The sequence below is a fragment of the Homalodisca vitripennis genome, chromosome 1, assembly GCF_021130785.1.
Source record: "Homalodisca vitripennis isolate AUS2020 chromosome 1, UT_GWSS_2.1, whole genome shotgun sequence".
Lineage (NCBI taxonomy): Eukaryota > Metazoa > Arthropoda > Insecta > Hemiptera > Cicadellidae > Homalodisca > Homalodisca vitripennis.
The window spans coordinates 77079929-77215621 of NC_060207.1; the positions used below are offsets into that span (position 1 = coordinate 77079929).

At 33.7% G+C, this 135693-nt stretch overlaps 2 protein-coding genes across 3 annotated transcripts; both read right to left on the minus strand.

The window, feature by feature from the left end:
- Nucleotides 1-22077: 22077 nt before the first annotated feature.
- On the minus strand, nucleotides 22078-105232 carry LOC124365140 (inter-alpha-trypsin inhibitor heavy chain H4-like). Of its 2 annotated transcripts, XM_046821095.1 has the most exons (20): nucleotides 104902-105232; nucleotides 100171-100297; nucleotides 99291-99460; nucleotides 93831-93941; nucleotides 89485-89623; nucleotides 85903-86008; nucleotides 84398-84558; nucleotides 80897-81097; nucleotides 78003-78180; nucleotides 77290-77473; nucleotides 76972-77164; nucleotides 72693-72900; nucleotides 69217-69338; nucleotides 60141-60228; nucleotides 53231-53386; nucleotides 46852-46932; nucleotides 27157-27264; nucleotides 26181-26320; nucleotides 25665-25798; nucleotides 22078-22226 (listed from the first exon to the last, which is right to left on the minus strand). In XM_046821095.1, the coding sequence occupies exons 1-20, from the start codon at nucleotides 104910-104912 to the stop codon at nucleotides 22190-22192; spliced, it is 2655 nt and encodes an 884-aa protein (XP_046677051.1). In that variant the 5' UTR covers nucleotides 104913-105232; the 3' UTR covers nucleotides 22078-22189. The 2 variants fall into 2 exon arrangements, with proteins under 2 accessions (XP_046677051.1, XP_046677059.1); XM_046821103.1 differs by lacking the exon at nucleotides 46852-46932 and having other exon boundaries at nucleotides 104902-105229.
- Nucleotides 105233-130168: 24936 nt separating this feature from the next.
- On the minus strand, nucleotides 130169-133203 carry LOC124365156. The gene is made up of 3 exons (XM_046821112.1): nucleotides 133081-133203; nucleotides 132399-132568; nucleotides 130169-130294 (listed from the first exon to the last, which is right to left on the minus strand). Exons 1-3 carry the CDS (start codon nucleotides 133201-133203, stop codon nucleotides 130246-130248), a joined length of 342 nt encoding a protein of 113 aa, XP_046677068.1. The 3' UTR covers nucleotides 130169-130245.
- Between the last annotated feature and the right edge of the window lie 2490 nt (nucleotides 133204-135693).

Below are 135693 nucleotides of genomic sequence, written 5' to 3' on the forward strand. Positions count from 1 at the left end.
CGGTTACATGATTTGCGACAGAGTGCGTCACAGCGAGTAGCTACTGAAATTGACGAGTAAGGAGAGCGACGTCTACAAGATTTGCGACAGCGTGCGGCACAACGTGTAGCTACCGAGTAACAAGAATGCCGATTAGAAGAACAAGACGTCGAGACGGAAGATGTCTTAGGGCAGTATCACGCCTTAGGACCCTTTGAAATTTTGTGAATCAATAATGATTACATAAAAGATTGAAATAAGAAGTTTTGTTACTGTTATACTTACTCTATGCCTTCAAACTATAAATGTAAAGGTATTTAAAATGGTACTTGAATTAATTATACATGTGATTGTGTTGTCACTTTTAAATATTTGCAGTTGATTACATATGAACAGCCTCTTTAAATTAATAAAAGTTTGCTGCAATGCCTTTATTATGGGAATTTTTGCAACTTTAGAGGCTAGTAGGGCTGAGCTAGAGGTCAGAGAGAAAAATCCTTTGTTAGTGCGTCTCTAGGCTATAAGATAAATGTATGCAGGGCCGTCCCCAGTATTTAATGCGCCCGGGGCAAATCATGCCTTGGGGGCCCCCACATAAAAATTACATTTCGTCAGTACAGCCATACCAAGTGATAAGGAATTTTTAGAAATTGTTATATGTAAATAAATACTCCAGTTTTCTGTGTGTAACAAAATACCAAATATATTATATATGTACATTTAAACATGTTTTAGAATAGATAATAGAATATTGAATAGACCTATATACATAGATATAAAGAAATTATTACTTTGGCTCTTTGGCATACAATACTTTTGTGGAACTTTAGGGCTATTAATAGTAATAGTTTATAACAGATATAAACGCAATGCATAACTATTTCAATCTTAATGTCATAACTATTATTTACCTTTGACAGAGATAGCTTTATTTTTAAAAAGAAATATTCCTGGCCTTTGCACTAGCAAACTTCTTGATAACGTCTTCTAACTTCAGCCTTTTACATTCTTCATTTTCAATAGACAGCATGGCAAGGGATGACAGTCTCTCTTGAGACATTGAAGAACGCAAGTAGGTTTTTATTAATTTAAGCTTACTAAAGCTTCTTTCACAACTGGCAACAGATATGGGAATAGTTAGAAGGATTCGAAGTGCAATCCATAAGTTTGTGTGTAGGTCCTTTCTGTCTGTCTTCTTAATCACTTTTAAAACTTGTAATGGGGTTGCCTTAGCTAGGCTTACTTCATTCACAATAGTTTTGACATGAAGGAGTTCCTGATAAAGTTCTTTTCCGCTTATGTCAGAGGTTTGCCGAAACGATAGGTGTTTCTGTACATTTTCACAACATTCCTTCAAATCTTCTGCGTGAGGGAGTTGTTTAAGGTCGTATAAGAACCCCCATTTCAAGTTTTGGTTTGAAAACTGAATCAACCTTTCTTTTAGGGAAGCCTGCATAATGTCCAATAGTGGGTAGAAAATGTTTCTTTTAAATTCTTCTTCTGGGGTTGCTTTGTAGTCACTTTTACTTTCATAATCAAAAAGCTTATTTTTTGTTCTTTGGCGTTTTTCTTTAAACAATGGTTCCACGTCAATTTCACTACAAATCTCTTTGGCTTTTGAAACTGAGTCATTTAAACCGTCTTTACGAAAATCATCTATGAACTGTAAAGTTTTTTGCAGCAGATTGGATGTTAAAGCAATATCAGTGCTTTTACCTTGTAAGGTTTTACTTATCAAGTTTACCTAAAACAAAACATCGTGCCAAACAATAAGGCAAACCAGAAATGAAAAGTCTTCCATGTGAATTTGGAGGGACTTAGCTTCAGATGAGATTGTAGAGTCATTGACAGTTTCACTCAGTTCTACAAGAGCGTCAAGGACGTCTTTGTACTGGTATCGAACGGCAGATACAGAACTTATTCGAGCCTCCCATTTTGTTTCACAAACCTTTTTCAAAGTTAAACCTTTAACATGGTCACTGACAACGCACCAACGTTTTGGAGATGATGCGAAAATAGTGTAAATCCTTTGAAGGATTCCAAAAAGTAGAGTAGACTTGACGGATGATCTGGCTCCATCTGCAACAACCAAGTTGAGGCTGTGGCATCCGCAGGGTGTAAATACAGCTAAAGGATATTCTGAGGATATTCGTGATTGGACCCCTTTTTTAGCTCCTGCCATGTTTGCGCCATTTTCGTACCCTTGCCCGCGGCAGTTACTCATGTCCAAACCACATAACTCTACCTCTTCTGTTAACAATTGAGTCAATGCTTCCCCTGTTGACTCCTCAGTAATCGTGTAGCCTATAAAACTTTCTTCGATAACAATTTCACCATCGATCTCCTCTTCTTCGTGAACATAGCGAATGGTGAGAGATGTTTGTTCCTTATGACTTTCGTCTGGCGTACAATCCAACATAACTGAGAAGTACCGTGACAGCTTTATTTTCTCGATTATATTGTTTTTCACCTCCTTTGCCAGACAGTTTATCAACTCATTTTGAATATTGACACTTAACATTTGAACTCGATATTCACTCTCTTCAATGCATTTTAAATGTTCCATCATAACCGGATCAAACTCTCCTAGTAACTGGATAAGGCCAAGGAAGTTTCCGTTATTTTTTGTAAAGTTTTGTTGAGTTTCCACGAAAAGCCAAGTTGTGTTCTGCTAAGTAAATAATAATAGCAATAATTCTTCTTAGTATGTTTTGCCATCTCTCGGCTTCTTTTTGTATTTGGCCCATGAGCTCAGTATCAATTGCTGCATTTTGGTTGATTCTACGTTCAGCTTCAATCCATTACTGGGTAAACTTAAAATGCTCAGATGACGTTTCGTGAGATGAAGCTCGCTCATGAAATTGTTTCCAATTATTGAATCCTTGCTTTTTGCCAAAACTTGAGTGTGGATTATTGTCAAAGAAACGACATGGAAAGCAGAACACTGCATCAGAAGAGCAAGAATAAACTAACCACCGCCTTTTCACTTTCTCGCCATTTTCTGCGTGGCGATATTGAAAATCATTTGAAAAATGATGCTTTTCACTGTTTAGTGGATAGTCATCACTACTTTTTTTAAATGACGGAGCACCCCTTGTTACGATTTCATCTCTCTCTCTGACAGTTAAATTTTCAGGCCAAGTTGACGGGTCATTTGAAAAATTTTTATTTTGGTAGTTTAACATTTCAACAGTTCCCTTCTTAAGCTTGTCACTGGTTTCCTCCTTCAGTATTTCAGCAGTTTCCTCTACCTCAGTTAAAATTAGGTCTTGTTCACATTCATGGTCGAAGTCCTGGGTATTTGAAGTAGCGAGTAAAGATGAAGTAGGTTGTTGGGTAGTGCCCTCAGCTATTGTGAAGAATTTTGTCAACTTGGGTACTTTACTTAAAAAAGCACTGTGAGCTAATTCACTGTCTTTTTTTAATTTTCGTCTCTGAGCACCTGATAGTTTTTTAGACATTTTAATAAAATAATCTGAAATAAAATGAAACTTCTTCAAAAAACTATGCTTGTTTACTTAGAATGAAATTAAAAAATAATGTTTAAATCTGTTGGTCTACATGTTGCGTAGTTTTTATGCCTACGCTACGACATGCAAGCTAGAGTGCACATAGTACCGTGAAACAACATTTACATAATTATTACCAATACATAAGACAACCAACACATATTTAACTACCACATGTCTGTAGCTTTTGTATATGTAGGTACTAATACAATACGAAGCTCACCTCTCACGTACACATTCGCTTAATTTCACAGTTCTAAGTCTCTACAAACACTAAACACACGAGAGTAGTTAGCAACCTAACCTATACGGTGTAGACGCAATGACAGTGACAGTTGGAGTTGCGAGTGCGGTGTTGCCAAATGGTCTAAGTTGTTTTTGTCGTGCGGTGTTTCCAAACTTAACTTACTAAAAATAAACAGTATTTTTAAGTATATGGTTCAAACCAAGTTATTTTTAACAAATATTAAGGCACCGGATTGGGGGTTTGTATGTATATAGTAGAATATCGTTGAAATTTTGTTTTACAAATTTAATATTGACTATGAGTAAGGCACCTCCCAGCCACGGCGCGGCGCCCCCTTGGCCGCAGCGCCCGGGGCGACCGCCCCGTTCGCCCCTCCCTTTGGACGGCCCTGAATGTATGTACCAAATTTCATGTCTCTATCTTTCATGATTTTAGCTGGGTGTTGATGAACCACTTAATCAATCAAGACATCCTTTTTTCGTGTATAAAGATTTATGTACAGTGTGATATATTTATATACTTATTGAAATAGCACTGATATTTTCAAATTATGAACTCAGTCCCAGGGAGCCATGCAGAGACATGTACTAAGGGCGCAGGATTGAAAGTGCTAATATTATTATTGTTTTAAACTTTAATTTTGAGTCACATTTCACAATAAATAATAATAATAATAAATTTGTTTATTTGTCGTAAAACATGTTACATGCACTGACAAAGTCTAATTCAGCTACAGACTAAATAGCATTGTCTCTAAATAATATTTATTATGAATAATACAAAAAATACTATATATATATAATATATATATATATATATATATATATATATATAATATTTTCATTTTCTGTGTTGATGTTTTATGTTTATTCTGTTCTTATAGCCCTATTTATATAATTTTTTGTAATTTCCTGAAGACGGCTTAAGCCGAAATATAGAAAATGTTTATTACAATAATTGAAGAATTCTTATTGAAGATTAATATATATATTAATATATATATAATATAAGACATTAATTGTCTAGTTGATAATAACACTGATAGTAGATATGAATATGGCGGTTCTAGCTCACTTTGGGACAGTCAGAAAATCAACGTAAAATACTGTTTAAAGGACACAATAAACTAATCTGTAACTCACGAATGAAAAAATTAACCGAATCTATAGCCGTTTTACTGTTCATTGTAGGCTTCTAATTTCTAAGCTGTTTTAATGAAAAAATCCAGAAAATCTTCGAAATCTTTATTCCACGAAGTTAATTGTAACACAGTCTTTATCTTTAATAGTCTTCTTTCCAGTAACAACCAAGTGTAATTTTTTTCATTTTTATTCAATTCTTTAATCTTTTTTTCATCCAAAAACAGTCAAAAATCTGTTCGGTAAGTGTACTTTATAATCTTCCAAACTCGGCAATTATTGTAAACCCGAATTTATCTTTCATTTTCTCCAGATTCAAAATTTTGTATTTCTTATTTTCTTCTAATTCTATTAATTTCTTGTATTCTTTGAATGTTAAATCACCAACCTTATTCAACTCTTGTAACAGTGCCATTTACATAGAAAAAAATTAATACTTCTACACTTTTAAGGTGAAAAATCAACACTATACTTCCAAAATACACAAAAAACCGGGGTTTTGACCCTAAAAACACGGTTTTTTTTAGGGTCAAAACTACAGCTCTTAAGGTGCATATACTAGAGTTTTTTTGAAAAAATCCTGAAAATCTACTGAATTTCTCTAATTATTGCGAATTTTTAGCTTTAAAGTTGATAATGTGAACGATATTTCTCGAAAATTCTGTTGTAATATATTAAAATCTTAATGAAAAATCTTGGAAAAGTTAAAGAAAAAAAATATTGAAAAAATAGTATTATAGAATTTAAATTACCCCCTACAAACCAATATAGTAATAAAAGTACTTTTATTACTATAACTATACTATTTTTTCAATAATTTTAAGTCTTAGTTTACAGATTTTTCTATAATAAATAGAAGAATCTACAGCTGTTTTACTACAATTTGTGCTGATTTGTGTCAAAAATCACCACTTCTCAAAATTTTAGTTTTACAAATTTTTGCTCTTTAAATATGGAGCGGAAAAAGATAGAGTGCCCATACTGCAAAAAAGATGTTTTTGAACATCATTTTACCCGACATTATAAGTCAAAGAAGATCATCTGAAAAATAAAGATATTTATGAAAAAGAATTAAATTATTGAAGACTTGGGCTAAAGAGAATCAAAATCGATGGTCACGAGAAGATGTATAATATAGAAAAATTGCGTGAACTAAAAGAAAAATTTTAAGGAAAGTAAAAAAGATCTCAATCTATTTAAAGATGAAAAAATTCAATCAATCGCTGAGAAATTGTCCATTGAAACAAACGATAAAACTAAGTCTGAAATGATCGAAGAAATTGACAAAACTCTTAATGAGAAACCCGAAAATATCATTGATGTAGAAGTTTTATCCTCTATCCATGGTCCTTTTCAAGCAATACATTTTAACGAATTTAAATGAAAATTTCATGTCAATTTACAAATATCTTTCTATTTTGCGTCACAGAAATTAAAAGTTTAATCGAAAAATTTCAAGAAACCGTTAAAAATATGAAGGGATATCTCTCTTTGGAATGCGAATACGAAAGAACTTTTAGTGAACGGGTGAAACACAAACTTGCCCAATGTATTTTACTATAAAAGCAGACGAGATCTTTGACATAAACGACTTTATTACTAAGCAATTTAATAAATTAACACATCGAGAACAGACAAATCATCCCAAATCGAGGTTCTGGATGGACATTAAAACGCTGTAAACAACTGATTTTGAGCCTTAATAAACACGAATTTATGAACGCAGGATCATATATCGATTTACCAAAGAAAATCAAAGATAAGAAAGCTTGTATAAATATCAAAAATAAAGATGATTTCTGTTTTTGTTTATTCTATCCGATGCGCTATTGAAAAACCCGAAAAGAATGCTGACAGAGCAAAGCAATACGAGAAATTTGTAAATGACGAGATATTTTCAGGTTTCGAGTATCCAATGTCCTTAAAAGATATACAATTATTTGAAAAACGAAGTCACAATTCCAAGTACAAATATCCAAAAATGTCTATAAATATCTACAGTTATGATGAGAAACTCAATATTGTTCCATTACAAATTTCTGAAAAATACGACGCTGAGTTAAACATTGACTTATTGTATGTTAAACAAGAAGACAAATCTCATTATGTTTTGATAACAGATTTAAATAAGCTCGTTTTCTCTCAGTTATCTAAGCATGAACACAAAAAATTTCTATGCAGAAGATGTTTAAGCCATTTCTACAAATCTGGAGATTTAACAGACCATTTAGAAATTTGTAAAAAATCACGAAGTTTGTAAGCCAATTATGCCGTTTCCAGGTCAAACAACAACATTTATTAATTATCAAAAGAAATTTTCTCATCCTTACATTATTTATATGGATTTTGAAAGCATATTAGAGAAGATTCCCACATGCAAAAACAATCCGCAAAAATCGATCACAACCAAGATTCAGAAGCACATTCCATATGGTTTTACTCTATACTTAGTGTCTAATGTGACCAATCGTATGTACAAGCCGATATGTTATCGAGCCAAAAATGAAGAAGATTTGCCAAATGTTCCTGCAAAAATTGTTTTGAAGAACTTAATAAATTATCGAAATACATAGCTAAAAAGTATAATTCTAAGAATAAAATACCTATGAAATTGACCGAAGAAGAAGAAATTGCATATCAAAATTCAAATCTTTGCCATATTTGTGAATGTGAGGGTTTTGATAATCAAACAAGAAAAAAAGTACGAGATCATTGTCATTTAACAGGTAAATTTAGAGGTTCAGCTCATTTATCTTGTAACTTGAATCTCAAATTTCCTCAGAATATTCCAGTTTTCTGTCACAATATGTCATGTTACGACACTCATTTGTACATAAAAGAATTGGCTAAACAATATGGAAACGTTGATTTTGATCGCAAACACCGATGAAAAATACATAAATTATTCAGTAAATTCAGGATATGGGTATGAGTTTGAAGATGATAAACCAAGAAAGTTCATCAAGTTTTCTTTCGTAGACACGTTCAGATTTATATGGCATCGTCTATAGAAAAGTTAGCTAAAAAATCTAAAGAGAGAAGACTTCAAACATACAAATCATTTTATACAAGATGGTCTGAACGCAATTCTAGATAGACAACCAAATGACGAAGAAGAAATCTTTAAAATTCTATCTGGAAAAGGCATATTTCCTTACGAATTTATCGACAGTATTGAAAAACTTGATTACACAGAAGAATTGAGAATTCAAGATTTCTATTCACTTTTGACAGATGAGAGCATATCTGAGAAAGATTTTCAACACTACTTAAATGTATGGAACAAATTAAAAGAGAAAAATCTAGGAAATTACTCTGATCTCTATAACATTCAAGATGTTCTATTGCTCGCTGATATCTTTGAAAATTTTAGGAATATTTGTTTGAATTGCTAATAAACTTGATCCAGCACACTATCTAACAGCTCCCAGTCTTGCATGGGATGCTATGTTAAAATTAACGAATATAGAATTACAATTAATTAGTGATTATAATATGTATTTGATGATCGAAAAAAGGTATTCGCGGAGGCATTTCTCAATGTATTAAAACGATATGTGAAAGCAAATAACAAATATTAAAAGATTTTGATAAGACAAAGCCTGAAAAACTATTTGTTGTACGTCGATGCTAATAACCTTTATGGGTATGGCCTAATGCAAAATTTACCATATAACGAAATCAAGTGGATGGATCCTAAAACGTATACAACAGCAGATTGGAAAGAAAACAATTTTGGAACTCACTGGCGACGAAGATTATGGCTATATTCTCGAAGTCGATCTAGAATATCCGAAGAATTTACATGAAAATCATAAAGATTTGCCTCTTGCTCCAGAACATTATAACAACAAACTTTGCACAACTCTACTGGATAAAACTGAATATGTTGTTCATTCTAGAAATTTGAAATTCTATCTGGAACAAGGTATGATTTTGAAACATGTGAATAGAGTTTATTGCATTCGATCAGAAGCCTTTTATGAAAGATTACATTGATTTTAACACAAACATGAGAACCAAAGCTACAAGTGACTTTGAAAAGGACTTTTATAAGCTGATGAACAACTCAGTTTTTGGAAAATCTATGGAAAAAATGTGAGAAACAGATGTGGATATTAGACTAGGAAATGAAGAATTTTCAATGAAACAGGCCAAGAAAAACGAACTTCAAATGCTTTAACATCTTTGACGACAACTGTATAGCGAGTCACATGTACAAACAAAAGGTTAAATTTAACAAACCGATTTACATAGGATTTTCAGTTCTCGACCTCTCAAAATTGCTAATGTACGAGTTTTATTACAACAAATTAAAGAAGTTTGATCCAGATTTGAATCTGTGTTACATGGATACAGACAGTTATTTTCTAGAATTGAAACGAGATCCTTTTAAAATTATTAAAGAAAATATAGATGACTTTGATACAAGTGATTATCCAAAAGATCATGAATGTTTCACGACTAAAAATAAGAAGGTAATAGGGAAATTCAAAGATGAGTTAAATAGCGAAGTTTTAGAAGAATTTTGTGGTTTTAAGGTCTAAGATGTACTCGTTACAAATATCTAGATAAAAACCCAGTTAGGTGTAAAGGAATTAAGAGAAGCGTTGTAAATAAAACAATAAATATCGAAAACTTAAAGAGATGTTTGTTCGAAGATAAAGAAGAATTTAGGGAGATGACTGTAATAAAAAGCTATATAAACATGAATTGTATACCACCATCACCATAAACAAGCTGGCACTGAAACGCTAAAGATGATAAGAGAAATGTCCTAGAAAATAAGATCGATACAGTACCTTATGGATATAAAGGCGAAGCAAAATCTAATATATTAGATGAGTTAAATAAACTTGGTAAACTTTGACATGTAAATGGAAGATGATTTGATTCACTGCCACAAATGCAAGAAAAAAACGAAAAAATATAGATTCTAAAATCGTTCAAACTCAAAAACGGGTTGTATAGAATTGCAGCAAAATGTTCAAAATGTAAGACAAATAAGAGTAAATTTATAAAGAATCCAAATGAAAAACAAGTAAAGAAAGAATCTAAGAATAAGGAAGAAATCGAGATTGAAGCTAGAGAAATTCATGCACCAGTACGAAAAAAGTTTAAAAAGAGAAAAATTATAACTTTAGGAATTGACGATTTATGGGCAGCAGATTTAGTTTATAATGTCTAACTATTCAGATCAAAATGATGGATTTAAGTATATGTTAAATGTTATTGATACTTTCTCAAAATATGCTTGGTTCAAGAGCTATCAAAAGAAAAAACGGTAAAGATGTTTCAAAAGCCTTCGAAGATATAGTAAAAGTTGCCATAAGGATCAATCACAAACCTCCTAACTTACTTCATACAGATAAGGGTTTAGAGTTTAAAAATAAAGAATTTAACGATGTTTTGAGGAAATACAACATTAAGATTTATCATACTGAAAACGAAAGAGAAATCAAGTATTGTAGAGAGATATAACAGAACTCAAAATGAGAGAAATGAAAGTAATTTTTGAGATTAATAAAAACTTTAAATGGATCGATATTTCTTCAAGAAATCGTAAAAGAAATATAACGATACTGTTCATAGCACAATCAAAATGAAGCCTAAAGACGTAGATAAAGATGCAGAAAAAGAGTTATTAGAGTCGGTTTTTAAGTATGTTCCACCAGAAAATTCACACACGAAAACTAAATTTAAAAGTCAATGATCATGTAAGAATTGTTAGTAAAAAAACAAACATTTTCGAACAAATATAAGAACAAATTGGTCAAGAGAAATCTTTGTGATTTATCAAATTAATAACACAGATCCTGTAACTTATAGTATAAAAGATTTAAATAATGAAGAAATAAACCGGAAAGTTTTTATGAATATGAATTGAGAAAGTCAAAGATTTTTTCTATATAAATGGAGGCTCAAAAGAAATGTTCAATGTGCAAAGAAATAAAAGGTTTTGAAGCTTTTTATAAAGATAAAAGTAGAAAAGATGGAATTATTTATAATTGTAAAGATTGTTATAGGAAAGTATCATAAAGAGCTGTATGGATAAAATAGAAAAATTAACTTTGGAAGAGAAAGAATGTCTTAAATGTAAAGAAACTAAAAAATTTCAGAGTTTAATAGTCATCCCTATAGTAGAGATAAGAAAGACTTCATATTGTAAAGATTGTGTAAAGAAGAATCACCATTAGATTATATTATGAAGATACTCAATGTGAATGTGGAAGACCTATAAAATGGTTAAATAATTATCAAAAACATTTACAAACAAAAATATCATAATTCAAGAGAGTTTTTAGTAAAAATTGAGTAACATTTTCATCGTGTAATTTAGATATTCTATAAATCAGTCGAGATTCTACCATATTTGTAGTAAAATGATTTCCGTTGTATAAAATTATTCAAAGATTCTTTCATTTGGTTATACAGATTGATAGAATTTGGATCTCCATGTCTTAATAAAATTTCCATTTCTGGGTAATCAATTTCAAGTTCTTTCAATCTTTTCGGTATTTCTCTCTTTTGAGCTCTGATAACGTAATAAGGATATTCCCACATGTGATTCTTCTTAATTAATACAAAAACATGGTGTTTTTTCTTATCAAAATTTTTACAAACAAGTTCTGGTTTCATTAAGTCAATTTTTACACTTTGTTTTGCGATTAATTTCCGTTTTTATATTTCATCTTTAATTTGCAAGTGTTTAACTTCGTCCTCTAAATATTTAATCTTGTTTTCAAGTTTGTACACACACCAAATTTACGAATACTTGGTAAAACTTCTTCTAAAACCCAATCTTGAAACATTTCTGCTATTTTCATTTTAGATTTCAAGATTAAAGAATATATGCCTGCTTCATTGATGAAAACAGTGTTTTTTTGAAAGTTTGAAGGCGGGGGCGAATCACCCCTACCTTCAGACTGTAATGTTTTCGAAGCTTTTTTTATATTTTTCTTTGACATGTTCTTTAATTGCTTTCTTCGTTATCTTTATATTCTAACACCTCTGCAACATCTTTCGCCTTAAACCAAAATTCATTATTTTCGTCAACAAATGTTAAAATTTCTTTATTATTGAATTTGAGTAGATTCACAACTGACTCCATTTAGATAGAAAAAAAATTTAACTAGTAATTTTTATTTTGAGAATAAGCCCAGCCCAGATTCATTAAACGAAAACAGTGTTATTTTGACAGTTTGAAGGTAAGCTATTTATAGCCCCCTTATATTTAGATTAAAATAGAAGTTTTTAATCATCTTCGTCAACGGTTATTTCTGATCGTTTGCATAGTATTTTCATATTCTAGAATTTTTGCTACGTCTTTAGCCTTAAAACCAGATCACATTGTTTTCGTCAACAATCGTAAAGATATGTTTGTTATTGAATTTAGTAGTGATTATTGAGTAGGTCTACAACTGTCTCCATTTTAGATAGAAATAAAATTTAACAAGCAATTTTTATTTTGAGTAATAAAGTCCTGATTCATTGATGAAAACAGGGTCAGGATGAAGATTTTGAAAGAGTCGCGATTCGATACCTTGTCAGAATCTATGTTTTCAAAGCTTTTTTTGTATTTTTCTTTAACATTGTCTTTCAAGCTTCGTATTTTTTGTGAATATTTGTGAGGTGGCCCACCTTCGTCTTTTAGATAAAAGTATTGGCTACCTTATCTATTTATATAATCGATCTCATTATCAACTCGTTTTGAAAGTTTGAAGGTAAGAACGATTCGTTCCCCTTGATTCATCATTCTTTCGACAATCTTAAATATATTGTTTTTTACTCTCATTATTTATTAAATTTTCCCTCAGAGTCTTGTATAGTTAGAACGATTTTTTTGAATTTTTTGATATTCTTTTAATATTTTTTCTAATTGGAATATAATCGATTTCAATCGGGTTTTTTCACTGATTTTTGATCCATAGCAACATTTGGGAAAAAAGTGTACAAAATTTCAGATTCTTTGTGTAAATGTTCGGTATTGATTTTCAAAACTAGGTTCAACGAGATTACAATGTACTTCAATTACATCAAACGGTCTCTAAATTTTGGCGTTTTTATTCCTAAATATAACCTGATTTGGCTCAATAGTTTCTTGAACAAACCCTAAACAAATCTACAATTAATTGTGCTGAAAAATTATTCTTACTGTGATTTTTATTTGAATTTTATTAGAGAGATAATTTTTTTGCATTTCAAACTTGTTTTCGTCAAAGTTTAAAGATTTATCTGATTGTTTGAATGTTTTTAGATAATTTTTAAGGGAATTTTTTATTTGATCGAAAGTATAATATCCTTTGTTTAAACCATAATATATTTTGTTATGTTCTTCTCACTAAATCCTATACAATGGAGAAGAGAACTTTCACTAATTATTTATTACAAAATTGTCAGAATAAAAACCGCATTATAAAATAATTTGATTCTTCCTCTAAATGAATAGGATGTTCCAAGTTTAAAACTAATTTAGAGCTTTCTGAAGTCAACTTGAACAGCTTCATTTTCGCTATTTAAATGGAGAAGAAATTTTTAAAGAAAAAAGATCAGATAAAACTTCAAAACGTTTGAAGAAAATAAGAAAGATCAACCAATCAGATTGTTAATTGTTGGTTCAAGTGGATGTGGAAAAACAACTTTATTATTGAATTTTATCTACAATAGGTTGATTCCTTATTCCAATTTGTATGTTTTTAGTAAATCTTTAGAACAAGACGCCTATAAAAAATTACAAGAAAGATTTGAAAATATTGAGAAAAACTTAAACAAAAAATATCACATTTTTATAATGTTTCTGATGACATTAGTTCCGTTAAGCGAATGTAAACCCAATTCGTTAATTCGTTTTAATCATTTGATGATTGTATTTTGGAAAATCAGGACGTTTTTAAGGAATGTTTCGTAATGCCCTTCGTGTCACAAAAACATATCTTGTATCTATCTTTCCCAATGCTTTTCAAAGGTTGATAAACAAGTTATTAGAAATAATTTGAATATGTGTGTGTTTTTAAGCAAGACGATCACTATTCGAGAAAGATTTACAACAATTTATGTTGGTTCTGATATGAGTTTTAACCACTTTATTGAGTTGTGTGATAAAATTTGGAAGGAAGACTACGGATTTTTTAACAATTAATCTAACTTTGAAGCCTAAAAATGGTAAATATTTGAATAAATTTTTCTAATATAAATGCTGCTTAGTGGTCTGACAAATTTACTCGATTAAAATATTTTTGTTACAATTATTTTTACATTATCTTTACTTTTTATTTACATTATGAAAACAACTGAAAAACGGTAAATCTGTTCACGTTTTTACGTTCCCACGTTCACACGTTTTTACGTTAACGTTCACGTTTTTACGTTCCACGTTCACGTTTTACGTTCCACGTTTCAAAAATTTTCCTAAAATAAATGGTGAACGTAACTTCTGAAGAAGCGAAAAAACTTGATCAAATCGAAAAGAAAATTTAAAAGAATTCAAAGAATGCTGAACTTAATTGAAATTTCATGAAAAAGAACAAAATTGAAAATTACAAAACCTGTAACTTCTGAACTTTACAATAAAAAATGTTGAGGGCAAAACGAAAATGTTTTAAGCGATAATCAAAATTTAATGAATTTGGTTCCAGTTGTACGACAATTTGATATTTCGATTCCATTTCCAGAATCTGAGTTTGAATTGCCAAACAAAATTACCATCTTCAACACCATTTTAGACCTCGAATCATTCAAGACTCTACCATAGTTGAACCAATAAGTCCTGGAACAACGGATATAATAATTGGTGAAATTGGGTAAAAAAATTCCTTCCTAGAGTAAAAGATGAATAAATTTGGTTTGTATTGATAAAAGAAAAAGAAAAGTTTTTATGATTGGAAATTTGCCCGTGAAATTTTGAACATAATGATATCATTATTATGATGAAAAACATATGAAGGAACTCAAGGTTTATGGAGATTATTTATTAACGACAGATCCTGACGCTCCAAAAAGGATAATTTATATTCTGAAGAAGATTTGAAAAGTATACAGAAATTTTATGGGATCTTCAATCTGACTCAATTTAACAAAAATAATGATCCATGCTACTAAGAAGCCTAAGTCAAGTATAGAGGTAAAAAATATATCCAATTTGATTAAACCAATTTGGGAAAAACGAACGAATCGAAGGATCAGGTGTAAGAAAATACAATGATAATAAGATTGAGTACAGATATATCGACGATTTGACAAAACTCGATGGAATTATATAATATATTTATACTCAAGAGAAGGCTGGAAACAACAATTTTTTGAACGAAAAGAAAGCGATATTAAAGATTTTATTTCGAACAAACTTGATGAATTGATTGAAAAACCTGATGGAATTAAATATTTAAAAAATAAGTTCATCTATGATTGAAGGTAATTTTGAAGTCATCTATTGAATAACAATTTACCTTTTGAATTACACGTAACCAACTTATCAGTATCTGGGGCCTGGCACAAAACTCGAAAAAAAGACTACAAAAGGAGGAGATCCTGGTATAAATAAATTAGATCAAGCTGCTATGGAACACGATATTTTTTATGCAAAAACATAGTGACAACACCAATATTTTGCAAGATAAGGCAATGGATAGATTTTTATCAAAAGACTAGTTTGAAAGATTTGTTTAGGTAAAGATTTGTTGCACTTCCAACAGTTTTGGAGCAATGTTTTTGAAGAGAAAACTAGGAATGGGAATTGAAGAGGAACTTGAAATTTTAACTATTAAATGGAGGTGAACGTAAATTTCAGCAGCAAAAATCAGAAAGAAAAAATAAAATCCGCTTTTAAGAAAAAAATACCCCGTTTAGTATTCAATTTAAAATAGATTCAACTAAAAAAATGGCGAAGATAAGATATTTTTAACAAATAGACAATACAATAAACTCGAAAAAACATAAAGAAAACAATAAAGGAACCAGAATAGAATTTTCTTATAATCAGTTGAAAGAACTTAAAAAATGGTGGACTTTTGAAAGATTTTGGAGGAAAATATTCCAGTTGTTTAAAAATGTTGTTCCTTATGTTCGTAAAGCTGCTCCAATCGTTAAAAAAGATGTGATTCCTATTGTTCGAAAACATTTTAAATTGGTTAGATAAAGAGTTGGAAAGATGGCTGGATTAGATGAAAAAAAAACAATTACGTGAAATCAAACATTAAAAAAAATTTGAACCCTTAACATTCGGAGATAGGAAGAAATCTGCAAAAATATTAAACATTTTAGAGAATTTTCATGAGAGATACATTACCCGAAAAAGTTAAGAAATTTGAATGTGGAATTGTGAATTAGACTCGATTTTGGGGGAGTGGAACGCATTGGGTTTGTTATTATAAAAATTGATAAGAATGCATGGTATCTGGAAGAATGAAAACCACCTATGAATTGATCAAATATTTGAGGAAAAATCAAGCTCACCTAACATGACTCTCAGAATTGATCAAATATCTGAAAAATTGTTCATTATGTTTTTTGTTTTGAATGACTCTGATTCAAAAATAAAGAAATTTGTGGTCATTAAAGAATTGTCAACAAATTATTGCTTAATAAATATGGATTCGCAAAATATTTTTTTTGATGTGTTCGGAACGCAAATTAGAACTGAAAATATTCGAAATAATGTTCAATTTTGAGAAATAGTTTGATAACAAGTTAGAAAATTTATTACAAAACCTTCAGATCAGATATGTTTGCTGTCGAGATTGAAGATTTTAAAGCAGAATATGATAACAAACTTGCAAATTAAATCATGAGTTCAAATGAAGTTGCTGATAAATAAAAACTTTGGAAAAAGAATTTGATGATGGTGTAAAAAAATTATTTACCAATTTAATGTCTCATATCGAAAAAGCTGATAAAATTACTGAAGCGATCAAAGTTGAAAAAAGAATTATGTTAGTTTGGCTAATAAGAAAAGAAACTTGTCGGTGTTTGATGACCTGGTATTGACAAAACATGATGTTGTTGTTAAAGAACAAATTTTAAAACCTCTAAAATTATCAGAAAAACATCGATATTACATGATTACATGATCCGAATGTTAAAAATGCCTTAGATTTTAAAGGAAAAAGAATTAGCGGTGTTAGTAAAGGAATTAATCCATTTGATGTTGTTGTAATGATTCAATTAGAAGATTCCTATTAAAATGTTTAATGAACTAAAACAAATTATGAACAGAACATTAAACATGTTTTAAAGATTTTAACAGGAAAAAGTCTATGACAAGTTAGAAGCCAGAAATAGAAGATCAGTAGACGATGTTGGTGAAATTAATGAAAAACTTACTAATTTTAAAGAGTCTTTTGATAAGTTTAGTTTAGATGCTACGAAAACTTTTGAGAATATTGGTCATTAAAATTTGTTTGAATACAATGATTCTTATGCTGTCAAATTTCAAAAATTAGAAAAAAAAACTTAATAATATGGAGGAAGATCTTACTGAAAATAGGTATTCGTGTAGGGTTTTATGCATGATAAAATTTCCTTATATAAATGGCGCTCATATACTGTGTGAGGTGTAAGGCAAAACACTGAAACAAATGATATAAAATACTATTATCATATATCGGATAAGAGAATTTCAAATGTGGATGTGCTGAATGTAACGCAAAAAAGAGCCAATTTAAAAAAAACTTGAAATATTTTAACTAAATAGAGTATGAGAATTTGACATAGAGATGGCGGGACACAGTGCTTTCGATCTTTTTATAATGCAACACGAAAGAGATTTGAAAAAAGAACATTGGGATGACATTTCTCAAAAATATGAATTATCCGAAGATATGATGAGATTATACGTAAACAAATTGAATTGGTATAACATTGCTAAATATCAAAATCTGTCCCCAGAGTTCATTCAAGAAAATATACATTATCAATTAAAAGATCATATGTCTGTTCTTTGCCTCTATCAACACTGAGTATAAAGTTTTTGGATGAAAATAAAGATACAGTTGATTGGAACAATATTATAGATAGCGGTTACTATCCTGTGCAGATTTTATTGAAATATGTGACCGAGATCGCAAAATTTAAGGAACAGAATCCTGAATATGACGAAGTAGATCATTAAAAAATGACTAAAATCTTTTCTTATCGACTTATACATGATGTTTTTAAAATTTCTAAATTTTCTCTTATTAAAATGGTGGACTACAAAAAGTATTCAGGCGATATTGAAAGGGCGGAGTTTTAAAAATTTCTATCCAATTAGTAAACAACATTTGAATGAACCGAATAAAAGAACTGAGTTTAATATTGATTTTGGAGATAACTTTTGCTCGTCTAACTTCCAGTTTTATATTTCTGGAACTTTAACAAAACAAGATGGTCAAGCATATCTTGGAACTGATAATGTTAGATTAATCGATAATTTTATACCGTTTTTATTTTCTAAGATTGAAGTAAGAAAACACAATAAAATTGATAGAAGAAGTCGAAAACTGTGGCCAATTAAGCACTATTAAAGGAACCATTTGTTATTCCAAAAGTGATGTATTTTCAAACAGTTTTGAATCAACTTTTAAAATTTGGACAATTTGAAGCTGGTCGGGTGATTTAGCACATTTCGGCTTAGGATTTTTTGAAAATGTTACTATTCCGATCTATAAAGGAGGATTTTATCTAAGTTTTAAAAGAGCAGAAGACGATGATGTGATTCTGAAGACTGCAACTGGAAATGTTATGCCTGTTGATGGAAAAATAACAATTACAGATTTTTTTATTAGAGTTCCAATGATTGATTACAAAAACCACGAGTAAAATTCAGTTGATTGATGAAATTATAAAATCTCAAAACATTATGTTTAATTTTCTAGATTGGCAATGTATTGAACAAAAAGGTATTTCCGGAACAACTTATTCGTTCGATATCACAAATATTTATAGAAATATCTTCAATCCCAAGTTCGTTATCATCGGTTTTCAAACAGATAGACAGAATAATCAAGAAAAAAATCCTTCAAAGTTCGATAGTTTGGATGTAAAAAAATATCAGAGTAAAATTGAATGGTTTCTTATTATCCAGATGAATTACAAAATTTAAACATTTCCGGTGGTCTTTTCAAGAATCATGTATCAAGATGTATCAAGATTTTAAGAAAGTTTACTACAAAAAATATGGAAATGTATTACAACCCCAAAGAATTTATAGCAAATAGACCCATTTATGTCATTGATACAACAAAGAGTTTGACAAATATTTCTAGTTCAAAGAACGATATAATTATCAATATGGATTTTCAAAATGCTGTTACAAACGCGATTTGTTATGTGGTTGTGGTTTCTGAGAAATTTTTAGCCTATGATGTGATTAAGAACGATATTAGAGAAATTCAGTAGTTAATGATGTTCATATTGTTCTCTTTCATTCCTTCTAAAACTTCAAAAATATACTCTTTCGCTGATGAAAAATCTCGATTTCTTCCGGAATAATCTTTGTAATCATAAACAAAATATCCTAAATAGTTGTACAATAGAATTAAATTATTTCTTTTTAATCTCGGTAGTTGAAATATAAACATAAACATTTGCGCTGAAAAATTTATATCTCGGCAGACTTAGTTCCATAGCTTCCATTTATTCTTTTTGTAAATGGAAGAGTATAATGCCAACTGTTACAAGTGTTATAATAGAGGAGAAATTATTGATAAAAGATTAGTTTGTAGAGATTGTAATTTAATTTTGTACGAAAGACCTAAACCTAAGAAATTTCGAAATAAGCTAACACATTTGAATAATCTGCTTAGAAAATTACAATATGGAGATAAGAAGCAAAAACAAAATTTGTCTCAGAATTTAGAAAAAAGAACAAAAAATTTTTACTTATCTCTTGGAAACCGTTGACAAAATTATTTTCCTTTTCAAAGAATACATTAGGTTTGTAGGTTTAAATACACACGTTTATTATGAGAAGATTTTACCTATAATCTTTCACTATATTTAGACATTGAATTTGACTATACGGATTTTAAAAAACCTGAAAATCTTTGATGATTTTATAGTACATTTGGAGAAAGTAAATGAAGAACCTCGTGAAAAGATATGCGGTTTTACTCACATTCTCCCCGGTTTCTCGAGTGATTGTTAGCAAATTTCATTATTTCCGTTTATAGATTTTTTTATTAAGATTTCTGGATTTTTTCATTAAAACAGCTTAGAAATTAGAAGCCTACAATGAAACAGTAAAACGGCTATAGATTCGGTTAATTTTTCATTCGTGAGTTACAGATTAGTTTATTGTCCTTTAAACAGTATTTTACGTTGATTTTCTGACTGTCCCAAAAGTGAGCTAGAAAACCGCCTTACTGTTTGATTTTACAGATTCATTTATTGTCCTTTAAACAGTATTTTGTATGGAATTTCTGTCTGTCCCAAAAGTGAGCTAGAACCGCCATATTCATATCTACTACTGATTATATCATGAGTTTATCTCAAAACAATAATCAAAAGTCTATTTTGTTAATAGAAAAAAGCTCAACAATATTATAGAAAGGGTTTTTTAACAGCCAATCATAAAGTTTATTTTTATAAATTTTAAGAGGGTATTTTTCAATTAGATGTTTCAATTTGTTATGCACTTTTAAGCCAATTGCAACATGACTATTCAAAGATTTGCTCAGTTGACAATATTCAATTAAAATGTTATGTCTATTTCTTGTGTTGTAATTATGTGTTTGTATATGGATTATTAAATCCTTATTATTTAAAATGTTAACAGATAAGTCAAACAAACATAAATTAACTATTGTAAGAATTCCTTGGTTAATGAAAACAGGTTTACAATGATCGAGATATTCAGCTTTACCAACAATTCTAACAGCCTTCTTTTGAAGCACCAGTATTTCCTAAACTCTAGCACTATTTCCCCACAGTATTAATCCATATCTCACAGTTGACTGAAAATATCCAAAATATGCAGTTCGAACATAATTTTCACTTACGCAGCAAGATAGACGTCTCAATAAAAAAATAATTCTAGATAATTTAATAGACAGAAAATCAATGTGAGGTCCCCATGAAAGATTATTATCAATATGAATTCCTAAAATTTTGATTACACTACTTGATTCAAGATTAAAACTATTTTCAGGAATTGATTTTAAAGTAAACAAAAATGTTTTTAGTTTTTTTTTATAGAGGGGTTAACGAAACAGCCAATGTGACACGAAACAATATGTTTGAGGATAATACAAAAAGAAAGAAATAAATGTATCACAGGCCATAAACCATATGTGAATGTCAATAAAAACAATAGCTCTCTTGCCATCAACACAAAAATTAAGATCAGCTGATGGGCAATGCTTGATTGACCTAACTACCTTACAGTGCATTTAACCACAGAATACTCAAAACCTTCTATTATGTGTGATGTAAATAACAAGGTAATTTAATAAATCAGATCTAGGATACCTTGCTAGTGTTTCTGCTACACTTCAGCCAACAGGTAACCAAAAATAGGTAATTCACTTAACCTTTACCCGAATGCCAAAGAAAATATTGTTAAGCCCTGCATCAGTGATCAGGTGGAATTTTTTAGAGGAAAACGTATAAAATGTGCAGCTGTCCATAAATGACTATAGGGATGCAGCTTTAGTATTCAAGGAACATTTGTTTATGTGTTCGATTTGATCATCCCAGATGACTTGTTAAATCTTGATAAATCCCTACAAACATGGTGAATTCTGTTTTCTAAATGGTCATCATCCAGCATTATAACAGGGCAACCAACAAAGCAGAAAGATATTTAAAACCTCCCCAGATTTAAAAATTTATAGAAATGGATTTTTAATTGTTAGTTTAAAACCCCAATTCAAAAATTTCTGGATTCCACAATTTAAGTAAACAAACCTTATTACTAGGCCCAGCTCCTCTTTTGATCGTTTGATAGTGGTTGTTTATACATTTTTATAGTAGTGGCTGATTGGCAATTGGCTACAAAGAATTGTTCATCAGGCTCAGTAATCAGCATACAATGGCAGGTCTTGACAATGAAGCAGCGGACCAGCAGAGATGGGATTAACTACGATTGTGCTCTTAAGCATCACCAATCTTTATACTGCCTACACCTATCATTTCCTGATCTAATACTGTTATTTGGAGAAAGTTAAATGTGGCATATTTAAGCTAAATGGGAGAAAAAATAGGAAGAACACTAGTAAAATATTACAAATAAAAACAAGTAAAACTTACTTTATTAGTAATCACATGTTAAAATTGCCAGACAATTACAGATATATAATGATAAAAAATTCTGATGATCACCAAACTGAATGAGTCACTTTTCAGCTAGTCACTTTCGGACAGCATACTCCCAAGAATCTAAAACAGATAAAAACTTATAATTAACTCTGCTGAAATATATACTTTTTCTCAGGTATTGTTCAAATCAACACATCAATTATGTTTGTAATATATTACAGAATATTAAATGGACTGATCCAACTGTAATGTTCAAGAACAAACAATTAATTCTGATTTTTTCTAATGCATTCAATGATTGATTTTATAAATGCATTGAATACTTGTAATGATTGTAATTAATATTTATGAGGAGTTTAATATATTTTAAACATTATATATAAAATATTTTTGTGATTGATAGCATTGTTACCATTCCCATTTCTCAGTAACTTAATTTCTAATCTCTATCTACACCCTCACATAACAACGGCATGACTTTACAACAACTCATTTTTATGTGTCAAAAAGGACTTTTAAAGAAATTGTACTATGAATAGATAAACTCAATTCTCAAATGAAACAAACTTTTATGAACAAGAAACAAGAAACAAACTCTTAGAAACTTGATTGGTATTTATAATGCTTTTTCTCCTCTTAACATGGCCAACAACTATTGCAGAATATTTACAGATAAACTATACAATTTATGCATGGTTACCATTTTGAAGTAACGAATACTCATTTAACTAAAATTTTCAAGACACAAATAGTAATAAAAAGATTCAAATGTTTACTCACATGACTATTATAATAACAAGATGGCAATGCTGTATTCTTGTGTAAAATGAACTGTTGTTAAGTTTAACTGGGTAATGTACACCACAGGTTTTGTTTTTATCGAGTATTATTCTAAACAAGAATGTATTGTAGTTGTTATGTGTTTTTGAAAGTGGTACAAATCTTTGCAATCTGTGCCAATTGAGCACAATCCCTCACTATTGTTCTTTATATCCAGTGATTTGAAAACTAGTTCGTTAATTTAATAGCATTGCTTAGCCATTTGTGCTGCAAGCAGTTGGCCAAAAAAGATATACATTTGTATTCCTAAAACACCAAAGATAACGTTATCTTAATTGATTGATTGTAGTTCTGTTGTTTGGATGTTGAATAACATCAAGATTTATGATTTTTTTGTAAAAATTCTATTCTTCATGAAGCTCATTTTTTTCTCTATGTAACCACCTTAATGGGTATGAGAGCAATCAAAACTGTCATATTTGGACATATGGAAATTCACAGACTATTTACAAAAATAACCCTGTGCATCCACATAAAGTCACTGTTTGATGTGGATCCTGATCTTATGGTGTTTTGGTGTCACACTTTTTAAAAATGGTGATATAGTTTAATGAGGTGATATGTTTGGGACCAGTTGGAGGTTCTCGGTGATAATAATGATGATATAAGTTTGAAATACTTATGGTTCTAACAAGAATGAGCCACTCGTCACACAGGTCTAAAAAAAATAAAAGTGTTTAACACAAGGTTTCCTGCTGAGCTAGTCATTTGCAGTAAAACTGGTAAAAAATAAAAACAATGCATAAATAGAAAAGGGGGCTGGAATGTCTGATTTGTAAAATACATGAAAGAACAGAGCTGGACCAAGATGTTTTGAATAAAAATGTAACTAGCCAATTAACTCTTTGTACAAGATCAGAAATACAAGCAAAAACACCAGGGCTGCACATGAACCAAGAGTAAATTTCACAGTGACTCAATCACATGAGGTTAGCCGACCAACCTGTCCACATCTTTGGAGTACGATGGCCGAGTGGTCTAAGACGTTGGACTTTGGGTCTGAGTTTAGAGATAGCACAGGTTTAAATCCTGTCTGTGATTGTTCCACTTTTTATCAGTATCATCAACCTTGTACTGTATCGACTCTATCACTTTCTGTTTAATAAAACTTGCACAGGCCAGTGGCCCATGAGGAAAAATATGTTTACATTAAACAAGTTGGATAGTGAAGATATGGTGGGAAGGGTTGATGCAATGTGAATGTTGAATCTAGCTCCAGTTCACTTTCCTGTTAGTGCAATGCCTGGAACAGATTCACACTGTCACAGACTTGACTCCTGGAATTTTAAGTTATGTTCGTCTGATGAGATCTAAAAAAGCTGGTGATGAAGAGGCTCAAATGAACTCTTTACATCGTTTTGACATCAGAGACAGCTAAACTACAAAATATAGTATAACCTAGATGAAGAGGTCAAATCCCTGATGTTAAAACGATGTAAAGAGTTCATTTGAGCTTCTTCGTCACCAACTTTTGTTAGATCTCTTCAGACAAACACTCTCTAGATCCCTGGACTCAAGTCTGTGACAGTGTCAGATTGCAGATATTACACTAATATGAATCTGTAGTACACTTTAAAAAATAAACTAGTTTAAATTATGAGAGACCAAAGATGTAATAAGGATGGCTGCTGCTAGGGGCGGGACTCGACCATTTTGATGACAGGTCATTTCTTTGTTCAGTACAGTAGCTATCCAGCCATGTTAGAGAGAAGTTACTGCTGCTCCTTGTTGTTTTACAATAGTAGTTTAAAATGTGTGATTCAATTAAAAACCCTGTGAATTGTGAAGTGTGGTCAGTAATATGGTTTTTGTTGTCTAAGCACAATAAACCAATTGAGATTTACTACCAACTCTGTGAAGTTTATAGGACGGATGTGATTACTGAAGATGGAGTACATCAGTGGTGCATTAGGTTTTAAAATGGCCGAACTAATGTGAATGATGACGAATGAAGTGGATGACCATTGTGACCAATTGTCTCTAAAGTCAATGAGAAGATTAAAGAAGACCGCTGGTTCACAATAACAGAACTCTCATTTGGTTTTCCTCAATTTTCAAAACATTTGTTACACAAAACTGTTATAATAGAAAAGAAACACTTCTTTACTGAGGTGAAATTGTTAGGCAGAGGTTAGGTTACCATACATTTTGTGCAAGATGGGACTGAAAATCTTATCTTAAGTCTCAGGCGCAGAATTTTATAACAACAAAATTTCAAAACTAGCTCACCGCTATGATAAGAGCTTAAATTATTATGGTGACTAAGTTGAAAAATAGTATTTTTGTGTCACTTTTAAATGTATTCAGTACAATTTTTTCTTGTACTTAGTTTTTTGTTTATACCAAAACGTAATCTACTTTCTGGACAGCCCTCGTATTTACTATCTACTATACAACAATGATTGGTTGTGATTAAGTATTAATATTTGGAAAAAGTAAATATTAAAAAATAATACTTAACTTAGCAATTTTGTGTCTCCCTCTATTTTTCCACAGCAAATGTATTAATTATTACCACATAAATATAACAGCTAATGTTTTTGTAGGGTAGAATAACAAATGGTTACAAATGAAATAAACACCCCCTTCTGAGTTTGGTTGAAAAAGTTTGTGTCTGTAGCTTTTTGTGGTAACACTGAATATATTTTTTCATTACAGTATGATTTAAGTATGATAAGTATTAAGTATGACAAGCAAAATGATCAATACAATACATACTCTCCAGTGATGGGACACTGGTATGGCAGATAGAACAAGACATCAACCTGGAAGACTTTAAGAGCACAATACTGGATGTGGTGACACTCTCCAGTCTCACCATTCACTTGACACGCTCCAAAAGATACATCAGTCTGTAACATGATTCATCCAAAAATATTATTTAGGATATATAAATATTAAATACCTGAATTACAAAGCAATATGAGGATGATTATTAACAAAATCATGAATTTCATTAAGATTATTATCATTCACAGAATAGAATAGAATCTGAGGTTATACTTCTTGCCATCTACTGTCAGCGAGATACTGCTGGAGTCGTATACTCACTAGAAGAGGATGAAGCCACTCAACATTCATTGTAATGCCATGACCATTTTGCCATACGGTCCAATCTGAGGTTGTACTGTTTGCCATCTACTGTCAGTGGGATGCTACTGGAGTCTGTAGAATTCGTTATGAGAGGACAAAGCAACTTAACATTCAATGAAATGCCATGACCAAATCATTCACCTGGTTCAATCCGAGGTTGTACTGTTTGCCATCTACTGTCACTGGGATAATGCTGGAGTCTGTAGAATTCATTAGGAGAGGATGAAGCCACTCAACTTCGTCCAAGGTGATCTTTGTGGTATGCAGTGGCTCAGCTACAACTGATACAAATATTTTGTTTACACTTAGTCCTCATACAAAAAGTAAGAGTAATTTGTAAAAACATAAACTGAACAATTATTCTAAGTGCTAGATTCTTTACTATTCTTTAGTAACTGGCTTTATTTGTAAAAAGACAAGTAATTATGGCCAGTGAGCTAAACAAAAAAAAAAAAAACACTTCAAGTTAGCTCTGTAATGCTTGTCTCTAGACACAGAACACTAGTAACTTAGCATACGTTTGATGTCCAGTTAATTAAAGGTTACTTATCCGTGCCAAAACCAACTGATAATTCAACTTTGTAGTAATGGTGGTAATTTGATGTTAGTAGATGTAATATATAATTTTTTAAATAACTCCTATTATTTTATAATTATTATATAAACCTATTTTGCATATTCTTTATTGACTATTTTGTACTAGAGGGATGTATTAATTAGCTATTACTCAGGCTTTAACAGGTATACAGGATAAAACCCTTCGACCAATTGATAATATTACAAATAAAATTTAGACCATTCTATTTAATTATAATAATAATAATAATTGATTCAGTTACTCTTGTTACCACACTGATTGATTTAGTACTTTGATCACTACTATTCAATACTTCCCTGAAACACAATTATTAAGTATGCTAGTGACATTAACCATTGTACTAAAGATTAACAGAGAATTTTTGACTATATTTCGCTTTTGAAAACCTTTTCGAAAAAGTGTGATAAACTTAATTTTGTTTTTTGGAATCTATCTGTATTACAAATACTAATTATGGTGTTCAAGTTGACATATAATAAATAGTAGGCATGTTTTTATAAGCACAACTTAATCACTTGCCTGTTGACAGTTCAGCCTCTTTATTCATACTCCCCATATCAACATCAGCACTTTCACCTACCATAGCTGGGAGAGCTGGGGGGTAATAGGGCGTACTTTGTGGCTTGTCTGTAAAATAAAACATCATTTGTTTATTAATCAATTGATAACATTTTTTTATTAGCTTCTTTTTATGCTTAAGCTATTAATGTTTGTAGGTAAGTAAAACAATGTTTTAAATCTATAACAAAGTAATCATCTATGTTCCAAGGTTTCCAAGTATCCTCTTGATGCATTTCAATAACACTACAATGTTGGAACAGAAGATAATTTTAATACATAAATTTAATGATCTTTTGGACGTTTTAGCTTGATTTATTATGTGCACTTGAAAATTAAATAGTAATAGTAAGTAAAAGTTAATGTTTAAAATTAATTTTTAATTATAAGATTGACATTTTTAAAGGATTGACTCAATACAGAATACACACAGTACTAAATCCATATTCATACACAATTAATAATGTAATATTACAGAGGTACGAAGCTGAAGAAAGAGAAACAATGAGTAATACTACAATTTTTTTATCAAACAAAAATACTCTTCCATGCCCATATTTTTATAATATCACATTAGTTGTGTAGGAAAGAGTGAGATCAAATTTAATCTGAGTTTCAATAAATAAAATAAACATCTACAAATAACTTTGTTTTGTTGGTCATACAGCTGCCTCATTGCTAAATTATTTAATACAGGTGATCGGCAAACATTTCCAAATAGATTCAATGTTCCAATGCATATTTAACTTATATATTATTTAATTGTTCATGGTAACTTACAATTATACATAGTAGTTTTAAATCACTGAACTAAACATTCAAACCTTTAAATTTGTAATATTTAGAATTAGGACGATTCTGGAAAGTAATATTCCTGACTGCTTTATGACTATCCGGTTTCCTGTGCTTGTTTTGTACCCTTGATTATTTTCTAGGAAAGAATACAGAAGTAATCTATAAACTTGATGTGTATTGCATTTTATTGTAGTGTAAGTTCTTACTTTCCCATTTCTGTTCACTGTATTCTTAATTTTTTTGGGTTCTCAGCTTAGGAATATTATAAACTTAAATCTGATCAGTATCATATCACTTTAACACGGGACTCACTGCACTAGATGATTTTCTCAGCTCTCACAAATTTTCATTTTATGTCTAATGTTTTAATCGTATGCCAGTGTATTGGATACATGCTCACTACGCTCATTTGAGACCTCAGATTGTAGCCTTGGCGAGTATGGGTCATTATCCTAGATTAGTGCCATTACTCTATTTTCCTTTCAGCCATTGTAAACATGTCTTTCCGAAAAATTCAAGAAAATCAATGTAAAGTAGCCTACCTTATATGCACAAATGTTGAGTTCTTTTTACTCTTTTAGGTTTTATTGCAGTGATTAAATAATGCTGATACATCTTTAAATTATTTAAATTCATCATTGTCACCATCTGTAGTATCAATTGAATAATACTTTTCACATCACTATTTTTAATACACTGACTATCAAGCAAAGTATACTTAATTATGTCTGGATATCTTTCACATAAATTCTTCCATTTCCTAATCTGGTAAAATTCTGTATAGACCTTCTGTAACAATAACATTGGAATGGTTTTAAACAAAAAGTGTTACTTTTATGTGCTTTTAATGAACACAAATTCCTTTCTCAACATTTACATACACATGCAATCCAATTAAATGAGCCATTTAAATGATAATGGCACAGAGCTCTGTAGTAGCTTTGAAACAAATAGACTGTATGGAATCCCAGTTTTGAAACTTAGTTCATACATTATAACTCAGTCAGTTCGGTATTTTTTTTTATAATGGAAGATCAAACATTCATACACAAAACAATGTCACATTATTTGATAGCATTAGCAGGACTAGCAAAGATAAACAGGCTTTTATGCACCTATTATTTATTTGGTCACTCGCTATTTAATTTTAGATAATAATTCATGCCTCAAACACTAGTTACGTTATAGCATTCGATTTACTTGGTTATCTGTTTCATTTGTACCTACCATAATGCTAAAACTTATTGATTTAAAATGAATCTGTTTAAAAACAGTATTCATATTAACATTCTGACATAAAATGTCAAGGGTTTATAAAAAATAAAAAACAACAATAAAAACTAGCTATGGAGTAGACAAAACATTTGGTATATACCACTTTTTATGAAATGGTAAATAACTAAAAAGGTAAACATTTAATGGTTTGTCCACACAACTGTATTATTACACAAGTATCAAGCAACCAAAACATACCAATAGCAAATCTATAAACAAAAAGTATTAATTGTTCTGCCATGACTTCAAAGTGTGTACTAAAATAATTGTGTTGGTAAATGTAGATAACATGAAATGAGAAAATTTAAGTTTAAAGCCTGTATACTTGTGTATAGATTATATATACACACAGATTTGAAAGAACAAAGTAAGTCTTGTTTACTGGATGTGATATACATTTTCTTAAGAAGCATGCAGTTGTGATTCTTACAAGTAATGTGATCATTAGTCATGTTACTCTTAGGCAAAATCAATAACCATTTTATATCTTACATCTTTACATGCAAAATGAAGAGAAAACACAAAAATTCATGGACAAAACAAGTTTAACATTCTTTCTTGAACACCAGAACTGGCTGAATTCTAGTTTATCAATATGCATATTATTTGGGTGGTGACCTATACTTGCAGTCCTACAGTAGGAAATTTGTTAGGTTAGTGTGGTTAATTCCTTCAGTCATCAAGAATGAATATATTTAACACAACAAAATGGTTGATGTTATATTTTAATACACCATATGGTTAGCAAAATTATAATTATAGCACCCAGTGGCTTAGCAAATAATAAAAGGAAAAAAAAAAAAACTGATATTTTGTAAACCGGTTGACCGGTAACTGCTAGTGTCACTTGACACTAGCAGTTATTCAGTATCAGTTTTGAATATATTTTTTGCTTGTCAGCTGCAAGTTACAATACTGTTTTGAGATCTGTTGAAGTTATTAATTATATGTTGTTTTTATATAAGTGTTTTATATGAGAATTAAAAAAATAAATAAATAATTACTGTTGCAACGCATTTTTGTCTAGTGACTTATGGCGCACTACGTACATTCATTTTAAATGGGGAAAAATTTCACAAGTTCCTTTTGAATCTGGTTTAAAATCATAAAGTGTATATATTTCCAAAACTTCTTTAATGACTCTTTTGAAGGAATTTAATGTTGAAATCTGCTTCCACACTATTGGTAATTTATTTAAAAAATTATGGCCATTATAAGAAAATGATTTTTTTAAAGTGGATAGTTTTGTGTTTTGGAACAGGAGTAGCATTAGTGTTCCATGTAAAATAATTATGTTTTGAAAATGAAAGATTTGGTTTGCACATTTTTGTAAACTTGGATCAGGATTTCCATTATATAATTATACGCCCCTCACTGTCACAATTCAAAGATCTTTAAAATAGTTCCTGCATGCTTGGTTAAAGTCTAAATTGCTTAACCCTTATAACGTCACATACGCTGTATGGCGCATAGACAAACTATCTCTAAACGGCAAAGACGCGGTACGGCGCATCAACACAAAACTGCGTCTATAGCAAATTTAAGTTCCTTTTAAATCCGATCAATGTCACTAACAGTATGCGTCAACCATGTGTGTGGGTTATTGACCTATGTCAAGCGTCAAAATATAGCTGTCGCGTTACATTGTTTGAAACAATAGACGCAGTGTCTAGACACTTTCCCCGCCACATGGCACAGACGCCGTACAGCGCACGCGCTTTTGTTTGCAGTTTGGCTTCAGGTAGTGCGTGTCTAACCATCGCTGAGTCGGTTTCCTTCGTTGTGTTTTCTGTTTATATGGTTTTAATTTATTTGTTAAAAGTATTGATATCTTAGTTTTAGTATTCATTTAGTGTTTTTAGTGTCATTTTAGTGTTTAGTGTCACCTATTTAGTGTTCATTATTAGTGGTAAAATAAACACGCAGGGTGTATTTCTAATAGGCTAAGTAGGCATGCAGCCTAGAGCGGCAGGAAATTAAGGGGCGGCAGATTTGAAAAAAAAATTAAAATATTAAAAATGAAATATTTGTGAAATACAATATATACGAGTTTTCCTTATAACGAGTTTAAAGTTTGTGTTATATAAATAGAGCCTTTTAGAAACACATACACTTTTAATTTCCTCTATTTCGTTGTATGTATTTACTACAACAAATATGTAGGCCGAACGCCCTTGGTTCCTCTTCGCCGCAACGAGCGGACGATCCTGCCGATTTACTATTGGCAACAACCCCTGGCAGCCGGCAGACCCTGGGTGGGCTGGCCGCGACAGCTCTCCGCTCCCCTGCCCCTCCCCACCTCTCCAACCACTGGCGCTCGAGCCTGCATTAGTCACCTGACGGCTGTCACACGGACCGACAGACGCACCCCTTCTGACTCACAGACTCTCACCACATCCCACAGATTACACTACACTACAGTCTACAGTGACTACATGCGCTGTCAGTTGGTGGTTGATGTTAGTGTTGTGCACACGGCGGCAACCGGGTTTTACGCCGGTTACGGTGTTATAATAAGTCGTTGACTCGTTGTATTCAGCAAGTTCAATGGTTAAAGGGTTCAACAATCCAATTGGTAAGTATGATTCGTAATCTGAATGAGACTTAGATGTTAAGAGTGGAGTGGAATGGATAATTTTAGCTTAACAAGTAAGCATTGCAATAACATGTGGGTCGTTGTCATATAACTGTCCCTTTCCTCGAGGTCCCAATATATACAATATTTATAATAACTTTTAATTTTAAGGGGGCGATTACCCATTGCTGGTTTTAGCAACCTTTGGCCGACACCCGTGGGAATGGAATCCTCATCGCATCAGCCACTGTCCCAGAAGGGATCGTGGGTGAGTGTACCCAAACCACGACTTGTGCATTGCAAACTTCTAAGGGTAGTGGCAGGGCCAAGGGGAGGAAGCCACCCTTCCCTTGTCCACAAATCCAGTGACCAAGGGTAGAAAACCTTTTCCCCCTCTTAGTAATGGCCCCCCTTGAAATTGAGAGTAGCTACCTAATCCCTTCCTTTCCTGATGGTCCCACCCCTACTTTACCAACGAACCCCAAGACTAAGGTGTTTATGTCGACCCGTGCTGAGAGTCTCGTGGGCACTGGGGGTATATACAGTGTCCTACAACGGAGGCCTTCTGGAACCAGTGGGGACACCCAGTTCGTTTTAATTACCCTTATCTTCCTAATCGGGTCACTGGGAAGGATGGGACCGGCAAAAACCCGGTTCTCGTAGGGATCCAGAATGGATAAATGAACCAAAACCAAAACAAAAACCAAAACTGAAACTCAAATGAGGGTCAGCGAAACTCATACCAGAAGAGCTACCCGATTGAACAACTAAGAGGTTGTCTGAGATCGACCCAATGGAGGAAGACAGACTTCTCCTTGTCAGAAGGCGAAGTTCTGGACCCGGAAGACCAAAAAAGATGAAGCGGCTCTCGAGAGGCGAACTACGTGAAAACGCGGAGGATAGAAGAGGCTATCGCTAGAGGTGATGGTGAGCCCGATAATTCCCCCCGGAAAAAAAAAGAAAGAAAGGCAGAAAGAGGTGGGAAAGAGAAAAACCGAGCTTCCAGATGAAAACCAAACACACAGAAGCCGGTTTCCTCAAAAGGGGAACTTGGTTGTTGTTGGGAGCCTCAGAGCAAGGGAAAACTCAGTCCGCACCCAGCCCAAAAACAACAAACCCCAAGCTATTCCAGGTGTGAAGGAGGCAGCGATCGCAGCTGACACCTGTAGAACAAGCCAAAAGGGAGGGGAGAACAGAAAGGAAGGGGCACATGCATGGAGGTGTACACTATATAAGACACCCGAAACATATCCGAAAGGATCCTCTGTGGAGAAGCTGGCTATTGACCGGTCTGTCGAACACCCAGAATGTGGTATGCAATTCGAGCGGAAGAAGCCAACCAACCTGAAGTAAAGTGCTGGGCAAACGCGCCTTTAAGGGCAAAATAACGTTAGGAATTGTTCCCAGCTGTCATGTTGAAGGTGGAGGCGAGATAGTGGTCGAGCTGTGTTAACACCCCCAGAAACAAATAGGGGTGTGGCTAGAGAAGCAGGTTCCAGGAGCTGAGTCCTTTCGAAGGGGATTCAGCTGAAAATGGGCCCAGCTAAAAGTCTGGTAAGGATGTTTAAAAAGTATCTTCCACTTTTATCCCTAAGTACATCGAGGTGGACAGCAAGCAATAGCTGTTCGATAGCCCTCCAAAAAACCAGAATGACCTTGACACAGGATCAATGGGACTGCTGTTGGAGGGAAATCTATTACCAACGGCGAATATCCTGGTCCGTCATTGTGGCCAGACGACTCCCATGAAGAATCTGATGACTCTGGCGATGCCCCCATTTTTGGGCTATTGAACAGGTATCACCTTCCAAGCTGCAGGGGAGGTAATGATCAAGTAGTTGGGATGACAGCGTGCTTCCAGATAAACTTTACACCACAGCAGCGCAGCTATCGGCAACACTCTGCCAGAAGATTCCTGGCTGACGCACAGTAGTGCGTGGTCCTGATCCAAGAACCATGGACCTTTGGCCGCCCGCTGTGATGGGGATGAGGCACCGCTAAAGGTAATTTGATATATGATATCTGGCAGTCAACAACCCTAGAGCATGTATATATTTCAGTAACCAAAAATCAACAATCACTAAAAATTGCACAAAATGTGTTCTATAGAGACACAGCGTGACAGAGGTTTCCACTATGCAGAACCGGATGATGGCAACCATCAGAATCCCTAGTCTTGCCATCAGTTTAACCTCCCATACGATTTCACTCAGAACCCACCGCCAACCTGCGGAGAAGAGGCGGTTTGTTGGAGTTCGGAACCCTTACGTCGGGAGGCAGACATAAAAAAAAAACCTTGATTAGTCGGTTTGTGGACGCGAATGCCCACCCAGACCCAGGCCCACAACCCGACCCACACCACCCAAGTGACTCGGCAACTACGCTTATACCCACCCCATCGCCCCTGCTCGCTTGGGGAGCAAGCAACCATTCCAAACAAATCGTGGTGAGTGCCTCTTGAATTTCATAGTAGAATCCTAACATAGTTTTTATGTAATCAAGGCTCTGTAAACCTACTTTTGTACAAAGAAGAGAAGGGTACAGGGGTAAGATGAAGATGTCTTAGATATCAACTCTTGGACTAGCAACTTTATTGCAACTAAAGTTTTAAAACATGGAGTTGTGCTTGATGAAGCATCTGTTTCAGATTCATAAGTATATCATCCTTCTACAGAGGTTCCCGTTATAAAATTAAAGGAGACCTAGTAGAAACCCAAAGAAAACAGATTGGGGTAGCTTTCACTGCAGAGCCTAAAAAAACAATCTAGTAAGGGGAAAATGGGTTATCAGGGGCAAGGGGTTCTGAGGACATGGCGAAACTCTTTGAAAAAACGCCTACTGATAGAATCGTTAACCACATAAAGCCTGCCCCGTGATTGATAGAAACCACAAGGAGAAAAAGCATTATGTTGGTGGAACCCGGGGCTGGGAAACCTTGAGGACAAAACCTTCGCAGAGCAAATAATACATTCAAACGTTGCAGGTGAACTGGGATAGGTAAAACTCTGCTGCTCTCAAACACAGATTACCACTAAAGAGGTGAGAAGATCTAAGCGGATAAAACTCGAGGAGAGAATTCTGTCAGAGGTGTAATTGATAAGGTCACCAGACCTGCGCAAAAACTCCAAAAACGTCCTAGCTCGAAGCCCCACAAAATGCGGGTGGGTACTCTAAATTTAAAGGGAAAGATGGGACTCACACCAAGGATCCTGAGGAGACTCTTCAGTGTTTACTGAAGACACAAATACCGCTTCCCAGGATCGTTTTCAAACCAGTGAAACAGTTGTTATTGAATGGGCGGCGAGAACCTTAGAGATAGCTCTCTAAGGTGACTGGAACCTGTGCAAAGGACTGTCATCAAACTACTTAGGGATAAAAACGCTGCGGCCTTGGAGTCTTTTAAAGAAGCCGTTCAAATTCACCAGGGTAACCAATGGCATTTTTCCTTTTCCCCGCTTTAACTGCAGGAGAGTTGGGGGGACTTGGGTGATACCCCTGCTCCTCACTGACTGTTTAGAACTCAGTCTAGCGACAGGAGTCATACCCTCATCTTGGATGGAACCTCTAGGGTTATATTTTATCCCGAAAGCCAGGCAAACCCTCCTATGAGGTTTGCAAAGGCTTATAGACCATATAAGCCTAGAACATCCTTCTGTGTCAAGAACCATTGGAGAAGTTATTCTGGATAGGCATTTATGGGACACAGTCCTCATCAATCGTCCCTTACATCCAAATCAACATGCCTATCAGACAAGGTAAATCTTGTGAAAACAGCGCCTACACTGTCTGGTTGGGCAAGGATTGAGCAAGCTATTGAACTAAAGGGAAATAGCTTTTAGCCAATGTTCCTGGACATATGAAGGAGCTTTTGATAATACGGGAGTACTCAACTCTATAGTGTTCTAAGCTTACATCCAGGGGTACGGAGGAAACTGTTAGTTCAGGTGGATAAGTAACATTGCTTAAGAGCTGAAGAGCACAGGCATCTCTGGTGCGGAATCACAAGACGAGGTCAAAACGCATGCGAAGGATGTCCACAAGGAGGTGTATTATCACCAAGCCTGTGGAACATAGTTGTGGATTGACTTACACTGGACACTGTAAAGAACAGGGTATGGTAATGCTCAAGGCTATGCAGATGATTGGGTTGTTTATACTCATAAGAGGTAAGCCATATGGTAACGTTTGTCTGGAAATGATGCAGGAGAGCACTGGCCATTGTGGAGCGATGGGTGTGACGAAGAAGGGATCTTGTGAGTAAATCCCTTCCGAAGACCGTCATTAGAAACCATTTACAAGAAGAAGGAAACGGGAAATCACACAGCCAGTCCTATTGGGGGCCAGATACAGTTAAGCAGGGAGTTCAAATAATTCTAGGTGTCAAATCTGGATTATAAACTCACCTGGAATTGGTCATATGGAATACATAATCAGACGATCTCAGACTACATTGATGATGGTGAGCACGTGCAGGTAGGATTGCACATTGGGGCTTAAGACCCGACATGTCACACTGGCTGTATACACCAGAACATTAGGCCCCAATGATGGTGTATGGCTCAGTGGTTTGAGTTGGCCAAAAAAAAAAGGTCCAACAGGTGACTGACCGCAAAAAACCTGGGTCAAAGGTACAGTCGGTTTTGGCATGCTTGGGGACAACTAAACCCCGGGTGCCATGAGAGGAACACCAAACCGCTGCTATGGAAGTAGTGGCTAAACCTCCCACCCCTAGATCATATTCGTCATACGAGGAGGCTAGGATGGGCTGCCACAGGACTGAAGTGCATATGGGGGAACTGGCATTATCACCATGCTAGTAAGCACTCCAAGTTCGGTTCACATTCTCAAACAGGATATTCTAGAAATGAAGTCTGACAGAATGGCAAAGGTGAAAAAAAAAAATCAGAAAAACAAAACAAAAAAAAAGGTTTACGGACTGGCAAAACCATTTCAAGTTCAAACATTGTTGAGAGGAAGGAAAGGATGGGTCCAAAACGGTGAGCCTGGACTAACATGAAGAAGGCTCTTAACCTGGTACACCGAAACGGAACGGGTTCCAAAGACTCTGAAGGGGTACTGGGGGCAGGGGTCTGGGGAGCCAGACCGAGGGTTTATCAACTTAAGCTTTAGCCTAGGTAAACTGGCACTGTCTTTCAGGCTGAAGTTACAGCCCTTGCAGAATGTGCAGAGCGTTAATGTGGAAAAGGGGCTACAAAAGGCACAAAACATCTACCTTAACGTCGGACAGCAGGGCTGCTCTGCAGGCCTTGGCCCAACCATGACTGTTAAATCTCGAAGGCAGTCCTGGGGAATGGCCATAAGGTCTTTGGAAATTGCTGTGCGAAAAAACCAATAAAAGTTATTCTTTAACTTGGGTGCACCTGGACATAGATGGAATCACAGGAAATGAAGGGGCAGAACGGTTGAGCTAACTTGGGAGCCAACCGTCTTCCTTACCGGTCCTGATCTACGTGTGGGGGGTCTCATATAACTTAGCACGTAGATCAGTTACCAAGTGGATGGCTAACAAACACCTACAACATTGTAGAAAACACTGAGGGGAATGTACAAGGCAAAGCGGATGCTCAAGGGACCATCAAGGAACATTGCAGCAGATGCCCCTTAGAATGAGTAGAACGTGAGAATCAGAAACGGAGACTGGTTTTATTACAGGTCATTAGGAAATCCCGAAGTCACCTGAACAAATAGGTATTCCAGTTCAGGAAACAAGCAACTGTGCAAGGAATGTGGCGAGGCTGACGAAAAAACAGCCAAGCACGTCATAATATTTGAATGTCCGGCATTACAGAGCAAAACGCTCAAGATCCCTAGGTGTTCTTATGGCATACGGAAGAGGGGTTGGAAACAGGAAGGGCATTTGTTCAGAAAGATCTCATGGTTTTGTGTAAAGGCCTTGGGATTTTTGATACAGCTTAAACCTGGGTGAGGGTGCACAATAAGCCGGATGGGCATGAGAGGCAACATACCAGGCCTATGAAACCTGGCCCCTCTGTTAAAAAAAAAAAAAAAAAAAAAAAAAAAAAAAAAAAACCCCTTTGGCCGGTCGGCTCCCATAAGCGCAATGTTAATTTCAAACCGCTTGCAGGCTTGTCGAATTCAAATGATCCATATTCCAAACAGTGCCTCACAAAATTGTGCTTCATTTAAAAATAATCTTTTTTTTACGGGAAATCTATTGGACAAACTATATCCAATCTAGGGTCTCACGATTTTTTTTAATTTCCTCTCAAAAAAATCTGTTTTAGAGAGCCTTTCAACGGGGGGCGGTTTAAAAAATCACTAATTTGTTGGGACTTTTTGCTAAGTCCCCTAAAAACCCAAAAACTCACAATATTATTTAATATTTTTCAGACATTTAAAAAAACGGCAATCCTATCTAGATCACCATTTGAGGAATACAACCAATACTCTAAAACAATTTAGATAACTTTAATTCCTGTGAGCATGAGGATCCATTTTTAAGAATTCCACCGCCCTGTTTTCCATGGTCAGCGGCGTGTTAGAGCAATCCCCCTTAATAAAATATACTCAATTGTCCGTATGGGTTATCAATGAACCAAAATTTAAAATTTAGGATAATTACTTTACTTTGCATATTACGCTGCTTCTTGTACTTATTACTCCTTATAAACCTCATGAGTGTTACTCTCTACATCATGGAATTTTAGGTAGGTACCACTAACTCATGGAGTGTTACTTGGTAGCTTTTAAAGGTAGAAAAATTCGTGTTAAACTACAGAATATTTTGGCATATTTTAACATATGTTTTATGATAAGTAAGAACGAGAAGTAACTCTTAATACTCAATTAATAAGACAAAAATAAAATTTTTTGGCCGAGTGAAACTCCTAATGAAATTTGAAAAAATCTCAATAAAATAAATTCATGTAAGTTAATACAATGTATTTGCTTGCGGTTCTCACAGAAAAAAAGTCCAACAAACATTTTTCCAGATCCCCTTTTTGGGCTGGTATATGTGTGCCCTCCAGACCTTCTTCCTTCTTCCCATTATAAAAAGGAGCTTTCAAATCTCGTTTCTCGCAGGACCCCTAGGATGGCAGTATGTTACGCAGATTACTCTCCCAAATAACTGACTATTCGGGTTTCTAAACGTAAGTGTTTTTATTATTTTAGGCTACTACTGTACTAGCTTCTCTACAATCTACAAATGAGTGTATGGACGGAAGAAAGGTCTTAGCGGTGCGGGAAGTACAAGAAACGGGCGAAGAAGGAAACTCGAAGAAACAAGAAACGTGTATTGAAACTAAACCAAAAGCTAGATTTGTTTCTTTAAGACGCCCAGGAAACCAGAGAATTGCACCAGTACTTCGAAAGGAACCCTGCACTTGACGATTCCGTTGACGAGACGGCCGGCCCAGCTGGACGACAATGTTTCAGCTGCCAAGTCTGCTCAAATCCACCAAGCTAATCTAAGCAAAGTTTAAACGAATACATCATCATTACCCTCCACGATATCGCCACTGGAAAGCCTTTCGTTGGAGCTGCTGTCACCCTGCTGTTGTCCAGGCGAAGAGATTCCAGCTTTCTGGGTTTTGAATGAATGCAACTCGAGATTCAATTCGCCAAAAAAATGGGTTTCAAAACAAATATATCGACCTGGATTTCTTCTAAACAGCCGTCAGAGAATACAAGGATCAAAAACGATATTTAATCCAAAATCTCTGTTTCACAACGAACCTTGAAAAATGGAGAGGTTCAGAACAGAAATGTGGATGGTATTCTCAAAAAGCAAGGTTCAGTTAATTGTGGCCCTTGTTTTGGCATTCCAATGTCCAAAGGCGAAAAATCCCCCAGTATGATTGTAAAGACGGATTCAACCGACCTGGAAAAATGGTGAAGAAAGTCAGGAGGCGCAGTCATCCACGAAAACTTCACCAATTCAACAAGTTCGGCAATCATTACTTCTAAAACTCACGAGAAATTGCTCTGAAACGTGTCGGCAGTATTGTTTAACCTGAGCAGCTAGACAAAGGAAACCAATTATTGGAAAAAGGTTTTGGCCAGGGTTATAGCGGCCGTTTAAGGCCTTGACATTCAAGAGGCCTTGCATTAAGAGGCGATGATGAAATCTTTGGATCAAACAGAAATGGAAATTTTTCTTTATGGCTTTAGAGCCTTATCTCCGGAATTTCGACCCTTTTTTATAGCTACTCACAATTGAAAAATATGGTAATTGTGGAAGATGGTCCATACAAAACTATCTCTCTTCCCAAAACAGTGGTGAAGAAAGTCATTGAATTAATGGCCTCAAAATGTAAGTACAAGAAATTTGTGAAGAATTGAAACAATCAAAATATTTTTCTCTCATAGTTGATTCAACCCCAGACCATGGTTCTCATGTAGACCCAGATTGGTTTCTTGCTAGTTTCAGGTATGTTTTTAAATGACGGTGTAACCCTGTGAACGATTCTTACCTTCATCCCCGTTCCAGTTGGAAAATACCGCAGAGGGGTATGTTTAAAAGTGTGATGAGAGAACTAGGAAAATCTGGAAATAAACATTGATGACTGCCGAGGCCAATCGTACGATAATGCCTCACATATGGTCGGGGACTTACCAATGGTCTTCAGGCAAAGGATAAAGAGCAAAAGTCCTTTAGCTTCTATTCATGCCCCGTGTGCGGCTCATATTCTTTAAAATCTGGTCGGATCATCTGCTGCTGAATCTTGTGAAGCAAGCGTTGCATGAATTTCTTCATGTTGCTTCAAGAAACTTTAATGTGTTATTATTACATCTTCAACAAAACGTATGGGAGTGCCTGATAGGTGTAATGGAAGAATTCTTATCAGAAAATACTAGACTATAAAAAGGGTGTGTCCTACACGTTGGTCGGGCTAGGGATGATGCATAGTCAGAGCTTGCGAGAGTCTTTGGGACGAAGTGTTACACGGCTTTGACAAACAATTTCAAAAGATCCCAACAGAAAAGGCTACAAACCCAGATGTGGAGGCTCAAGGAATAACGCTCGGGAATCTAGAACTTTTTTGAGACTCGCATTTATGGTATGCTTCTGGAGCACTTGCCCTTGCATAGAATTCACCAAAGCTGCAGTAAAACTATACAAAGTGGAAACCGTGACGTTGTACGTTTTGTATAGTCAGGGATTTAGTAATGGTTCTCTAGAGGAAGATTTTTGTGTCAAGAAAGAAAACAACTTTTCTATGATTTCGAGATGGAATTGGGTATGAAGATCAACCAAAACCTGAAACATACGATTCATACGAAAAAGACACAAAGCAGAGGACAGACAAACCACAGCGAAAAAGTCTGGCCCAGACGAAACCCTGAGTGGAAGAAGTCAACCCTGACTGGCAGAGATGACTGAGAATTTAACATGAACATTTCTTTCCCAATGTCTAGACGTCCTTTATTTGTGAATTTATAGAGAAGAAAAGTGGCCTATAGTGACTTTGTAGATAAATTCTACTTCCTGACTCAATTGTGTGACATGCAAAAACAGACCATCAACATCACAGAAAGAGGAAACCTAAGAAACAAGGCAAGACGAAACTTCATCTCAAAATTTATCAAAATGACTTAGATTCCGATTTTATTGAAGAGTGCATTCACTTCCAAAAACACTGTGCGGTGGGAATGGACAAATCCCTCAGATAAAATCGTTGGAAGGAATTTCTACTTTTTGAGAAAGAAACTCTCGTTGCATGATGTTTACCCTAACTTGGACATAGCAGTACGAAATTAGTTTGTGCATACCTGCAACCTAATTGCATCGGGAGAACGTAGCTTTTACTGCCTTCGACAGAGTTAAAAACTACTTACGGAACAAGCATTATCTACTGAAAACAGGCTCAAGTTCCACTTTCCCTCCTATGGATAAGAAGCAAACTTTTAAACAAAGGAAGCTCTCCCTATGAAGATTTAATTAAAGGAGTTCTTCAATTTAAAAAGTGCTCGTAAGGAAAGCTCTGTTTAAAAATGTAAATAGCCTACTGTTATATACAATAAATTAAGTTCTCTGTTAGAATCACACAATGATACTTGTATTAGAATGTAACAAATGTTATTTTTAAATATTTCAACCTCATGCCTTATAATAAACCAGTTATTCAAATAATTTTGTCAACTTTAATTTACACCTTGCAAAACCATTTGATTGATTTAAATTAAAACAATTTTCCACAATTTGAAAAATATTTAACAAGCATTCCAAGTAAGTGTTACAGTCTGCAAAAAATACACATTTTCGAAATGTGTGTTTTATATTGGGGCTGCACGTTCCATATAGTTTCCACGGCACAATCGAAAATACCGGAACATATCGACATTGTTGATCAAAGCTATAAAACCATCGTGGCCGCGGCGTTAGGTTTAGGTTATTTCACGTTATTTTGTGTTTCTCGGCTCGGTAAATAACGTGAAATAAACCTAACCCTAACCACCTCGCGTCGCGATATTTTCCCCAGTTATTTGACTAAACATTAAAAAAATTTATAATACATTAAAGACTGTTACGAAATGCTTTAAAAAACGCCATCCAAATTACTATTTTGTTCCTAGAAAAATGCCAAATTTTCCACCGGGGGGCGGGGCCCGGACCGCCGGACCCACTTTTGGCGGGGGGGGGTGTGTGCTCCCCTTTTTGGGGCCGGCAAAATTATCTTAAGCCTATAGGCGGCAAACTGGTAAAGTCCGGCCCTGATAAACACGTCTCGTAACATTGACGATCCTGAGTACAGTGACTTTGTTAGTCATCTTATGAACGCAACCTTATCTAGTACTTATGGAGACATTGTTTCAAGTGATGAAGAGAACATTGAAGATAATACAGAAAAAAACCACAATAACTACTACGCCTTTCTTCCCAATTGGAACATTACCTTCTACTTCGACCGCTAACGTGCGTATTCGTACTGTTATCTCGAAAAAAAGAAAACGTAAACAAACTGTGTCAAACAAAAGACCGCACGAATTGTTCCCACCCCCAGCAAATGGAGAAATGTGACTGCCAGTGACCCCGGGCCAAGTAAGAAGATTCCTATCTATAATATCAATCAAGGTACAAATTTACCATCATTTTTTGACAAAACTACTCAGCCTATTGAATATTTTTTTCTCTTTTTCAATAACGAAATAAGAGAAATTACATTTGTAATGAAACAAACTTGAATGCTAACGAAAATAAAAATAAAAACCAATTTCCTAAATCACGGATTAGACAATGGAAAGACATTAATGACACTGATCTCAAAGCCTTTTTAGGGACTGTAATCAATATGGGCTTGATAACAATGCCTACCGTTGAATCTTATTTCAGCACAAAATGGGAAACAAGTATACCTTTTTTTTCACAAATATTTTCCTTAATATTTTTTGGAATCTACACTTTAACCATGACGAAACACCCCGTAGAATTTCTGAGAGACCAAAAGGGTTCCTTATAAGTCCCCTAATAGACCACATAAAAAAATGTGCAAACTTTTTTACACCCCTGGTAGCAATTTGTCAATTGATGAAAGTACAGTGGCCTATAAGGGAAAGGTTGGATTCAAGGTATATAATCCCCTAAAGCCTAATAAGTTTGGCATGAAAGTTTTTGTTGCATCAGATTCGGAAAATGAATATATTTGTGATTTCATTCCTTACTTTCGAAAAAAGGAGCTTATTCCAAATTCTCCGCTCTTGAAGACGACACAGGTCGTAAAAAAACTCACAGAGTCAGTTGTATTGAAAGATTTGTCAAATCCAACAACTGGAACACATATTTATACGGATCGTTACTATACCAGCCCTGAACTTGCCGTAGAACTTTTGAAGCTGAATTGCCATCTGACCGGAACAGTAATGACAAATCGTATCGACATGCCACCAAACTTGAAGACCAGGACTAAACAGCTGGAAAAAGGAGATATTTTGTCAGAGAGAGACAATAATATTCTTGTCCTTTCCTGGCGAGATAAGAGAGTGGTTACAATGCTATCAACTAAATGGAAAGGGGATATACAACACATGACTGATGTCCCAAGTAAATGGCCTCATCTTGCACCTACACCTAAACCAAAAGTTATATTGGATTACATCAAACGTATGGGTGGCGTCGATAGAAGTGATCATTTTATTTCTACATATCAGTTTTTAAGGAGAAAAAAAAATGGTACAGAAAGTTCTTTTTTTGGCTTTTAGAAGTAGCGATGATAAATTCTTATCTTCTTTATAAAATGATGCAGATAAAGTTTATGACAAAACCACTCACGCACCTACAGTTCCGGAGAAGTCTAGTTCGAGATCTTGTTGAGGACCGAGTTAGAAATACATCATCAAGAAAGAGGAAAGGTAGACCATCAGAAGGACCTCTCCTTGAAAGACTCAATGGAAAACATTTCCTAAAGAAGAGGGATAAAAAGAAATCACGCTGCGTTGTGTGCTCAAAGAGAGGCCTACGGCGCGAGACCTGCTACTCCTGCAAGACATGCACAGGAGAACCAGCCCTACATCCAGAGGATTGTTTCGAGGACTACCATTCAAAAGAACACTATTAGGTTAGTTGTATATTTACAATCACGCATTTCTTTTTTATATTTATCACAAGTGTAATTTATATAATTGTCTGGTAATGTTTATAGTTTAGCTAATAAAATTTTATGTGCCTTTTATTTTGACTTTATTTATATCTACAATTTAATGTCCCATAAATATATGTACGTACAAGATAATTTTAAAATTTTTACTTTTTTATACTTACCATAATTATAGAAAGTAAAAAAAAATGAACTTTACACATTTAAAATTTTTTTTTAATATTGTGCCGTTTGCTGGAAGTCGTGAAAAGATATACTGACGTTATAAGGGTTAATATTCTTGCTTTTTCCTAACAATTGAACACTTTTTCTATAAATGGTGACATGCCCCAGCAAACGATACCGCACCTTATTAAAGACTCAAAATAACCAAAATAAACAGTTTTGCCGTTTTTAGATCAGTCAGATCTTTAATTTCTCTAATAGCATAACATGCTACATTTAATTTTCCAATTAATCGATTGGTGTGATTTTCCCACCAAGAAAGTTTTAGAAGTTAGTTTAATTTCAAAGAATGTTATTTCTATTTGTTCAACAGTATTTCTGATTAAGTGAAAGTGAAGTATTGATGTTTTTGAGATATTTAATGAAAGTTTGTTGTTTATAAGCAATTAAATTTAATTAATTAAATTAAATAAAGTTTAAGTTGTCTAGTAATTTTAGAGATAGGTGAAATTAATTTTAATTAGACTTGTAGTATCAGCTGTAAAATAATTAATTTCTCATGATAGTTAAACTGCTTGGGCAATTCATTAATAAAACTCAAAACAATATTGGTCCTAAACAGACCCTTTAGGGACACCTGCTTCTAAATAGCGTGGAGGAGATGGATACTTCTGGATAGAGCCAGCACTACTATGACTAATCTTCCACTACCTGACTGTGACCCTTCAGAAAGTTCTTGAACCATTTATGAGGAACATCTCTAACAACATGGTCTTCCAACTTATTTAATAATATTTCTTGATCAACACAATCAAAAGCCCTCTGGAGGTCACAAAACAGGCCACAGGCTGCATCTCCCTGGTCCAAGGCAGAGAGAGGTTTAGATAGAATATGAATATACTGTTTTAAAATTCTGGGAGATATTTTGTCTAAGACTTGAAATTTGTTTGATTTGAGTTGTTAACAACTTCTATTTTTTTTCCACTCAGGATGAAAATATAAAGAACCATTAACCCATTGGCTTATGCATATTTTTACTATCAGCTCAATCGGAGTTATCCTATTAAAAATGCTAAAAACGTAAGAGTTTTGTTATGTTTATAAAAAATTTATTTTTCAAGTTGTTTGGTTATATTTTTATATCTTTTTGGATTAACATGAAATGGGCTTTAATAATAAATAGATAGTGGTATATTTCGTCATAATTTAAAAGTAATAATGCTGTACAAACTAAAAACGTTTTGGAATTTTTTTAAATTAAAAAATTTTTTTATTCAAATTATATAAAATAAAATATCCCATTGTTGCTTATTATTTATTTTATTTGAAATGTATTTTTCTACCTAGCAATAATAGAATATGTATATATATATATATATATATATGCATAGTTTATCAGAATAAATGTTTTTTCCAAATACTGAAAATTCCAAGAATATTGATTTTTTTCTCTTAGTACACTAATATTCTTATAGTAACTTATTATTCATTTAAATTTAAATTAATTGTAGTATTGCAGTTTTTCTTATGTGTTACAACAATATTAGTCTAATTTATACTAACATTTGGTTGAAAAAGGAGTTTTAAACAATTATTTAGATGGCGCTGTACTTGTCACGGAACCGTTCCGTGATACAAGGCCAATGGGTTAACAAAGGGGTTTGCAAATAGTCCTTAGGGTCATTATAGTTTTAGTTTAATGAGTCAAGTTGGTTTGATATAATACTAGGTACATTAAAAAATTAGTGATTGAATTCTGTTGCAATATCCAAAAGTATTTGATCTGTTGCAAGGATGTGAAATAATTTGATTATTAACAGCTAGAAAGATGTTTTTATGGTTAGGAGTTCTTCTGAGTTATGATATTTCAAAATGTTTTTTAATATTAGTAGAATTGTTTATTTAATTTAAAATTGAGGTTTGTCTGAGGATTGCTGATAGAAACGGTGGAATTATTCAGTGTGTTGTGATGGTTGGTGGTTGCTTGGTTTACTATGATGTCTCTTTGTTTATTTAAGGGTTTCTGCAAAGACTGGCAGATTAATTGAGCTAAATAATGTTTTCCAGTTTTGTTTAGGTGTAAGCTGTATTAAACTAAATTCTTAACTGGTCATGTAGGAAGTAAGCAAAACAAGTAACAGCACTATTCAGTGATTCATGCCACAAAGTTAATAAAAACATGAACATTCCCAGACAGCACAAAATCCAACTTGTTACTCCATATGCTCAAAGACTGGTTGTAATGTAATTTCTCATATCGCTCTTTACCTCGGTCAAAGGAACCACTACGTAAGTCGATACCAGGGAATCTAGTGGGACTGAATATTCTTCTTTGCATCTGTGGGGCATCTTTAACACAATGATAAGTTACTTTGATACTTTGTTTTTAAATATGTAATATTGCTTAGAAAATCATTCTGTTAAGCAAACTTATGAAACAAATTATACAACAGAAACAACTATTCTGAAAATGACCCAAACAGTGTTGAACTAATCTGCTAGTACATCTTTTGTTGGATAGAGCAAGAGACTACTTTACTTTCCACTAATTCAAAACATTGCGTGACAATATTATAAACTTGGATGGGAGTGAAGAGAAGAGAAGCCTGGAAATGTAAGGTGTGCTGCAAGCAAGGTAAAGATTCAAACCAAAATAAAGAACCTTCATTGTCAAAGGATCTAATTTCTAAATTGCATGTAAAAATGGAAGAGACAGTCAAACAACAATTTGCCATTTATGACAAAAACCTTTCAGTAAAAATGGCTAAATTAAAAAAATCTATAGATTTTGTTTCTTCAAAAATCAATTATTACAAAGTCAAATTAAATGGTGTTCTAACTCTAATAAATTCAGTTAATAAATCCAATGAAGAATTGAAAATTGAAAACTTAGCACTTAAGAGACAGTTAACTAATGTACAACACCAAATGGATGAATTGGAACAATACAATAGGAACAGAAACCTGCAGATAGATGGAGTTCCGAGGTCGCCAATGAAGCAATGACCGATATTATTATGAAACTGTCAGATAAATTGGGCAAATAAATAATTTTTAATACGGATATCCAGGCAATGGATATAGAAGGATATAGAATTCCAACCAGGCGTGCTTGTTGTCCAAAACCGATTGTAATACAGTTTAAAAACTGGCAAAATCGAGATGCCTTGTTGAGCAAAGCGAAGAAAGCTGGCCTAAAATCAACGAACTTTGCTGCAGATGTTCCAAGTACTAATGTTTACGTAAATGATTACCTAACTGCAAAAAAATAAAAACGTTCTTTTTCATGCCAAAAGACTTAGGGAAATGGGTTTTAAAAGTGTATGGACTGTGGAAGGGAATATTTCTTGCAAGGAAATTTGAGACGGACAGAAGAATTTGTATAAAAGATGTATCTGATTTACAGAAGTGGGGTTTAAAAGTGGACGAGGAAAACTAAATAAGCTGGTTTAAAGGTGTTCAAAATGTTATGTTTCAATGACTCTGAAACCAACGTGTTTTTACCGTAATCTTACTATATTTTGTCTAAATATAAGAAGCATCAGGAAACACTATAATGAACTTATTATTTATTTAAACTCATAAACTTAAAAATATGACATTGTAATTCTGATCGAAGTATGGATTAAGATCGATGAGGAGGACAGATATCAGTTACCTGGTTATGACATGCTATTCCAGCCCAGAATAGATAACGCATCTGGTGGAGTCATTGTGTACATTGACTGTCAGCTTCACTACTCTTATCAGCTGATACTACATCCTACCTCAAGATTGTTAATGTTAAATTAGAGTTAAGAGTTAAAAATAGGTTATTGGGTTTTTTATTTTTTAAGTCTATCGGAACTGTAAATACACTGTTAATAAATTTAAACATTATTTCAAAAATATATTAAAGCTTAATTCTGACCCAGTATTGATTATCAGCAATATTAATGTATGCTTATTAAAAAACAAAGGTTCTGCTCAGGATTATTTGAATTTAATTTCGTCTTATGGATTTGAAAGTCATATTAACGAATCTACCAGGGTTTTCGATGGGTCAGCTTCTTGTATAGATCATGTTCTCATTAGAAATTCCAAAGGTCTTCTTTTTGAATCTAACATTGAAGTATTAAATATAACGGATCATTATGGATTAAAAGTTCGATAGTATGATATTGACTGTGTAAATAGATTAGTGATTAATATGTTCTGTAAGGTTGTGGACTATGGTATGCTGAGTAGACAACTGAATATAGCGGATTGGTAATAATGTAAATTCTTGTGTTAATAATTTTTATAATATTTGTTATGATGCCACATGCATTTTAAAGGAAATTAATAGTAAGACCAGGAGAAGGAGTGACTGGGTGACAGATAATCTGATTACCCTTAGAGATGAAAAAAATAATCTTTTTAAAATTTACGCTAGAAACAGAAATGATTTGAATATTAAAATGCAATACAAACGGTTATCTGGAAGGGTAAAAAGATAAATAAATATGCGAAAAGGACCTTTTATTCTCATTTGATACAGTTGTAACGGGGATTCAAAAAAATACTGGGGGGTTATAAACAAAATTGTAAAGAGTAAAGACAATGTACTAAACCACAGAGTAAAGACAGAGTAGCATTAGGATGTTGGCATTGTAAGGAATGTTTGGTGGAAGGTAATAAGTATGAAGTGGCCAATGGATTCAATAATTATTTTGGTAGTTTGGTAGCTAAATTAGGAACTGAATCATTTGGAAGTAATGTGTTTTGCGAGGAAAACCAAGAGTATGAAGTGTTTTTGAATGAAATAAAGATTAATTATTATGAAATTATTAACGTAATTTGTAACTTGCAGGACAAGCGTAGTTGCGGAACTGATAGTATCAGTATAATTACAACAAAGAGAAATTGAAATATATTTGCTCCAATACTAAATAATATCTTTAATAAGTCACTTGAGCAAGGAAAATTTCCTGACAAATTTAATATTGCATGTGTTGTGCCTATTTTCAAGGCTGGTGATGGGTATGAAATATCTTCATATAGACCTTGTCTCTCTTATAAATACAATGGGTAAGATTTTTGTAGCAGTCGATAAAAATAATTTACAGAGATATTTTCTTGATAGACACTTTTTTCAAAAAATCAGTATGGGTTTTTGCCTGGTAAAGCTACAGATATGGCCATACAAAAACATAGGGAAACCATAACTGCATCAATGGATGACCATAAGTACACCGCTGCTGTATATTTGGATTTTAAGAGGGCTTTTGATTTATTTGATATTGAAATTTTAATTGGAAAGTTAAAAAAAATATGGGATCGGAGGTATTTTTTTTTGGATTGGCTTACAAATTTTAAAGGCAAAGGTAGAAAACAAGTAGTTCAGATTAATGGTGTATTGAGTGATGTGTTGGAAATACAATATAGAACAGCGCAAGGTGGTGTTCTTGGCCCCTTGGTATTTTTAATTTATATAAATGATTTGTTATTCCTTTCATTAGATTCTTATATTTTTGCTTATGCGGATGACACAGCACTGGTAGGCTCTGCATTTAACAGAGACATTGGTAACAGGTATACATTTCATGGTTTGAAAGTACTTATAGGTATGGTATCATCCATTATGGTGGTACCTACCCAACCGTGCTACAGTCTGTGATCGTAAGTCAGAGACATGCAGTCCGCAATGTGTATCAAATTAGAAAGATTGTTCGGGTTAGTAATTTATTTGCTGAAAAAAATATTTTAACGTTTTGTCAATTGTATACATAGAGTGTTTTATTGTATGTATTCAAGTATTTAAACCAATCTAAAATGAAGCAGGCAACTAGAGCAAATAGATCTACACACAACGTATGACTTTTAGTGCCAAATTTGAAGAAAGAAGTGTAGACATCAGTTTAGTTACTTGGCTCCAAAACTATTTAATGAATTGCTGCAAAGTCATGGTGATGACTTGTACTGGGAGATGAAGCCTAGATTTAAAATGAAAATACTCCAATTTGCAACTTATGAAAAGATCAACTAGTAGGCCTGCTTGTTAGATTCGAAATGTATGTATGGATGTGTGTGTGTGTGTGTGTGTGTGTGTGTGTGTGTGTGTTTTAATGTATATGAATATCTGTGATAGAGGTTTGTTATGGGTGTCTGCTCAGCATGTCTGTTCTAGTATGCATTTTTTTTTTTTTTTTTTTTGCTAAGGGTGCATATTGTGCTAGCTGGGCTTCACAGGGACTAGGTGTGTCACTATGTGCTATGATGGTGTCTAGTCAGGCAACCTTAGGGGAACCCGAGGGCCATGAGCTGCCTGGTGGCCCAGTGCAAATGGCAGAAGTGCATATTACTTCAGTGTTTAATTTATTTGTGTACAGTATTTATTATATATTTATTTGTTTGTAGTTATGTGATGTCTGGTAAATTATACACTATTTATTGTTGATTCCTGTTATATTTATATTTAATTGTTATTGCTTGTTATTCAATTTTCGTTTTATTGCTTGTTTGTTTATATAGTTTATCGCATTTTACTCTCTTTAAATTGTATTGCTTGTTTTGTTTGGATAGTTAAATATATGTAATTTTAAAAATGTTATGATTTAATTAATATAAATTTAAAAGTGATTCACCACTGACTTTGTAACATTATCAATAGTTGTAAGGGAGTTTCAATGTAGTATAAAATTAAATGTGTGTAACTAAAAACTTTCACAAGACTGCCAGATATTGAGTTAAATATTTTTTTTAATGTATTAATTTCCCCCGCACACACACTCTTGTGGTGCATGGGGATTGTAAATTATCCTTTTTGTTACTGAATAAAGATTTTGTGACTTGTGACACACACACACACATATATAGATAGGTAGATATGGGGTATCACCACGTGCATTATAAATTATTATAGCCTAGATACGAATAAATGGATTAAATTATTCTCACCACTCAAAAGACCCCAAAACAAATATCTTGACTGAGAATAAAAATAAAGTTTTCAGATCATTGTCCTGTACTATACATATGGATAAGCTCAGCCTATCACTCAAGAGGTTGAAAAGATTTTATTTCTCTCTATTTGTAAATCTGTACATACAGTATCTCACGAACAAAATTAGCTATAAACTTGAAATTTTACATTACGCTTTTTTATATGAGGAACATCGAGTTTGATAGTGACACATGTATTTACATATATTTACAATGGTCTGATGGATCTTTTGAGATGATGGCAATGGGAAAATCACAGAATAAATAAATTTTCAAACAGACTTGAATACAATAATTATATAACATTTTAAAAAGTGAAAAATAGTGGATTGGATGGTAAGACTTTCGTAACATTCTGTCAAGCCCTCTCATATTCCATTGAATCAGTTTATTTGTATATAGATACAGTGGCGGATTCAGTGCTATTCGAGTACAATACGAGAGAGCACATGGCCTCCATGGCTCTGACAGAGTTTGAAAAAGACAGATATATTTATGAAAAAATATTAATCACTGTCATATTGTAACCATATAAAAACAAATTTAACTTAACAAACAAAATTTTGTATATAAGTAAATTTCTTTCTAAATATTGAACTTTTGGTATAAAAATGGAAAAGCTCTTGTTACATTAAAGATAAAGGTCAGTAGTCTTGTAGAATTAGTACAAGAATCACCTTTGAATAGACAAGTTAGAGTTATACATCCCTCCATAGGATTTCACTGACCATTAGCAAAGCTTATAACTTAGGCTCATATCTCAAGTATGAATTGAGCTATAAACTTCAAGTTTTGCATATTTTGCTTAGGTATCACTAAGAGGTTCTGGAAAAATCCCTCTTTGTCTGTATATTTACCTGTATGTCACTTTTCTGTTGGACATCTTAAGAACAAATTAAGCTATGGACTTAAAATGATGCATGTAACAATATTTTTATTTAGCCAACATCTTGTTCGATAATGGGCAAGTCCCTTTATAGAATTTGGCTTAGCCTTTATAGACCTAAATATTCACAGGCTATTTATATTATACTTTCATTTGTAGACTTTAAATTTGACATGAAACTTCATTTCTATACAAACAAGAATGAGTTTGATGAGGGTGCTTGTCTATCCATAAGACATAAGATTAAACATATGAGAAAAATAACAGCATTATCAGAGAAAATTAGAAGAGCAGACAGAAAATACATTTGAACCACTTTTAAAAGGAAATATTTTGCAAAACCCAAACAAAAAAAATTTTGCAAAGACTTAAAAACTGTGTTTTCAGTATATCATGTTCTTGTAATAGACATTAGAATACAAATTTGAGACAAAAAGTCCACTATTAATTCGTCTTTTGCTTTATTTATTTATTAACCCGTTCTTTGCCCTTGCTTAACTAGCTACTGATATAAATAAATAAACATTTGACTTACCAAGTAAATGCACTTGGCAAAAGATTGGATTGATATTTTTCACGAAAAATATTGTCGCATTGACAGTTCACAACATACTAACCTTGAACCAGTTTCATTGCAGAGGGGAGGAATCAGATTACACGGCAGTATAACCAACATGTCAAAAAAAATCCTTCCGGCCGTGAGAGCCTCAATACACTTAATTTCTGGATATGCCTCGTAGAATGTCACTTTCCATTTACAAAACATTGCAAATATTTTAAACTGAAGATGAAACTCACATGCAGGCATAGGCGTGTAAGCCAATGAGTACTGGGGCCAATTAGCACTGCTTCCTGATGAAGAACTGAGGCCTCCTGCTGAACCACCAAAGCCTCCTGGTGAAGCACCAAAAGCTGCTACTCCTACTGGAGCATATCCCAACATGTCATTTGAACCTGTCACAAATAATATGGTTATGTTATGTAATTTGAAAAGTGAATGAATGAATTCTTATTTTATTAAAAGAAGTTAGGATTATAAGTACTTCTTTATACTTACTTTGTGCCAATAAATATAAATACATGATTATCTATAATATAAAACCAATCAATCCAAAAATGTGTTAGTAAACATAAATGAAACATAACAATATTATAACTTTTTTTAACTATTGTTGGATAGGGTAAACCGTTTTGAGGTCTGGTTTGGCGCATTGTGTTCTACTAAATAGACCTTTAATTTTATGTATATCTCGACATATTTTCTAATTCAAGATTTTTATCTGACTCTTTGCAGGCCTTACCCCTGAAGTGATAAGAACCTGATAATCGTATAACCCTCTCCCGGTCACAAGCCATGAATCGCCACGCACTGTTCCGAGCCACTGCAGGTCAAACGCCACGAATCGCCACGATCTACATTACCATCTGTGTCTGTCTGGTGCTGCCTCCCACCGGCAATAATTTGAACTATTACAGTTTCTAGCCTATACGGAGTCCTACCTCTAACTATTGAAACCATTACAACGAATTATTATCTGTTATTTTGGCAGTAGTTGAGTGGTAAATATGGCTGATTTTAGGTGTTCACTTCGCAACAGTGAGATTGATCGGGAGGTGTGTAGTAATAGTGATATTAGTGATGTTAGTGATGCATCAAGTGTTGGTGATTTGAATGATGTTGACGATAATATATTACTGACTGAACAAAGTGATTCGGAGAGTGCTGGTGAGTCAAACGATGTTGCTGACCTTGAGCCTGGCGAGCCGACGACTAGTTGTCGCCGACAAACATGCGGCCGTGTGCCCCCTCCCTGGTCTCGCACAATAACTTACACAGAACCAAATTTATTTTACAGTGATTTTGGGCCATCTCACACTTTGCCTGTTGGTTCTGATGTCGTAGAATATTTTTATTTATTGTTGGGAGGTGATGCATTTTTTGACAACATAGTCGAGTGTACGAATGCATATGCTGCTAAAAAACAAGATGCTGTAAACAAACTTGACCCACATTGGGCCCCGGTTTCTAGAGATGAAATCAAAGCTTTTGTAGGAATAGAAATTTTTATGGGCTTATATGATCTACCAAACGTTGATGAATATTTCATCGGTGATTTTGTAAAATGTCCTATAGTTCAGCAATGTATGACCTTGCGCCGGTACAAGAAAATAAACCAGTATTTTCATGTAAGTGATCCAGCACACATTCAGACTCCCAGGAGTAACAACTATGATATTTTGTATAAGGCTAGACCAGTTTTAAAATTAATTGATGACTTCAGACAATACTTCAAACCAGGCCGTGATATATCTGTAGATGAGGCCATGATTGGTTTCAAGGGTCGGTTTTGTCTAAAGCAGTACATGCCGAAAAAGCCGACTAAATGGGGCATAAAAATGTGGGCGTCTGCTTGTAGCAAAAGTGGTTACTTTTTATTTGGTAAAGTATATCTGGGTAAGAAAGAAGAAAAAAACAATACACTTTTATTGGGAGAACAAGTTGTGATGGATGTGGTTGAACCATTTATTGGTAAAAACCATCATGTCTACTTTGATAACTTTTTTTCATCTTTTAATTTAGCCAATATGCTGTTAGAAAAAGACACTTATTCATGTGGGACAGTCAGAATAAACAGATTTGGATGGCCTACAGAGCTAAAAAAACCTAAATCGTTGAAGCTAAAAAGGGGTGATAGTGTGTTTAGGCAGAGTGGCCAGGTTATTGCGACTGTTTGGCGAGATAACAGAGAAATAGAAAAACAGGAAAGGGCAATGAAATTATAAAAGTAAATTGTCCTGAGGTAGTACATAAATACACAAAAAATATGGGTGGAGTAGATAAATCAGACCAGTATCGCAGTTACTACGGTGTTGGTAGGCCATCAAAGAAATTGTGGAAATATTTGTTCCACTTTGTTATAAATACCACTATTGTAAATTTTTTTATTATTTATAAATTATCTAACTTACCTGCAGAAAACAAACATGGTCAAACACAACTGGATTTTCGCAAAAAGCTTGTTGAGCAACTCATTGGCAACTTTACATCGCGGAAGCGATTAGGAAGAAAGCGGAGTTTACCAGTAGGTGTAGTATCACCAAAAACCCCTCATGTTTTGGAGAAACAGTCACATGCAACAATCTGTGTGGTTTGTCGTGATAACAAAAAGAAAACTAATTCTGGCAGACCAATCAGAAGCTATTGGAATTGTAAGCAGTGCGACATTACGTTCTGTAAACATCCCTGTTTCCTCACGTACCATCAAAATAAAGGAGTCGAGATTTCTCAATGACTAGTAAGTAAAGAATTTATTTAATTACTAAACATATTTTAGTCTTATCCATACATCTATCTAATAATTAAAATACAGAATAGATGCAAGCAATATAAGCCACTGAGCGCTCACCGTAACGCGCCGCCGCAAATTAATAGGTCTCGTTCTGCCGTGAGCGCCTGAAATTAATGTGACCGGGAGAGGGATAAAGCAAATAGATTTATATAGGTAATATTGATAAACCAAATCTCATTGTTGTATAAACAACAAACAGTGGAAAAATTATTAAACCATTCTACGACTTTTCAAGCAAACTGTATGTGTATATATGTAGTATCACACATATACATATTAACATGTACATAAACATATTTAAGTGTATATGATTATTACAAATAAACCAACTAGTTCTACACAACATAACATAATAATAATAAAGTATAATTAAGTTTACTTGGTTGTTTAAAATATCTTCTTATAATATATGAGGTGTGTTCAAAAAGTAATGGGACTTTTTAAGTATTGAGGGTTTGGAGTCCGATTGTCAAAATCTTTTTATATAGGTTTTAATTTGATTATAATAAAATACTTATTTTATTAAAATCATGCTCCTGAAGTATAATACAGTTTACACCTGTATTCATTGTTTACTTTTTCGATGGCAGCTGCTAAGGTTAAATGTATTTTATTAACTCAGTGATTTTTGTTTAATAACCCGGGATCACTCGTGCGTTAGATAAATTCTAACGGTTTTAACATTTTTAAGTACAACACTGGTAAATATCTATGTACACCATTATAAAATCTTCTTTGCCTTTGTGGGACTTTTCCGATTAAGAGTTGGTACCACTGTGAGGGTAAGCGGTGGTGGGGGGGTCACAATAGGAAGTGAAAGTGGGGGGTGCACGCCTGTCAGTGTGAATCTAACACGCGAGCGGGCGCGTAACTGCCGTTGTTAAATTTTTTTCTAACGACGCGAGTGTTTGCACAATTGTTGTATTCGAACTATGGTGATTTTTAGTGTTCACTTATTGTTATATTGATAGTTTAGTTCTGTGGACTTTGAAATTATGGAAGGTGTACGTGAATTTCGAATTCTGGCTTGGCTGGAAGAAGAGAATGACATAAGTGAACAGGACGATGAACTGCCACCAGAGGTGTTATCGGACACAGATTTGGAGCCAGAATATCAACCTCCGAGCACTGATTCTGAGCACTCAGGGGAAGAACTAGCCCAAGAGTTGCACCCTAATTCTGAGCAGTCGGGCGAAGAACTAGTCCAAGAGTTGCTGCCTGAAGACCAGCGTGTTCAACAAGTAGGTCTACCCCTAAGAAATCCAAATTTAAATGCTAGTGTTTACACTGGTAAAGATAGATTTACTACTTGGTATGTACACAAACCAGTGTCAATGAGTACTAAGACACCTAGAGAAAACATTGTAACTAGGTTGCCTGGAGTGAAAAATGTAGCCAAAGGCTTGAATAATGCTGTAGATTGCTGGGGATTTTATTTCCCTGATAATTTGATTGAAGAAATAGTGCTCTATACAAACCAACATCTTACAGTTATGAGCCAGTCATATAGCCGTGGAGTGAGAGATATTTCCCAAACAGACATCATTGAGATGAAAGCATTTTTTGGCGTTCTCTACATGGCGGGAGTGAAGAAAGGGAATCATATCAATATAGATGAGCTGTGGAAAGATGATGGCACCACCCCAGAATTTTTTTCAGCCGTAATTTCAAAAAGGCGGTTCCAAATAATAGTTCAAGCCTTAAGATTTGATTACAAAACTACCAGGGTTGCTCGAAAAGCAGAGGACAATTTAGCCCCAATCCGTAAAGTTTTTGAGACATTTGTTCAAAAATGTACAGATGCATACACTATAAGCGAGTATGCAACGGTAGACGAGATGCTGGAGGCTTTTCGGGGTAGTTGCAAATTTAGGGTTTATATACCAAATAAACCTGCTAAATATGGCATCAAAGTGTACGCACTTTGTGATGCCAGAACATTTTACACAGCAAAGCTAGAGGTTTATTTGGCAAAGCAACCTCATGGACCGTTTTTTGTACCAAATGATGCTCATAGTGTTGTAATGCGCCTTATAGAGCCCATTGACAGAACAGGGCGGAATGTCACTATGGATAATTTCTTTACCAGTGTACCGTTAGCCAACAACTTGTTTATGAATCATAGATTGACCATAGTCGGCACTATAAGAAAAAACAAACCTCAACTTCCAACAGAGCTAACATCCATTGAAGGGCGTCCAATAGGTAGTTCAGTTTTTGCATTTGGGAAACCACCCAACAAATGTCTTCTGGCATCATATGTGCCAAAAAAGGGTAAAAATGTGCTTATGCTTTCAACAATGCACAAAGACGATACAATTGATGAAACCAGCAGCAAGCCTGAAGTAATTACCTTTTATAATTACACTAAAGGAGGCGTTGATGTTGTGGATCGACTCAAAAGTGAGTACAATGTCTCTCGAATAAGCAACAGGTGGCCGTTAACACTATTCTTCGCTTTGTTGAATATAGGAGGAATAAACTCTCAAATTATATACAAAGCAAATACACAGGAGAACTTAACAAGACGTTTCTACCTGACCCAGCTCGCCAGGTCTCTAGCGATGCCACACCTTGAAAGGAGAGTCTCCCTCACCAACCTTTCTATTGGACTTAGGCAAAAGATCCAGCGAGTGGGCCAATTTCCACCGCCGCCGCCACCACCTAGACAGAACCAAGACAACACTAAACGGCGCTGTGCCTTTTGTCCCTTGCGGAAGAACCGGTTTACCCAACACCAGTGTCACGTCTGTACGTCTGCCATCTGCAAGGAGCACACTGCAAGGACAACACTTACTTGCCAGCAATGCAGGGAAAGGGAAGACAACATGGAATAGGGAACATATATTCTTTAACAATGTAAAATAGGAATAATTTAAAATTGTATAAGAATATGTATTTTTATTAGTTAAATAAGCATTATATTTAAAAAATTTTAAATAGTAAAGTGCCTATTTAATTGCTTCAAAATAGTTTGTTTCAATATATATCAGATTTAGAACAAATATACTGCGTTTTATTTGAAAAAACCCACAAATATCATTTGTTAAAAAAAATCGAACGCACGAGTGATGACGTGATTTTGAAGGGCGCGAGTGATCCCGGGTTAAAAGAAATGGATCAAAGAATTTGCATCACATTTTGTGTGGAAAAATTAAATAAAGTGAACAAAGTGTGGGAAATGTAAAAAAAAGCCTATGGTGAGTCTGCTATGAGTAAAACAAGGATTTACAAGTGGTATAAATGTTTTGAAGATGGCCATGGACATTGAAGATGATGAACTTTTCAGACGCCCCAGCACATCAACAATCAATGAAAACATGAAAAAATGGTTATGAACAATTGCAATATTACGATCAGAGAAGTTGATGATAATATTAGTATGTCAATTGGCATGAAATATTTTTGAATGATATGAGTATGAAATGTGTGGCAGAAACACTTGCCCTAAAATTGTTGAATTTTGAACAAAACCAGCGGCAAAGGGAAGTTGCTCAGGAGTCACTAAATGAAGTCAACAACAATGCAGAATTAATAAAAAGTGTTATGACAGGTGACAAAATATGGGTTTGAGACCGAACAAGGCTCAACAAGTGAAGTTGAACGTGAAGGTTATGCTCTCTTTGTTCTTCCATTTTAATGGCATAGTGCATCATGAATTCTCGCCACAAGGTCAAATGGTCAGTACTATTGATTGGCAAGTTCAATTCCGTTTACTTGAAACAATCCGAAAAAATACCCGGATTTGTGGCAAAATAATTCATAGCTTTTGCACCATGTAAATGCATCTGCTCACATTTCATTGCTTGTTTGTGAATTTTTTGCCAAAAACAAGTACTGTAATGATAGCCCAGGCTCCATATTCTCCAGACATACCCCTATGTAACTCTTTTATTGTATACTTTTCTTTATATTTTATATGCTGTCATTTTTTACAAGCATAGTTGACATTAAAATTAAATCGCTGAGAGAGCTAAATGCTATCCCAAAAATCGAGTTTGAGAATAGTCTCCTCTTCACCCAAGATGACATAACTGACAGATATTGTACCATCTCTCTATTGTGGATGTAACATGGGATCTCAACAAGATGTGGTCTTTACTACCAACCTTACCCATCCTGAATGTCATATGAGAAGCAACGCGATTAGAACTAAATGCAAAGAGATGTTTCATCAGTTTTTGTTTTAAGTTACCAGCAATGTACACAAACAATTTTGTCTCAGGTATGTGTTTTAAATGAGTGATAAATATATTAAACACTTGAAAAAATCTCTTAGTTGTAACTGAAAAAGTTATTTTCAATTTATCCCTGTATAAAATAATGGTATGAACAAAGAAATATTTTGGAACACTCACCAGGTTTCACTTGTGTCGTGTCCACAGCAGACTCAGTTTCGTTCGGCTTGACGACAACAAGAGAAGTGAGCGGAGTCACAAAAGAGTACTGGAACAGTTATTATTGAATTATATTAAATATAACTGATATTAATTAAACATGATATGGTTTTGATCTGTGATTTTTAAAATCTGTGCTATATAATTAGTATTTATCGAAGACTAAAGAAAGTATGTAACATGAACCCTATTTCTCAATTGCTTCAGCAAAAGAGGGATGATGATTGAGAATCTTTAATTGAAACAGAAGGCAATCTTGAATTTGTAAGGCAATTTTTATCCGATTCTGAAATTTTAATAGTTAAAAATTCAAAATTCAAATTTCAGAATCGGATAAAAATATCCTTACAAATTCAAGATTGCCTTCTATTTCAATTAAAGATTCTCAATCATCATCCCTCTTTTGCTGAAGCTTATAATATCCTACTATTACTATTATACACTTTAAATAAATGGTTAAACTTAATTTGTATTCTGATTATAGTTAGAAATAACAAATAACTCAGTATGATATAAATGTGAAATTTAATGATGATAAATTAATTGACATACAAGTTTGAATTTTGAAACAAGATGGAGGATACAATTAATGGTAAATTTTTAAATACAATTCTTAATTTTTAGGGCAGGGTGGTCGTGCTGGCTTAATGAAATAGAAATATTGGGTATTTTATTTTATAAAAGATATTGTAATTTTGAAAAATAATTGTTGTTTAAATTTTAATTATATTAAAATTGAATTATTAGCCAAATCGAATGTTCCTGGGTTTTATGTTCTTCCAATGAATCACTAGTAAACTTAAAAGGAATTTTCTCACCCAATGTCTGTCTTCTGCTTCTTTGTACTTCAGTGATAATAAGAATTTAATAAAGTAACCTTTCAAATACTGCTGAATAAATATAACCAGTTTCTTTATAATAATAATCTTGCTTCACTTCTTCCAGATCCCTCTCTCCTCTTCACCTTTTAAAAATCTGCTCTCTTCACTCTTCAACAATCATCCTGCACACTGTATCACTGACTTTAGTTCACTTTATAACTTTTGAATTTTATATGTAATAAGGTGAATTTTGATTAATTTTGATTTCGTATTTATTATTGTTTGTAGTTAAATTTGAGACAATTTATAAATAATTATTCCTTAATTATTATTACTAATAAAGTTCTAAATTAAATTAGGCCTAAGTATTGAAATGGATGTGAGATGGTGTATGAAATGAGTCATTACAATATCCCCCTCAGAAATCATGTGAAATAAATGAACATGGTTTCGATACAATGACGAATGAATAGCAAATGATACATATTAGATGTGTGATACTTAAAGAGAAGGATGAACCACATTAAATGAGTGAATTAATTGATGATCATACATACTATTTAATAAATTTAATTAACAAACAAACAATAGGGAAAAGGAGAACAAAATTAACATTAGGGTTAGGTAGTATTTAAGCTAAGCCAACGAACAAAGTTACAAGTTTCTTAGTATACAATAAACAAACAATAGAGAAACATTAGATCAATGGCAAATATTAACTCAATGTCAAAGGACATAGTTTTTTTTTTTTGGAAATACACATTTAAAGAATTGTGTACCGAATAGCGGTATACATTTCCACTAACAAATTATTATCCCCTCCTGATAGGAAAATGTTTATATAGTATTGATTAAAAGTGTCTATGTCACTGGGTGTATAGTTGCACTGTTTATTTTGGGGAAATAGTATTAATTTCACACAGGTCCCAACGCGTCAACTTCAGTATCTTCTGTAGCGTTGTTGACCGAGTTTTTATATGGCTTCAAAGAGGATATATGATAAGGTCCATATACATGCTCTTGGGATAAATCAGAAATTTGGTAGGTCGATTTCCCGAGGATTTCTTGAATTATGAATGGTCCTTCGTACACTTCAAATAATTTTGATGTTTCACCAGCTATAGCTTTAGAAATGTGATGGGACTTTACCAATACTTGGTCATTAATTTGGAGAGAAACTGGTTTTCTCTTTTCATTTATCTTATCAGATCTCTTCTTTCTACTTTCTTCAAGTTTACGCCTTGCAATCAGTAGTTTGTGTTCGATTGGTACTTCTTCAGCTAGAGGGTTTGATACATATTTTTTCCCAAAATCTGATATTTCTTGTTCCAAACTGTAGTTCGTTTGGTGTGAATCCAGTTGATTCATGGTAAATTTCAATAAGACATTTATTTATAACAGGTACATATTTCACCATCTCTTATGATTCTGTGAACAATATGTTCTGAGACAGCGCTTTATTTCTCTAATTGGCCGTTCTGCCAAATTTAAAAACTGGGGTGATACACTGGACTGTATATTAATTGTATGCCGTGGGATTCAAATTTCCTGATCCATTCGTTACTTTTAAATTTGGGGTTCCGTTATCTGATTGAATTCGTTTAGGAAAACCGTAATTAGGAAAGTGATGGTGAAATAATTTATGTAATATACTTCTGGTTGTTGCTCTTTGCAGTGGATAAAGTTTAACGAATTTGGTAAATATGTCAATAACAATTAACATGTATTTTGTATTTCCTACACTAGTCGGTAAGGGACCTATGATGTCAACTGCTAAACTGGTCATTCTTCTCTCTGCATTTAACTCCTTTGGCTTGACTGTTGAGTGGATGGTTGTTGATTTTGCAGCGCTGACATTATCACATGATGATAACAGTTGCCTGATTGTTCGATGCATATTCTTGAAAATAAAATTTTCACGCAGTAACAGGAAACATTTTTTTGCACCGCAGTGTAGATAATAGAGATGGCATTCTAGTATTAGTGGGTTAAATTACTGATTCTGGGATGACTATAAGCCATTTGCCCTTAAATTTTTGTAGTAAAGTGTTGTCATATAAACGATAATTAGTATATAATTGTTGAAAATTCATTTGTTTCCATAGGTGACTGTAAGATTTCTATAAGTGGTTGTAGTTTAGGGTCTTGATGTTGAAGCTGAGGTAAGTTTCGGAGTTGATCTTGTAGATGTTGGTCAGGAATTCTCTCGATGTAATGAATAGATAACTCAGTGAGGTTGTTTGCATCGCTTGACATGTGTTGTGGGGATATAACGACTGAGGAGTGTCAGCAGTAATGTTGTCCGTCCCTTTGCAATGGATTATTTTAAAGTCGTACTCTTGTATAGCCAATATCCATCTTGCTAATCTATTGTTTTAGCAAAACGGCAGGTTTTCAAAAAGGTTAAGGCGTGGTTATCTGTAATTACTGTTAACTTAACGCCCATAACAATGTATCGACACTTCTGTAGGCAGTGGATTATAGCCAATAATTCCTTTTCGGTTGTGGTGAAACGCTGTTCTGCTGGTTGTAATGTGCGTGATATGAACATAATTGCAGCTTTTTCGTTATTGTCTTTTATTTGATATAGATGTCCGCCAATTGCAAATTCGGACGCATCGGTCTGTAAGTAGAATTCTTTGGATGGATCGGGGTGTGTTAGAGTGTTAGTTTTTTATGAACAGCTGTTTAATTTTGTTGAATGTTGTATCATCATCTCTAGTCCAATTAAATTTTAACCTTCTTTGACGTTAGTCGTAATAGTGGCTGGACTGTTTCAGAGAATTTATGAATATAATTTTATTGTAATAATTGATACATCCGAGGAATGCTTTTAATTGTGTACGACTTCTGGGAGTTGGGAAGTTTTAGAATTGGATCAATCTTACTGTTATCCATACGAAAGACCTTCATTTGTTAGAGTAAAACCTAGGAATGGTACAGAATCTTTACAGAATTGAGATTTTTCAAAGTTTATTGTCATATTGGCTTCAGCTAGCTTTTTGAATATGTATTCTAGGTGTTGTAGATGTGTATTGAAATCGGGGGAAATGATACATATGTCATCAACGTAAATTGCTGTGAAAGCTTCTATCTCATCATCAAACACGTTATCAAGAGCTCTTTACTAGTGCAGCTTGGGATGTAGAAATTCCAAATGGTGTGGACTTTGTACTGGTAGGTCTTGCCTCTAAATTGGAATGCGGTGTATTGACGCGAAGTTTTAGTAAGTGGGATTTGCCAATATGAAGCCGTTAAGTCTACACTGCTTATGAATTTTGCGTTTCTACATTTACTCAGAATTTCGCTAAACACTGCGGTTACATTCGAAATCTGGTTTAATTATTGCGTTTATTTTGCGGGCATCTAAACACAATCGAATTTCTCCAGACTTTTTAATTACTGGGATGATAGCATTTACGTAGGTACTTTTGCTTCTCTCGATTATGTTAAGGTTCTCCATGCGTTGAATCTCAGCTTGTACAGCGTCTTGGTACGCTTGAGGTACTGGATAGTTAATGATTTAAAATTTTTTAGGATTTTCTATATTTAATTCGTGTTCATATTTAGTGCAACATCCGGGTTTGTCTGAGAAAAACGTCCCTATATCGGTATAGTAGATTGATCAAACATTGTTTTTGTTCTTCATTTTATGTAGTTATTAGGGCTTAGAGTTTTCATTATATCTTCCACCGACATATTATCTTTGGATGATATATTGTGTTGTGCATCAATGTAATCATTATTCTCATTATTAATATTGTTATCTTCCCATTGTTTTATAGTGCCATACTCATTAAATGTTGACATTGAGTCATTAAAATCTTCCATAAGCATAACGCCTTGTTGAGTGGTGATTTCACGTAAGTGCTCTTCATTTATTGCCATTACAAACTTCATTACAACATGTGTATTGTTTATTTTCATATTTATTGTATTATTATTAAAGTTTAGCTCTGCTTTCCATAATACTAGCATATCCATTCCTAAAATCACTGGTTTGACAAGATGCGGTACTATAAGGAATTGTATGTGAGTTAGTCTCGTCAGCTACTGTGACAAGTACATATATTACTCTGTTGATTCGTTTTGAAATGTTTCCAATAGCAGTTTTAATGGTAGTATTGGCTAGGGGCAGTTCTTCAAATGGCTTTAATGATTGTTGGTTGTCCATAAACCAAGACTCTGACAAACAAGTAATAGATGATCTGGAATCAATTAAGGCATTAGTTTCTACATTATTAATTCTGATGTTAATTTCTGGACATCTTATTTGTATTAGGATTAGTTATTAGTGGATGTTCTATTTTTTCCTCAAAAAGGAAATCTTTATCACATATTATGTTGTTAACTTGAAATTCACTACTAGGGTTATAGTTTGAAGAATAATTCTGATTTAAATATCCGAGGTCGTTATTTTCTAGCGCTGTAGTTTCGTATTTTTATTTCTGGTGCGATGTTTCCTCGGTTTCCGTTCTACAGCGCGCAGCCGTTTCCCGCCGCTGGAAACGTCTTCGCTGCGGTCGTTGCCGGTACTAGAAGGTAGATTCCGAGCATTTTCTCCCTGCCGCACGATAGTGCATACTTGTGCCTGTTCTGTGGTGGGGTAATGTCTATCGTTTCCTGGGTAGTAGTGAGTATTCTGTCGATTTTGGTAGTGGTCTTTGTATGGTTGTGTCTTACTCTTGAATTCATTATCATTACGACTGTTGTATGGGTGGTAATAGTTTTTGTTATGTTGGTTTTCGATCATTATAATGTTGATTTTGTCCGTGATATTGATTCCTTGGCTGATATGCTCTTTGTTCAATGTTATTATGTGGTGTGAACTGGGGATTGGTGAGGTTTCTGGTGTATTTGGGCTTATAACCAGATGAATTGTGATTTTGGGATGAAAATTATTTTGTTCCGTTTTGGGCCGTCTCGGATGTCTTCTCGTTGTAGTAATCGTTCAAACTCTTTAATGGTGTTAATGTTTTGAACGCTCCGGCTATCCTGAATAATTTGTTCAAAACCGTTCCGATAAAATGGTGACGATTTCCTTCTTCGGTTAATAGTGGGTAATCGATTGTAGTGTGATAACACGCTCGGTGAAGTATTCAGCACGAGTCAATGTTCCATTATTCTTGTAATGTTCTGATTCTATTTTTGCACGTATGCCGCGTTGCACATCACGACTCCAATATTTCGTAGTAAATTCTTTTTGCAAAATCCTCCCAGTTTTTAATATCGTGTGTTTTATTAATTGGAACCATCGTGACGCGTGACCTTCGAGACTACTTTCTAATATGTCAATGAGATGTTCAGTGTTAGATGTGTGTGTGAGTTGCACACGACCTATATTTTTTTCGAAATACCTTCTAATTTTTTTGTAAAAAATTCCATTTGGACTGGTAGAAAGTCCGTTGAATTTTGGCACTTGTCTGTCTACAGAATCTCCTCCGTACAAATGACTTGCAATTGGTTCACATGGTTTCGTCTCAATTTGAGATTTAGATTTTATATTTTCTAATTCACATTTCATATTTATTAATACACTCGGCTAGATTGTTTATTCTATCATGATTGTTTTGGATTTGTGGTTGAATTTCATTTATAATGGTTTTGATTTGTATTTTATTTGTTTCCGCGTTTTCATGTCGTACTTGGTCTATAGCATTTTTTATTTCAAAAGCAATTTTATTTTCTAGAGTTTGATTTTTGTTTTGTACCGATTCTAATATCTTGAACTGTTGGTTATTCATCTGTTGGTTTACAAATGCCTTATGTTCTTCAAAACTATGATTTAATTCTCCTCTAATGCTGTCAGTGGATTCTTTAATTTTCAGGTCTATTTTTTCACGGAATTGATCTTGATTGTCCCTTATAGCGTTCAATTCATTTCGGAATTCAGTTTGATTATCCCGCAGTTCATTAATTTGTGTCTCGAGTGTCCTCCCTACAAGATTGATTTCATAGCTAAGTTCGATTTTAGTTTTAGAAATACAATCACTTATTTCGTTTATTTTTGCGTTTAGGTTTTCGTTTAACTCAGATTTAGTGTTAATCAAATTTTCATTAAAGTTGTTTTAAAAAAACCGTTCATGATAGCATGAAGAGCTGTCGATTGGGATTCGTCAGCGGTTTGTTTATTTTGACCTGTCACTGCCAATGGCATCAACTGATTGAGTATAATGAGAATGTTCAACTGCGTTTAGTGTGGGAGGCGCAGTAGCTCCATCTTCACGTCTCTGCAGGAATCAGGGAAATTTGCCGCGTAGGTGTTGGGTAGCACTGTTTTCATTCATCCGTGATTGGTTGTCGACCGCTGTGAGAATGTTGACTTTGTTAGCGCGAGGAATTGTGGGAGTTTGTTCTGCTTCTTCTCTCTGTTCGCTTTCGTCTTCGATACCGGGGATTAATGGCGTCTTTGTTTACGTTTAGCACTTGGTTATTTACCATATTATCTGTATGGGAATGGTACCGTTTAGGGTATCTTAAATTAAAATCACGGGACATTAATTGCGATAAAAGATAGAATAATATTACAGGACTAATGTATTGTTAATTAAATGTTTATATAGTGAGTTATTAAATAACCTATAGCCTATTGACAGACAATATGAATAAATGACAACTAACTACGTTACAGTACTTATGTCTAGGCTATTGTTACGATCTAGAAAATTGTCTCAAATCAAAGATTATAAATATTTCATTAAGCCACTACGTTGGACGCCAATTTTGTAATATTATATTAACTATTATACACTTTAAATTAAATGGTTAAAACTTAATTTGTATTTCTGATTATAGTTAGAAATAAACAAATAACTCAGTATGATATAAATGTGAAATTTAATGATGATAAATTAATTGACATACAAGTTTTGAATTTTGAAACAAGATGGAGGATACAATAATGGTAAATTTTTAAATACAATTCTTTTAATTTTTAGGGCAGGGTGGTCGTGCTGGCTTAATGAAATAGAAATATTGGTATTTTATTTTATAAAAAGATATTGTAATTTTGAAAAATAATTGTTGTTAAATTTTAATTATATTAAAAATTGAATTATTAGCCAAATCGAATGTTCCTGGGTTTTATGTTCTTCCAATGAAATCACTAGTAAACTTAAAAGGAATTTTCTCACCCAATGTCTGTCTTCTGCTTCTTTGTACTTCAGTGATAATAAGAATTTAATAAAGTAACCTTTCAAATACTGCTGAATAAATGTAACCAGTTTCTTTATAATAAATAATCTTGCTTCACTTCTTCCAGATCCCTCTCTCCTCTTCACCTTTTTAAAAATCTGCTCTCTTCACTCTTCAACAATCATCCCTGCACACTGTATCACTGACTTTAGTTCACTTTATAACTTTTTGAATTTTATATGTAATAAGGTGAATTTTGATTAATTTTGATTTCGTATTTATTATTGTTTGTAGTTAAATTTGAGACAATTTATAAATAATTATTCCTTAATTATTAATTACTAATAAAGTTCTAAATTAAATTAGGCTAAGTATTGAAATGGATGTGAGATGGGTGTATGAAATGAGTCATTACAAGCTTCTGGTGAACCTTACTCACACTGACGAGAAATCCTGTTTTACTCTCAATCACTACTTCATTATTTCAAAAATCAAATTAAAATACCAGGACCAGCAAATCACTCACTCTATTTATACATTACACTTGTTTATTTACAATTCAGTTTTCTTCACATCAAGATGAGTGTTTACATTACTGAAATTTAATTTACAAAACTACACATGAATCTAGTTATTTTCATGAAATACATGTTCACCAAATCATCAATACTAATTCCTAATTTAATTTATGAAAACTTGTATATTCACTTGGACTAATTAATTTTTCATCATATCAAGACAAACATATAAAATTCATTACTTTGAACTATATATACATAGTTCTTACCTAATGTTTTGTCACAATTTAGGCTATGTATATATTTATACATGTATATTTATCTGAAGAAGTGTACCTAGATACATGAAAATTTATAAATGTTTCAAACCAATATACCGTGGTTTATTTGTTAAGAAGAGAATAACCTGTTTCTGTATATATATATATATATATATATATATATATATATACAAACAGGTTTTATATATATATATATATATATATGTATGTATGTATGTATGTATCTATAAGACAAATCTACCATATTGGGTCATAAGTAATTAAATCTTGAAAAATAAATTACCTGTAAAGCTAGGTTAAGAGCTTTTTCTTTTGTTTGGTTTCTCTCTTCAGTTTTATCCAATGAGTCGGCCTTGTCCAAAAGTTGCTGGATTGTCAAATAAGCCCACGTCTTTTCCAGGTGTCCTACACAGCCAAATAGTACATTATAATAGTGGTTAGTTTATTTTAGTTAATTCATTTTACATTGATGACCATATTATCTATTTTTAACTGTTACACTGACACATTATTGTAAATCAATTATCAACTAATTTATTTTTAAGTGCAAAGGTCGTCATAAAAATAAAAACCTCAAGATTTCTCAAGTTCTGTTCCCAATATTGTTAACGCCATTATGGCGTTAACATGAACAGCTGTAGTTGACTATTTTTATTCATGCGACTTTAAAATATGTGCAAAATCAATCCCATTAAATGTGAATACTATAGTGAAATACACTTTCTGAAAGCAAATTAGGTCTGCGTATCTTTATATATATATATATATTTCTTGTGTTCGTGTGTATGTGACTGAACTCCTACTAAACGACTGGACCGATTTTGATGAAATTTTGTGTGTGTTGAAGGGATTCAAAAATGGTTCAGATTCACAATTTGGTCCAATTTAAATAGTTTATTTAATTAATTTTTTAATTATAAATTGTTGTTGATGTTGGAGTGTTTTATAATGGATCCGACAGACTGCGCTACGACATGTAATACAAAGCGAACTGATACTTAACAGTTGTTAATACTTTCAGCTGAAGTTCATCAAAGAGGCAGAAACATTTGTTTACATTTAAAATTTAGGAAATTGTTATTGTTATTGTTATTAAAATTTGGAAAAGTGCTTGATCAGTACGTCATTGCCAAATTTTAAATTTAGAGTGCACCAATGATCAATAAATTATCTAATGCAATGAATATACTATTAAACGCTATTATGAAAACAACCTCATTGTTCAAATCCGTGAATGTTTGCACAGAAGGTAATCGAATTTGGTTAGATCGAAGGTAAATGAAAAGAGTTGAAAGAAGACGCTTTATGATTGAAATTGGTTTTCGTTGATACATTTTCTTGAAGGCACACTCCTCAATAATACTGGAAATATCTTAGACAGAAAATTAATTTTAACAGACCGAATTTGATTCTTTATAACCTAATTAGTTTATCGAGATTCATCCAAATAAATTAATTGTTCTGAATAACTTATCAACACCTAACAAAAACCACGAAAGATAAAGGCAGGAAATATGGTACCGGTACATACCTTCATAATGCGCCCAAGAGGCTCACGAAGGAACGACTATCAATTATCTCAGCCATGTTTAGAATGTGATAGAAAAAGAATGCGTGAATATAGTGTACCGTTTTTCAACGGGAAACGCATGCAAAGCCGCGGGCAACTGCTAGATAAAATATATAAAGAGATAAGCAAAATTTATAGCAGTGTAAGAATGAAACTTTCATTTACAAAACTGTGCATCATATATTATTTTTACATATAGATAAAACAATAGCAATCAACACAAATTGCAGTTTTATGTTGTGTTTAGTTTATCCATGTTCAAATCAACTGCCACACTACGAAAAATCAGTAAAATGGGAAGACAGCATTTAAATGTCTAGTCCTCTTTAGATTGTTATATACAAAAGATTGCTAAATGTGCAATACAAGCTACCACAGATTGCACACTGACAAGATGTGACAACCTATATGCCATTGTCTCTTGGGTATTAAGTTAGTTGAGTTTGTGTGTTACATGATTTGCTTGTCATGGAGATGGTAACATTTTGAGATAGAAAATCATTAAGGCTAACTCTATCTAAAAAAAAAAAAACATTGCAAACCAAATTATGTTTTCATTGTTCACATCACTTGGTGCGAAATTTGATCATCTTAAGAGTGCAGTTATAAATAAGTACAGGACTTGTATCTTGCTCTAGTGTTCTCTGAGACAGCTATATAAATGGATTAATTTTCCTTTTGGTACTTGTTTCTTCCTATGCTGTTTGTTTGCAGTAACAAATAAAGAGAACAATTCTATCCACAGGCCCTTTTTTCAACACTTTTACTGACTCCTTTCAAAAAGCTAGTAGGTCATTACAAAATTTAATTTAATCTCCTCAATATCTTCAAATCCTGTTTCTTTTAAAGAAGTTTTCCATTTTGAGAAGAGCCACAAATAACAGGGAACTGCATCAGGACTGCAGGAAGGCATACAAAGTTGTTTCACGTCATGTTTTGAAATTTTGGATACGTTGAACAAACAATGTGTTAGTTATGATGAAGCCCTTAGTGAGATTTGAGCTACTGAACAGTCAAATAATGGATCAATCAATCAAATTTTCCTTGATTCTTGTACACTCAAAGGTCTCTAGCCATTGCAGATCTACCGAAAGTTAATCATGCTCCACTGAAACATGACAATCTTAGAACCACATTTGTTTTCTTGGTTATTCCTCACAGAATCAGCTTACAAAAAGCTTAAAATATCGCCAATAATCTCTGAAAAATAAAAGGAGATAAGGCTTTAATTTAGCCTGTTTAAATAAATTTAAAAATGTCATTTCATTTCAAAAAGAAAAGATTGTAAAAACATTTTATGCAAATGTGTTGGTTAATACAGTTTCTCATAGCGTAATATAAAGATGGCTTAATAGAGGTATGAACATGCAGCATTAAAATGGCAGCACACATAGCAGCTCGTGGTGGAGATCCTTTCTCCAGTATATTTACAGGTACATTAAACATTGAACAGCACATAAGTAGATTGTACAATCTTCGTTCAAAACTTTTGTACTAAAAAACATCTAATTTAACATTAAAACTAGTGTTATAAAAGAAAAAATAAGACAGCTTGGTATGAGATTGGGAGCATAGCAAAATGTAAAACCAGTTAAATGTTTATGTTTTGTAGAGCCTAAAATTCAAAATCAGAGATTTTTTGGAGGCTGTATGTACTGAGAAGAATATACCATTGCCTTTTATTCCAAGAACAGTGATATAAACTCTGTGAGCATACCAAACACATTAAAAAGAATTTCTTTTGGTGGAAGTTTTCTTTTTATAGGCAACCACACAGCTATATTGATCACTGAGTTATAGTCCTGTCAACAGCATAATAACATAAACAGGCTTTAAAGGTCAATGAATCTTAATAGGAGTTACTTTTTCAGCAATCAAAAATTCGATAACAGTATACTGTTTTACTCGTGTTGACATACAACTTGGGCATGTCTCTCTACTTTCACTTCTCAAAATACTGGATAAAGACAATGACCTCTAACCTGCCCATGCATATTGAGTGGGAATATTATTTCCACATGGCATACCAAGTGCTTCTAAACGCTATTTTGTTTCCACTCTACAAGCATGAGTATCTTATTTTTCAGTCTACTCTTGTATGTTTATATCAGTGTTAATTACAAGAAATTATATTGAGCTATTTTAGGATAAACTATTCTAACTGAGTTACAAAAATGTTAAAACATTACCAAAAGTTCTGTTTTTTGGTTTCACAATTATAGGAATAAAATCGATAATTATCGGATATCTGTGGAACCCATTTGCAGTGAGACCACTGAGTTCTCCAATTGTTTCTTTCTCCTTTATTTCATTGTTGTTTATTTTTCCTGCAACCACAAGTTCAGAGCCATTGAAGAATACAGGAAAATCAATTTTAGTCCTTGAAGAGTTGTCAACCTGAAACAAATTCAAGCTCTCATTTTATTTTGTAACATGGATCATTTAAAACTACATAGCATTTAATATAAGTTGGTTAAATTACATCAGACTTGATTGGATGTTTTAAAGATATAATTTACATTGCTAATATATATGAAACATAACACATCCAAAGACAATTTAGAATTCCAAATGTAATAATATCAGATAAGTCACATAGCCAGCAAAGAACAGTTTTTACGTAAAAACTATTACTTTTATAAGTGTCTAATATGAGGGTTTGGTGAAACTATAAGTATTCATCTGACAAAATTACATATTTGTATAGATGAGCAACTGTTTATTAATCTTCACTTAAATCAAACACAAAGTTGAGACTACAGAAAATATTAAATGCATAAGTCTCTATGTACCGCATTTCTCAGCACAAGCATACAACTAGACGTAGAAACTACCATTAACTGGGTATAGCACAACACCAGCGAATACTGTTAACTTTTTTTTTTTTTTTCCTTGGGGCGGCCTACTGCCATGCACTTAAGCCTCAAGGGCCTTTTGCGCACCCCGGAAACACCATGAGGCCTACCAGTCTACAACTTCAGCAGTTCAACAAACCGCCGAAAACAACCTATCAATTCCTCCTGGGAAAACTCGCCACCCCTGTTCAAGCTACCAAAGATGGCATACCGCTCTCTTGCTATTGCAGGGCAATCAAAGAGCAGGTGCTCAGCAGTCTCCTCCTGCTCATTACACCTTCCACAGAGCGGATCCTCCTGAAGGATGCCAACTCTGTATAGATGCTTCTTCAGGTGACCATGCCCCGTAATGAGACCAATGACCTTAGAAGACATTGATCTGTTTAATGAGAGAAGGTCCGAAGCCACCTTGGAGGAAGGTGACTGTAATACCATTCTACTCACTCTCAAACCCGGATGCAACCTCCACCTTCTCCCATGCTCCGCGCGAATCCATTTCGAGACAACCCTAGAGGATTCACACCTTGGAACACCGCAGAATGGTTGAGGGCCCGTCATAATTGTTGCTGAGCCCTGGTTGGCCAGGGCATCAGCTCTTTCGTTCCCAGGAATCCCCTCATGACCAGGAACCCAACAAAAGGTTACATTGTTGATTCTGGCAAGGGAGGAAACGGTCTGATAGCAATCCCAAACCAGTTTGGATTTGATTGCGCAAGAATCCAGCGCCATCAGCGCTGCCTGACTGTCCGTGAAAATGTTAATCGTCTTGCCCCTATATCGCAGACGAAGATTCTCACGAGCACATTCCATAATGGCTGCGACCTCCGCTTGAAAGACTGTCGGATACGGACCCATAGGAACCACCAGCTCCCTACATGGTCTCACTCCCAGAATTCCAGCGCCTGTGCCGCTTTTTGTTTTGGAGCCGTCTGTGTACCATTCAAGCTCCGCTGGTGGAAGAGGTTGCTTCCCCTCTGACCAATCATCCCTTGAGGGTAAAATAATCCTAAAGGGTTTGTCAAAGGAAAACTTTGTGGAATCTGATCAGAGATCATGTGCAAAACATCCTCCTGTATCAGAGTGCCAATTCTGCAGTGCCCACCGCTGCAGCCCGACCAGAGTCCCGTCTGCTGAAGACAGTAGGCACTCTTCCTGGCCATAGCTCGAATGACAATGTCCAGGGGGGCGAGATTAAGACAACAGTCCAGAGCCGCGCCTGGCGCACTAGGAAAAGCCCCTGTGATAGCGAGGCAGGCCATCCTTTGGATACCTGCCAGACGTGCTACCACCGTCTTGGCTTCCGTTTTTGGCCACCATACGACAGCTCCGTACATTAGTGCAGGTCTGACCATGGAAACATAAAGCCAGTACAAGAGCCTCGGCTTCAGTCCCCAGGGCCCACCTATCACACGTCTGCATTGCATTAGAGACCACTTACCCCTGGCAATGACCCTTTTTAGATGAGGTCCCCAGTTTAGAACCCTATCTAGGATCACGCCCAGGTACTTGACCTCAGGCTTCAGCTCAACGGGTGAGCCTTTAAATAGAAAGGGACCAATGCCCTCCATCTGTCGCCTCCTGGTAAAGGCAACCACAGCAGCCTTGGTGGGGTTGACGGTGAGGCCAACCTTATCACACCAGTTTCCCACCATGTTCAGAGCAGCATTGGTCAGTTCCGTGATTGTTGTGTTGAACTTGCCACTCACAAGAATCACAATATCATCTGCGTACCCTTGTGCAAAGACACCGCTGCTATTCAAAGAATTTAGTTAGTCTTGGTTACTACTCTCAGTGAGACATCTAGATTTGGACTGTTTTTGGTTGTGATAGTGTTTCAAAAATATATTTCAAGACTAATATGTATGATGAGTGTAATGAATATTAACCTTGATAATATGTGTAACTTCAATTATTAATGATAGCCTAGTGATTGATTAAAACCAAGGAAGTCGTAGTTTCAAGTGAAGGTAGAACCACAGGAGTTTTAGTCCTGATAATATTCAATGTCCTTCTGGAATTCAATGTCCATTGTCAAACTCCATCTGCTTATCATCCAAAGATGTCTGGTCTTTATAAGGTTACATATCATCCACTTTAGTGTGATAATTAATGACATAGGAAAATCATCTATCAAGCTTACACCTCAGCCTCAAAATCAGAGTCAGTAAAAAGATTGAGGAGTTATTATGAAATATTTAGTAAAACTTAGAAAACCTATCAGAGAGGCATATTCTTTGTTGAAACAAGAGTATGGTATGGAGTATAAATTGTTTGGTAATCAGATGTTTTCAGTTATTTAAATGGTTCATAGAGGGATGAGAAGAAGTTTGAGATGGGTTACACCCAACAACCATCAAAACCATTAAAAAACTGGAGATTAAATCCGAAAATACGTCAGTTAAGTATTTGTGAATCTTAGTGTATTACCCATTCTCCATGAATGAATAACAAAAAAGAGACTGAGTTGCAGAAAAACAAGTCATGATCCATTTATCAGGTTACAGCCAGGCCCATACCACATTTTGTCATCAACATTTTTTTCACAAAGCATGAAATTACTGTGACGGAACATCCACCCAACTTACCAGGCCTTGTTCCCTGCCACTTTTTCTCTTGCCAAAAATTAAATCTAATATCATGTAAAACAATGTAAGACAGAAGAAGCCTTTAACCCTCTCCCGCTCGCAAGTCATGAATCGGCACGGCCACCACATAGCCACTGCAGCTTAAACGGCACAGATCGGCACACACTGCTTTACCCACTAGAGCCGATAAGTGCTGCTCTCGAGTAGCAATGTTTTGTACTACTACGGGTTGTTTGCTATCAGGAGACCGTTTACTTTACTTTTACAGTAGATTTATTCCATTATTTTGCTATTTATATTAGTTGTGCGGAAACAATGGCGGGTTGTAGTCGTACACTTCTTGACAGTGAAATCGATCTCGTTATTAATAGTGATTGCGACAATTCAAGTGAGTGTAGTGATGTACCAGAGCCTTGTGAAGTGGTTGGTGGCATTGAGGATGTAGTTCGGAGTGATCACAGTGGCAGTGGCAGTGATGGCGAGCCAGACAATGACCTTCACCAAGTAACTGTGCAACAAACAGCCCCGCCCCACTGGCGCCCAGCTGTCTGTGTGCCCCCTCCCTGGTCTCGTACAATCAACTTCATTGAACCAAATATTTTTGTAAATATTTATGTAAAATAATTAATATATATAATTATAGTTAATTACAATGACAGAACGTGTGTAAGTTGAGGCGCAGCGTATTTTGACCAAGCGCGACCGGCAGAACGAATTAATTGAGGTTAGAAGCACCGTGAGTGCCTGGAAACAGTGCGAGCGGGAGAGGGTTAAAGACAATGCAGTGAAGACCAAGACCATGCTCTCAGAAGAAGTCTTTAAACATTGCCTTGCTCAGTGGAAAACTTACATGAAGTGTTGTAATGATTAGAGAGGAGTATGTTGAAGAGAATAATGTTAAAGTTTCTATAAGTAAAAATAAAGAATGTTATGACCCTAATATCTTTATTTCCTTGGCCAGACCTCATATTCCCAAGCATATCCAAAAGAACTATTTTAGTCATATATGTTATAATCAAAACTAATACCTGTCCAGGCAAGTAAGTGAAGGTCACATTGGAAAGCAGAGGCGAGGAAATGGTTTTATAGAAGTTCTTCAGTTGGTCAGTAGCATCCGCTGCCTCATATATGTTTCGGGCAAAACCATAATTTGACAATGACAGCTTACGTAGGAAATTGAAATCTGCACCATACCCGAAGGCCAAGCTGAAGATGGGACAGCTGTAACAGAAGCAATAAATTTATGAATGACAATTACAATTAAAAAGACACTAAATTTTAATTAACAATGAATGGACCATACACTTTAAAAGAAACAAAACCAAATACTTAGTTATGAAACATACTCCTTGGTGTTGAGAGGCTTAGTCTTGTTGATAATAGCATCTGTGTTGTACTCTTCGACATTTGGTTCTCCGTCTGTCAAGAAGACAACAACAGGTTGGGGTGGGTCACTCTCATTGCTCCACAAATCAGAGCCGATAGAAACCAGTTCAAGTCCCGTCCTCAGTCCTCCCATTATGTTTGTTGCTGTAAAAATAGTGTAACCCAGATAAGATCATAGCCATAATAGTTAGTAGCTATTTAATACTTATTGATCAAGTATTAAATATTCAAACTTTCAAAAATAGCATATCCATGTATCTCTACTCGATGCACCAACTTTAAAGTAGAAAATAAAAAATGATACGTATGAGTATTTTCAACAATTCTGACATTTATAAAAAATCCAAAAGCATCATGAAGGGAAAGCCATAAAAACAATCAAATTTAAAAAGATAATCACATTCCTTACATAAAGTATAATGTTAGGTTTAGATAGAACAGTAAACCATTAATAAAAATAAAACTCAAAAAGGTTCCAGAACAGAATCCTGAAGAGCATGTAACTTAACCTATTCCAACTGTAACTATTTACCTATTGTACTCTCTGCTTGTCTTTAGTTTTAATTAGAGACAGGAAAGGTCAAAAGGTTGAGCAAGCCAATGCAATCATCATCATAGTCATTAAGATAAGATGTATTGCCAGGATCAAAAATAATAACTGCTATTTTCTCACCTCCAAGGTCAGAATAGTTCCCCAGATAAGCACGAGCTGACGCTATATTTTCAGGTGTAGCCTCAATGACAAATCTTTTATCTAAGGTGGTATTACGGATAATCTCAGGCTTTGCTTCTATATCCCATCTGGACAAGTGTTCAGTTGCTGAACTGTACATTGCTGTTGGAGACCAGGCCTGTAAACACAACATGCTAAATTACAATGGTATAATTAGTAATACAAAGCACATTACAAAGTTATGTGTTCAATACATTTGAATAAAACAAACAGTGTGCATTCAGTAAATATAATATGAATATATACTGAAGTGAATATACAGATCTCTATCCATCCTCTGTGCTAAAATACAAAAGTAATGTAGTATGTTAAATAAAAATAATATAAATTTAATATGAAGTTTTAAAACAGCATCACTTGCTTTATATTTCAATGTTATAAATTAACTTTAAAGCCATTCCCACAAAGCATTATCTTGTTATAGTTACAGTATAAATATATAACTAATTTGAAACAACACACTCTTAAATATATTCTAGTGTTAGCAGATATACAGACAAAACAAAACCATCAGAACATTTATGTCATACTTATACAGATACTCTATAATCCACAGCAACTAGTAACTTTAGAGAAAACTTTAGGATGAAACTCTAGAATGAATTTAATTGCACGATAAATTGAATAGAATCTTTCAGTACAAAAGGCATTATTAAAAATGCTCATTCATTAATTCTTACACTAGATGAGTGAAAAAGATGGACAGACAGATATTATGATCCAAAAAATAAGAGCCCACAAGAAAAACATAATTCTACAACTGTATCTATAAATACATAAATGCTATCTATACAATTAATATTGGAGATCATTCAAATTATTTCCTAGAATATACTGTAAAATCCTACAAGACATATTTTGAAGGACAACTGTACAGATATACAATACAGTATGAATTCATACATTCAGAAACCCTTCGAGTCCTGTACAATTCAGAGTAAATGCACATAAAATAAAATGTTTCTACTGTGAAATCTTAAAACCAGTAACACAGGAAACACAACTTATTACATCAATATTTATATACAGGCAAACCAGTTCTTTGTATGAAACTGTGGTAAAGCTGAAAACATTAAGACCACACATAAACCAGAGAAATGCGATTGTAGAGAATCATAAGTCATGATTAGCCACCAGCAATGAGCAACTTTCCACTACAGACTCAAAGTCTTTTGGATTTTGTGGCTATTGGATCCCTAGTAATCAAAGCTATTAAGTTGTAAGAATATAAATATTGTAATATTTTTAGATTTAGTTAGTTCCAAATACTACGGTTTTTCTTTTCCTTTTTTTCTACTTTAAGATTTTATTTATGGTTATGAAGGCTTTAAGCCTACTCTATCAAAATTTAAGGAAAGTATTCCCTTATTGGGAATCCTTTAACAGGAATTTATAGCAGTGAAAGATTCATAAACACATTTAACCCTTTGAGTGCCACAGCGTCGCTAATTTTGACGGTACGAAAAGTGCATAAAGTGCCAGCCAGCGTCGCCAATTTTGATGTTTCGTATTTCGATAATATTTTATATAGTACAAGATTATTTTGGCCAAATAATCAGACGGCTGTATTCAATAGGATCCAAACGTATTTTATTTTATCTGTGAAACGTATGTTGTTTGGGTACTTATCAAGAAGCCACTATTTTTGGACGAGTTTTCCTTATCGGGGACAAAATAAATTACAGTATTAAAAACAACTGACTTTATTTAACCTATTTTGGAATTTACAAGTTATTACGACAATCAATTAAATCAAAAACTATAAGAACAACGTTTCATTATTCGAAAATGTCAGGTCATTCGTGTGTCTATTTGGAGACGATTGGAGATAGGAAGTATGACTCTTCGAGTATTTTTAGATTCATTATGGAAGAAGGAACGTATAACGAAGTTTATTTTGATCTTTGATAAGGAAAACTCGTCCAAAAATAGTGGGCTGTGATAAGTACCTGTACGATGATTCTGTCTTCTAGTCACGCGACGTAGCGGACGGTAGCGGACGAGTACCGTGTTGCGTAACGGCATTTCTTGTTGTTTATGTGCCGATAACCAAGCATTTGAGTAAATACAAAATAAAATATTAACTTATACAGTATTTTACTGTATTTCTTTACAAAAGTAATGTATAATTTGAGTTGTGTTCAAGCGAAAAACGTGAATTTTCAGTGTAAATATTATTAGGGTTATTGTTTAGTAAATGTAAACTTTTATGTAAATATGTTAGCAAGTATTTGTTTCTAAATTTACTAATCACATTTATTTGTGTTATATTAATGTTTTATTAGATTTATTGGGAAAACTACATCATTACTAAGTAATTTCTAAACTCTGACAAATGAAGTACAGTTTATAAAATGTCGGTACCCGGGCAGCATTTTGTTAATACATATAATGCCATGTTTTTAAAATTCTAGAATAAGATATTACACATGGGTTTTATTTAGAATCATATGGCCTTTATCATGGTATAAAGAAAAAAAATCTTAAAAATACCGTATACACACAAATTAGGTCGAAACTTAACTTTTTATACAAAAGTAAAAAACTTTTTTTATAAATACTGAAATTTTTATAAATCAAATTTTATTTGTAACGATATGTATCACATTCTGAATTTAATAAGAAAAAAACAACAACAAAATGATAGAAATCTGTTTGGTAGTTATTTTACAACAGCTTTTTTCCCAAAAGCTTACAAATATGCGAAAAAACAGCGTGGCACTTTATGTATATGCCTTCGGAAAATACCCGTGGCACTCAAAGGGTTAAATACTATTTAAATAATATTATTTTGTGGCAATAATATAATTCTGACAGGGCACTAATCACCTCACCTCTACATAACTCTGGAAAACAACAATGCTGAAGTGGTCCTTAGGGCTGAGATCAGATAAGATTTTATCCATTGCTTCCTTAAGCTGTTCCAATTTTCTACCACCCATAGAGCCACTATAGTCCAAAACAAACACAATGTGCTTCTTCAGCTGGGGCAGATCCTCAGGCGCAAAGAAATGAACAAAGTAGCCCTCGTCCACCTGGGAAAGTAAAGCAAATCTTAAAATTTGTCACTATTATTTGATACTGCTTTATATTGTTCAATTGTTTCAAGGCAACCAAAATATTTAGAATAGAAACTTTTCTTTTTTGTTTTAGGTTTTTTATTATGGGGGCCGTTTATAAATTAAAACGTTATTCATGATTTATTTGTAGTTTTAAAAACAGCAAGAGGAAGGGCACCTTCAGTCATGAACAAACAAGTGTTGCTTGATATCTCTCATAGAAAAATGGTTAGTTAAACAGCAAAATAGACTAAGACATTGAAAGATCGATATAAAATTTATAGTAAAGTCTCAATGTTCTTAATTTTTTAGAAGTAGGATTATTATTGTTCCATTTTAATGAATGCCAGCAACAACTGTGTGACAAGAGCTAAAGTGTAAAGAAGTAGTTTCCACTTACCCTTAAAAATATGGTTCTACAAAGAATAGCATATCCTGAGTTATAATATTAGAGAATAGTTGCTTATAACAGAAAACTATTTTTTAGTGGGAAATTGCTGTACACTAACAAACTTGGTGATAAATTTCAATCGATTTGTGGTTTTCTACAAATCAAAACCTAATCAAAGAATGCACTTCACATGTTTTCCCACTATACATCATGTATTTTTACTCTTACTGTTTACTCTAATTTTTACTCTTTTACCACCAACCATTTTTGGTGTACTATGTGAAAACTGCCAAGCCATTTTTTAACATAAGTTTTTACTATATTTTTTTATTTTCTTTCTTTTCCATAAAAATAATAAAAAAAACATTTTGGATAACAAACATATTAGTCTTTACCAAAATATAAAGATGAAACCTTATAAATAAATAAATAAATATATATATATATACAAGGGCCATCCGGAAAGTAGTACCCGTTTCCGCCGCGTGAGGCGCTGACGACGCGAGTAGCCACCGGTCAAGGTCAGATCGCTTCAGTGGCTTGTCTGCCTTCTCTGTTACAAGTTCCGTGACGCTAGCATTGCCTGTGTTGGTTCTGTGGCAGTTCATAATGTTTAAAAAAATTGAAAACGCCTCCAGTTGTGAAGTGAGGGCTATAATAAAATTTCTCAACGCAAGAAACGTTCGACCTTGTGATATTCATCGCCAATTAAAGGAAGTGTATGGAGACAATGTGATGGAAGAGTCATCTGTTCGGCGCTGGTGTCGTAATTTCAACTTGGGGAGGGGGAACACACACGACGATGAGCGTTCAGGGAGACCATCTGCCATTACAGATCAACTGCTGAGGTCAGTAGACGAATTCGTGAGGAACGATCGGCGCGTCAAAATTGATGACATCTGTGAACATTTCCCTAATGTTTCTCGAACAATTGTTCATGAAATTGTCAAAGACCATCTGCATTATTCAAAAATTTGTGCAAGGTGGGTCCCTCGCATGCTTACAGATGAACACAAAACCAAGTGTATGGCTGCTGCATTCACATTTTTGGAACGTTATTCTGATGAAGCAGACACGTTCTTGAATCGCATAGTTACTGGTGATGAAACATGGGTTTGTTATGTTTCACCTGAGAGTAAACGACAGTCAATGGAGTGGCATCATACTCATTCACCAAAGAAATCAAAAAAATTCAAGACTGTTCTGTCCACCAGGAAACTTATGGCAACCATTTTCTGGGATCGACGTGGTGTACTGCTTATTGATTTTATGGCCCGTGGAGACACTATTAACGCTAATGCGTATTGTGAAACATTAAAGAAATTACGGCGGGCAATACAAAATCGATGGAGAGGTCTATTGTCTGATGGCGTCATTCTCCTCCATGACAATACCAGGCCTCATGCAGCGGGGATAACACAACAACTTCTGCAGCAATTCAATTGGGAAATTTTCGACCATCCACCGTATAGCCCGGACTTGGCCCCTTCAGATTTTCATCTCTTTACAAAACTTAAAGTTTTTGGTGGGAAAAAGATTTGACAGCGATGAAGAACTTAAAGAAGGCGTGACCACGTATTTCAATCGGCTGGCGGCGGAGGAATATGACGCTGGAATACAAAAACTCGTCACACGTTATGACAAATGCTTAAATTTGCTTGGAGATTATGTGGAGAAGTAGTTTAAGGTATGCTCTTTTCAATAAAAATGCTTATATTTGTTAATATTTACTTCTGTGTCTTTATTTCACAAACAGATACTACTTTCCGGATGGCCCTCGTATATAACTTTACATACTTTTCTGGTCAGTGGTCAAAAAATCTTGTCTAGTGAAATGGCTACCTATTATTTCTATACTTATTTGTAAGTATAGGGAACCAAAAAGTATAGGCTTATCAGGCTTATCAAGTTTATTAGATGAGATAGAGAAGGTTTTTAAATATCAAAAGGTACCAGATATAACACAATTGTAAAAGAAAAGTCAACTATTTTACCACAATAATACTAAAATTACTTTTAATGGCTTCAACTATAAAAACCTTATAGTTTTGCAAAGTATTTGATGGAAAATATGTTGAATAATTTATAATTAGCTAGTCAGTAAAGTTAAAAATCTTCAGATGAAATTTTTTTAAGAAATATGTCACTGAGATTGTCATTGTCAATACAAATAATACTAAAAATCAGGTTGTTTAATAACATATTTTCACTAATAGGAGACTTATTATATTTTATAAATGTACAACTAACATTCATTTGAAGGAATAAATAAATATAATGTAAACACAATACAACACCACTAAAAAATTAACATAAAGAAACATAAGCCGTCTGCTTGTTATTCAACTTCATGGCATAGACTATCAAATCAAAGACAATCAAAGAGTCCTTGTTTTGATTCAGCAACAATTCTTTCTTAAATTCGTTCTATCGAATTTCAAAGCTTTTATTACAGTCCACAGCCAGTAAAGTAAATAAATATGAGCGTCTGCACTAGGGATTCCCTTCCCTTAATAAGGGGGTTCTTTGATAAGGTTCAAGTAATTAATTGGTAATTATCGATGTTATACAGGCATCAGTAGTTTTTAGGCTAAATTCTGTCTGCAGTGTAAGAACATCAGCATTAAAAGTGTCAAAAAGAATTACAAAATCTAAGGATAATCAATCATTGTTTTACTACAACTTAAATTTAATAATTTACAATAAAAAATCTTAATAAAATGTTTTTAAATCTGCATTATCTATTAGAAGATAAATTTATGACAACAATGATTTCAATATTTTAAACTCTTTAAAATTTTACTGTTAATTGTAATAAAAATTCAAAAATTTATAATCAGATACCAAACCATTAGAAAGTGTTTAAAAAACTATACATTACTAACCAATATCTGCTGCGGGTTGCTTTCTCGGTCCACATCATACTTGACAACAAACTGACCACTGAGTCCTGTGGCGTTTTGACTTTTCTGTTCTTCTGGAGTTGGCGCCCAGACAACTACTTTGTGGGTAGGACTCTTTTCTTCTATTTTTGCAAGGGAGTTTGCTAGAAAACAAAAATTGGCAACATGAAATAAGCATTTAAAAAAGTAGGCAATGTTAACAAAATTACAATATTATATTAAAGTATAAAATAGAGTTTTATGTAGTAACATAGAATTGTATCAGCATAAATATGTTCATTTGCAAGTATAAAGATTAAAATGTTTGGAAGCATTATTAAAACAAACTATAAAGTTTTTATCATATTTTATCATTAAGTTTTTGACGCAAACAAAAAATTAAGAAAGTAAGAAACCTTAAAAACTAAGAAAATATTTGTTGTATAGTATTAGATATAAATATTTTTAAATATCCAAGACATTTATTTTCTTGATTAAAAACCTTCAAAAGTAATCTCAGAATAAGTCAAATTACATAAACAGGTGAAACAGAAAATCACACTCCATACCATGTCAAAACCTCCCTACACGTTAGAAATGATACAAAATGAATGAGTAACACACTGAGTCTATTTCTTTATCATTGTATACCGGAACTAAATAATACATACATACACTCGAATACAGGCACTGGTACCATTTAGCAGTGAACGTAAACAGGCAGTTGTTTAGCTCAGGTACCAACAACTTTTACCCAGGGATTATCAAATAATATTGGGCTGCTGTGCACTGTTTAACACTTTTTGTCTGTAACTCTCTTATTTTTTGGTAAAAATTATCTTAATGATAATATTTTTAATCGTAAATAAATACATTTTTAACAGTAAACATAGCATTTTTAAACAACAAATGCCAAAATTAAAATTAATAATAAAAATGCACAAAATATTAAGTAATAAGGAAAAGTAAAAAAATAAAAATAAAATTTGGAACGTCTTCATATCAGGACATAAGTATTTTTCAACAGTTGCAGGCGCTTATGTATTTTACTAATAGGAAACATTAGTACCCAAAGAGTTAATGTCTAAGTTTATTTATGCTTTCAAATATTTTCACTTTTAGCAATATCCATTATTTCAACTGTTGTTATTTTTGTACTGTTCTCTGAAACTGAAGTAAAATATAAAACTTATTGAAATTAATGTACATTGCTTTAATACAAATTTAATTAGAATTATTTTTCTCTGTAAATCAAAATGTTTCTGTATTCTACATATATTACATTGGTTTTTTAAAAAATGGAACTGCCACCAAATGTTTACAATATCACTTTATGCAATATGCAATGTAGTTAATTCAATGTGTAAAATCAGTCGTGGAAAATTCAATTATTTTGCTCTGTTGTGGAAAATTCAATTATTTTGCAACAAAGCCTTGAGTTTTGATGGTTAGTCAATTTTATAATTTTTATTAATTACTGCATTTTAATGGTACAGCAAAAACCTTACGTTTATCGACCACAACTTCGTTGGAAATTTGAAGTTCAGGCACTTCCAAGTCCTTGATAGCTGTGGGCTCTTCAATGTTAACTGTTACAGACATGTCCTCTACGATCTGAAAAAATAATTTAGGAATATTACAAAATTACTTTTCAATTATTATTGATATTGATTTTTAACTGTTATGCTAATGGTAGTATTACAATTATTTGTTTAAAATAAAAACAGACAATATTATAAATTTAAAATACAATAAATAATTTGCAGCTAACACTATTTAAAATAACAATAATGCCCAACCAGGTATCGATCTGGCCAAATAAACCAATGTACTGCAATGTAAAAAAACAACACAGACTGCAGAGAATTAAAAATAATTCAAGACTGTACAGGAATAAGTCAAAAGCATTCACATTACAACAGGTCCGTATGAGTTATAGTGTTTATTTGAAACATAATAGTTGTTTATTTTCAGACGATCATGACTAGTTAAAACAATTTTTTATTAAACACTGGCCAGATAAAAGGATGTCAATGTTTTTACATTGTGTTTTACATTAAACAGATACTGGTTAAAGCCATGACGGGTTGAAAGGTGGCGGTTAAAAAGAAAATTACTTGTAATACTAATTAAAATAGTATACACATAATTTTGAGGAATAAAGTAAAATAAATCAATAAGCTAAAACTAAATAATAGAAGTGATTCAAATTTAATTGACAGAGTTTTAGCGAAGCCTATTACTCAAGGGGCTGGAAAAATTTCATTTGGTCTGCAAAATATCTCAAAAAAACAAATCTATGGAAGTTTTGCATGAAGCTTCAATTCTATATCAAGCAGCACTGAGTTCAATGGTAGTGTATGTCACTCCATAGGATTTGGTTAAGTATTAGCGAATATGTTTATATTGGTGTTATGGGTTTCCATGATAGTAATGAAAAAATAGTACAATAAATAATTTTGTAAACTATCTTAATATGTGACATTTTTATGTATAGAGTAAAGCAAGTAAAATTAAGTGAAAAATCAATGTTAAAAGTTAGTGATAAGATTTTATTTCAATGCACTCTTGTGTTGCAGTACCATCCATAGCTTACCAGAACTTTTATTATTTGAACACTGCAATGAAACCTAATTTAATGCACCATAATGTGAATGTATCATGTGGCAAGATATCTCAGGAAAGATTTTATTTGTAGACTTTAAATTTTACATGAAACATCATTACCACATAGGCAAGAATGAATTTTATGATGGTTCATGTTAAACTATGGGATTTGGCTGAGCGTCATTAAAGTCTATTATAATTCAGTATTCCTTCCTTGTTTTAATAGAAACAGAATAACTACTTTAACACAATAGATAAATATTATACCATATAATAATATCCTACAATAGTTGTACATTCTATGGGCACTCTTTCTTATATATGTAAAAGCTAAAAATATACATAAACTTTAATATGGTTTGTGAACTTCTCAATGTTTAAGCATATGAATGAAGTTTTTTTGGAACTAGATGATTAATCCCTTGACCGCTGTTTTAATAATTAGTGTTGTGTTTAGTTTTTTATTATTATTATTTTTTTTTAACACAATATAACCATGTAAAAAACACAGCTGATAGCTTAAAAACGAATAAATCTCAGACATGACGGTTGTTCACAAAACTAATTCTGAACGATATATCTCATGAGTGGTGGCTTAAGGAGTAACGTAGTATCTGAGTATACACCACACACATTACAAAAATATTAAATGTTTTATCTTTATACATTTCTATGTTCAAATACATGTTTTATGTTATGAGTATTATACAAACATGCATTAAGACAAAACCTCAAAATTTAGAAATTCTGAAGAATAAAAGTGGGGATTAGTAGTTAAAACGTTTCTTTATAGAAGTCAACTTTTGAATAAATCTTTGTAATTCCAAATCATGTTGTATAATTATACAAATTCTTCATAAGTTTTAATGAATTATAAGATAGACTAATTAATTAATTAATAATACAATTGATAAGACAATTGCAGTTATTCTTTGAACTCAGTTAAAACAATCTTATTTTAATTTATCAATAAAATTGTAATTCTTTAATATACCTTAGATAATGTTTTCTAGATGCTACAGAAGTTATTGGCGTGATTTTTACTAAAAAGACATTGTCAATCATGGCTTTTATTTAAAAAAATATATTTATGAGATGAGGCAGTCTTTGTGCATGGTGATTAATTTTTGAAGTGACAACGTCTTAAATTAGGTTGCGGCTCGGAGTCACTCATGAGAAAGTGTAACGCCCGGTAACGTTACGATGCCCGTCCAGTGGGTCCGCCGCACGGGATCCGCACGGGATAAAGCAGATAACTGTGGGTCCGCCGCACGGGATAAAGCAGATAACTATGTTTATTCGTGAAAATGTGGAGTGCTTAGATTCGTCATTTACAACAACTACAACAATAAAGGTAAATAATTGTACACTGATATTTCATTATCGTAAACTATGATTGATTGATTAATTGTTAGATTGACACAAAAGTTGAGAAACTGAGTTTATAGGTTATGTCATACTATTGACAAATGTTGATAGTGTTAAGTAAATTACTAGTTTAAATCACTCTGCAATCAATCGTAATTCAGTCGATTGAGAAGAAACAGCGCGTATTGCTAGTCAAACATTTAAAATAACAAATTATAACCTCTAACCTGTCATAACAGTGCGACCAAACAAACGAACTAAACCGACCAATCACCACGCGCGGAGTTAGAATTTAACTGTGTTTAGCAAGAATTTCAAATTCCAATTTTAGTAAATGTTTTATTCAACTTTACCATTTACAATAACAAATTTTAATTAATTTCAAATTATGTACAATGTTTTAGTAAACAAAATATATTTCTATAGTTAAAATTTGTGCAATTCTTATTTTCATTCAATTCCTTGTTCCTATTGTGTAATTTAATAATATTCATATCAATAAATATTTTACCGAGAAAAAGACGTTGTCACATAAAATCTTCGCCCGTAAAACCGACTTTACAGGCAACCATAATTTTTTTTATCTTTATAACCTTGTATAAGTGTGACAAAATCTTTTAATAATAGCGATTCTGCAGCAATAACAATTTTATGCCAACCATAATTGTTGTGTAATTCACATAAGGAAAGAAACATCTATTAAATCACTATAAAGTCTATACTAATGTAAGTTATAAAATAATTCCAAATAAATAAGTAGGTATTATTTAAATTATTAAATAAATAGTCTATTGCGCATATTAAATAAAATAATAATTACTTGTATTCTACCTAGTACCTAATACACCTAATAAAAAAGTCATTTCCAATTAATTCCCATGATAGGGAAGGGTCCGGGTCCCCCCCCCCTCCCACGGAGGCTGTGCAAATTCATAACTAGTATTAATAATTACTTTATTATGTACAACATGACTAAACGTATCAAACTAAAAATAAACCATAAAGATCCTTTTATTCTAATGTTTATTACAAATTATAAAAGAACAAACCACATGTTCGGCTTTTCATGGGAAAAAATGAGTCTACCTCTAGTATAGAAAATTAACGGTTAATACCTGTGAAGGGTTGATGTTAATAGTGTTTGTATAAACTCCCAGATTTCTGGACAACAGCTGTTCATAGGTCAGGTTGAAAGTTACTTTTCCATGAGCTTCGATATTCACAGACACCGAAAATTGGTTTGAGTCTCTGGCACTGCAAACAATAATTCAGTAATGTATTTTTAAAGACTTCTTGTAATAGATATAAATAGAAAATGGGTGATGGAAAACAAGAATAAAAATTTCACTCTTTAAAAACTTCAGTTTTAGCATAGCCATTAACTCAATAATTTGATAAAACTCTACTTGGCTGTTTTTCTGCATGCACAATACCTATAAAGTATTTGAATATAATGCCCCAATTCAATACACATGTCTATCTTCACCAAATAAATAGTGCTGGCAATACGACAATATGCTGAATGCTGAAGGAGTAAAAAGGTCTTAAATATAGTCTGTGGAGTTGAATTATGCTATTACTCTGTCACTTTAAGAGCCAGCTGTGGAGAAACAACCCAGAGTTTTACCGCTTAAGAACCGTTTTAAAATTAAAAAATTGTCATACCATTATTTTTTGTGATAGAATTATGGGAAACGAGACATTTTAGATACAATGAATATGCATCCTAAAACTTTTTGTTTTTCTTGTAAAGTGTACAAACCATGTTTAAACAAAGAAATATAAATAGTTTTTCGTAAATAACCAATAAAAATTTTAAGAAAGTTAAAGAGTATGAGGCACAATAACTTTATCTGTACAACAAGACATCTACCATTATTCTACGTTTAAAAATAAAGTTGTAAAAGTGTTTGAAGTTTAATATTGTTCTGAAGCTGCAATTGAGATGGCCACCAGTACAGCTGGTTCTTAATTTATAAGTGCCCATAGTAGTTCCATTGCCAGCAATTGCAGAAATTTGCCAGCAATTTGTAAAATCCACTAGGTGTTGAGTTTATATGGGTTATGCAATGTTTTGAAATATTAATGAGACAATGATATTGATATGGAAAAAACAAATTATACATGACCATTACGAAAATGGTAGCTGTTCAAAATTAATTAGTTATGCATGCACACATAGAGCATGTCCTGAGCACTCAGTGAAGAAATCTAGTTCCACTAGTTACATTTAAGAACAGATGAAATGTGTAGAAGTAATGTTCCAACGGATATTGATAATTTTCCTAAAAATCTGGTCATCCAACATACAATTGGTGAGATCCTCTTATGTTCTCAAGAAAAGAACGGACTTGTCTACTTTATTTGCTCTTTAATATATTTCTAATTTAGTATTGTGTTAAGAAAAACATTTGAAGTACATTAACTTCATTAAATGGGTTATAAACACGCAAAACTTATAGATAATGTAATTCTTAAGAGAATGATATAAAATATGCCAATAATAAAAAAACTCAAAGTTTAAAAATTAATGTTTAATTACATCAAGACATACGAAGAATAAGACAGAAAATGCAATATCTGTTTATTAAATGAACGTTCTTTGTAAAAACAAAACATAATGGTGTTTTTTTCCAGTGAAGTAAAAGTTACAAAAAATGTTCAGTATAAAAAATTGTAGGTTGAGAAACAAGATTTTAAAAATACAGCGTCAATTGAAATGCTTTTAGTTTTTTTTTATCAAGAGAGTACAACACTGCTACAACAATACAATACAATATATACAATACAAGTTATTATTGTACAGCTGTCCAACAATTTAGCTGTTACAGTGACTCGTCCATCATATTTGGTGTGTGCAGTGTATGTGTATTATTGTAATATTTGTAATTTTTTGTGTTTTTTAACAACAAGATGCCATTTACATTTTCAAATCAAGAGTACGCAGATATTGTTTTCATCTATGTTATAGTTAATGGAAGTAGTCGTGCAGCTAAACGTGAATATGAAAGGTGATTTCCGAATAGAATACCACCTACTCATGTCAAATTTGCATCAGTTTTCAATAACCTACGAACAAATGGATCTGGATACAGCCTAGGCGAACAAGATAATATCATTGACATGTTACAACACAGTCCTCAACTTAGCACTCTCTGACTTTCAAATGGATTTAACGTATCTCATAATACAGCTTGGTGAACATTGAAAGAAAACAACTTTTACCCATATAATTTACAAAGAGTCCAAAATCTTTATCCAGGTAACAGTGCATTAAGATTACAATTTTGTCGATGGGTGTTAGAAAATCGAAATAATGTAAGTTGTCTTTTATTCATGGACGAATCGATGTTTACAAGATACAGAATTCTAAATTTGAAACAATCTCCAGTGGTCAATTGAAAATCCAAAAGCATTTGTAGAGTAAAACTTTTAAATTAGATTTTTGATAAATGTATGGTGTGGTAGAATTGGGAACCAGTTAATTGGCCCATTTGTTTCTTAAAACAGCCTTACTGGTCTTGTGTATAAAGACTTTTAGAGTCAACTACCAGTTCTACTTGAAGATGTGCTACTTGAAAAAAGACATCAAATGATATTCTAACATGTTGGCGCACCAGCACATTATTTACAAAACGTTAGAGAGCACTTGCAGATGTTTTCTAGCCAGATGGATCAGTCCAGGTGGACAAATTAATTGGCCTCCTAGATCCCTTGATTTAAATCTCCTTATTACTTTTGGGGTTGTTTGAAGCAACTTGTATACACTTGTATAGACCGTTCATTTAATAAATAGATGTTGGATTTTCTGTCTTACTTGTTCATATGTGTTTATTTAGTTAAATATTAGTTTTTTTTTAACTTTGAGTTTGTTTATTATTGGCCTATTTTACATCATTCTCTTCAAAATTACATTATCTATAAAGTTTTGGTTATAAAGTTTGTGTGTTTATTACACATTTAATTAAATTAACGTACTTCAAATCTAAACTAAGCGTTTTTCAAGACCAAATTTTGCATATTTTTTGACGTGACAACGTCTTAAAATAGGTTGCGGCTCGGAGTCACTCATGAAAAAGTGTAACGCCCGGTAACGTTACGATGCCCGTCCAGTGGGTCCGCCGCACGGGATCCGCACGGGATAAAGCAGATAACTGTGGGTCCGCCGCACGGGATAAAGCAGATAACTATGTTTATTCGTGAAAATGTGGAGTGCTTAGATTCGTCATTTACAACAACTACAACAATAAAGGTAAATAATTGTACACTGATATTTCATTATCGTAAACTATGATTGATTGATTAATTGTTAGATTGACACAAAAGTTGAGAAACTGAGTTTATAGGTTATGTCATACTATTGACAAATGTTGATAGTGTTAAGTAAATTATTAGTTTAAATCACTCTGCAATCAATCGTAATTCAGTCGATTGAGAAGAAACAGCGCGTATTGCTAGTCAAACATTTAAAATAACAAATTATAACCTCTAACCTGTCATAACAGTGCGACCAAACAAACGAACTAAACCGACCAATCACCACGCGCGGAGTTAGAATTTAACTGTGTTTAGCAAGAATTTCAAATTCCAATTTTAGTAAATGTTTTATTCAACTTTACCATTTACAATAACAAATTTTAATTAATTTCAAATTATGTACAATGTTTTAGTAAACAAAATATATTTCTATAGTTAAAATTTGTGCAATTCTTATTTTCATTCAATTCCTTGTTCCTATTGTGTAATTTAATAATATTCATATCAATAAATATTTTACCGAGAAAAAGACGTTGTCACATAAAATCTTCGCCCGTAAAACTGACTTTACAGGCAACCATAATTTTTTTTATCTTTATAACCTTGTATAAGTGTGACAAAATCTTTTAATAATAGCGATTCTGCAGCAATAACAATTTTATGCCAACCATAATTGTTGTGTAATTCACATAAGGAAAGAAACATCTATTAAATCACTATAAAGTCTATACTAATGTAAGTTATAAAATAATTCCAAATAAATAAGTATTATTTAAATTATTAAATAAATAGTCTATTGCGCATATTAAATAAAATAATAATTAGTTGTATTCCGACTTTACAGGCAACCATAATTTTTTTTCTAATATCTCAGAAATGGGTAGTCTTACAGGTCTGGAACATATTTTATTCAATTTTTCAGTTTATTTTACATAAAATCTAATAAATTTAACAACTATTTTTACACCATCAAAACACCAGTTTCACTGTATTCCCTTTGCTAGAAAATCAGGCAAAATTTTCGCTAGCTGTAGCAAACTAAAAAAGCTTTTCCAGAAATATTTGTATATGAACTTTTTTTATTATTTTTATTAGAGGAAAGCACCTGAGAAGTTCGTCAGGTTACTCGTGGGACACCCTGTAGAATGTTCTTACAGCTAAAACTGAGCTTACTTTCTGTTTATAGCTGTATAAATAAACTTACTCCAGAGCTACATGTCCTGCAAACTGGCCTGCTTGAACGGCCTGGTCATATACAGCTTTGGCTTCCTCCTTCTCCTTCACATAGGCCTTGTACACTTTGTCCTTGACTTCCCTGCAGAATAACAGAAAATATTTACATGATAAAAAAAACATCTACATACCTTCAGTACAAATAGTGTTCAATAAACAATAAAAACACGATATAATAAATTAGTTGTTATCCTAAATAGAATCAAATAAACAACAGACCTACTTTAAACCCATTGGCGACGGATGACGTATATTGCCCGTCATCATGTATACAGCGCGTAAAGACGGATGACGGACAGTGTCCGTCATGAATTTTGGGATTTGTTCAATCGATATAATTCTCGGTTATTTGTATGGTTATTCCGTTCACCAACAAGCGATCGATAGTTGAATCGTATTATTCGGTATCTAACATCCGAATACAAGAAACTGAATGCAAAAACCGAACATAAACCTGAATACCGTAACTGTTTGCAATAGAACAGCGATCAGTCGAGCAACATGGCGTCTCGCGATGAAGTGTTTCTCCATTCGTCGGAGTTTATCTGCGTATGTGGATAATGTACTGAATGAAAGTGATAGTGATAAGTGGTGATTTTAGATGGCGAAAACTGTGAATATCAATGACGATAATGATGAAATCAGTGACAATGACGGGCGAAGTGATAGTAGTGATGACGATGACGACAATGACAATAGGCCTAACCTCCAAACTTGGACCTGGACAAATGACACAAACACAGTAAGGGCAAATCAACTTTACTGGAAATTCAGGTAATAAATCCAATTGTTTCCAGGCAATTGAATGCTGATTGTACAGAGCTAGATGTATTGAATCAATTTCTAACCAATGAGTTCTGGGAAAAGTTGTAAGTGAAACTAACAAGTATGCTAGGGAGAAAAATTCTTGTGGAGGTGATGTTAGGCCTAATAATAATTGGACTGATGTAACCAAGGATGAAATGAAGGCTTACTTTAGCCTTGTTGTTTTGATGTCACAAAACCCAAAACAAAAAGTAACTGACTATTGGTCTCGCAGACAAATAATTCATTGTCCTATCTATAGTGGAGGTTATGTCACGCGACAGATTCAAATCTATTTCTAGATACTTACACTTTTCATCCTCACTTCTGCAAACTGACAAACTAAGGAAAATCCGACCAGTTGTTGAATTACTTTTGTCATCATTCAAAAGGGTATTCAATCCTGGAAAGTTTTGTTGTATTGACGAAAGTTTGATGTCCTTCCGAGGAAGGTTAGCCTACATCCAATTCAACCCTTCAAAAAGGGCTAGGTTTGGAATTAAGATTTATAAGGTATGTGATTCTGTAACAGGGTACTGCTACAATTTTCAAGATATACACTGGGAAGGAAAATTACAATGACACTACAATGCTAGTTAGTGAACAAGTTGTTTTGACAATGACAGAAGACTTAGTTGGTGAAGGGCGACTTATGTTTATGGACAATTGGTATTCATCGCCAAACCTTTTTTTGGAGCTCCTAAACAGAGATACTTATTGCATTGGTACAATTGAGAGCCAATAGAAAAAATGTTCCAAGGAAATAAAAAAAGAAAAACTGAAGAAAGGAGAAATAAAACATTTCGCTCAAGAGTAATAACATGTTGTGTCTGAAATGGAAAGATAGGAAGGATGTGACAATGCTTTCAACATACCACGAGAGACCAGATTTCCAAGAAGTAACTTCTCAGCGAGAAAGTAGAAAACAAAATCCAGTAGTAAGCCTCAAACCAAATGTTGTTGTAGATTACAACAAGTATATGTGTGGGGTAGACAAGCAGGACCAAAAACTTTCCTCCTTTCCAGTAATGCGTAGGAGTGCCAAAGGGTACAAAAAAATATTTTTTTACCTTTTTGATATTGCATTATGTAATGCTAGTAATTGTACACAACTTGGTCACTAAAAAGAACATTCATCTTTCAGAATTTAGGCTAAACATTGTTGACCAGTTACTATCAACAGTTCAGCTTCCTGATAGGCCTACAGGAGGGAGGCCTTCACTAGACCCAACCAATGAGGCTACAATGTAAACAATGGGGACATTTCATTGAAAAAATTCCTCCAACAAACAAAGCTAGACCATCCAAAAGATGTAAAGTGTGTTATGATCACGGAAGGCGATCAGAAACAATTTACCATGTAAAAAATGTAAAGTTTCCTTTACATTTGGAGAACTGTTTTGAAAATTTTTCATACAGTAAATAAATACTAAAAAAAGTAAAAATGTATTTGTAATTATTTGTAAATATATACCACACATGAATTCCACAACAAAAACTTTTTACAGGTAAGTTATACCACCATAACTGAAAAAAACTATTAAACGTTTTTTTAAACAAAAAAAAACTCAGTCCTGGGTTGTCACAATAGCGTTAAAATCTCAGTCTCCAATGGGTTAACTAAAGTTATTCGACCATTTTCTATAGTAAACTTTTGATGCAGTAGGGTTATAAATCCGAAGATATTTTTATTACCTCCATAAAGTTTTTAATTATATGAATGCACTAACTGGCGAATGTAAGTTTACATTAAGAATTCTGTAGAAGTAAGAAGCATGTCTAAAAAACCATTAATATTAATGAATGAATAAAAAAACTAGACACAGTGAAAAAGGGTTAAAATCTAAAATTACTCATGCATTAAAGAAGCAGACCAACCATCTGTTGAGATATGGCTGGTTAGCAAGAATCATACAACACAAGCAATGCTCTAACTGATAAGTGCCATACATACAATGGTTTGGCTGCTCCTGTACTGGCACTGCTGTAGTACATAGATGTTTCAGAAATCAACTTTTTTCAATGTTTTGGAAACTCATTAGAAATCAACGGCTAAACAATCAACCTTTCGATTGAAGTATATTATTACTAAATAAATCAAACTTTATTCCTTTTAGTATACTCAGAAAGAACGCTTTGTGTGATTAACTGTTTCCAGCACACCATCCAATTAGTTAAGTCTGCTGTTATTGTTTTGATATCTGCATAATTGCTTTATTTATAGTTTATGTTTTGTTTTATTATTAATTTTTAGATATTTCTGATCAGTACCTTCCCCACCTCAGATCACATTCCAGACTGTCCAATATGATCTGACATCATAAAAGTAGAACGATCTGCATGCGATCTAAGGTCAGGAAGATACCGATCACAAATACCCCTGGCCATCAAAGCGGGCTTTGATGGCGCCTTTGCCGGCACCCTGCACTTCTGGTGATAAAAGAAAAACATCCCTCGAGATAGTACCTAAATTCAAGCTCAGACCATGTAAGCGCTCGCTCGTAAAGGTTATTTTTAACTCTGGTACTACTAATAATATATTTATGATAGCCTAAACTAATCCTACTTTTATTGTAGTAGTAAGTAATAGATAGGGACAATTATACAAAATTTAAAAAGATAGTTATCAAGCACTTTCAAACACAACAAATTCTTTTAGTAAGAAAGTAATTATAAAAATAATTTATTAGTATACCTTGAAATATTATGAAAACAGTATGTACTTGTATAATGTTGAATTTTCAGAGGTATATAACAGTTTAACACGTTCGCTGAGGGCGGTAACTCTGGTTACCACTGCTACGCTGCGCTAGGAGCGGACCAGTAACTGTGGTTACCACAGAGCCTTTGTTCTGAAATGAGGTCAGTGTGGGGCCAGCACTCGAGCTATCACAACGATGTATTTCTTGCTCCTCGGAAGGTACTTTTCCAGCATTTTTATGCACTTCGTTTTCACATTAGACTTTGTTATTATTTTAAAAGTTTTTATAGTAGTAAGTGGTTGTGCAACACAATGCATCTTCCCCCGGGACCAAGTGGTGTACAATAACCAAGTTCAAAGCATACAACAGAGCCCAGTATTGGGTTCAAATAACGAGGATGACAACAAGGACGATGTGGAGTACCAGACGGACTCGGAAGTTGAGGATCCCGATTACGAGACCAACCCACGCCAATGGAGCGCTCACAATCGGATTGGAATACATTTTTATAAACTTATGTAATACAGTATTTTTTGTATCATTTCAAGTAAACATTTAAATATTTTATACCAAATATTTGTAAATAATAACTGAATTTGAGTGAGTTAGTGGAGATTTATAGAAACTTTTTCACATTTTTATAAACTTTTACATTCATTTTGGTTTTTACATTTACGTATATATATTGTTTATATGTGTCTAAAACGAATAAAATACAATTTACTTAGCTACAATGTATTCTTTTGGAATATTCCCACTGCCATAAAAGCGCATTCCCTAGTGCGAGCGGTAACTAGAGTTACCAGCTGGCAAGGAAGACTGTCCTCAGGGGCTAGCGGTAACCACAGTTACCGCATTCCCAAAATGGTAGAGAGTGATAACTTTTGTGATTTATGAGTAATTTTCTTATATTTCTATCATATTTCATCCAAAAGTAAGTAAAAATATATTCTAAAAATTTCAGCATATAGGGAACTCTATAATATAGGGATTTTTAGCAGCAAACGTGTTAAGCTTAGAAACCGCTGAATAAAGCACGCCAGTACAGCAGAAGACACCATCAGTTTGAGTGTTAACTAGGAACCATACATAGAGTATTAGCAAGGACACGACTAGCAAACAAGCCCCAGACTTATAAAATATTTTGGAGATCAAGGAACAATCTCAGTACATTCCCTCATGCTTTAATGAGTTCTCTATTATTTCATACACACTGTTGTATCCCAGCTTTCCTGCCAGTTGTCCCTTTACTGATCATGTGTTCACATCACTTAGGTGTTTTATTTACTTTGACAGTGCATTTGACATAAAACTTCTCTATACTGCTGCTTCACTTGCCTTGCACGTACAGGCAATGATTCTTGATTGGTAGTCTTCTTCTATATATATAACCTTGCTTTTGGTTTTTTGTCACTTTATAAAGAGAGCAGATTCACAGAGCAAGCTCTTAAAATATTACTTTTCAGTTATTATTATTTCAGTTGACAGTATAGAAAGCTTGATATCCTTGCAAACCATTCATCATCTATGATACACTGATTGGCTGATATTTTGGTACTAGTTCAAGATTAGAGGATTCAATCCAAAATTCTTTTTAAATTAATATTAAACAAAAAAACAGATTGCACCATCAATGTGTGAAAGCATTGTCACACTCACTTAACTTTCACTTTAAATTGCTTTAATGTAGGAGATGATGTGACTGCTAAACGGCTGTACCGTTCTCTAACCAGTTTAGAGTAAAGAACAATTATTGATCAATGTGCTGATTGATCATCACCGGACAATAAAATAATACAAAGTACACTTCTTATATTCAACAGTTAAAGATGGACTAATGCTTATACATTTAACCACTGATATCTAATAACAATTTCATACTATTTAAACATATTGAGTGCTGTTACATCACCACTGATACGCACATGAGAAACTCTGAGATGAACGCTGACTCAGGCAGGGTGACGTAGAAGACTGCTTCACCAGCCTGATCTGAGGGGTTGACAACCCTGCTGGAGACCAGAGTTGTGGCGTAACGATACTTGATATCGGATGTGATATGCAATGAGCGGATGATTGGCTTCACTTTCAGCTTCTACAACACAAAATTTACTCAGTAAATAGTTTGGAAGATACATATTTGAAGATAAGAATAGTTTATTGAATATATAATCTTCAAAATTTTAAATCTGAAATTCGTTTAAAAAGTTGTAACATGGAAATCTAATTTTTTAATGGTCATATAATCTTAAACTCAAAATAAAATCTCTAATTTACCTTAATTATAGTGGCAATATATATATAAGTTTATAAATAACCATAAAGTGAGGTGAGATAAATCTTATTTGTCTGTTGAATTACATAGTTGTACATTACATTAGTTTCTAGAAACCATCAAAATTAAGTTACATAAATCACATTTTTGAATACACCTCTACACCTTCAAAATTTAGAAGATAATCATTGTATATTTATTATCTTTTTGAACTAGAAAAAGAATATCACTGGACTGTATATTTTTGTTTAACCAAATTGGTTTGTTTTTAAACTATAACTTATTGAGTACAAGTTTTTAAATCAAAGAAAATGTAAGCAAAATGTTCTTTGGACTCATAACTTGAATATAGGTAACATGTTTAATGTAATAGTCATGTACAAATTAATTTTCTTATATCAGGCAATTTATAGATAAAGTATTTTAGCCTTGTCACTCATACACTTTTATATCAGATTTACAAAGACATATTGTAAAACTATTCTTATATTTTTAGTTGGAATTACTAAGCCGGTATCACAGCAACTTACTGGGGTTGTTGAGTCAGGTTCTGGAACCTCGGCCTCACCTTCACTGGGAGCCAGAGTAACCATGTCCTGGGTGGAGAAGTGTATCCCTAGCACCAGTAACAGACACAGTGGCATAGACCACATCCTCCTATTAAAAACATATGATTAATCAATTATTTAAATGCAAAATATTTAACTTTAACAAACATCACAATCTATCTAAATATCACAGCACAGTAAAATTGGATTATGTGCAGAGATACTAATTTTTAATGGTCATTATTACCTACAAGTGTGCTTGCTAATCCTGAGGAGGGTTCACTTCCTGCTGTTTTATACCTGCCGGTGGAACTAGCATTGTGGGAACAGGACCAAAGTGTCACTTAAATCCCCAATGCATTTGTCCAGGAGCAGCGAATCTCGAACTACAAATGTTGAAATATAGGGGTAAAAAACCAGTAGTACAGTATGTCTACAGTAGGCTTACTGTGGAGAATGACTGTTGGGGAGTGGGTAGGACTTTTAATGTTAAACGCTTTTTAAAGACTAAATATGAGGGAGTATGGTTTCTTATGTCCGCTTTGACTAAAAAAAGTTGGAACAGATCAAGCCTCTAATTCCAAGGAAACATGACTAAGATAGAGCCCATTATCTCTCTTCATGGTACCTCTACAGGATGTGGTCGCTATCCCCTAATCTGACCCATCCTCAATATTCTGTCACTTCGGAAACAGATTAAATGTGCTTTAAAGATGAAATACAATGAGAGATTACCTTATCTTCTTATCTTAAGTTACCAGGACATAAGCAAACAGTTAAGCTCTTTTTGAGTCCAAACTTATGGTCTTAATATTTCAAGATAGGATTAGGTGCAGGGATTTTTGTAATGATCATTATGTTAACATCTGTTATGCTTGTAACATCTCAGCTTACAGATAAGCATAGCTAATAATGCAATTATTTAATACCAGTCTGTCCAGACCTCGTGCAGCAAGATGACATTCAATACAGACAAGAGAATTTCTTCCAGTGGTCATCATTAATCGGAGGTGGGTGGGAAATCTCAGTACAGACAGGAATGATGACCAGATCTTTCTGGCCTGGTGCGGTAAGATTTGTTATAGATATGGCAATACCAATGGCAATACCCCTCAACAACTTTCTTAGGTGTTGTACAGATCTTTCCAGTAAGGAATCGACCATAGTAGATTTTTCATCAATGTGGGAAGATGCAATGCTTGGAAAGACATTGTGCATATACAAATAAACTTTATTATATTATTTGATAAAAGATAATGACATCTAATTTCAATTAAAAGGGATGAAACCACTTCACTTGTGCATTATTAATACACCGGCAATGTGGCACTATGCAATCATGACAATGCAATGACATGATGTTGCTGATAGTGTAACAATGTGCTTGTGCGTCCAGTAATTAATTATAACTGTAGACTAAAGATACTGTAGCTGCTGTACTGTGTTTGTAGCTGCTATTAAAAGTGTACAAACAGATTTCACATATTTAAAATGATGAAAAAGTTAAGGGGGGGGGTGTAACTATGTTTTTAATCACCCTGTATATCCTGTTTTAAGAAATAAGCTAAGTATACAATTATTATTAAAACACATTATATTGATTAAATTATCATTAACTTTAATAATTTTGATAAAAGTGTTGCAAACAACACCTATAAAAGTTTTTTTTTTATAATTTAGTAGCATAGCTAGCTAAAAAAGTGAGAAATAAAAGTAATTTCTTATTAAATTCTTGTCACTTTTACAGTAAGATTATTGATCCTATTGAAGTCAACTATGTATGGTAAAGGAGCCAAATAAATCTAAGTGTTAATGCCAATTTCTAGATCAAACCTTTAAACTTGCGATTATAGACCAAAGAGATCTGTTCTTGGGAAAATTACTTAAGTTAAAAGTTAAAAGATCTCAACGTCAGGAAAACGTTCTCCCTTTACCCAGGTGAGGATATCATGAGTCTGAGCAGAACCAATTCAATGCTTTGGCGCAATCCAATTAAACATAAATAAATCAATTTTTATCCCCTACATATTTAATTACTTATCAAATAATATAAATCCTTTCTTTATGTAACTTTTGTATCATCCTTACTGAATACTAATCCCCTGTCTGAAATACATAATGATTTAGCGTATCTGCTTCTTGAGAAAGAGTTCCGAATAGAGTCTTCAAATTTGTGGAATTTTGGTTTGGATATGGATATCTTGTAGTTCCTCATCATGAGACCGACAGATCTACCAACCCTTAAGGACAAACAAGAATTCCTTCATATGGTACTTCCCTTCATATCAATGGGACACTTAAGTGTTCTTCAAACTTCCACATCCCTATCATAACTCGACTCAACCATTTTTCACTAAGCGGCATCCAGTACCATAACAAGCAAGGCTCATGTAACAGCTTAATGGCTGCACATCAATTTTTTGTATCAATCACCACAAATTTTAAATGTGAACTGACAACCTTGCAGTTATAACACAGAAGTTCCATTATGTGAACACACATCCACTTGAATTTCACTTTTAAGTACTTCTAACCTATTTTACTGTTATCAACTGTAAAATACTAATTTAAATCAACATGTCTGTGTAACATATTTGTAGTATATTTACTTATTCATATTCTCTTGCAAATAACTTAAGCTTATTAAATTCTTGTTAATTATGACTCATATTAAATTCTTAGCCTAAGTATATGCAAATATTAAATTTTTGCTTACCCTCTTTAAACAATATCAATGCTGTCTGTTCCTAGCACATAGTATCACATACAGGTAATAATACTTAATAATTATTATTTATTACTACGGTATTTTATAATTATTAGGGGTAATAATTTATTTATTAGGCCTAAAATTAAATTTCGGATACAAAAATAATAATTATTTAAGCCATCAATGTTATGATGCTTGCACACTGTTATTGGATCAGAATTAATAAAGTCTCTCTCAGAGAGCTGCCAAAATGTCTCTTCTGTCTGTCTGTATGGTATTTGAAGAAGACCCATAGACCTAATATTTTCATGGTGCTTCATTTCTATATAAAGGCAATATCAAGTTATAGAAATATCTTTAGTATTTACTATTTCTAAGAGGGCTGGCACATTCCTTTCATAGCTCTCTCTCTGTTTACTACGGAATATCTTAAAAACTAATTCAGCTAAAGATTTGAAATTTTCCATAAAACTTCATTTATATCTACATAAAGAAAGATTGAGTTTGATAATAGTGTACATCCATCCATATGATTTCGCCGATTGCTAGTGAAGCTTAACATTCTGGTGGATATTTTTATAATAAATTGAGCTGTATGTAGACTCAAAAATTTCCATATAACTTAATTCCTACATAGAATCTTCCTGTTAAATGATGGCCCATGAGCCTTTATGGGTTAACTATGTTCAAACTATCCACAGGATGTCGATTTCATCTGTAGACTTAATGTTTTTTGAAATTTTCTACATAGATAAGATTGAGCAATGATAGTGGTCTCTGTGTGTTATTTGACTAGGTATCAATTTCTTTGGGAGTTAAACATTTATTTTTTGTCTCATTGTGTGTTTCTCCACAGAATATATTAATATATTGAGAATGAAATGGTTTCCCATATTCATAACTTCTTATACTGTTAATTTGTTGTATAATGGTGTTGGCTGAGGGTAATAAAAAAATGAACATTACTAAAACTCAAATTACACCATTAGGTTAATTAAAAGCATACAAGGCATTTTATAAAGTGTGTAAATAAAAGATTACTAACAAAATGGTAGATGTAGATATGAATACAAATCTATTAGTAAACTTAGTTAATTGAAAACAATTTGTAAAAATCAAGTTTTGTAAACTTTGGCTTTCAGTCCTTTTTAATCAACTAACAAGTTGTTATGATTGATGATATCTTATTTGAGGTAGTAACAGCCATAAAATGTTAACTAGCTTGGAAAATGAATTTTTATTATTTCTTTGTAAATAACTAAATAGTAAGTTATTGTGGATAACTTATAATTCACTTTTTGTCTTTACTTTTATAACAAAAATGTAAATAAACATGTACATATTTGTATGAACGACTTAAGTACATTAACAAATCATATTTTAAGTTATTTGATACTCATATCAGTTCTCTTTACACAATTATTTGACTCTCACATTTTGACATCTTCTAAAAGGAATAGAACTGAAGGATCGTCTTTGTTTTGAAATGTACTTATTTTTTAATTTTATTTCCATACACTCGGTATGTACTATAATGTCATATTTGTAAAATTAATTTTTACATAATTATACATTGTAAACAATAAAACCTGTCTTTGAAAAATGTATATTTTATGATAAATTAAAAGAACCACCTTTATTTTATTATAAAATTGAGTAGTTTTAATGATTTAGCAATATCAACATTAATTTATTAATTAATGTACTTATTAAAATACAAGTTTAATTGGAAATTCAGTTTGGTGTAGGCCTCTTGTAAAATACAGCTACAAATTAAAGGTCAAATGAAGGCTAACTTCCTAAACATTTTTTAGTAATAATGAAAACATTACCTAATTTTTTAGTAAAAACAGTGTCACAACACATAACAAACCCCTGCCTGGACTGTGAACTAATACACTTTATAAGCAATGTGTAGGCCTAAACCACATGGAAATAACAGCAAATTAAAATTACTTTGCCTAGTATATGTGAAAATTTAGAGAAGCAAATTAATTACTTGCCTGTTGTACATTTTGAAGATGAGAGTCGACTAGAACTGAACAAGGAAAATCAAATGACAGGACTCAGACTGGCAAGAGGTCTGAAGTCGCAGCCGCTGGCACCGCTCCAAGTCACCGTGACTTCTCAACTCTGTAAACAATAGAGAATCAGCTGGGCCGTGGTAGCTGACGAGTTTTAACGAAAGATCAGCTGACGCATGAATATAATTCTAGGAACACAAAAATAAATAATTCTCATTACACTTCTTCACGGACAGTTATTTACGGGTTTTCCAAACTAGTCGCTAGGTTTGTAACTTCTGGGAATGATCAGTTTGCAAAGTAAATTACTAGGATATAATTGATGACAAGAAGGATCGTAACCTGTACGATGACTCAGAATGTGCATCTGATTTTAAAACCGGTTTCACCAGAACCTGTTTCGCGAACTGCGAGCGTATAAAGCTGGTCTGGAACTGCTATTTGATTTTAGTTCTTGCAAATATTTAATCATACAAAAGGAGACTATTGGGGTTACGAAAATGTTTGTAGACTCTGGTGACCTTCCGTAAAGTTTTAATGTGGGCCAAGATAAGTCAGTCATAAAAATATGTGGGCAAAAATGAAGATCTGAATTGGGCGTGAAATGAAAAATTTTCTCTGGTGATTAAATAACAACAGTTCTTTTTTTTTGTTTGTTACATTTAAGAAACCCCTACGCATTAGTAGTTAATAATATTATATAACATGGTCCATAAAAGGTAAAATGTTTAGTTTGCTTGGATATGTTACAGAATAACTGAAAATATGATATTACTAAACATGCGCAATACCATTTGTAAAATGAAATATACACCAAATATTCTTCATTTTAGTTTTTTTTTTTCTTTGATTTAAATAAAAAAGGGACAGTTATTCTTTTTTTAAACTATCTACTATGCTTTAAACATTGGAAACAAGTTTTTAAATGTTTGTGCTTAAGTAACAGACAGAACAATCCAGTCGTTCTCTTCCTGGCAACATAAAAGCCTACCCAAAGAACATTTCTTTGATTTTTATAGTGTTCAGCAGTAACCAAATTTGGTTTTAGTTTTATTTCATTTTATTTTTTTGTAATTCAACTTTACTATTTGGTCCACTTAATATGGGTAAATAGCATAATTTTTTATTGGTGTAGCTACTGCAACAACAATAATTAGATAACTCGTACAATTCCAACAAAGTTGTACAGACTTTTAAGGGTTTATAGATATTATAACTATACAGTGTGTGTGTGTGTGTGTGTGTGTGTGTGTGTGTGTGTGTGTGTGTGTGTGTGTGTGTGTGTGTGTGTGTGTGTGTGTTTTAATTAATTAATACATCAAGCATGTCCAATATGATGAATCATGTGTTTTAATTAAAAATTCCTTTTCGTTCTACTGATTTGCTTACAGAGTGTCGTACGCTAGTCTGAATTCACAATAGTTTTCATTTAAATTTGATTATTGTCAGCAACACAGTACCATTTCAATAACAACACAACAACAACTCCATCAATGCTTTTCTTCATAGACGTTTCTAGCAAATAATGGAATTTTTCTAATAGGTAATGTTCAACGAAATAATTTTTTTTACAATAAATACATACTGTTATATAAAATAATAAAGGCCTTTGGGCAAAATGTTCACACCTTTATATTACTATGTTTCATAAAAGCATATTAAATCATTTCCCTTTTTAGCAAAAGAACAGCAGATTAGTTCATTCTGCAATGTGCTGATTATTATTGAGGACCTGACAGATTCTACTTAAAATCGTATCCGTCCGTCCGTCAGTCACCTTCTGTGCTATCACTCTTGATACTCAGAACCAGAACTATCACTTTTAAATTGTGTGTGCTTAAGTAGCTCAAATGTAATATTTTTAATTATTATCACTTTATTGTTATAAGACTTTATTCATCATTTGTTTCTATTTCATATTAACTAAACTTTGAAATGCCTAAAATGTTGTTGGACTATATCTTTGACTAATCGTGAGAAGGATTACTTACTGAAGAGTCAATCCGAGGTCAGCTGGTGCGGATTGATTCACTAATATTTTGTAAGTTTGTTATTCTAACAACCTCAGAAAAAGAGGTATTACTATAGAGTCTGTCTATACCCTGCAATATCTTGATTGCAATCGAAGGCAACTATACCAATCATTCTGCCCACCATACTGAAATGAGGTACATTTCAATTGTCTTTTATTGTTCAGAATCAGACCTTCCTATTCGCTCATTTGCACAAATGAGATAAGAATACAATGTTTCGTAATAAAATTAATAATTTTATTGCCTTTTCAGAGCCAAATTACATTTCTGAACCACTGTAACAGGTCAAATTACGACATTTGAATATTCGCGGGGAATTGGCAGACTGTGACGTCAATGAATCGGCAGACTGTGACATCAGTGAATCACATGTTGTCGGAATTGAGATTTATTTAATAACGAAGACATTTATTGAACTTTATACGGGAAAAGATTTGATTAATTAAAATGAAGTAAACATAACCAAAATTCGTGTTTTACAAAAACATTAAATAGAATTACGCAGAAGAGCCAATTGTGGTATGAATGACTTGTAAATTTATGACGTCATAAAGTACATGTTGCTAAAAATTTAAATAAAAAGCTTTGAAAAATTAATAAAAAGAAAATAGAAATACTTAAATTGATTAATTATAGTAAACGTGATAAATTTCGACAATTATAAGAAAGAATTAAATTAAATTTATTCGTGAAGACGCTGATTTGAACGAGAGAAGTGATGAGTGTTGTTTTGAATCAGTATCCGTCGTATTATACGGAGATTCGTTCTTCTACCATCAGACTCGAAGCAAGGAGGTTGTGTTAGTTCTCCTGGGAAAGTAATGATCTGTTGTATAGTATATTGAAATTTAATCAAGGATGGGATATTGTTTAGACTTTTAAAATTATCAAAGCACTGCAAGGTGAGTGAGTTTATAATATTGTTGAGAGTGTGACATTTAATAAACTAATCTCGTGGTCACTTGCTTTGACTTTCTTTAAATATCCCTTTTACAAAAAGTGTGGAGTGATGTTAAATTTTGTAATTATTACTTAATATATTTTGGAACCCTGACATACACACAGACTTGTCTCTGGTGATAACACCAGAGACATTCAAATCTAATAATTTTTTGAGTAATACGAGGAAATACAGCTAGCATTGGGCAAGATGGCGACCGATACTATGATGAACAACATGGTATAACAACGTGCCACTGGTGACAAGGCGCGTACAACTACATGGTGAGTGAATAATTCTAAAGAACTGACTTTCAGCAAATTATCGTAACCAACGTTGGAGTGACACATAGCAAATTGGTGTTATAACCTGGGACTCTCATCAAATTTACACTCGCATCAAATTTGACCTACATCAATAGGCGCAGCAACGAGGGGTCCTCATCAAAATTGACATCTCATCAAATTTGGCTTACATCACCACTTTATTACGAAAAGTATTACTGTGTCTTCTTCTACATCGTGAATTATTGCCTCTTGTATTAGGTATTTTTACTTTTCCTCCACAGTAAAATAAAATAAAAGCAAATTAAAATTTACTCCTGTCCACCGCATTATTTTACTAAGATTATTAATTGTGAGGAGGATCTGAAACGATTCGTAGGATCCCCAATATACCGCAAAGTGATCTTGGGAGAATTCCTGAGCCAGGTTGCTACAGTTACAGATAGTCTTGTACCAAACAAACATCACAAAGCATCCTCGGAATGTTGCCAGTCAAAATGGCAGAATATGAAAACCAAAATGATAAGTCTTTTGTTCGCATATTTGTTCAGATCTCAGAACTTGAGCTTCTGTAATCAATATTAATTAATCAGTTGATTGTTCACACACCAGATGTAGTTTGTTTACAACATACCTGTACAAGTGAAAATACAGAGGAAATCCTAAATACTTGCCATGTTCTGGCTGTTTGCTTCTTGAAGGGCACAATCTTAAAGGTAGAGCAGCAGTTCTAGTGACTTAGTCATTGCAAATTAGACATTAAACTTTGAATTAAATTAAATTGATCTTAGAAAAGTTTTTTAATTTGGTAAATATCGCTATGTAAGATTGACGTTTGAACATCTCCGGAAAAGTTTTTTTATTTTTCTCATTTCTACAGTTTTTTCAAGCTATAAATCAAAATTTTACTTAAATATGATTTTGCATAAACACAAGTTTTTAAGAATGCCTTAGCGGTTTTTGTTAAACATTTCATATCCGCTGAATTAGTTAAAACTGAATAAACCACATATACATGTAATCTTCTTTAAAGAGTATGATTTAGATGTATTCCAAGTAATATTTAACCACCAATGGGCAACGAAGTGAATGGAAATGAGAAGGAAGAGAAAACTTCAATATCAGGATTTCTCAGGACCCATTTCTGTTGAGAGTGGAGACAGTGTAAAGTCCTGATCATCTTACAACACTATTTATATTGTAAGGCTCGCCATACGAGTTCCTGAATACGACAAATGTTAATCTCAATGATAACCTAAGCTCCTAAGGAGATACGGTTGAAAACATGACCTGACTTTTGAACAGCCTAAATAATGTTAACAAATATAGCCACGAAAAAAATTCTTCATCCTAATCCTGTAATTTCTTATATTCTTCCTTCCCACCACAACGTTTCCGACTATGCCACTGCTAAAGAACTATAAATATAAAAATTTGTTATTTAGCTCATCTATACTATACTATAAAAATCGAATGGTGTCTGTCTGTGTGTTTGAGTTATTCAATCACATAAATACTAATAGACCGATTGGTTTATTTATTAAATTTATAAACCAAGTCCCTAGGAATTTATTAAACATAGAAAATGATTTATTGTTTAAAAAAATTATGGTTGCCTGTAAAGTCGGTTTTACGGGCGAAGATTTTACGTGACAACGTCTTTTTCTCGGTAGAATATTTATTGATATGAATATTATTAAATTGCACAATAGGAACAAGGAATTGAATGAAAATGAGAATTGCACAAATTTTAACTATAGAAATATATTTTGTTTACTAAAACATTGTACATAATTTGAAATTAATTAAAATTTGTTATTGTAAATGGTAAAGTTGAATAAAACATTTACTAAAATTGGAATTTGAAATTCTTGCTAAACACAGTTAAATTCTAACTCCGCGCGTGGTGATTGGTCGGTTTAGTTCGTTTGTTTGGTCGCACTGTTATGACAGGTTAGAGGTTATAATTTGTTATTTTAAATGTTTGACTAGCAATACGCGCTGTTTCTTCTCAATCGATTGAATTACGATTGATTGCAGAGTGATTTAAACTAATAATTTACTTAACACTATCAACATTTGTCAATAGTATGACATAACCTATAAACTCAGTTTCTCAACTTTTGTGTCAATCTAACAATTAATCAATCAATCATAGTTTACGATAATGAAATATCAGTGTACAATTATTTACCTTTATTGTTGTAGTTGTTGTAAATGACGAATCTCGGCTTTATCCCGTGCGGCGGACCCATAGTTATCTGCTTTATCCCGTGCGGATCCCGTGCGGCGGACCCACTGGACGGGCATCGTAACGTTACCGGGCGTTACACTTTTTCATGAGTGACTCCGAGCCGCAACCTAATTTAAGACGTTGTCACGTCAAAAAACATTTTAAAAGATTTTTGACAGATAAGGCTTTGTATTCATTTGGAGAATATATGGACACATAGGATATAATAAAATAAAAAATGTAAGATGATTCCATTCCTTATTTGTATAAATTCAAATGTAATTAATTGTACAAATAATATGAATAAAGTTAATTTGAATTTGAATTTGAATTTATGAAATCTTACATGGACATTCTTGGGATCCCTGGTTAACATATGGGCCTATTCTTATTTCAAAAAACTCATTCAGTTTAAGCCCCACTGGTCTCTAAGGTTCCGAAAAATGCCATCCTGGTCTCAAAAACACAGCAAACACATATTATTAACTAGCAGTTGCCCGCGACTTCGCACGCAATTTCTTAGTCTTTGCTCGTGTATAAGCACTTCTGGTTGAAAACGAAATACTAGGTTAGACATAACCTAATTAGTGAATTCCACTGATAAAGTACCATTTCAGGGTTATCACAAATAAAATTATTAAAAGTGTATTTACCAGCAATTAATTGTAAACTATAGAGGATTTCAAGACCTATGTACTTTGCTATCTACCAATGTTAAATAATTGATTTTTATGTTTGATTTGAAAACCACGTCTTTTGATAAATATTTAGTTCCACCATACAGTAACATTTCGATACTTAACTCGTATTATACTTCAAAATAAATGTTATGCCACTGACTCCGCTGAGGTTGCATGCAAAATTTCAAGCCCCAGCCCTAAGCTCAGCCAAATTCCATGGAGTGACATGCACCATCATCGAACTCAATGTTCCTTGTATAGAAATGAAGCTCCTTACAAAATTCAAGACCGTAGGTCGTTCGTTCTCGAGATGTGCGAACAGACAGGCAGAAATTAAAATGTTCCAGCCCCTCGAGAGTTATAGGCTTGCCAGTGCTCGTTATGATTATTACCAATTATCAAAGGAAATTTCACAGTTATAGCTTTGTTTCAAAACTTAAATTGAACCAATCAATGTAAATTATTTTGTTAGTTAGTTTAATTAGTTGTATGGAAATTATTATTTCAATTCATAGTTATATTTTTGACAACAAATTTAAACACAGATCTCTGTGTGTTTCTTTCCGTCGATAATAGCTGGGAATAGAATGAGTTACAAAGGACTGAAATATGTCCGATGAAGTCCATAGAAGAGAGTTACCGTATTTGTGTAGCTACATTACGCTGGTAAATTAAACAGCCCTGCCTCTTGTCTTAAAACAAAAACCACATGTAACTATTTAGACAATGAGATTGCCATCATCACACAGACAGACACGTCTTAAGAACGTTTTAGAAGTCACTAAGACCCCTCCTGACATTCTGAGTAGGAAATGTTTTTTTTTTAATTAACAACACTACAGAGCGTTTTAACATTGCCATTTATTATATATGTTTACACATATTATAACGATGAAAAATGTCCAAAATCCTGTTATCCTTTCAAATCTTCCGTTGTCAATAACAACAAATAAGTAACAATCGTGCAAACAAAAGAATTCTCAAGTGATTAGAGCATCGTTTGTTATTTATTTCCAGTATAAACAAACAGCACAAGCGATTTCATGAGAATTTTATGTAAATCACAATGTTCTTGTAGCCTAAGATGGAAAACTTATTCTTGTACAAAAATAAAATCCGTCTCCATTATTGCGTGTGTTTAAAAATTAGGCATTATGACGTCTAGCTTTGAACCATATCTCCAAAATCATTGTATGGCATTATAACTTTTTAATATGTGAAAATTAGCCCGTAAAAGCATCTTTTAGCTGCAAATATTTTTGTCAAATAATTTACCACTTATAGCATGGTTACGTGTATCACAAACCAGCTCGTCACAAACCTTTAAAATTTCTATTTCTATTCGAAAACATATTGAACTGTAATTGGAGTTTAAAAATAAAATAGAATCCGAATGAAGAGTGTCACATGAAGTGACAGGTATGAAATGTTTATAATTAATAGTGGAATGGAATGAAACATGGCTAAATACGTTCAAAGAGTTTGTATATTATTTTACGAAAGAACATAATAAAGAGACCGTATACATTTTTGAGAAGAAAACAATAACATATCAGTATTACAAGTAAACACGATTATAACTGTAATTACATACAGATTCAAAATCAAAATCAGGGTCGTATCCAGAGGGTGGCAAGAGTAATCAGTTCTAGAAATCCCTATCCACATGTAGTCTATTTTTATTTACCGAAATAAATTCCTCGGTACAACCTTTTTTGTACGTCTCTGTCTAAATCTTATTATGATCGTAGGCCTACTTATGCTTGCATGAGAACCAAGACATGTAAATTCAATTAAACATTAAAAACACAGTTATTTTGACTTCAGATTAAAATTGTTTCAAAATGCAATTTTTAGAACATTTCTGTGCATATGAATATTGATATATACTATTAAGTAGATGTAAGAGTCCTCTTCAAAAATATCCATTAAGCTTAAAACTGATATTTAAAAATGTCAGACGCACTTTCATTTTATTTTCTCCCGACTGAACCAAAAGAAATCGTGATGGAGGATCATAACAGGAATATTCCGATTTGGCTGAGGGTCAGCGAAGAGTATATTCAGGGAGCTGGCAAAATTTATATTATGCCCATTAGTTAGTTTTTTTTTATCTTTTCGCATTATACATGTACAGAAACAACTGAGCTATAGACTACAAATGTTGCACACAAATATTATATTTCCATAAAGGCAAAATATCGATTCCGATGATTGTGTAAATCCCAGAACGTGCCTATTCCTGGTCATTCTACTATTAATGAAGCCTGTCACGCAACACGTGGTCTAGCGTATACCTACCTATTTGCTCATACTAAGGTTTTAGTGAGAAAAGTCTGTAGATTAAGATTCATTTGATTTCATATTTTTTCTTGGAAATAGCGTTCAAAGCACAAGGGTACCAGACATATCTGCTAGTGTTAATGAGAAGGAGAAGAGGATTGCAGGAGAAATTAGAAAGTTAATCCCATGACATGTGGGACGTTAATTTAGAAATATGCGGACGTTTATATTTGTGTAAGAGTTTGATCTTATGAGGGAGGTGGTAGAGAGGGAGAAAGATGTACTATACCCATAGAAATATCCACTTAAGGAGAGTAAAAAATAGACTTTGAAGTAATCCTACTCGCTTGTCTATAGACGAAATAGCCTGTCTAGTTTTTGGTTTTATTCTGTGCAACATTCCATGACCAGTTCTTACGTTCAAACAAATCGATTACATTATTTTATGTTTTAAGGTTAAATCTACTTCTGCAATATATTGAATTAGTACATAACAATTTTATCCAGTTGGGTTTTCAAACTATTGACTGAGAGTGATTTAAATGGTCAAAATGCAACTGATATTAATAGAGGGGAAGTTATTGACATAATCAAGGACGTTAATCAGGATTTATTTATCTATTTGCTTACTTATTTTCAGTTTAATCATTGACATTAGAAATGATCCGATTACATGAACAATAAAAACATCCGGATCTAGTAGAAAACCACATACTTATACAGTATTAAATTACATTATAAATTCAAATTAGAAACAGGATTCCGGAGAGAGAGAGAGAGAGACAATTGACAATTCGTTTATTTACCCTGCCTTGGTTTGGACCTCCCCTCCACCTCCACCTCTCCCTCACCCTCTCCCCCTCCTCCCACTTCATTGTAATTTTACTTAACAAGAGATAAGAAGGTATTCAGTTAACAATTTCAATTCTTGTGATCGACGTTTTCTCCATCTATCTTTAACTAATGGAAGATTTTGAAAATGATTTTCTAGTTTAGACTGTTGTTAATGTATAAAATATTTAAACGTTTTAAACTCTGGATCAGAAGCTGTTAAAATCCTCGGTAACCATTAAGTGCTCAAACACTACCTTATACCCACCAGTATAATCTGTTGCTCCTTGCCTTTCCTATCTACGTCGTATTTGACAACAAACTGACAGCTGAGTCCGGCGATGTCTCCGCTTCTCTGTTCTTCTGGTGTTGGCGACCAAACAACTGATTTGTGATTGGGATTCTTTTCTTCTATTGTTGCAAGTAAGTTTGCTGGAAAAATCTAAACTGTCAATAAGCAAATAATAAACCAGTTTAATACTAAATTAAACTCATTCAGAAAACTATCATACAGCTTTGAATTAAATACGTACAGTTTGAATAAAGCCTTATTTTATATACATACATACATATATATATATATATATATATACATATATATATATACATATACATAGTATATATACATATATATATATATCAAGGGCGGATCCAGAGGGGGGGGCGCGCGCCCCCCCCCCTCGGTAGTCACAAATTCAAATTTTTGTTTGTTTATAAAAGATTTAAGCTTAAAGTAATACTATATTGTTCGTTAGTAAAGGGTGCTTTCATCGGCCACACTATTCGTAATTGGTACTGTCGGTGTTTCAAACATACATTTTGTACTTAAGATTGTAGATTTAATTCGTGTATGAGTAGAGGGGAGGTGGTAACAGTGCGTATGATCACCGGAAGGGGTGGGGGAGCGGTGCGTGCGCATGAGTCGTCCTAGTCCGCCCGCCCCAACGATAGGCCTACACCACACCGCCTACTACGGCCACTCAGTTGATTCAGTGCGTACGTTCGTGAATATCGTGAAGTACCCGTTCGCTTGTGTTTAATAGCTTTTTGAGTGTTAACAGATTTTTGTGCAATATGGATCGTTATCTGTTTAAAAAGACCAAAGTTAGACAGTGAAGTTCCTTCTTCAAATGTTGTGGTTTCCACCCAGCATGAGGTTACAGACGTGCCGCTGCCACCACAATCGGCGCCATCATCCTCCAATTCACAAGTTTAGTATCTCCGAAAACATGTGCTCTTTCGACATCGGGTCTCACATTAACAACATCTCTAAGATGAGTGACCATACTAAGTATAGTATTTTTACTAATCATTGGAAGCCTAAAAAGGACTTTAAGTTTCCTACATCCTCTCATGTAAAACGAGGACGGGAAGAACAAAGAAAAGCTAATATTGGCCATTTTGAAAAGTATCCATGGTTAGTTTTTTTCAGAAGCTAAGCAAGGGCTATTTTGTAAATTTTGTGCAGTACTATGCCATCAAAAGTTAGTTGGAGGACAGCATACAGTTTCTTTAAAGAAATTAGTTACTGAAACCTCTACAGAAATATGCTAAACTCTCAGGCAAGGACGGAGATTTAGAAAGTCACGCAGCGACACAATATCACAAAGATGCTGAAATTGACGCCAAACATTTTATATCTGTTTTTGAAAACCCTGAGGGAGAAATTCTTAATTTGTTAAACGAAATAGGAAGGCCCAAACCATGCAGAATCGTGCAAGGCTTGTGCCAATAATTAAAACTATTTTGTTGCATGGTAGGCAGAACATACCCCTTAGAGGTCATAGGGATGATGGCAGTTTGATTGAAGTTGGAGATGATCCAGTACAAAATGACGGCAATTTCAGGGCACTTTTGCGATTTAGAATAGATAGCGGGGATGTTCAGCTTGAAGATCATTTGAAGTCTGCAGGAGCAAACGCCACTTACATCAGCAAGACAACAGCTAACTGCCTTATAAAATGTTGTTCTGATGAAATTTTGGAAGTGATAACTCAACGAGTATCAGAAGCTAAATATTATAGCATATATATTTGACGAATCAACAGATGCGTCTCATACTTCTCAGCTAAGCCTTAGTTTACGTTACCTGGTATAACAATGCTATAAGAGAAGACTTTGTAGGTTTTGTTTGATCTCCACGGTACGGGTACGAACTATTCTGATCAAGAAGTTGAACCTGTTATCACGGGGGGAGGTTTTAGGACAGTCTGTGCTGAAATTCATGCAACAGCTTGGTTTGAACATGAATAACTGTGTAGGGATCGGTTGTGATGGATGCTCTGTCAATATGTCTGACATGCGAGGAGCAGTGACAGAAATTAAAAAAATTGCCATAAACAGCACCTTATGTGGCTGCAGTAATCATGCATTGAATTTGGCTATTTCAAAGTGCAATAAAGTCCAAAGCGTGAGAAATGCAGTAGGCACTGTAAAAGAGATTTCTAGATTTTTCACCTCCTCGGCCAAACGGAACTCTATTTTGAAAAAAGTACTGGGACATCAAATGAGAGGATATTGTGAGACCCGTTGGGTATAACGGCATGAATCAATTTTTGAGTTTACAGAAGACCTAACAAAAATAGCCGAGGCACTTAAAATTGTCTCAAAGTGGAATGATAGCTCAACAGCAAGCAAAGCAAATTGCTTATTGTGCTCTATCTCCACTTGCGAGTTTATAATAACTATGCATTGTCTTAGTGATATAACGGATGCAACCTGTGTTCTTAGTAAATATCTTCAGTCAGAAACCATAGACTTGTGTTCAGCAAGAGACAAAGTAATGCACACAATAAAAGTACTTCAGAATAAAAGGCAAAATCCCTGATCAATTCTTTTCTCTGATTTTCAATACACTGCTGAAAAGACTATGGAGTCTATGGGCATAGAAGTTCGTATTCCAAGAATTGTGGGACAGCAAGTAAATAGACCAAACTACCCCTCAACGTCCAGTGACAGTCGGGAATGTACAATACAACATTGGAAAAAATCCGCATACATAACAATCCTGGATAACATTATTGCAGATATGACAGATAGATTTTCAAGCGATTCACTGGAGTGTTATATGCTGAACCTAACCGTTCCGACAAACTTGGACAAAATAGTGGATATGAAATCTAGTTTTGAGCCCATATGTATGAAGTATTGCAGTTTAGTGTCATTGAACAAAAACACGATGCTACTGAAACTTATGAACGAAGTATGCTCCCTCAAGAAACATTCCTAATTATAATGAATTTAAGACTATACCTAAAGCAATGAAATGTTTTGAAGCATTAAATGAAAACAGCTACCCTCTTCTAAGGGCTTTGGTACAAATTCTGCTTACTCTTCCAATTTTCAATAGGTAAGTAATTTTTGTTTATACTATTTTTTCAAAATTATTTTATTAGCAGATAATTTCTAAAACCAGTAAAAACTAATAGTATTTTCTTAAAATCGTGTGGTTGTTAGTAAAAAGTATTTTTTTCATTGGTATGAAACATTTTGACCTTTTTTGCCAATCTGTTAGAACTTATTGTTTTTTTCCAACAGCAACGGCAGAACGATCTTTTTCAACTCTGAGAAAATTGAAGTCATGGATCAGAACAAGGATGGCAGAGGATAGGTTGACTGGACTCGCTCTGCTAAAACGTGCACAGGGACATCGAAGTATGCCCCCGAAAAAGTCATTAACAGATTTGCAAGCCAAAAAAACAGAAGACTCGATTTTGTACTTTAAAGATAAAATTTTGTATTTTTACAACTTTTGTCAGATTATATACAGTTTATTGGAAATATTACATTGTTTTTCATTTATCACTTTAGCCCTTTTTTTCATTAGTATACAATAATAACATTATATGTCAAATTACAGAGCTTTGACTACCAACATGAATCATATGTGTAAAAAAATCTCCCAAAATCTCAGACCGCCCCCCCCCTCACAAAAATCCTGGATCCGCCCTTGATATATATATATATATATATATATATATATATATATATATATATATATATATATATATATATTGTCCCGAATTAGCTAAACTAGATTTCACCAGATGTCCCCTCAGCCGCAACAGGAGGTCTCGGAAGCGCGCCCCTCCCAAACTAGGAGCAAAGCATAAAAAAACAACAACATGCCACTAGTGGGAAAAGAGACAAATAGAGACAAAATTTCCAGTGCATAATATAATTAATCCGATGGCAAACATTCTCACACAAAATACAATAAAATAAATCCACTTGCAAACGAAGTTAATTAAATATTTTAACTGCAGCACCACGGTGCACCGAGTAACTTATAAACTAAATAACAAAAATAAATAGAATTCCAATATTGACAATTACATAATAAATAGAAATGTGACATATAAATAACATAGTTTCAGGTACGTCATGTAATAAATATAACATTTTAAACTGGTAATTATTATGAACTGAGGGGAGGGAAAAGGATGTCGAATTTCTAGGCCCACTATTTTTAAAAAGTAATTTTGTTTCATGTTTGTAGCCAATATTTTAAAAATATATTTAAAGCCGATTTTCGAAGGAGGTGGGGGCTTAGTTGCCCCCACGAATCCGAATTAAAGATGAAATCCTCCCCTACAGATCATGTCACTAAACTAAATAAATACTTTGGTAACTTAACACTGGCCCTCCAGATATAATATCTGGCAGCGCTCCATAAAACCCGATCCTCTCAAGTCCAGTAAAAGAAGAAGGAAAAAACATTTTAGCTCCAACCTTGTTCAAGATGAATTGAAGCACAGAGACAGTCCAGTTGGAGGACGGTACAGTAGCGCTGGCAGGGCGCGGGCATTCAATTTTGGTTTACCAGTTGTTACCATTGGGCAGACTCGCCACACCAGTCATGTTGACGGCATTCACGGGGACCCTATTGAATCCCAACATAACTAGTAGATATTCAGAAAAGTTTCACTATAACCCGAGAAATAATAAAAACTTAATTATGTTTGGCACAAAGTATATAACTATTGACTGAGATTGATTAAAATGCAACTGATAATAATAGAGGGGAAGTTATTGACATAATCAAGGACGTTAATCAGGATTTATTTGTCTATTTGCTTACTTATTTTCAATTTAATCATTTACAATAGAAATGATCCGATTACATGAACAATAAAAACATCCGGATTTAGTAGAAAACCACATAATTATACAGTATTAAATTACATTTTAAATACTAATTACAAACAGGATTCCGGACATATGCTCTCACCGGACTCTAGAGTGTCAACTTCATGCACACTGTCTCTAAAACATCCCCTTAAAAAAGAAACACTTATTATTCAAACTAAACTAATGAATACATGTCACAATAGGTGTACACTGACGGACTAACCATAGAGAACTGTGTTATTCCTATTGGTTTAAAGTAGCCATAACGCCATCTTTAGACTTTCAATCATTGTGAGACAAATCAATGTCACTTTTTCAACAAAGGTGTTTAAAATATCTTACTACTGTATTCATTCGGTAGTTTGTTCCTCATGTTCTGGTAGAAAATAAATACGTAGACATTTTAAAGAAATTATAAACATAAAGAATTAGTTTTTTTGAATAAACAAACATCAGTATAAAACGATAACAAATTCATCTACAACACTGCTAAAATTGTTCTTGAATGTTCAGTAAGGTGGTGCTGTCGGTGTTCGGATCAATAAATCTTATACATCTAATTTAGTCACACTTTGTAAGAGCTTTCCTGAAGATAGGAAAATTAGAAAAGAGTCGATGTTTCCACCAGTAAAATAATAGTTCAAAGTAGTTTTTATGGGCATCTTACAACCAGGCACAATAAAATAAAATTGTTGAAGATAAGATATGAATTTTTACAGTGTTTTCGTGAAAGATGACTAGAACTAATGAAGTGTTTTTATTTATAAAAATGTGGCATTTTAAATGTTTCTGGATTAAAAACACATAATCTCCTTAGTTACATTTATTTATGAAAATGTAATTTCCACAAATAATATAATGTTAAAAAAAGAAGTAATTTGCTGAAGCGATAATTACAGTATTTCATGTACATACTGTGCAATATTCAAGTCTTCATCTTGAGCAAACATGTCTACTTTATATGCATATTCCTCGTGGAGTGACACAACATATTTTCTACTCTTTATGTCATAAAGGGCTGAGACTCTAAAATTTAAGTTAGTTAAGTTTAACGTAACCAAAAACAGTTTGCACCAGCGTGAATCTTAAGTATCATGTACATTTTCTTATGTGCAACATTGTAGGTTATAGTCCGATATGAATAGTTTAAGCTTATGTTTAGAACTTTTCAGTGACATTGTAGAAGGTTCAGTGTTAGCTGGTCGCGGCGCGGCGCGGCGCTGTTGTGGGCGAAGAGGAGGTTATCTGAACGGATGAAGACGAGCCAAGGTCACGTTGGGAAATCCCGCGTTCTCTCAAGTGTATTAGCATTCGTCAGCAAGATGTCTTACCGATGTGCATTTCCTTTATCTTAGATTGTAATCTGCTGCACTAATGTTTTGTTAATACGCTAGCTAACAAAGTAATGTTTAATCCGTCAAAATTATATTGTCAATAACATATAAGAACCCTTTAGAGGGCTTCTTCCTTTAAACCATTATAGTAACTAGATATATATTTCACACTTAGGATTATTTAAAAAGCTGAACTTGATTAAGGTTTAAAGTATGACATAGTATGAGTTAGAAAATGTAGGTGAACTTTATACGAAAGCTACTACTTGTACATATATATGTATATTGGCTGATTAATTTAAATAAAAGTAAAATTATGCATTCAAATTACATACACACACACACACACACACACACACACACACACACACACACACACACACACACACACACACACACACACACACACACACACACACACACACACACACACACACACCTACATATATTGTATATTATAAATTCTAGTTAAAGAACTAACTAGAACCACATTATATTTTACATGTGACAGTAACACATGAAGCCTAACGAAATGAGTTGACTATTTGCATGCAGCTTCAGCTAAGCCTAATGTGCGTCACGTGGTTTGGCGTCTCCTACCTTGTTTTAGTAACACCATGGGTCATTGAGTGAATATAAATCAGTTCAATGTTATTTCAGTTGAATTCTGTCCTGTATTACACGAGTTTTGAAACTATTGCAATCTATTACTAAAATATAAATAAGTTTCGTCAGCGTTAAGCCGCCACACTGCATTCCGGAAATTGCTGAATTGCGAAAGAAGGCAGGCGATAAAACGACAAACAATGCAAAACAACACTGCTTGCATCAGAGCTTTCAAGATAAAAACCTTCTTCCCGCCAGCTCCTCACCTCATTTCACCTTTACGGTATCAATGTTTAAACTCTTCTTATAAATCAGAAACCTTTAATGAACACTTTAAGAAATTTGAAAACTATGGTAAACCTAGACTGTTGCCGGTGTTAGTATTTCCGGTTAGTCGACAGAATGCGGTAGTGCAACGCCAAGTCTATTCAAATGCATAGAAACCTGCCGTATACTGTCCTTGTAAAACTTAGCTTTAGTAAGGCAACTGTATTTCTTTCTTGTCCTTGAATTTGGCAATAAAATATCCGTTGGTTTATTGTAATATACCAACGCCCGAGAATACCAGATTATAAGTAGTGTATTTTCCAGAAGTTTGGATATCACTATTTCATTATTAGACTATAAATTCACTATTAGAAAACAATCCGTATTTTATGGATTTTAAGCGTGTTGCAAGCATGCATATTCCAGTAGTCACAATACTAAATTATAATAAATTATCCAAAATATTAGCAAAAACCAGTACGAGCAACAAAAACAGGATAAAAGTACAATGTAAACCTCTTGAAACGGTTTGAATGGTAGCCTTATAAATAAATTTAAAACCGGGTTCAAATCGAGACAGGTCACTGATTCAAACAAATTAACTAGGTCAGCCTATAGGCAGAATAAAAAGTGTGTTTCACGTACTAATTACGTGATTATTACGTGTAATTACGTGACTAATGGCAATGCATTTACTTGTTTTTACACATAACGTCTTAAAATTGTCTGAAACAAACATTTTTAAACTCGAAATTTGGTTGACGAAGGAGATAAGACGTACGTATTTGGATTATAGATATTTGTATTTTTCACGTATATTATTTCTAAATCCAAAGTATGTCAATATAGTGAGTTATCTAATAACTACTTTTCATATTTTAAAATAAACAGCCTTTCATATTTTATCTTATTAGCTTACCAGAATTCTTTTCAATAAGCTATATTTTTATTCTTTTTTTATTATATCCCACTAATATTATAAATGCGAAAGTTTAAATGTTTGGATATTTGGATGTTTGGAGGTTTGTTCTCGAATCACGCTGAAACTGCTGTACGTATTGTGCTGAAATTTGGAACAGTCATAGCTTTTGGTCTGAATTAAAATTTAGAGTGCTTTTTACCACACATAACACATTCATTTCACCAAATAAAGTCGAATTCAAATTGAAAAATTAGTTTGTTTACATTCGAATGTTATGATAAGAAAGAAACGTATTTTGATAGCTGTTGACAGCTATAGTTCGACAAACTTTCTGAAACATCTGTTTACATTTGAATTTTATCTATACTAAGTAAACAGTGCTTGATCGGTAGTGTAATGCAGATAGTAAATAAAACATTAATATATAAATTTTACTTCAGATTGCGCCAGTGACGAATTAAAATCATCTAATGCATTAAATACTGTTATAAAACTAACCTTAAAGAACAAAGTTATGAATGTTTTCACATAAGTTACTTTAAACTGGCGGGCTCCCTTGACATTATGATATTACATTTTAACAATGGCTAATGGAAAAGTAGAGAAATGAATACTAAAATGCCTCAATGATTCATTCTTTCCCTGCCTACAGTCCAAAAAACAAGTGTAACGCAAAACTTTAATAACGATTATTTTGGAAAGTTGCAAAACCTTAATAAGAATTTCCCTCTTATATCGAAAGTACATAGTAAGTAGGTAGGACTCTCCCCTAGGTCGTAATAGGCTTTTCAGTCCTACTTATGTGTGTGTTTTCATCATCAGGACAAGGTAAACTCAACTGTCAACACGATTTTGACCAAAGTTTTATTGTATTTACCCAACATTATTACTTACCCAGTCTAAGGTATTCGGCTTTTAAAGTGTCTATTTCCTGCTTTGTAATCAATCTATTTTCGATCTAAGGTGGAGCATCTCTGGTTCAAATAAATTACATTTACAATACAAAAATGAGTTTGCCAATTTTGTGATGTGATGAGGCATGTTTCAAACTACTCGTAAATGGACGCGTTAATCGGTATAACTGCGTGGTACTAGTTGGATGTAAATCCTCATAACGTAATCCAAGCAGAACTCAGTGTGCCTGGTGTTATGTATGGGAAGGTATTTCGAGTACTGCACTGGTTGGTCCTTATTTTCTTCAAGGAAATGTTAACTCAGAAAGTTACTTACGGTTTCTGCAAGAAGTAGTAGTTCCCGAGCTCAGAAACGATCTTGTTTTCAGTATTAATTCGCTCATTTGACAACAAGATGGTGCTCCTGCACATTTCGGTATCCAAGTACGAGATTTTTAAAATAACACATTTAATGAATGGATTGGTCTCCGTGGTGCAATTGATTGGCCTGCGCTCTCGACATGTGATTTTTCACTGTGTGGTATTATAAAGGAGACTGTGTATGCTTCAAAACCGCAAAATCTTGACGGACTCAGAAGCCTAGTTAGAAATGCATTTGAACTAGTTAATAACGATAAACATTTATTGCTAAAAATGTGTGATTCTGTTCTCAGTCGTTGTATGAAGTGTATACAAAATTAAGGTGGACATTTCGAACAACTGCTATATTATTGCATGGTAATATGTAAGTAATTTCATATAATGATTTTGTTTTCTTGCCTGAAAGTGTTTTAGTCAATTAACCCTTAACTCCTTTAAATTTCTCTTATGGGGAAACTGACATATGCGCCACCCTGTGCATACAAATGCATATACCTGAAATGCCCGGAAGCTGTTATCTTCCTTTTATTCGCTAGTTGAAAGTAATTGAGTCAGAGTACGTACATACCAATCAGGTAATGAAACTTTCAAACCACTAATGAGAGGAACTTCTGTAGTGGTTGCTCGGTTGCTTTATCTGTGTAACCTTGCTCCCTAAGTCTACATGAGAAACTTTAGTATGTTGAAGAGGACAACATACTTAGGGACTTTAAAGCATCACAAAAGAATATTTTCAAAAAAGTGGCTTTTGTTCATGCACGACGCATATATGATATGAACAACTTTGGAAGGTTTCAAACAAAGTTTTCAATATCAAGTTGAACTATCAAGCCTATGACGAAAATTTGTCTAAATATAGATATAGTTTAAGCACTCTCTTCTTGGAAATAGGTCTCAATGTTTTGAAATTGGAAAGAAACTGAATGTATAAAACAATACTCTCAACATTTAGTACAACGCAGCGTTTAGCAAGCCCCACTACAAACTTTAGGATATTATTTGTAGACCAAAACTAGACAATGACTAAATACACATAATGCATCTAATGCATGCATGTCTATCTCCTATATTTTACATTCGATCGGATTGGATTTTATAAATTTTAACAACTATACTTTTAAAATTACTCAACGAACTTCAACCAATCTTTAGTACACACTTCATAAAAAGGGTAGGCTAAGATCTATAAATTAAAACAGATTCGTGGAATTCAAAATAAAATTTCAAATGATGTTGGTTATTTAAAATATTTAAACTAAAATAATTTAAAATAAGTAATTTTACAAGCAGAATAAAAATAACTTTATGTAAACAACTATAAAACACTTTGCTATCAGTAGCGTAGCCAGAAATTTCGTTCGGGGGGGGGGTCCGAAACCGGGAGATCCGGGGAACGTTTTGTGTGTTATTTTCCAATGAGTTCACTGGTAAAAGGTAAATACCAAAAATATGGGCTTTAGTAACTATGCCTTATAGAAAGTGGAAAGATGTAATAGGCAAATTCAATTCTCACAGCAACTCTAGTACCACACATTTTCTTGTATAGCTACAGAAACTTTACGAAGTTCAATTCTGGCCGAGTATAAGGCACCAAAGTGATGTTGGATTCACTGGATAAGAAAGAAAAAGAACAAAACAGAGCTTCACTCAAGCTTATAATTGACACAACTATATTCTGTGGAAAAAATGAAATACCCCTTCGGGGACATTGGGCCACTGACGGTCGAAACCCTTTAGAAAAAGGAGGGCAATTTTCGAGCGTTGCTCGGGTGCAGATCAAACTAACGGTCGGAAAAATGCACCGGAAAAAAACTCTACTGATTAGAAGTTCGGCTACTTTGGATTTCACTGATTAAGGTATTTATGAATGAGTTATAATGATGATTTTTTGTATCATTACACTGTAGACGAGTATAGAATTATCGGAAAAAAATCCAAAAAATCATTTCGGTCGGAAATAAAATACACCTGAAAAACTCTAATGATTAGAACTTCAACTACTTCAGACTTCAGTTATTGAGGTAAACGTGGTATTTTTGATTGAGTTAGGACGACGATTTTTTTGTTATCATTAAAAACTGTACTCGACTACCTATATAATTATCGTCAAAAAATCACTTCCGGTCGGTAAATACCGAAGAAAAGCTTTGAACAGATTCAAGTTTTGACGATTTTGGATTTCACTGGTTTGAGTGGTTGAGGTAAAAGTGGTATTTATAATTTTGTTAGGACATTGATTTTAGGTATTAATTCAACGCCGACTAAATAAATAATATAATTATCGAGAAAAAAAAACCAAAAATAATCACTTCCGATCGGAATATACTAAGGAAAATGAAATAATACCTCAGTCAGTGAAATCCGAAGTAGTCGGAACTTCTTATCAGTAGAGCTTTTAAAGTGTATTTTCCGACCGAAAGTGATTTTTTATATTTTTTTCGATAATTATATACACGTCTACAGTTTAATGACACTAAAATCAACGTCTTGACTTAATTCTTACGTCCCCAAGACGAATTTGAACGAAGTGGTCGCTAATTTAAACTGTCCAAGTCCAAGTCGGGTCGCTAGGATAGCCTCTGGGCGCTCCTCCTGGTCTGTGGGCAGTATCTGAGCAGTTGAGCTCAATGATTTGCCTGTCAACTGGAACAATTTGCTCCTGCAGCAGTCTAGCAGCTGGTCGGTGTGCCACTGAGGGCCACTGCTTCATTGAAGAGCCGGTGAGGGCGGTCAGCTGCGCAGCTATTTTCAAGACGGCTTGTAGGCTGCGCTGGGGCGAGGGCGGCTGCTTCTGCTGCTGCATCAGCTGCTGGTGCCTCCGTTTGTTGCGGCGGAGTGGCTGGTGTATTTGCCGGCGGGCGAGGAAGTCGGTTGGCTGGGTTCTGGGGTTTCCTCCGGCGCTTCTTCTTCTGCGGCATGTCGTCCTCAGCTTCACTCTCCGATACGGAGTTCGCTGGTGACTCGTCCCGCGCTGGTCGCTTGGGCGGCTGGGCCGTTGATCGCCACGCCGCTGGTTTGGTTGGGCAGGAACTTGCGGCCTAACTGGACAGCTGCCGCTCTGGCCTCCTTGTAGGCCGGACACCCACGATAGTTGGCGTTGTGATCGCCGCCACAATTGCAGCAGTGACCCTTCTCCGTCGAGACTTTGGGGCAGTTCATCTTCAGATGATTTTCCCCGCAGCGGACGCATTTTCTCGGCCTCCCGCAGTTGCCGGAGCCGTGGCCAAAACTTGGCACCTGTAGCACTGCGGCGGGCCGACCGGCTTCTTGTAGACAGTGACTGAGACCCTGACATGGAGCAGGCTTTTCACGTTGTAGATTTGGCAAGCCCTCTTGGTGTCAGGGTTCTCTCGCTCACTGTCCCTGGTCAGCGTGATCAGCCAGCTTCTGGTAGGTCCCCTGGCAGTCCGATGTCGTGCAACCTCGTCGACGGCGAAGCCCTCGTCAGTTAAGACATCGAAGAGCTCCACATCATCGGTGTGTCGGGCAGTCCGCTGATCACAACCTTAAGCGATCTTTCACACCCAAGGTTGTGAGTTGTAGAAGGGCAGCTTATTGAAACATAGGTACCGCTGAACCGCCCCTGAAGTCCTCCACGGTGGTCACTTTCAAGCGATAGTGAGCACCGCGGGAATGTTGTCGTCAGGCCGTCCCGCGCCAACTCCTCCAACTTCTTGGCGATGGGTAGGCCCAGTCCGGAACACTGTCCAGGAACAGCAAGGGTATCCTGGGCGTAGAAACCGAAGCCGTAGGTTGGTCAGATGTCACAGTAGCAGTGGGTGACGTTGTGGCCTTTAAAAAGGCCCTTTGCAGGAGCAGCGACCTTCTTAGGCGCCGAGCCGGCAGGTGGAGAGCTAGGCCTCTTAGCTGGCTGCGCTTCCAAAGGCACGCTGTCCCATCTTCTTGAAGATGTCACTCATGTTGTTTTTCAGGAGTTGTTGACACAACGAGCGCTGGAGGTCGAATGTTTGCCGTGTTACAATTTAGGTTGCTTTGCGACGTCACGTGACCGCGCTCTATAGCAATACCGTGATTACACTACACTATCCGAAAGGCCGAGCCCATAAGTAATCGTTTGATACTTTATGATTTAAACGAAAGGACAATTATATTTTTAACAACGGTCACTTTAATAAATTAAATCAATCAATTTAATGTTTGTAAACAAGAGTAAATGATAACTCTCCTTTTTTTTCTCCTGCTCCATGCTTTATTTTTTAATATGTCTTAAAAATTTCGGGGGGGGTCCGGACCCCCTGGACCCCCCTTCGCTACGCCACTGTTTGCTATGTTTGTTTAATGTAAAATTTTGTCACAGTAATTTGGCTCTGACAAGTTATTTGTAATTGTTTGTTAATTTACTTAATGAATTATGTTTTTTCAATACAAATATTAATGTTTACAAGCACTTCTTGCAATTAAAGGGGGAAATTTTATCTTACAACTAATATACTTATATATATATATATATATATATATATATATATATATATATATATATATACATTAAACACTGATTGAATACATTGTTTAAGGCAACATGTTGGCCAAACCAAGTCAAGTGTAAATGTTGCTGTTACAGTATAGGGTAAGTGCGCCTATATCGCACCCCTTAAGCACTTTCGTGTATATTTCAGGAGACAAAATTTTCTTGAATATTTTGTTTTTTCAGTGTTATTATTAAGGGCTATACAAAGGAGATTTAATGGCTATTTTTGGAATAAGTAGCCATTTAACAAAATTGCGAGCTAAAATAAACAAAAAAAGTTTTTCCTAAATTGCACTTGTTGTGCCTAAAATGCACCTCCATTATGCCTAAATTGCACCGCATTTAAAATCATGTTTTGGAAGAATAAATCCACGAAATGTCATAAAAAAACATTTATTATGAATCATGGACATGAAAAGAAAACTTTTACTACGTTATACATTGAAATCAACATAACTTTTAAACTCAAATAACTGGATTTCATTTTGCGTTTTCTTATCATACCACATCTTTACAACTTATGACTTGTGTGTGATGGTAGGGATAACAAGATGACCCCATGACCTCTGGAATATTCTATAACCTCCAGATTTTTTGTATGTGACGTATGGCCCTCTAGTATAATGAGACATTTTTTATCTTTACTAGGTTTGATAAAAGACACAAAGGTTTTTAACCAGTTCAAAAATACGTCAGCATTGCTCCAACTACTCTCAGTCATGTCAAACGTGGTCCCAGGAAGAGCTCCTATTTTCCATTCGGGTTTGAATCTCAAACCTTTGAAAACAAGCATTGGTGGTACAAAAACACCAGCTGCACTCATACAAAATATCCCAGTTGTCAGCGTACCCCTTTCTGCACTAGTCATTGACCCCACTTGATGTTTGCCTTTTTTAGCCAAAACCATACGTGGCCTCTGGACGGTTGAAAGGGCAGTCTCGTCGACATTGAAAATGTCAGAGGCTTGCAGCTTGTTTTCATCAACTATTTTTGTCAGGGTATCGTAGAAAATATCCGTTTTCTCCTTTATAAACCCACTGGCCCTAGCCATTAATGTTGCCTCCGGTTTTCGTAAAGACAACTGTGGATGCCTTGAAATAAAAGAATAATACCATTTATCCCCTGCCATTTTGTTTTCCATATTGAATCTATGCGGTAGACCATTAGCCTCAGCTAGTTGAGACACAAACTTCTTCAAATTTCGGGTAACTCCAAGAAATATTTTCTCTAAATCTAATACGTGCTGTACCAATTCATTTTCCAACTCAGCTGGCAAGTCTTTGGGGACGACCGAACACCTGTTTAGAATCAGTTGCATAGGTATTTGTTCCGGCGAGGCGACGTTTTAATGTTTTTTTTCCAGCACCCCGTACACCCGACCAACTGCATTAATGCCCATTATCACCGTTCTTGATGTCGCAATCGCCCTTTCCATACCCTCTTCCTTCCATATACCGTATTGTCTGCCTTTATTCGCCATCTGAAATGAACAATATCATATTAGCCTAAAGTGCACCAGTAAAAAAAGTGGTGCAATTTAGGGAAACCGGTGCGGTGCATTTTAGGCAAATCGCCATATTGAAACTAACTACTTTGTGTTTCAGGTTAGGTTGCATATTTTAAATCGAACTACGTTTCATTTAAAAGCTAAGATTGCCTACTATATAGTGATATAATAAGAATTTTATTCACCCTTCACAGGATCGTGGTACCATTAAGTCAAAATCACCAAAAACAACACGCACACTGTGAAATAAACGAAAGATTTTTATACGAACGGCAATCAACTCCGTCATTAACCCAAGTGAGTGGCGTGACTTTTTTACTGTTAGAGCTTCACCTTGGTCCCTCGTGGAGCGCTGTATGACTGTTCATTTTGCCAAAACACCAGAGGTGCATTTTAGGCACAGGTGCAACTTAAGCTACACAACTTACATCCAAGGTCTGTATAATTTTTTCAGGTAAGAATGAGCTGCAGCTATGTTTGTAGGTGTGGCCTCAATGACAAAGCTGCTCTCTAAGACGGGCCGTGGTACGGTTGAATATATCGATGTGGGAGACCAAGCCTGGGAAATAGATAAAGTAATTTTTATATTTTTATGTACATACAAATTGTTTTCATTGTTATTATTAATCCACATTTTATTTAATGAAACAATGCTAAAATTATAAATTATCTCTTACTCTTAAGGTTTGTAGGCCTATATTTCACTTAGATTTTATAATATTATTGTGAGAGGAATACAAATACAAATGGCCTTCTTAATCTACGTCATATCCGTGGTTTTACTCAGTTAATTTTACTCTTTCTACATACAACGGTGAATAAAAAGAACTAGATTGTCATAATAAAATGCAACTGAAACGTTCTTTGTTCAGTAATGTATTTGAACAGTTCAACTCAAACATTAACAAAAATAAATCTATAACACTTTACTTTTACTTTACAATTTTAAGCTAAACTTCTACAATCATACTACAAAATCTGGGCCAAACTACTGAAGTTTAAAGTTGTGTAAATGGTACAACACTTTCTCCAGCACTACATGCCCTGCAAACTGGCCTGCCTGCACAGCCTCGTCGCACTCAGTTTTGGCTTCATCCTTCTTTTTCACATAGGCCTTGTACACTTCGTCCTTCACTTCCTTGTAAAACAATAGAAAATGATATCTTTATGATACTGACTACACATAAACACATAGCAGCATATTAAATCCTTGGACGTCATTGGTTATTGAGTTGTTATAAATCAATTATTAAATACAATTCATAGTTTATGACTTCTGCTAAGAAACAGTCAGCCATGCTTACAATGTAACCTAATTACCCATTACCCTCATCCTCTATAGTCATGCTTTTAAAAGCCATCTTGATTTTTATCCTACAATAACTGTGCAAACAGTTAATACTAAATTTACTATCAGATGTTTTGAGTAGTGTCTTGTTTTGAACGTAAGCATTCAATTGCTTTTCCTTTTAAGTTCAGTTTTAATAACGTTTTTATGGAACAAAATCCGAAGATCTTTTTAGTACAAACAAAGTCTTTTTTTAATTACGAAATCTATACTTAAAGTTGGAATTGGTAACTGTCATGATGAAATAAACGTGTAAATATTTGTCTTTATGAACACACATAAATATGAAACAAATATCTGAATGAGGACACTTACTAAACGTTGAACATACAATACACATTATTCAATGCCAAATAAAACAATAATTAATCTCACAATTTAGAAAGATAAAGTCACAAATAAACAATAAAGTCAAAAAGATTTTGTTCCTTTATATGATCTTAAGGTGGTGTAGTCGGTTTAGGCTGGTCTATATTTTGTCAATATTAAAATCATGGCCTTTTGAAATAACTAATTTGAAGTAATATAAAATATATTAACACTGTTTTATTAATTTAGTAATTTTTTTAACCAGGCCCAGAGAGAACGGGGGAATTGAGGACATGAATTACAACTTCAGGGAATTACATTTTTATAGACTTTCAGTGAAATATTAAATCATAACATTATTTTTGTAACTGATATAATTCTTAAGGAAATTATATTTTTTAATACTGTTAAAATATTATATCCTTATTTTTCAATCAACTTTTTGTAAGTCTTTATACAAGATACTGCCGAAATGTTGAAAACAAAATTTGGCTATTTTAGGGAACTATATCAACCCGATATCAACCCCTATAAATGTTTCATTGGTAAGTCATTGTTTATAAACATGCTTTAGTTTTTATACTTAAGTCGTAAGGCATACTTTTTACCATAATTCAACTTTCTGGAATATCTGGAATAAATACTTTCCGGAATAAGTTTAGTCTTATTACAACTAATCTTTTATATTGTGTCTTAACTAGTTCTAAGGTTTACCCTGTTTCATTGTTCCGTATGTAATATTTCATAAATTACTTTGGAAGCGGACTTTACGTCTATTTAAGATCCATATTATTTTTTATTAAATAAGAGGCCTAGAAATATTTTTGATATTGAGATTTCGTGATTAGTTGATGTACCCATGTACTAACCATTACTAGATCAAACGAAATATTAAATATGAATTATGTTACTGCTGAAAACTGATGTTGTGAAATAGAAAAGGTACGACTGAAGTCACACATATCCATCCATCTTTAAAAAATACTAAATTGTTAATGATACTTACATGAGAAATTCTGAGATGAACGATGTCTCGGGCAGGATGACGTAGAAGACAGCTTCGCCAGCCTTGTCTGAAGGGTTGACAACCCTGCTGTAGACCAGAGTTGTGGCATAACGGTACTTGATATCGGATGTGATATGTAGCGAGCGAATAATCGGCTTCTCTTTAACATCCTATAGCAACACAAATGGTTTGAAGGAACTTTGTGAAAATGAATTTGATTATACTTGATTCTAGACAATTGTTATAAAAAAATCTATGCTCACAGAACACCCTTTGAGATAATAGCAGAATTGCCTCTTACGGGGTAATCGTAAGTCTGAGTAATACTAATACTACAACAATAATATCTATACTATCAATAAATCCTACGGTAAAATATAATTTTATAAATTATAATCAGTTCTTCAAAACAAACCAAATATTTAGTAATTTATCTTTCCATAAAATAGTTTACTGTCAAAAAATCTTAGTGGTAAAAGCATCAAACACATACGGATTATGAGTACATGAAATCAAAAGAAACATTTTATTCCAAATATAGTAATTCTAAACTAATGTTGTATACTTGTTATTACAATTATATACTTCACAATTCAATTGAATACCTGATTTTGGAACGAAAAGTAAGTAACTCTAAGTGCAAAAATTTGAGTAGTAATTAACTAAGCTGGTCACAACTTACTGAGTCTCCTGCTACAGATCTCCTGCTTCTTGTAACGTAACTGACCATGTCTTGAGTGGAGAGGTGAGCCTGCAGTAGCAGCAGCACGATGCACACAGTCATTGAACGCAGCATTCTTGCCATCCAAATACAAAAATGGTATATATATATATATATATATATATATATATATATATATATATATATATATATGGTATACATATTAATAAAATATAAATATATTTGAAAAGTAATTACTTCTAATAATTGTTATTTTTGACTTTGAGTATGATACTGATTACAATATTTAGTAGGAATATAAAAGTATTTTAGCTTAAGAGCTGCAGAAAAGTTTTTAGGAATTCTAATCATTTTGATCAATCCCATTCGTTTTTTAATCAGACTTTTAAGACCACTGGGAAATTTTCAAATTCAAATTTATCGTTAAATATTTGAGTTAGAAAGGTGCTTGAGTGCATAATTTTATTCAAAGTTCTTTATATCTTATAAAAATTTAAAGTTAATCTGCTGATTGATAATTGTTTACTAAAACAAATATTTATGAATAAAAAAACTCCTTAACAGTATAAATATTTGCTAGTTATCTTATGAACTACTGCAAGATAATTCAGAAAGGAGGATTCATACCAAATATGAAGAAAATGGGATATACATAAATATTTAATTAGTTGTTAGTTCCTTAATTTCAAGCCATATCAGGTTACTCCTGTAATCATTTTGAAATGATCACTTACCTTCTCACGTAAGAAGGATAAAATAAAAAATATATTCCAAAGAGTTTTGTTCCAATTATTTAGATTTTTTACATACAGATACAAAAAAAAAAAAAAAAACACTCCACACGTTTTCTAGTGGACATTTTACTTTTAATATGTCCATATTAAACACACAGTCCTGTGCCTTGCTGTCACTATGAGGGCGATTGCAACACCTAGCTGATTTCCCTTGTGGTTATTATCTAATAAGTCGCAATATACGGTAGGAGTACGCCACACCACGTGTCGCTTAACAGGCTTTGCTGACGTTGTAAAAATTCAAGTCGGCAGCTATAGGTAATATGTAGAAATGTTATATGATTTGACTCGATTTTTAAACAAATTGATTTATACTGTGATTTTCTTGTTTTTATGGTTAACCATAAGACCAATGTAAAAATGTAAATGTAAAATGTAAAAAGTCAAATCCCATAGATTGACATACACCATCATAGACAATAGACAACAGACAATAGACAAATTCTTTATTGACATATTCAGTTGAGAATAGTACATTTCGTCATATAGTACAGATCATATTTCTATTTAAATTAAATTATTTAAGAATTCATTTTCTGAATAAAATGGTCTTTCTTGTAGCCAGTTGGTCAGTGCATTTTAAGACGTTTTGGTGGTTCTTTTCTTAGAGGTTCTGGAAGTTTATTGAAGTAAAGAGCTCCTTTGTATGACGGCTTCTTTCCAGAGAGACTCAGGTGGTGGGCTGGAAGAGTGAAGTTTAAAGCATTACGAGTGTGATGGTGGTGGAAGTCTCTGTTTCAGGTTTGTCCTGAATTGACAGCATGCAGGATCACTTCTTGAATGTAGAGGTTTACTATGGTGAGGATTTTCAGTTGTTTGAATGCTTCACGGCAGCTTTATTGAAACTGGAGTCCTGCTTATTGCTATCTTATTGCTTGCTTTTGCTGTTTGAGGACTCTCTCCATGTTGCATTTGTTAGCACCTCCCCACACAGCTATGCTGTATCTGAGATGTGACTCAAACAATGAAAAGTAAGCAATTTTAGCTGAATCTTTGCTGCTGATTTGTTTTATTCTGCGTATTACATAGATGCTGGTGCTTCATCAATTAGTATACCAAGGTGTTTTGTTTGATTTTTTGGTTCTAGGTTGGGGGTTGGAAAATTTGTGTTTTTGTGTTTTGTAGAAAAATTTATTTGGACGGTTTTACTATTGTTTAATACCAAATTGTTTGAGTAGCAGTACTGTCTAAAGTTGTGTTTAAAGTGGTGATTAGGTTTTCAGAAAGTTCTTGACTACTTTTGTTGGCTATCGTAATGACAGTGTCATCTGTATACATAACTGTGTGACAGAGGCATCCCAAGTAATTGGGCAGATCGTTAGTGAGAAGCAGGAATAAGACTGGACCCAGTACCGATCCTTGTGGCACTCCCAGCTGTACATTAGTAGCTTGTGATTGGGCTTTTTGTAATAAGTTGTTCTTGGTGTAGTGAATTTCTACTAACCGTTTCCTGTCATTTAGGTAACTCCAGAACCAGTCTGCTGCCTTTCCTTTTATACCCAAGTTCTTCAGTTTTTTAATGAGTACTTTGTGGTTTAGACAGTCAAATGCTTTTGTAAAATCAAGGAATAGACTGTTAGCAATGCAGCCTTCTTCTAATTGGTCTATGACATGTTCTACAAGAACATGATGTAGGTTATAGGGAGAGATACGGTTTCAATTCCCGGCAGAGCAAGTACATTTTGTGATATACGTATATCAAGTGCCACCAAAGAAGTCCAAGTAATAGCCAATTTCAGAGTATCACATTGTTGCCAAATCGAATAGCTGGTGACTACCGTCAAAATATGTTAAAACAATTAATTTAGAAACAATACAT

Excerpts from the sequence above, each read along its gene's own strand:
- LOC124365140 (XM_046821095.1), bottom strand. Across the intron at positions 78,181-80,896 it reads TTTTCCAGAGTTATGTAGAG|GCCTGGTCTCCAACAGCAAT; the intron begins GTGAGGTGATTA and ends TTGTGTTTACAG. Across the intron at positions 77,474-78,002 it reads GAACTATTCTGACCTTGGAG|CAACAAACATAATGGGAGGA; the intron begins GTGAGAAAATAG and ends CTATTTTTACAG.
- LOC124365156 (XM_046821112.1), bottom strand. The coding sequence starts at position 133,203 with ATGGCAAGAATGCTGCGTTCAATGACTGTGTGCATCGTGCTGCTGCTA. Across the intron at positions 132,569-133,080 it reads GATCTGTAGCAGGAGACTCA|GATGTTAAAGAGAAGCCGAT; the intron begins GTAAGTTGTGAC and ends GTGTTGCTATAG. Across the intron at positions 130,295-132,398 it reads TTCATCTCAGAATTTCTCAT|GCTTGGTCTCCCACATCGAT; the intron begins GTAAGTATCATT and ends TCTATTTCCCAG.